This window comes from Microtus pennsylvanicus, chromosome 5 (assembly GCF_037038515.1).
Source record: "Microtus pennsylvanicus isolate mMicPen1 chromosome 5, mMicPen1.hap1, whole genome shotgun sequence".
Lineage (NCBI taxonomy): Eukaryota > Metazoa > Chordata > Mammalia > Rodentia > Cricetidae > Microtus > Microtus pennsylvanicus.
In genome coordinates, this window is record NC_134583.1 from 88,014,733 (window position 1) to 88,152,404 (window position 137,672).

General features: G+C 49.0%; 8 protein-coding genes and 1 non-coding gene across 15 annotated transcripts; 3 read left to right on the forward strand and 6 right to left on the reverse strand.

The window, feature by feature from the left end:
* The first annotated feature begins 6,227 nt into the window (after positions 1 to 6,227).
* Positions 6,228 to 11,693, forward strand: Ctsf (cathepsin F). The gene is made up of 14 exons (XM_075973071.1): positions 6,228 to 6,598; positions 6,800 to 6,898; positions 7,328 to 7,412; positions 7,505 to 7,566; positions 7,657 to 7,732; positions 8,600 to 8,713; positions 8,835 to 8,980; positions 9,068 to 9,164; positions 9,245 to 9,325; positions 10,213 to 10,332; positions 10,413 to 10,477; positions 10,574 to 10,664; positions 11,028 to 11,086; positions 11,166 to 11,693. Exons 1-14 carry the CDS (start codon positions 6,380 to 6,382, stop codon positions 11,238 to 11,240), a joined length of 1,389 nt encoding a protein of 462 aa, XP_075829186.1. The 5' UTR covers positions 6,228 to 6,379; the 3' UTR covers positions 11,241 to 11,693.
* Positions 11,694 to 11,822: 129 nt separating this feature from the next.
* Positions 11,823 to 29,545, reverse strand: Actn3 (actinin alpha 3). The gene is made up of 21 exons (XM_075973072.1): positions 29,353 to 29,545; positions 22,713 to 22,827; positions 22,367 to 22,486; positions 21,965 to 22,051; positions 21,798 to 21,885; positions 21,270 to 21,348; positions 21,104 to 21,185; positions 19,696 to 19,781; positions 19,301 to 19,393; positions 18,516 to 18,746; positions 18,277 to 18,424; positions 15,913 to 16,063; positions 15,329 to 15,437; positions 15,105 to 15,245; positions 14,571 to 14,753; positions 14,019 to 14,153; positions 13,756 to 13,935; positions 12,879 to 13,025; positions 12,727 to 12,792; positions 12,186 to 12,344; positions 11,823 to 12,104 (listed from the first exon to the last, which is right to left on the reverse strand). Exons 1-21 carry the CDS (start codon positions 29,494 to 29,496, stop codon positions 11,946 to 11,948), a joined length of 2,703 nt encoding a protein of 900 aa, XP_075829187.1. The 5' UTR covers positions 29,497 to 29,545; the 3' UTR covers positions 11,823 to 11,945.
* A 725-nt stretch (positions 29,546 to 30,270) lies between these two features.
* On the forward strand, positions 30,271 to 38,189 carry Zdhhc24 (zDHHC palmitoyltransferase 24). 3 transcript variants are annotated; one of them, XM_075973076.1, is made up of 4 exons: positions 30,283 to 30,610; positions 31,897 to 32,174; positions 35,367 to 35,668; positions 35,997 to 38,189. In XM_075973076.1, the coding sequence occupies exons 1-3, from the start codon at positions 30,330 to 30,332 to the stop codon at positions 35,660 to 35,662; spliced, it is 855 nt and encodes a 284-aa protein (XP_075829191.1). In that variant the 5' UTR covers positions 30,283 to 30,329; the 3' UTR covers positions 35,663 to 35,668; positions 35,997 to 38,189. The 3 variants fall into 3 exon arrangements, with proteins under 3 accessions (XP_075829189.1, XP_075829190.1, XP_075829191.1); XM_075973074.1 differs by having other exon boundaries at positions 30,271 to 30,610; positions 34,060 to 38,189; XM_075973075.1 differs by having other exon boundaries at positions 30,271 to 30,610; positions 35,367 to 38,189.
* A 2,787-nt stretch (positions 38,190 to 40,976) lies between these two features.
* Bbs1 (Bardet-Biedl syndrome 1) lies at positions 40,977 to 58,413 on the reverse strand. Of its 2 annotated transcripts, XM_075973077.1 has the most exons (17): positions 58,345 to 58,413; positions 57,975 to 58,051; positions 57,843 to 57,877; positions 55,639 to 55,911; positions 54,864 to 54,910; positions 54,732 to 54,770; positions 54,560 to 54,632; positions 53,081 to 53,212; positions 51,549 to 51,655; positions 50,084 to 50,204; positions 49,794 to 49,952; positions 47,638 to 47,707; positions 46,909 to 47,067; positions 44,886 to 45,019; positions 43,556 to 43,690; positions 42,847 to 42,933; positions 40,977 to 42,597 (listed from the first exon to the last, which is right to left on the reverse strand). In XM_075973077.1, exons 1-17 carry the CDS (start codon positions 58,389 to 58,391, stop codon positions 42,511 to 42,513), a joined length of 1,782 nt encoding a protein of 593 aa, XP_075829192.1. In that variant the 5' UTR covers positions 58,392 to 58,413; the 3' UTR covers positions 40,977 to 42,510. The 2 variants fall into 2 exon arrangements, with proteins under 2 accessions (XP_075829192.1, XP_075829193.1); XM_075973078.1 differs by lacking the exon at positions 43,556 to 43,690 and having other exon boundaries at positions 42,372 to 42,597.
* Positions 58,414 to 59,499: 1,086 nt separating this feature from the next.
* On the reverse strand, positions 59,500 to 81,875 carry Dpp3 (dipeptidyl peptidase 3). Of its 3 annotated transcripts, none has more exons than XM_075973080.1 (18): positions 81,563 to 81,875; positions 80,120 to 80,394; positions 76,878 to 76,967; positions 76,263 to 76,397; positions 75,472 to 75,546; positions 74,037 to 74,130; positions 72,086 to 72,216; positions 71,860 to 71,990; positions 71,727 to 71,785; positions 70,805 to 70,999; positions 70,572 to 70,684; positions 70,125 to 70,217; positions 68,733 to 68,795; positions 68,523 to 68,647; positions 68,285 to 68,405; positions 66,521 to 66,700; positions 62,276 to 62,438; positions 59,500 to 60,056 (listed from the first exon to the last, which is right to left on the reverse strand). In XM_075973080.1, the coding sequence occupies exons 1-18, from the start codon at positions 81,612 to 81,614 to the stop codon at positions 59,881 to 59,883; spliced, it is 2,271 nt and encodes a 756-aa protein (XP_075829195.1). In that variant the 5' UTR covers positions 81,615 to 81,875; the 3' UTR covers positions 59,500 to 59,880. The 3 variants fall into 3 exon arrangements, with proteins under 3 accessions (XP_075829195.1, XP_075829196.1, XP_075829194.1); XM_075973081.1 differs by lacking the exon at positions 81,563 to 81,875 and adding an exon at positions 81,494 to 81,561; XM_075973079.1 differs by lacking the exon at positions 81,563 to 81,875 and adding an exon at positions 81,216 to 81,298.
* Positions 81,876 to 84,783: 2,908 nt separating this feature from the next.
* Positions 84,784 to 96,381, reverse strand: Peli3 (pellino E3 ubiquitin protein ligase family member 3). Of its 2 annotated transcripts, XM_075973083.1 has the most exons (7): positions 96,197 to 96,381; positions 94,898 to 95,050; positions 91,761 to 91,890; positions 89,766 to 89,867; positions 88,173 to 88,367; positions 87,670 to 87,858; positions 84,784 to 86,098 (listed from the first exon to the last, which is right to left on the reverse strand). In XM_075973083.1, the coding sequence occupies exons 2-7, from the start codon at positions 95,047 to 95,049 to the stop codon at positions 85,529 to 85,531; spliced, it is 1,338 nt and encodes a 445-aa protein (XP_075829198.1). In that variant the 5' UTR covers position 95,050; positions 96,197 to 96,381; the 3' UTR covers positions 84,784 to 85,528. The 2 variants fall into 2 exon arrangements, with proteins under 2 accessions (XP_075829198.1, XP_075829199.1); XM_075973084.1 differs by lacking the exons at positions 94,898 to 95,050; positions 96,197 to 96,381 and adding an exon at positions 93,672 to 93,795.
* Positions 96,382 to 111,019: 14,638 nt separating this feature from the next.
* On the forward strand, positions 111,020 to 114,413 carry Mrpl11 (mitochondrial ribosomal protein L11). The gene is made up of 5 exons (XM_075973085.1): positions 111,020 to 111,226; positions 111,594 to 111,689; positions 112,053 to 112,146; positions 112,232 to 112,391; positions 114,124 to 114,413. Exons 1-5 carry the CDS (start codon positions 111,104 to 111,106, stop codon positions 114,227 to 114,229), a joined length of 579 nt encoding a protein of 192 aa, XP_075829200.1. The 5' UTR covers positions 111,020 to 111,103; the 3' UTR covers positions 114,230 to 114,413.
* LOC142851488 (U2 spliceosomal RNA) lies at positions 112,928 to 113,118 on the reverse strand. The gene has a single exon (XR_012910805.1). It is a non-coding gene; the product is annotated as a U2 spliceosomal RNA (small nuclear RNA).
* Positions 114,414 to 130,077: 15,664 nt separating the features above from the next.
* Npas4 (neuronal PAS domain protein 4) lies at positions 130,078 to 136,578 on the reverse strand. Its single transcript, XM_075973086.1, has 8 exons — positions 135,472 to 136,578; positions 134,570 to 134,721; positions 134,284 to 134,386; positions 133,899 to 134,172; positions 133,605 to 133,714; positions 133,134 to 133,269; positions 131,573 to 133,002; positions 130,078 to 130,820 (listed from the first exon to the last, which is right to left on the reverse strand). Exons 1-8 carry the CDS (start codon positions 135,644 to 135,646, stop codon positions 130,792 to 130,794), a joined length of 2,409 nt encoding a protein of 802 aa, XP_075829201.1. The 5' UTR covers positions 135,647 to 136,578; the 3' UTR covers positions 130,078 to 130,791.
* Between the last annotated feature and the right edge of the window lie 1,094 nt (positions 136,579 to 137,672).

The window sequence follows — 137,672 nt, forward strand, 5'->3', positions numbered from 1 at the left end:
ACCGCAGGTACTTAAACTTCCGCTAATTCAGGCAGTGGGGTTCCGCTGTAAAACTTAGCCAAGGCAGGCAGAATGGGCCTGTGTGGCCGAGTATGTCTCGGACTCGGCACTGGGGCCAGAGTCACGAACTGAAAAACAGCACCCAGGAGGGTGCTGTGTTAGCTAGCGGGCTACCCGCTTGAGTCGAGGGCAAAATAGCCCGACGTTGGACGCCAAAATGTAGCGGCGTAAACGAATGCAGACAGTTTGTAAAGATATATATAGTTTTAATGTAGAAATAGACTTACAGAACCACCGTTCCCGCGGAGACCAGGAAAGTAGAAGAGGAAGCTCTGAGCACGCTCGCCAAATTTATAGGCAGACATTAGCCCGAGGCGAACACGCCCCCTAAAGGGCGGGACTTATCCCTACAATACTTAAGCACTATAGCTCTGAAATTAACAGATGTATGTAAATCCTGACTGTATGGATTAAGGCAAGTTGCCTAACTTCTTTGTACTTGTCAAATGAGGAGTTAAGTCTCAGTTGTCACTTCTGGTGCTTGCATATTGTTGGCAGGGTTGAAACATTTTTCCTTTTTTTATTTTTATTATTTTTTATATTTATTTATTTATTATGTATACAATATTCTGTCTGTGTGTATGCCTGCAGGCCAGAAGAGGGCACCAGACCTCATTACAGATGGTTGTGAGCCACCATGTGATTGCTGGGAATTGAACTCAGAACCTTTGGAAGAGCAGGTAATGCTCTTAACCTCTGAGCCATCTCTCCAGCCCCCCCCCCTTTCTTTTTTTTTAAATTAATTTTTTTTCCTTTTTTTTGAGACAGGATTTCTCTATGTGTATCTCTGGCTGGAACTTACTCTATAGACCACCTGGCATTGAACTCAGAGATCCAATTGCCTCTGCCTCCCAAATGCTGGTATTAAAGGAGTGCACCACAACTGCCCACTTAAAACATTCTTTTTGTTTTGTTTTTCAAGACAGGGTTTCTCAAGAGTTATGGAGCCAGTCCTGGAACTCACTCTGTAGATAGACCAGACTGGCCTTGAACTCACAGAGATCTGCCTGCCACTGCCTCCCAAGTGCTGGGATTAAGGGCATGCGCCACCACCACCCAGCTTAAAATATTCTTAATTAAATTTTTATCTGTTAATAAAAGCACTTGTATATCAAAGTGTGTACTGAAAAGTAAGTTTCTGGGGCTGGAGAGACCGTCTAGTGGTTAAGAACATGCACTGCTCTTCCAGAGTACTGAAGTTCTCTTCCAGCATCCATATCAGGCAGCATCTGACATCTCTGGCATCATCTGGCACCTATACATATGCTCACAGACACAGCCACTCACACAGACATACATATATAATTAAAAATAATAAAATTTAGTCAGGCAGTGGTAGTGCACGCTTTTAATCCCAGCACTTGAGAGGCAGAGGCAGGCAAATCTTAGGAAGTTTGAGGCCAGCCTGGTCTACCAGAGCATGTTCCAGGACAGCCAAGATTGGTACACAGAGAAAACCTGTCTCAAACAACAACCACCACCACTACCACAACAACAACAACAATAATAAAGACAAAAAGTCAGTTTCTTTCCTACCGCCAATCCTCAATTTTCTTCGTTGTAGATAACAATTGTTATCATATTTGTTGTTTAGCACGTATTTGTTGAGCATCCATAAGGTGTTAAATTTATAATCTGTATGTTGCTTCGTTCTTCTTTGTTTTTTGGTTTTGTTTGTTTGCTTGTTTTACACTCAGTTCCAGGGAAGGGAAGGAAGGACGACAGGCACAGGATGTAGTTGCTCACATTCCATTATCGCAGCCTGGAGGACCCAGCTTCCAGGCTGCAGACAGGGCTCCAGAGCAAAGTCCACAGCATAGCACAAACAGACTTTTTAATCTGAGGGGTTAGGAAAAGAAGACACTCATACCCGTTCTGATGTACTTTTTCTTTAGTCTCTCATGTTGAAATCCAATTCCCTTTGTTCTTCACAGCTATATATACCCAACAAAATCTTTCAGGCAGTATAGGAGTTACATTTGAAGGTCACATTTCACTTCTTAAGTAAATGTTAAAATATATATATAGTCAATATGTGTATTCAGGTTCTCTCTCTCTCTCTCTCTCTCTCTATATATATATATATATATATATATATATATATATATGGGTATGTACACTGACACATAAATAAGAATGTATCCTGTATATAATATAGCTGCTTCATTTTCCTTTATTGTGGGGCCCAGGCTTGCCTAGGACTCTCTCCATTACCCACTGCTTCATGCTTTTGACAGCTATATAGTATTCTTCTGTGTGTATATTTTATTTAATTAGTTCCTTGTTACTGGACAAATTCAGCCAAACAGAATGCTCTGAAAATCATACGCATGTATTTAACATGTGCAAGTCTCTAATTCCTAGAGGGGGAAAGTGTAATCTTTAAGGCAGGACTCTGGGTGGCCTAGAACTTGTTACAGTCTGGCTTCCAACTCATGGCAGTCCTCCTGCCTCTGCTTCCCAAGTACTGGAATGAAAGGCTTACACACCATGCCCAACCTTAAGGTAAATTTTTAAAAATTTTTAGTTTTGAAAGCTTTACTATCTAGGAGGTAAAAAAATATCTCCTTTGTCAATCAGTTGTGGTGGCACACACCTATAATCAGAGCACTCATGAAGATGAGGCAGGAGGATTGCCATAAGTTCAGTACCAGTTTGGGTTATGTAATGAATCTGAGGTCAGTCTGGAGGGCAAGGCAAGACCTTGTCTTAAAAAAAAACAAACACACTAACAACAACAAAAAACAAACTATCCATGAAATTTCTGCTTTGTGGCATGGTGAGACGATTGGGCAGTTAAAGCTGATGACCTACATGGGCGGAAAGAGAGAACTAGCTCCCACAAAATGTTCTTTGGCCTCCATGAGCACAGTGCACACTCGTGTGTGTGTGTGTCTGTGTGTGTGTGTGTGCCAGTGATCCACCTATCTCTGTCCCACCAGCCCATGCCTAGCTTTTGAGACAAAAGCTGGAGATCAAACTTAGGTCTTCATATTTCCATGGTAACACCAACTAAGCTATCCCCCAGCAACACTTTACCAACTGAGCTATCCCCCAGCAACACTTTACCAACTGAGCTATCCCCCAGCAACACTTTACCAACTGAGCTATCCCCCAGCAACACTTTAGCAACTAAGCTGTCCCCCAGCAACACTTTACCAACTGAGCTACTGCCTAGCCCCGATTTTTCACATTTCAGGTGTTTAAAAGCTTTCCAGTTCTGTAAAATAACAGTATTTTTTCCCTCTTTCTCTGTCTCTCTCTGTGTCTGTCTTTCTCTCTCTTTTTGACAGTGTCTCACAATGTTGCCCTGGCTGTCCTAGAACTCACTCTGTAGGCCATGCTGGCCTCAGACTTAAAGAGATCCACTTGCCTCTGCCTCCTGAGTGCTGGGATCAAAGGTGTGCACTATCAAACCTAGCTTTCTACACTTTTTTGAAGATGCCATAATGAAACCTTTATTGTACTTACTTTTTATTTCCTTTATTTTTGAGATTATAATATAATTACATTTCTCCATTTCCCTTCCTCTCTCCAAACCCTCCCATGGACCACTTCTTTCTTTTAAACTCATCCTTTATAACTAATTATTATTACATTTATATATGCATATACATATATATTCCTAAATATAACTTGCTTAGTCTGTATTGTTGTTTTTTGTTTGTTTTGTTGTTTATTTTTGAGACAGGGTCTCTCTGTTATACAGTTCTGCCTATCCTGAAACTGACTATATAGGCCAGGTTGGCTCACAGAGAACAAACCACCTGCCTCTGCCTCCCAAGTGCTGGGACTAACCACCACTCCTGGCTGAGTAACATTATTTATAGGTGTGTTTGACAGTTTGGTATTAGACAGCCAGTTGCTATGCTCTTCCCTGGAGAAGACTCTCAACGTTCCTTAGTTGCCTGTAGTTCTTTGTGTAGGTCTGAGGCCTTGTAGGCTCCTCTTCTCTCCCTCTCCCCCGTCCCCTGCCCCACGCCCATTCACTTTAATGTGTCTGTTAGTATTGTCCTTGTTCTGCTCCTGTTTAGGGAGTCATGTTAGTGAGACTCAGTGGGTATAGTTTCTGAGGTTACTAGATGACACAATCTCACTAAAAATTCTCCAATCCTCTGGCTCTTACGATATTTTCACCCCCCTCTTCCAAAATGTTCCCTGGTTAGGAGGTGTTTTGTAACTGTATTGGGGATATTTATTTGTAAACGTATTGGGGATACATCTTTACACAACTTTACATTTTGATTGGACATGACTTTCTATATTAGTCTCTGTTGCAAAGGAAAGTTTCCTTGATGAGAGCTGAGGGCTACACTTATCTGTGGGTATAAGAACAAATATTTAGCCAGGCGGTGGTGGCGCACACATTTAATCCCAGCACTTGGGAGGCAGAGACAGGCAGATCTCTGTGAGTTCGAGGCCAGCCTGATCTACAAGAGCTAGTTCCAGGCTAGAAAAACAAAACAAACAAAAACAAAAAAGAACAAATACTTAGATTGTTATTAGGGATTATGTTGGTTTAGTGAAGTGGTATAGGGTCTTCTCTAAGACCCATGACTGCTCTAGCCCTGCGGAGCTCGCTAAGTTTCCAGCCCCAGGCATGGTTTCCCTCTTGTTCAGGGGGCCTTAAGACTACTTAGAGAGCCTTTGGTTACCACCAAGGCATACGTGGCACTACTGCATCTTAAGGTTATCAAGCCATGCTTCTTGTTGATGCGGTGCATAGGCGTCATAGGACTGTTGGTTGCCTCCCTCCTTCCTTCCCTGGAAGCCTCCCGGTATCCATGAAAGCTGGTCCTCAGGAAGGAGGCTTTCAAGGGGCCTCTGGGCCGTTTCTGAAGTGTGTGGTGTCTTCAGCAACAGGGACTTACCCTCTGTCTCTGAAAAGCAACCAAGGCTACACTTTTTATTTTTTTATTCTTACTCTGGGCGGGGGTGGGGTGGGATTGAGACCGGATTTCTGTGTGGACCTGGCTGCCCTGGAGCTTTCTCTGTAAACCAGGCTGGCCTTGAACTCACAGAGACCCACCTGCCTCAGCCTCCTAAGTGCTGGGATTAAAGACGTGTCTGCCTCCCTGCTCCAAGATCAGCAGATTTTTGTATATGAGCAATTTATGGGAATTTGCTTTTGGTTATAAAAGCCCTGTTTTCCAATCCCTCCTCAAGTGCACCCGAGGCTTCCATAGCATGCATCTTGGGTTGTGGTCCTTTTGTTTATTCCCATATGCATTTTTACACTTGGAGTCTCCCACCCCCTACCCTTGGCAGCCCTGGAACACAGTGCTTAAGGCACGATCCCAACCCTATGCTCACTGCTTTGTTGATTGCTTGTACTGTTGCCTCATAACAGCCAGACGCATGGTGGGGGGGGGATTGGGCCTCAGACCCACGTAGTATAGGCTCATATTCACTACGTATCCAAGAATGACCTTGCACTTCAGATTTTTTTTAAGATTTATTTATTTATTATGTATACAACATTTTGCCTCGATGTATGCCCGCACGCCAGAGGAGGGCGCCAGATCTCAGTACAGATGGTTGTGAGCCACCATGTGGTTGCTGGGAATTGAACTCAGGACCTCTGGAAGAGCAGTCAGTGCTCTTAACCTCTGAGCCATCTCTCTAGCCCTGCACTTCAGATTTTTATCTCTTCCTCCTGAATGTAGGAATTACAGATGTGCCTTACCGTGCTAGCTAGGTTTATTCCGTGCTGGGGATGGAACCCAGGGATTTAGTTCATGCCTGACAAGCACTCTATCAACTGAGCTACATCCTCCGGTTCCAGAACTGGTGAGATTACTGACCATGTTGGGAATGACAACAAGGGCCTCAAAGGAGAGATCAAGCCGCTAAGCCAGTCTCTGGTTCAAGTTTAATTCTTGTCAGAGCCATCTGTAAACTTCTCTTTCTTTACTTGTGGAACGGGACACCTACTTCACACGTCTGCTGTGATTAAAGGGATCTGGCTTTCATTGCTTAAGATAACGATGGAATAAGTGGTGGGTCCTAGTTTTATTTTCAGGCTTCTATTCTTCCTCCTTCGCTCCCTCCCCCTCCCTCCCCTCTCCTCCCCTCCCCCTCCTCCCTTTCTCCTCCTCCCCTCCCCTTCTCCCCCCCCCGCCCCCCCCCCCGTGCTCCACGTGCCCCGCGTAAATAAGCGAGCGCGCAGGCGCTAGGAGTCGGTGCCCATTGGTCACCCCGGCGCTGTCCAGGGCCGTGGGGAGACACTCTGTGGCCTCTGACCGCGGGATCCCCCCGGGGTCGGTTGATTCGCGCGTCTGTGGGTCGCTGAGTCCTGGCCAGCAGCTTCGCCCTCGTCATGGCGCCACTGCTGCAACTGCTATGGCTGCTGGCCCTGCTCCGGACCGTGGCCCTGGTCCCGGTCTCCGCCAAACCCCAAGCAGACGACGAGCAGGCCTGGGATCTGTCGTACCCGGAGCTGCTGGCGCCCGCCCGCTTCGCGCTGGATATGTACAATTACGGTCGTGCTGCCGGGATGAGGGCCGTGCTGGGGACTGTTCGCGGGCGCGTCCGCCGGGTGAGAAGCGTGGGGAACGGGTGCGGGGCCTGGGTCCGGGAATAATGCAAGGTGGAATTTGGCTTAAATTTTGGGTGTTGTCCTGGACGGTGGAGGAAAGGACCTGTGTAGGCTGAGTAGAGAAGCACAGGTGAGCTGCAGGCACCTAAGAGGACCAGAGTAGGGGGTGGCCGTGCCAGCCTCGCCTTCTCCTCCGTCCAGGTGGGTCGGGGCTCTCTGTTCTCCCTGGAAGCCACAATGGAGGAGCCACCTTGCGATGATCCTCTGGTGTGCCTGCTCCCTGTGACCAATAAAACCTTGGTGAGTGATGGGGTCCCAGCTATTGTTGGCCCTAGGCCAGCAAGCAATTGGAATAATGGGTCCTGTGAAGAGGCAGAGGTTAACCCACCCTGAGTTACTAGTAGAGATTAAAATGCACTGAGAGCCGGGCGGTGGTGGCGCACGCCTTTAATCCCAGCACTCGGGAGGCAGAGGCAGGCGGATCTCTGTGAGTTCGAGGCCAGCCTGGTCTACAAGAGCTAGTTCCAGGACAGGAACCGAAAGCTACAGAGAAACCTTGTCTCGAAAATCAAATCAAAACAAAACAAAATGCACTGAGAGGGTGGGTATTTGGGCGCTGGGTGCTGGGTGTGATTGCCTTCTATGTGGCCCTCCTTTGAGGAGCTTTTAGCTGCTCTTGCCAGGATCTTGTTCCAGTCTGTCTCCAGATTATCCCTTCTCTTCCTCCAGCTCTGCAGCTTTCAAGTCCTGGATGAGCTAGGAAAACACGTGCTGCTGAGGAGAGACTGTGGCCCAGTGAATGAGAAGGTTCCAGGTGCTGGTATAGCTCAAGGAGATTGGGATAGCCCAGACCATACTTGCCTCAGAATACAGCCTTGATTGCACCTCTGTTCCAACCCATTCCAGAGTATGGAAATGAGACTTTCAGTTCATTCCTTCCTATGCTGAACCAGGACCCATTGCCCCAGGTGAGGAGCCCATACCTGGGAGAGCCAACCGTCCCCTAGTGTCCTGGGGTCAGGCTGAACTTGTAAACAAATACCCTTTTGCCTTCCCAGGACTTTTCTGTAAAGATGGCTACAGTCTTCAAGGACTTCATGGCTACCTATAACCGGACTTACGAAACAAAGGAAGGTAGGACCTAGCCTTGTCTGGACCGGTAACAATCAGACTTGGGCCTTCTCCTATCATGGCACCTTAATATTGAGGAAGGAAAGGACTCAAGGACCTTGTGTCTCTCAAGGACCCCCCAATCCCTGAGTTCTTCCCCAGCTTTCTAGGCAGCTGACTTGTCAAGGACATGTAGACTGTCTCCTCCTTCCATCTTCTCGTCCTGGCCAGAAACCTCAGGTTTCCATCACTCCAGGCAGGGTGGGGTAAATCTGGGAGACCAGATTTTCTCTGTTGGATTCCTTCAGTCATCTTGGCCCTTCCCGTGACCTCTCCTGGGTGACACCCTTAGGCTTCATTTTGGTTACTACTGTTCTAGTCAAGAAGCCATTGCTCAAGTTCAGGTCCCCAATGTTGGCCATGCCTCTCACTTTTTCACCTTGATGTCTGCTTCCCCCATGTCTTATTCCACCTGGCCCAGGGATCTGCCCTAACAAACAGCTTCAGGGACTAAGGCAATCACTCGGTTAATAAAGCCCTTGCCTTGAAAGTTTAAGACATGAGTTCAGCCCCCAGATCCCACCAAAGAAGCCCAACATGGTGGCCGAGACAGCAGTGCAATTGGTGGCAGAAACAGACTCATGGCCTGCTAGCCTAGCCAACTTGATTAAGTTCTCAGTCAGTAAGAGACCATCTGCGAAAAGAAGGTGAAAGACCCTGAGGGATGACACCAGGGTTGTCCTTTGATCCCGCCCCCCACTCTGACACATTCAAAACTTTCAAGTTCAACCCAGAGTTCCTTTCACCTGGGGAAGACTTTGCTTGCTCGCCCCTCTTACCTCTCCTTTTATGATGTGGTTGGGTTCAGGCCTCTCCTTTTTGGTCCCTCAGAAGCCCAGTGGCGCTTGACTGTCTTTACCAGAAACATGGTACGAGTACAGAAGATACAGGCCCTGGACCGTGGCACAGCTCAGTATGGGATCACCAAGTTCAGTGACCTCACAGGTGGGGATGATGACCAGAGCCATCACAGAACTTGGAGGAAATTAGGCCCTGCTCCTGAAACTCCTCATCTGAGCCGGTGTAAAATATTCAGTCCTGTCTGCCCTGCCCCCTCTCCCCACAGAGGAGGAGTTCTACACCATCTACCTGAATCCCCTTTTACGAAATGGTTCTCGCAAGAAGATGAGGCCAGCCAAGTCCATAAATGCTCGCGCCCCGCCCGAATGGGACTGGAGGAAGAAAGGGGCTGTCACCAAAGTGAAGGACCAGGTTGGAGTCCCAGAAGTGGGGTGAGAAAGCGGACAGCATGGGGCCCTGATGAAAGGTAGAGCCTTGACCGCGCCCGTTGTCTTGCAGGGCATGTGTGGCTCGTGCTGGGCCTTCTCTGTCACAGGCAATGTGGAGGGCCAGTGGTTCCTGAACCGGGGGACTCTGCTCTCCCTGTCAGAGCAGGGTGAGCATCCTGCTCTAGCCCCCTCACATTCAGACCAGCCTCTCCAGAGGACCCCTTGGAACCAGACTTCTGTCTCCTAGAGCTCTTGGATTGTGACAAGATGGACAAGGCCTGCTTGGGTGGATTGCCCTCCAATGCCTACACAGCCATAAAGAATTTGGGTATGCATTATTTTGGTCAGAAGGGGCAGCAGGTGCCACCTCTTTGCAAGAGGGGGGGAGATGGGTGTGGGAGTCACACAGAGCTGGGTTCTGGTCTTTATGTTGGCCCTTTTTGGCTGATGGTCTACAGCAAGCCGGTTTTGTCAGCCTCAGTTATTCAGCTGTGAAATGGGATAGACAATGTCCACTTTGTATGATTGTCTCCAATGCCAAATGAGAAAATAGATGTATAGGTGTAAGATTCTTTTTGCAGGGGAGTGGTTGAGACAGGGTTTCTCTGTAACAGTCCTGGTTGGCCTGTAACTTACTGAGATCCGCCTGCCACAGCCTCATAAGTGCTGGGATTAAAGGCGAGTGCCACCAACACCCAGCTAGATGTGAGATTCTGATGCATGACAAAGACCCTTTGAATCTTGGGTGTTTTTGCTTCCTGGAAGTCTGTGTTTTTACTGTGCTGCTAAACTTGACAGCAACACCTCTCTCTCTTGAGGAGGGGTATTAAATCAGCCATGGGCTGTAGGATGGTGAGCTAAGGAACTGAGCTTAGAAAGAAACTGGTCCAGGAGCCTAACAAGTAACTGAGCTACATTAGCAGTAGACTGTCAGGGCAGGACAAGCAGCAAAGGGCAAAAATGCCAGAAAACCTGGGATGAGGCCTCAGCAAGGAGGCGGTCATGGGAGTGGAGTCCTGTCCAGGCCGGTTAATGTAGCTCCTTCCCACATCCTTCCATCCCTAGATATGTCATCTCTAGTCTGAGGAGATTCCTCAGAGACTGGGGCCCTGGGAATAGGTAAGGAACATGTGGCTTCGTGTTTATGGGAAGCTTGCACTCCTGTGTCTGGGAGAGCACGAGGGAGTGATAAACAGGAGTCTACTCCTTTCCCAGGAGGGCTGGAGACAGAGGATGACTACAGCTACCAGGGCCATGTTCAGGCCTGCAACTTCTCAGCACAGAGAGCCAAAGTCTACATCAATGATTCAGTGGAGCTGAGCAAGAACGAGAACAGTGAGTGAGGGGTGGAGGCGGTGGATCCAGGTTGATGTTGCTGGGCCCAGGTAACCTCTGACACTGCCTTCCCCTCTCAGAGATGGCAGCCTGGCTGGCCCAGAAAGGACCCATCTCAGTTGCCATCAATGCCTTTGGCATGCAGGTGAGGCCCTGGCCTCTATGCTTCTGCCCTGTCTTGTGTCTATGCCTCCCTCACTTCTCCTTCAAGCTAGCTCTCTACTCCCTGTTTTCTTCTCAGTTCTATCGCCATGGGATCGCCCGCCCTCTCCGGCCCCTCTGCAGCCCTTGGCTCATTGACCATGCTGTGTTGCTGGTGGGCTATGGCAACCGTGAGTTCCACGAGCCTCCGGCTTATCCTTCCCTCCATCCCAGGCCCCAGTCAGGGGCTAGATAGCAGCTTTTTAGGCCTTCTGAGGGGAACCTTGTTCTGAAACACCCATGCCGTTTGTAGACAGAAAAGCTGAGACTGTGGGAGGTTGAAGGGTTGTTCTGGAGGCAATTGGACAAGTGCTCTCCCCAACCCCTATAGATGCATGAGATCTCTGTGAGGATGGCAGGCGGGCCTCTGGCTCTTTGTTATTCTCCTAGTTCCTATTACAGACTCACTGCAGATACGTGAAGGGTGCAGCGGATGAGTCTCGGAGTGGAGAATTAGGGGTCTCTGACCCCTTGTATTCTGTGTTGCTCCTTAGGCTCCAAGACTCCTTACTGGGCCATCAAGAACAGCTGGGGTAGTAACTGGGGTGAGGAGGTGAGTTTTGCCTGGTCGGCCTCTGACCCTCTAGCCGTACCCTACCTAAGCACCCTCACCAAGTCCCACTGTCCCTCAGGGTTACTACTACTTGTATCGTGGGTCTGGAGCCTGTGGTGTGAATACCATGGCCAGCTCGGCAGTGGTGAACTGAGGGACTTGCTGGCACAGGACCTGATGCTGACCACAGTGGCCCCTTCCTTAGCCTGACTCATGCCCAGGCCCCTCAGGAGGCACAGCTGGCTGAGGGACAAGCACTTGGTGTACCTCAGGGTGAGCAGTGGGCCCTGGTCCCCTTCCCTCCCTCCCTCCCTCTCATGCCCACCTGAAGTTTCTCAGCCGCCTCTTTGTTGAATTGTGATAGCTAAGAGGATCCTGAGGTGAAGGAGGCTTTCATGGAAGCCAGTGCTGGGGCACGAACCCCAAGCTCGGGTAAGGTGCAGAATGAAAATACTCTGATCACAAATCTGACTTTGTCCTCAGCAGGCTCTGGCTTCCTGCCTTGGTTTTCCTCTGTCTGAGGCTGTAAACTTTTGGTCCCCTTCCACATCCAGGAAACTTGTAACCAATCTTCTCTAAGAGCAATAAAGAGGTACCCTGCTCCCCAGTGTGCTGTAATTGCTTAGTCTCTGGGGGAAAAGATGGGTCTTAGGGATCCCTGGTGGGTCAAGGTGGAGTAGCTGGTCCCACCCAGGAGCTCCAGGGCCCAGCTTCCCCTTCAGCAACCAAGAGGACATGGGAGAGGCCCACAGCCTGATCTTTATTCAGAAGCACAGTGCTGGATGAGCTTGAGGCCATTGCTGTGAGGGACGGTGGAAGCCACCACAGAAGTGCCCTCTCTCCTTTTCTGTTAAGAATGTCAGAGGTCACTTTCTCCGTAGAGGGCACTGGAGAAAGCCACGTAGTCCAGGGCTCCAGGTGGAGCCCCAGATCCTTTGTAGGGCACCATCCGATGGATGCAGTACTCAGCCTGCTCGGCGGGGAGCTCTCGCCGCAGCTCTTCTGGGGTGATGTAGTTCTGGAAAAGAGGAGACATTAAGGGCCCACAGGTCTTGGGTCATGCCCTAGCCCACCAGTCCCTCCACCACATGGGATTCACCTTGTCTCCTGCCAGGATTTTGAAGGAGGCTACAACTTGTTCAGCTGTGTCTGTCTCGGCAGTCTCTCGGGTCATGAAGTCAATGAAAGCTTGGAAAGTCACAACCCCTGCTGCATTAGGATCCACCATAGTCATGATGCGAGCAAACTCCACTTCCCCCTTCGGAGACAGAGGGCAGGCACTTTATCCATAGCGCTAAAGCCAAGAGGGCCCTTCATGTCCCCTCTGGGGGACTTTCCATACTTGGCTTGTTATCACCCCAGTGAAAACATACCCTCTTCCCAAGACAATCAGCTTGGCTTTAGAGAGTCCTTCATGCTAGGCAGAAATCTGCCTTTTGCCCAATTCCCCCTCTTGCTTGAGCTCCAATATTTCACAATTTAGCATTTTTCTTTTGGGGGGGTAATCTAAGACCTTGGTTTACTTCTGTGTTTAACCAGCCTTTGTGTGGGTGTGCTGAACAGAGATGGTTTATGTGAATAGAGAGCCAGGCAGAAGGAGGGGAACTGATGGTATTTGTAGAAGTGGTTTGGGGGCTCACCAGGTCATAACCCATGGAGATGAGGCAAGCTCGGAAGTCATCAGGCTCCATCATCCCGTTCCGCTTCTGTAGAGGACAAACGGGTATCAGCCTCGGTCTCCAAATCCCACCAGCCCCCATCTCTTAGCTCAGAGGACTTGGGCTCTGCTGACCCGGTCAAAATGGTTGAAGGATGCCCGGAACTCGTTGAGCTGCTCCTGGCTCAGACCCTTGGCATCTCGGGTCAATACCTGGTTCTCTACCTCATTGATGGTGCGGGCAATGGAGGTGAGCAGCTGCTCCCAACCCACACGGATGTGCTAGAGAGCAAGAGACAAGGCAGTCAGTGGGTGGCCAGCTCTTTATCCTTTACTTCAGTTTTACTTTGTTTGTTTGGAGACGTTATAGCCCTGGCTGTCCTAGAACTCTCAATGTGGATCAGGCTGGCCTCAAACTCAGAGGTCCACCTGCCTCTGCCTCCCAAGTGCTGGACACACACCACCACACCTGGCTGTCTAGTTGGTTGTATTCTTAATTCATTATGTGACATTGGAAAAGTTCTCCCCTTTATTGGGCCTTTGTCCCCATCTTGAAGTTCCCCTAAGTGACTCTAAGCAGCCCTTTCTATCTTAAAGTTTAATGGCTTATTATGTATTAAATATTCATCAACCATAGCTAATCTTGTAGTCGGGCTTTAGGATGCTTTATGACTCTGAACAAGCCTCTTTTCATTTTCCTTTCCTTTCCTCCCTTCTTCCTGCCCCCCCCCCCGCTTGCCTCATGAAGCCCAGGATGACTTTGAACTTGCTCTATAGCCAAGAATGACCTTGAACTCCTGATCCTGGTGCCTCTATCTTTCAAGTGATGGCATCATAGGTGTGCATCACATCTAGCCTGGACAAGCCACTTTCCATTGCTGGATAGCCATATTGCCATGGGACATCGGAAAAGCTTGCCAGGCTGAATTGGTGACCCTCCTGGGACAGATGTGCTCTGTCCATCTATGAATACATCAGGCCTCCCCCCCCTTCTCCCAAGGGTGAGACCCACCTCCATGCTGTAGACTGTGTGCTTGTTGTCAAAAACCAAGCTCTCCTGCAGCAGCTGGTGGTCACCCTCCAGCCGGTCAATGTTGCTCTTGTAATTGATGATGTTTTGTTCCTGCTGCCGTAGACCCGCCATCTGCTCCTCCAGAGAGCCGGCCAACCCAGCTGCCAGCCGCCCTACCTCCTGTAAGGGTACCCAGGCAGGATAAGAACTCTGAACCCCCACAATCCCATTTCCTGAGCTGACCCAGCTATCCACGCCCTTACCTCCACCTTTCCCTGGATCCAGGGTCCTATGGCATTGGCCTGGGCTGCAAACTGTCGCCGGAGCCTCTCGTTCACCTGCTGCCGTGCCAGTTCCTCCTGCAGGGTCTGGTCACGGCTGGGTACCAGCTTTCGGACCTGGGAAGGAGAGTGGTTGTATCATGACCAAGTCTGGGGGCCAGGAGATGGTTCTGAGGCGAGATGACCTTCAGGCCCTCAAACTTCAGTTCTGGTTCTCATGAAGCAAACTGGGATAAACTCTGAGGCAAATGACTTCATATTCATAGACTCCAGGTTTCTCATCTGTAAAATGGTGCCCAGTGATATAACAAGTATCACTTGTGGAAGATATGCACCCAATGAATTCTATATGTCTATCAGTCCTGATAGGGAAATGGTTTTGGAGGCTTATCCAATGCCAGGAGGAATCTGTGGCAGATCCCAGATCTGGATGGAGGTGGGCTTTATACCCCATATCTTGGGACACCAGAGGTTTCATTGATTCAAATATGCAAGAGGAAGTGAGGACCATGCAGCGTTGCCAGTGGCACTGACCGTGTCCCACTTATTGTTGATGTCCTGTGAGCTGAGGGTGATGTAAGGGTTGGCAGACTTTGGCCGCAGCCCGTACGTTTGGCAGATCTTCTGGATCTCTCCTTGGATGCCCAGGATGGCACCTCGCTCTCGATCAGCCTCAGGCAACGTTGCCTTGAACTGTTCGTGTGCTGTTAGCAGGCTCTGGGGGAGAACAGGAAGGATCAACCAGCACACCCACTGACTGCAAGCATTTAATCCCAGCACTCGGGAGGCAGAGACAGGCAGATCTCTATGAGTTCAAGGCCAGCCTTGTATACAGAGTGAGTTCCAGGGCAGGCTCCAAGTCTATGGAGAAACCCTGTCTTGAAAAACAAAGCAAACAAAAAGAACCTAAGCATCTTGCCTGCTAGCCCAGCACTCCATAACGGGTTTTTCCTGCTTCCTGTTCCTGTTATCCAGGAACCCAAAGGTATGGCTGATGGGATGTGAGACCAGTTTACCTCTCATTACATCCAGTGCCTCCCAGACTTCTCCCAGAATACTTGCACTCACCTGAGTCTCCTCCACAGAGTGCACTAGCCACACATCCTGCAGGTCCTCAATAGCCCCATCCAGCCAGTTGTTGAAAGGTGCTGCCCGACGAGCAAACTCCAGCTGTAGCTGGTCAATGGTTTCCAGGAGCTTTTCCATCCTCTAGAGCCCAGGGGGACCATGTATCAGACCGTGGCTTGCTGGCCTTATCACCTTGCCCTCGGTTCCCTGGCCCACCTGCCCACCTCTAGTGCGTCTCTCCTCTTCTGGGTCAGTGTACCCAAGTTATCCCACTGGTCACAAATGGCTTGGCAGCGGCTATTCACCGAGGCTGCCTCATGGTAGTCCAGCTCACTAGTGGGGTGAAAGGGGAATAGGGATAGAGCCAGACCCTGACCTAAGTGAAACCAAGGCAGGGTGAGGTTGCAAGAGTGACGGTTAGGGAGGCAGAGAGGAACTTTCTCTTCCAGGGGTCTCAGTGTGTAATTGCAGGAAGACTGGCACCAAAGATCCTAGCTCCAGTCCCTGGATGTGGAGCCTGAGGTTTCAGAAGCAGGATTACGGGAGAAGGGGAACTGGAGGAGCTAGTGAGGCCAAGACTGACTGGGATGGGCTAATACCCTAAGATAAAGGGGTTTCCCCATGCGCGTTGTAACTGAGGAGTGCCAGTGGATAAATGCAAGGGTTGGGGACAGTGTTTCAGAAAGGGCTTAAGAAGTACGGGTGTGACAGAGGAATAGCGCGGGGCTCAGTGAAAAGGGGCGGGGCAGGTTTCTTCAGGGCATGGCTCAATGGAAAGGGGGCGGGGCAGCTCTCTGGTTACGCCTACTTGAGTTCCTGGGCCAGTGCAGCAATGTGCTCCACTCTGTCTTGGTGCGCTGCCAGGTCACTCTCAAAGGCCTCGTGGCGCCTCAACAGGGCTCGTACCTCCTGCAGCGAAGCCGACTCGTAGTCGTGTTGGTTCAGCATCTCCTCTTTGCCTGCTCGGGAAGAGAATAGGGTCCTGTCACCCAGAGACCGCCATGGCTGGGGTGTAAGGTTTCCCAGTATACCCTAATATGTCAGCCGGATCGTTGGCATTGCTTGCCAATCCCAGCACCGTCCAGGATGACCTTTGCTACAATTTTGGAATTACCTGATATCGACCCCTCCCCCGCTCTTCTGTTTTTTTGTTTGTTTTTTTGTTTGTTTTTTTTCTTTTTTCTTTTTCTTTTTTTTTCTTTCTTTCTTTTTTTTTTTTTTTTTTTTTTTTTTTTTTTTTTTTTTGGTTTTTCGAGACAGGGTTTCTCTGTGGCTTTGGAGCCTGTCCTGGAACTAGCTCTGTAGACCAGGCTGGTCTCGAACTCACAGAGATCCGCCTGCCTCTGCCTCCCGAGTGCTGGGATTAAAGGCGTGCGCCACCATCGCCCGGCTGTTTTGTTTTTTTCTGAGACAGGGTCTCTCTACGTTGGTCTTGCTGGAATTCGCCATGTTGACCAGGTTGGCCTCGAACTCAGAAAATCGCCTTCCTCTGCCTCTGCCTCTCAAGTGCTGGGATTAAAGGCGTGCGCCACCGCGCCTGGCCTTTGAACTACTTCTCAGTGCCCCTGTGAACTCCTCAATCTTTGACTGGGCTTCTTTTGCTCACCACTGTTTCCCAGCGCCTGACACAGTGCCTGATACTTGATGGATGACAGAGCCTTTGTGAATACATAATTACTGTATGAATAAATAATAAATTCAAAAGTGTTTTTAAAGTAATAATAACTATAATTTTGCAAATAAAGACCACCATCTTCATTACAGTAGTGGTAGGGACACTTCATTTGAGGCCCTGTATTGGTAGGTGACAGATACAAAGGTTCAGAGATTGCAACAGAGTCATTAAACTAAAAATTTCAAGATTTTTTTGCTTGTTTTTGAGACAGTCTCTTTCTGTATAGCCCTGGCTGTCTTTGATCTCACTTTGTAGACCAGGCTGACCTCAAACTCAGAGATCTGCCCACTCTGCCTCCCAGTTGCTGGAATTAAATGAGTGTGCCACCATACCTGGCAACTTAAGAAATTCTTATAAAAATATTCAAACTATTGTTTTTTTAAGTTTTTTTATTTTTTTAAAGATTTATTTATTTATTATGTATACAGCATTCTGTCTGCATGGATGTCTGCTCGCCAGAAGAGGGCACTAGATCTCATTACAGATGGTTGTGAGCCACCATGTGGTTGCTGGGAATTGAACTCAGGACCTTTGGAAGAGCGGCCAGTGCTCTTAACCTCTGAGCCATCTCTCCAGCCCCTATTCAAACTATTGTTATTCACTATCCGCAATCATCATTAATGTTTGTTCATTTTAACAGAACAGATTGGGGGTTGTTTTTGTTTTCTGTTGTTCTTGTTTTTTTTTTTTTTCTTTTTTAAGTTTCTCAAAACGGGGTTTCTCTGTATAACAGCCCTGGCTATACTGGAACACATGCTGTAGGCCAGTCTGACTGCCTCTGCCTCCCTAGTGCTGGGATTAAAGGCGTGCGCCACCATCACCCGGCTGATTTATTCTTTTGTAGGACTGCAATCTCTGATAGAAACCTGAATAAATGGGAGGCAGAGGCAGGCGGATCTCTATGAGTTCGAGACCAGCCTGGTCTACAAGAGCTAGTTCCAGGACCGGCTCCAAAACCAGAGAAACCCAGTCTCGAAAAAAAGAAAAAAAACCTAAATAAATGATGTTATTTATGGAGAGTTATGTATTTGACTTATGCAGCATTCTACATCAATATACCTTGAATATGACATAGTGATGTTGAGATTAGGGACTTATCTTTGGACACGTCCACATACAAAAGCCAAGTGACAAATTAATCCAAAAAGACTACAGAGGACCAGAGCCTGAGAGGAGGGAGATTAAGTTTATAGGTAACAAAACCAGTCCCAAGAGGAGCCTAGAGTGCACTGTAGCAAGACAGGGTAGAATGAGAAATTTGGTCTCCAGCCAGGTTTGGCAGCTCATGTCTATAATCCCAGCACCCCCAGCACTCAGGAGGCAGAGGCAGGTAGATCTCTGGCTTACATAATGAGTTCCAAGCTAGTTAGCACTATATAGCAAGACAATTTCGTGTGTGTGTGGAGAGGGGGTGGTCTCTGGCTCCCTGCAAAGCATCTGCCCCTGTCCTGTGCATTTTGTCCCAGGAAAGAGTCCAGTTCCATGAGATATACCTACCGCGGGTCCAAGCTTCATGCAGGGAAGCCTTCTGTTGGAACTTCTCAGCCAGGTGCTGAAGCCGCTGCAGACGCCTGATCTCTGAAAGCAGCCAGTCCTCATAGCCCTTCTCTACCTGCTCCAGGCCCCGCCATGCATTGGCTATATCCTGTGTGGGAAACAAAGGTGGCCTCCACCACAGTTCATCCAGTCTGCAGATAGGGATCAAGGACCCAAGGTCACCCAGGGCACTAGCTCACCGAAACCAGTTTGCCCTCAGAGGGCATGAAAGCAGGTCGGTGGCTCAAGCGCAGCTTGGTCTGCAGCGTGTTGAAGTTGATCTCCAGCTGGCACTTCTCCTGCACACGGGGAGGCTTGTGCAGGCGTCTATAGTCCCGGAAGTCCTCCAGCTTGCGCTGCATTGCACTCATACTGGGTTCGCCTACGCGGTTCTCCAGCCATGGGACAGTGCGACGAATCCACTCCAGTAGCTGCCAGGACCAGAGCAAGGCAGAGAGCTCTGAGCTGACTGTCACACCTTACCCACCCATCTCCATTCTACACATAGACTGTGGCCAGAGGGCCAGGCCTCAGATACGTGGAGGGGGACTTTCAAACTGTCCTCACTGTGGCCAGAGAAGGAATAGGATACGTGTGCGTGCATGTGTGTGGGTGTGTGTGTGTGCTGAATCTAGGGTTTCCCATAGTCTAGACAAGCCGTCTACCACTGAACCACATCCCAATTCCAGGACAATCAGTCTCTGAGTTCAGGGGCCAAAATAGGTAGATATATAGAAAAAGAACATGTGGCTGCCTAAATGTCAAGGAAGGACAGGATCAGTAAATATATGAACAATAAGTGAATCAGGAATGACCAGGGGTTTTAGCTGACAGAAGGGCAGGAGATGGTGGGGAGGCAGGAACAGGAAGAGCCTGGAAGGATGCTCTGCAGACTCATGCCAGCGGTTAAGGTTAGAGGAGTTGGGACGTTCAGTGGGACAGGGTAAGGAGCACAGTGGGAATGGGCTCTCTGCCCTAGCCATACCTCACTGGCTAATTTCTCATACTCCTCCATCAGTTTCTCATTTTCTTGGTTCACAGCTAACACCTTGCAGATCCTGTTAGCAGCGGTCTCTGCCTGTAGTGGGGGAAAAGAAGAGGGCTGAGGACAAGCTACCCCAGACACCCCAACCTAGCCTCCCTCAACAACTTGGCCTGTGTACAAATCGAGGAGGGGTGGTCACTTCTCTAAGGTGGGAGGAGCTTTCTGGACAGAGGCCTCTGTCCCTGAGCTCCCTGAAGGCCCACTGAGACAGTGGCCCTCCCTCCCACTTACAGGGCTTGGCACCTCCAAATGTTGGGCTAACACCAAGGTCAGGCTCTTAGACCCTACCTAGGCAGCAATGCCCTCAGTAGGGCAGCAACGAGACCCTCCTTTACCTGCTCAGCCCCAGCAAAAGCATGGTAGAAGCAGGAAACATAGGTCATGATGGCTTTCTCATCTGGTTTTGGGGTGTTCACAATGTCTGGGAAAGACAGCAAGGTATATGGTTTTTTGTTTTGTTTTGAAGCACAGGAATCAAATTCAGGGCTTTTCTCATGATAGGCAAGTGTTGCACCTTAGCAACATCCTCAATTCTTTTTTTTTAATATTTATTTATTTATTATGTATACAATATTTTGTCTGCATGTATGCCTGCTGGCCAGAAGAGGGCACCAGACCTCATTACAGATGGCTGTGAGCCACCATGTGGTTGCTGGGAATTGAACTCAGGACCTTTGGAAGAGCAGGCAATGCTCTTAACCTCTGAGCCATCTCTCCAGCCCAACATCCTCAATTCTTGTCTTATGAAGTGTATGTTGACCAAAGCCAGGGTGGGGAATGAACTCAAGACTCTCTCCTCTATGGAAAGAACACCCTCAGGATGACAAAAGTGGAGATTACTAGTCACAGGCTGCCTGCCACACCTAGCTCTTTCAGGAAGCCCTCTATGATCACCCCAGGGCCTGGTGTGAGACCATGCATGAGGGTGCAGATCTGAGGCCTTCATGAGGGGTCTCTGATCTCTGATCACCCCAGGGCCTGGTGTGAGACCATGCATGAGGGTGCAGATCTGAGGCCTTCATGAGGGGTCTCTGATCTCTGATCACCCCAGGGCCTGGTGTGAGACCATGCATGAGGGTGCAGATCTGAGGCCCTCAGGAGGGGTCTCTGATCTCTGCCTGGTGCTCCTAGCAGCCTGTAACTCAGTCTCTCTGCCTCTTCTCTAAGTCTTATATTTCCTTAGGGGCCAGAAGCAGTCTCCTTGGTGCACAGACGTCTAGGATACCAAGCAGCAGCCACTCAGAAAATGTTTGCTGCTTCATTGACTGAACATTGCTTGGGCTCAGGGAGCACAGGCAGAAAGTGCTCCATAGAAGCTTCCAGTATTGGGAACCAATATTATCCTGAATAGGCAGGAGACTGGGGTATGAGACAGAGGGCAGAGCCATTTGATGGAGGAAAGCCAGGAGACAGAGGGCAGGGGTTTGTGATGGGAAGCTCCTGGAGAAGAGGAAAGAGGAATGAGACATTGTGAAAAGAGCTAGGAGCGGTAACACATGCCTATAATTCCAGCACTTGAATAGTGGAGGTAGAAAAATCAGGAGTTCAGGGCTAGCCTCAGATACATACTGAGTTTGAAGCCAGCCTGGGCCACATGAGGCTCTGATTTTGAAATGGAAGAAGGGTAGGGATAGAGTAAGGGGCAGGAGTAAAATATCACTGGAGAGGGGAGAGCATGGCGCTATGTGGAGGTTGGATGGGGTCACGTGTCTATTTAATACTGTTCTCATCCACCGAGCTCACCTTCTGCATCCAGCATCTTAGGGATATCCAGGTATTTCTCTGCCACCTCAAAAGCAGTGTTCAGGTTTCCAATTGGGTCATCCTAGGGAGGCATGAAGGGGAAAAGTTGAAAGGTCAGCTGAAGGCAGAGACTGCAGAACTGGGTCTATGACTTATAGAGGCCCACCTTGCGCAGCTTGGCATAATCAATGAGGTCTGGCCGGTGGCGGTGGATGAGAGCACAGAGGGCCAGGCCATCTTTCCAGCTGAACAGACAGAATGGGTCGTCAGGCTTGGGTTCAGGCTGAGGCCATGTTCTACCCTCAACCTAGCAGCACCCGGCAGAACTGCCCTTTTCTGTGACATGCACTCAAGTGCAAATTCCTTTGCCTCTCATTGCTAGACCATCTCCTTACAGCTCCTCACAATCGCAATCCCTTCCCGTTTGTAGGCTCACGCCAGACCAGTTTCTAGGTGTGTGGGCTATCCAGGTCTTCTCTGGCTGAAATACATGTCTATGGATATCACAAACGTTCCTTGCCTCAGGAGAGGTCTGCCACCCTCCTTGTTCAGCCCCATTCATTCACTATACCCTGAGTCCTCGTTTCAGAGGCTGTTCCAAGAACTGAACTGGAACCCTCCAATCACTGTCTATACCTTCATGGACCAGCGACCAGAACTGCTCACTGAGCCCCATTGATGCCGTCAAACAGACCTGGTATGGAAGTTCTGTACGTTGACGTTGCGATATGGCGCTGTTTTCCTCTGACACCAGAGAAGCAAGCCTTCTTTGGCTGAGGTCTCTGGAGGACAAAGGGACAGAAGTGTTAGCTGGGAAAGAGTCTGAGCTGGCCCCGTCCATCTGACTCCTCCTCTACTCACCCTCCACAGAGATGTCCTGGATGGCAAAGCGGAGGATGATGGTCCAGATCATGCCCAGGGTCATCTTCAGGTTCCCATCAACAATTTCTGCCAGGGACAGGGGTCAGGGTTGGACTCCAGGCCTTTGTGTCGAGGCCTCAGTGCATGGTCCTCTGGCCCAGCCTCTGACCCTGGTGCCACACCTAAAGTCTGATACCTACCAAATGCCTACAAGCACTAGGTAGTCATCTAGTGCTATTTTAGAATGATTTGTTGAACACCTGCTAGGTACCAGGTGCTGGGCTAGCATTGGGGTACAGTTGCCTCTGATAGACAGGATTAATTATCTTCACTGGGTCTTGCAGACGAAACCTGCTGACTCCCTCTGAGCCCTTGCCCAGGCCCCTCCTCTCCCCTTCTCACCTTCAGCGCCAATGGACACAAGCTTAACTCCTTTGCTGGCGATGAAGTCCAGGGCCTTATTGACATTGGCGATTTTGTGGAAGCGCATCTTGCCCTTGTCTGGCCTGGGCAACCTCTCGCCTGAGTATAAGGAGAGGGTGAGGGGCAAAGGTTAGTGGAGGGGACCTGGGACATACCTCAGGAGCACAGTGTTTGTCTAGCCTGACTGAAGCCCTGGATTTGATTCTCAGCACTGAAAATGCTGCTCCCAAGCGCTCCCTTCTCCAGTATGACTCTCCTCCAGCACTCGGCTGCCACCATTCCCGCAAACCTCCAGATTTCCCTGGTCACAGACACGTGCCCTCACCGGAAATGACCTCCAGGAGCAGCATGAGCTTCAGGCCATTGCGGAAGTCCTCCTCAATGTTCTCAATCTGAGTGCCCGCCTTGCGCAAATGTGAGTTGCACCATGCTGTGAAGGTCTAGGGACAGAAGACAGTAGGTTGGACAGTAGGAACAGATCTGGGAATGGGAAATGCCCAGAACTGAGTCTGGGGCACACAGACCTAGCTCCTCCATTAAGATAGGTCCTAGAACTCAAGGCCCTGGATGTGAATCCTGGTCCAACTGGGGCTATGTATCCTTCTCCAGCTTCTTTCCTTCTTGGAGTTTTATTTCAGCTGAGAGAAGAGAAATGGCGGTGGGGCCTCTGTAGGTACCAGTTTGGACTTGGGACCTCCCTGTGGTAAGGCAAGCACTCTGGCTTTGCTGGGAAATATTTCTTTAGACCAAGGATGTGTCACTGTGGTTGGTTTAATAAAGAGCTGAATGGCCAATTAGGCAGGACTTCTGGGACAGAGAGGCAGGGGAGGGTGGGGAAGGTTGGGGGAAGAAAGGCAGAGTTGCCAGTCAAACATGGAGGAAGCAGGATGAGGAGGCCAGAGTAAAGGTAACTGAACCATGCAAAAGAATGTAGATTAAAAAGAATCCCAGCACTCAGGAGGCAGAGGCAGGTGGATTTCTGTGAGTTTGAGGCCAGCCTGGTCTGCAAGAGCTAGTTCCAGGACAGGCTCCAAAGTTACAGAGAAACCCTGTCTCGAAAAACCAAAAAAAAAAAAAAAAAAAAAAAAAAAAAAAAAAAAAAAAAAAAGAATGTAGATTAAAAAGAATCCCAGCACTCAGGAGGCAGAGGCAGGTGGATTTCTGTGAGTTTGAGGCCAGCCTGGTCTGCAAGAGCTAGTTCCAGGACAGGCTCCAAAGTTACAGAGAAACCCTGTCTTGAAAAACCAAAAAAAAGGGGGTGTGTGTGATTTAAGTTATAAGAACTAGTTAGAAAGAAGTCTAAGCTAAGGCCGAGCTTTCATAATTAATAATAAGTCTCCATGTCATTTTTGCGAACTGGTGACCCAAAGAAAAAGCCTGCTACACAGCTTTGTCTAATCTTAATCACTGGAGATAGGATTAGAAAACATTAACACACTTCATGCCCTGGGTCCAGATAGGCCAGAGACATGGTCTCTAAACCGAGAGCTCCTCAAGGGAGTCATATCTAGTTGAGAGGTAGGAATCAGCTGCCAGGGAAACCTGGACATAAAAGCATCGCATGGGTGATCAACAATCGACTGTTATTTCAGAATGATTCATTAAACACCTAATTATCCTCGCTGGGTCTCATACAAGCGACTGGTTGACCAGGTACTGCAACCCACATGGTCTCTTTCCCAGCACTGATGACCCCCTCCCCTACAACCAGCCTCAGCTTCCACCTTGATAAGAAGATTGAGATATGGCTGTGTCTGTTGGGAATGGGGTTATCCTAGGAGTGTGTATATACTTGCAAACCAACCAGGCCTTCAGTCCCTGAGTGATACCATCGGCTCTGGATTCTTGATGGAGTCCACAGCTGGGCTCCAACCCCAGCTCACATCCCTCTCTGTGATCTGGGGCCAGTCCTTGACCTCTTCGTGGTTTAGTTCCTGTATTTTTCCAGGGTGGTTATGTCTCTGGCCCTTCTTTTGACCTGGCAGGATCCTGGAATTCTCATCTATTGTAGGATATTTTGATCGAACTCTGACACTCCTGAAACTAGGGATTCAAGTTAAACCTTAAATCAGGAGGTGGAGCTAGTGACTGACTGGAATTGGTCATAGAAACGCTGGCAATTTTGATAGAGAAGACATACAGGAAGGCAAGGGTGGGGACTTGAGTATGGCACTTCTTTTTGGTTCTGGGACAAGGGAAGAGTTGTCTTGCAGTGTCTCCAGTCAAAAAGCTAAATCAACCTCTCTGAGCTAGCAGGTTTTCACCCCAGCTTTTGACTCCCAAGTCTTTTTATTTATTTATTTTTTTCAAGACAGGGTTTCTCTGTAGCTTTGAAGACTGTCCTGGAACTAGCTCTTTTTTTTTTTTTAGAGACAGGGTTTCTCTGTGGTTTTGGAGCCTGTCCTGGAACTAGCTCTTGTAGACCAGGCTGGTCTCGAACTCACAGAGATCCGCCTGCCTCTGCCTCCCAAGTACTGGGATTAAAGGCATGCGCCACCACCGCCCGGCTTGGAACTAGCTCTTGTAGACCAGGCTGGCCTCAAACTCATGGAGATCTGCCTGCTTCTGCCTCCAGTGCTGGGATTAAAGGTGTGCACCACCACTGCCTGGTTTGACTCCCGAGTCTTATTGATAAATAGAATTTATTGATAAATAGAATGATAGAGAGTTAATTTTGAACCTATATATGTTGGCTGCTGCAGAGTCAGGACCAAGAGACTGGAAGCTCTAAAAGGTCATAGCCTGAGTGGCCAGGGGGCACTTACTGTGGGGCCATGTGGAAGCAGGTAATAATTAAAATATCAGTAAATTCATGTGCAACCACTAAGCTGGCAGAAAAGCATTTCTCCCACCATAAAACAGATGTTCTTGAGAGGTGGCCCTGGAGACCATTTGGAATTCTCTCCTTAGCCAGGTTGCCAGGTCTGCTGGGAGCTGGAGTGGAAGAGGATGCTATTAGCACTGGACAGCTGTCATTGCTCAGGGAACATAATGAGCTTCTGTTACAAGGGGTGTAGAAATGGGCCTTAGTAGGGACCCAAGCACAAGAGATTGTATTCATATTTCCTACAGTTGCTTCTACAACTAGAGTCTGGATGCACTGAGTCTACAAATGGCAGGAGGTCAGGCAGCTTGGCTGTGGTGGGGTTGTTGGGGTTCGTGGAGGCAAACCTGAGGCCAAGTCTTATGGATTCTGGGTTTCATGTATTTTTGAACTTACCATGTAGCCAGTGGTGACAATGAACTTCTGATTCTCCTGTCTCCATCAAGACAGACATGGAGACAAGCATGTACTACCATAGCCTGTTTATTTGATGCTGAGGATTCAAGTTGCGGATTAACTCATGCTAAACTAAGTAAGAACTTAATCAACTTAATAAATCAATTAACTACATTCCCAGTCCCAAATATGAGTTTTAGTAAGATGTAGCCCTGCCCTGAAGGAGTTCACAGTCATTCAGAGTCACGTTGTTCTCTGAGGTGTACCAGTGGAGACAGGCAGAGGGATCTGGGGTGGAGCCGGGGGGGGGGGGAGCTTCTTGATGGAGGCTCACATCAAATCTGTGATGGAAGAGCAGGAGCTGGTGCAGGCCCAGGCCCAGGAAGGGCAGCCAAGGGCATGTCAGGCAGGGGCAGACACAAGGGGAAATATGCAGTGAGAAACAGTTGTTCCCTCTGTGGGGCTGCGGCACTGTGGCCACTGCTGGAATGAAACTGGAGGTGTTGGGGTGTCAGTGGTGAGAGACAGACCGGAGAGACAGACCGGAGGGGTGGCAGGGGCCAGGTCATGCATGATCCTGGGTGCTAAGCCAGGGAGTTTGAACTTGATCCTGAGAGCCACAGAGAGTTGGCAAAGCTTCAGGCAAGAGGGAGGCATCAGAACTTACTATGTTTGAGACAAGTCTCCCTATGCAGCTCTGGCTATCCCGACACTCGTTATGTCAAACAGACCATCTGAGAGAGGGCTGCTGCCTGCCTCGGTCTCCCAAATGTAGCCCAAAACTAAATTTAAAAGCTCACTCTGGTTGCAGAGCAGGGACAATGGTTGTCAGAATGGAAGGGAGAAATGAGGAGGTGAGAATGGATACAAGGGATAGAAAGCGATGGGAGTGGATGTGAGGAGGTGTGTGGGGCTGTGTACTTTGTTTCATTCTGATTTCAGACCTTTTTGATACCTATTTATGGACTTGGGATCATGGCCCAGTGATTGAGAGCACTGGTTGTTCTTCCAAAGGACCCAGATTGGATTCCCAGCACCTATGTCAGGAGCCTTTATAACTGCCTGTAATTCCAGCTCTAGGGATCTGATACCCTCTGATGCTCTCCATGGCTCCCATGTACATACACATAAATAAAAATAATTCACTAAAGTAAAACTTTTTTTTAATAAAAAAGATGTATTTATAGAACATCTGGGATGTAGCTCAGTGGATAGAGTGAGTGTCTTGCACACAAGATGCCCCAGGTTTGACTCCTAGCACCTCTTCACACCTGGTGTGGTAGGGCAAACCTGCAGCCCCCAACTTAGAAAGTGGGGGAAGGAGCCCAGCAGGGGTGGTGCACACCTTTAATCCCAGCACTAGGGAAACAGAGGCAGACAGATCTCTGTGAGTTTGAGTTAGAGGTCAACCTGGTCTACAGAGCTAGTTCCAGGACAGCCAGGGCTACATAGAGAAACCCTGTCTTCAAAATCAAACAAACAAACAAGTAAAAATGAAAGAAAGAAAAGGAAATAAAAAGGAAAAATGGAGAAAGTGATGGATAGATTGCTCCTCTGCAGTTTTGTTTCTCTTGCAGAAGACCAGGGTTTGATTCCCAGCACCCACTTGGTGGTTCATTACCACCCATAACTCCGGGTTCAGGGACTCTGATGCCCTATTCTGACCTCCTCAAGCACCAAGCATAGATATGATGCACATACATACACACAGGCAAACACCACACATAAAATAAAATCAATAAATCTCATAAGACTTTTACAAGGAAAGAAAGGGGAGGCAGAGGATAGCAGTTCAAGGTTAGCCTTGGTCACACGGCAAATCCAAGGCTAGCCTGGGCTACATGAGACCTTAAAAATAGTCAGGAAGTATTTATGAGCTAATTGTTTTTCAATATGGTCAACTGAAGAGGACTCGGGTATCAGGGGAGAATGGGAGCTCTCCAAAGCTGGAGACCTTGGGTCCTGGAGTCACTGATAAGCAAGGAAGCAGTCACCAAGAAGCATTAGGAGCAGGGATGGATGGAGCAGACGGGTACCTGACCACAAGAATGTTTGGTTTGTTTTTTTTTCGAGACAGGGTTTCTCTGTGGTTTTGGAACCTGTCCTGGAACTAGCTCTGTAGACCAGGCTGGTCTCAAACTCACAGAGATCCACCTGCCTCTGCCTCCCGAGTGCTGGGATTAAGGGCGTGCGCCACCATCACCTGGCTTGACCGCAAGAATGTTACAGCCTTGTTCAACAATGTGGAATGATGAAGACATAACCCACATGTCCATCTACAGGGCCGCTGACTTGTTTTCAGAGCATCAACCCTGTTTTTTTGATGAATTAATGGGGTTGTTGTTGGACGTTGATGATGGACATAGGGGTGGCTATAAACTGGAATGAAAGGACGGTTGACAAAGGCAAGAGACAGGCAGATGTCATGGTAGGGACACGTAGCCTTGGATCTGGGAGAGGGCTGGATGGCTGGGGGTAGGGACGGGAGTTGCTGAGGAGTAATTAGCAGCTGGAACCAGGGGCAGGGATGATATCACCCGGGGATTGCCAACCACAGCCATGCTTGGAGACAGGTGCAGGGAAGTGAGGGGGGCAGGGTAGAGGGTGGATCACCCCAGGCATCTCAGCCTCCCCACCCCTGAAGTCAACTTCTGTCATCTAACCCAGAGAAATGCTCTGGTTCTAAATTCTGGGGTTCTCAGGTCCTACAAATTCGGCTGGGTACACCAGCACCTTGCCCTTTCCTGGAATAAGGCATAGTTGACAAAAAGGCATGTCCAACAGCCTCATAGCTGCCTTCCCCATGCTGGCCTGCAGCTCCTCAGTGCTTTCTCAGTCCAACTGGAATCATTTTCTCTTTAGGGAACCCAGGTGTCTTGCTCCCTCCGCTGGGGAGCTAGGAGAGAAAATAGTTCAGGGAGGGAGGGAGCAGTGCCCTACAAGGCTGGGCCTGGGCAACAGCTGCCCACATGGTCCTCTTGAGCTCCCCCAAAGGCGCTGCCTCAGCACAAGTGTCCATCTGGGTCCCCGGGTTAAGTTACTGGTAAGGGGACCCAGGGCTCCCCTCCTCTCGACCTTCTGGCCTTTTCAGCAGACTCAGGGTTTCTAAGGCAGGGAGGAGTATCTTGGGAAAGAATGGGGTGGGGCAAAGGAAAAGACCCTCAGATGGGGGAATTATTTTTCTTCCTCACAGTATATAATAGGCTGTCTATCTCTGCCGTTTTCTGGACCCCAGTTTCTTTAATCTTCAAGCCTACAGAGGCACTGAGGACGCCACCCTGAGCAGAATACATAGCAGAGATGGGAAAGAGTACGAGATGGTTCTACACCACACACGGTAGTGTGCCTGGCATCTTTCAGGATTGGGTCTAGGGATACTTAACTGGAGAGTGGGGTGGGTGTATAGAGGGACATAACTTCTTGAGACCCCTCCACTTCCCACCCAACAAGCTGGATCTCTTGGACCTTGTCCAAAACCTACTTTCACGGGGAGAAGCGGGGCAGTGGGCTCAAAGGAGTTGAGGGAGGGAAGAGGCCATTAGGGACTCCAGAAACTCCTTGACATCCTAAATCCCACCTGAGGACTCCCAGCCTTCCTTCTAGCCCTGGGGACAGCAGAGCCTGGACTGGGGAGTGGCAGTCTAGATTAAAGGAAGGCTCTGTCCTTGAACTGCCCAGGTACCCGGGAAGAACTGCCCGGCCTCTCAGCCTCAGTTTTGCCTTTGGGAAATGGGTGAGCACTCACTTTCCGCTGCTGTTTCTCCCAGGCCGGGTCCAACAGCAAGTCACGGTCCCAGTCCTCTTCCTGTTCCATGTACTCGCCGCCCCCTCCGCCCGAGAAGGGCCCCTCCCCGGCCCCCAGACCCTCGGGCTGCATAACCATCATCATCTTGCTCAGGATCTTGGCTCTGCTCTGCTCCACTGGGCGAGCTCTTGAACGCTCAGGCCGGGTTAAGTAGGGCCCGTCCCAGCCCCAGATCAGATTCGTACTAAATATGGGGGAGGTGGGTGGGGCCAGATAGGGGGCGAGAGAGCTTGGGTCTGGACCAGAGAAAAGTTTGCTCTGGAGTCAAAGATTGCGGAATCGCGGGGGATGCTGAGTGACTACTGGCCTTCACAGAGGGTTCGCATTTCAGCTGTGGTTAGCTTGCTGTGTGATCTCGAGAGAGTCATGGACCTCTGTTTCCTCGTCTGTAAAGTGCAGTCCAGGTGGTGGCTGCAGGCCATCTTAAAAGCTGCCCTTTGGACCTGCGCGCGAGAAACAGACCCTTATTTCTCTCTCACAGTAAAGCTGTTTGGGAAGTTTTCTGGGGTGATGGAGACACCCGAGCTTGGGGCCAGATGATAGGACCAGCCAGGTCTATTAATACCGGCGTGGCTGTAGAGGAGTGTGGGGAGAATGTGCTGAGCCGGGAAACCCCGACGCCACGGGTGCTGCAACCCAATCCTCCCGAAGTGGCAGCCAGCCAATCCAGGGGGCGTGGCCCTCGCAGCACGCTGGGCAACCACTTCACTTTGACACTGGGCGGCAGCACCAACCGGATTTCGAAATGTTTCGACCAGCCAATCACTTCTCTGTGTCTGTGGACCCTCCCTGCGAATCTGAGCAACGCACCCTTGTAGATATCCCATTGGTCGTGGCAGACGCCCGTCCGCTGCTAAGCCCGCCCCAATACGGAAGCGGTGGGGTCCCAGCGATCTGACGGCGGGTGGGTCGGAACCATGGGGGAGCCCTGGGCGGCTCGGGGCGCAGAAGGAGCGCCCACGCAACTGCCGCTGGTGCTCACCGCGCTGTGGGCCGTCGCCGTGGTCTTGGAGCTGGCCTATGTGATGGTGCTGGGGCCCGGGCCGCCTCCGCTGGGACCCCTGGCCCGGGCCTTGCAACTGGCGCTGGCTGCTTATCAGCTTCTTAACCTGCTGGGCAACGTGGGACTCTTCCTGCGCTCCGATCCTAGCATTCGGGGCGTGATGCTGGCTGGCCGCGGCCTGGGCCAGGGCTGGGCGTGAGTGTCGGGCACGGGGGTCTTCGGGCGGAAGGGGGTTCGGAGGGTCAAGGTGAGTGGGGGCGCTGGGACCAAGAGAGGCCCCAGAACTTGAGTTGTCAGAAACCAGATGACATTAGCATTCGGGTTGTTAGAGCCAAAGAATTCCTTTAGAACCTGGCATCCGCTACTTATTCATTTAGATGCTGAGCGGGCACTGTTCCGGAGACTCAAGTAAAAACAGATGTCCGACCTCCTGGAGTTGATTTCAGTTGCGGAAGGGTCAGATACTAAATAATAAGCCCAATAAATAAGCAAATTGTGTAAAAGTGATGGTAAAAGATGATGTGAAAAAACAGATCATGCTAAAAAAGGCGAGGAGCGCAAGTGTCAGTTGTTTTTGTTATTTTTGTCTGTATTTATGATGTGTGCCCAAGTCCAGTCTTGGGTGCTACGGCGCACATGTGGAGGTCAGAGGACAACTTTTGGGAGTTCTGTCCTTCCATTTGGGTTCTGGAGGCTGAATGGGTCATCAGGCCTTGCAGCAAATGCCGTTAACTACTGAACCATCTCCCCAGCCCAGAGTTTCAGTTCTAAATACATGGTCAGTTTTCAGCACAAGATCTTTAGGTGATGGATTTGTTAATTAGCTCGATTTAGTTAACTCGCATTTTACTAAAAATCCAGAGCATATGCAAATATGTTAAGACTAACTCATCATTTGCAAGTAAAAACAAAAATATAAAAGTAGCCGGATGGTGGTGGCGCACACCTTTAATCTCAGCACTTGGGAGGCAGAGGCAGGTAGATCTCTGTCAGTTCGAGGCCAGCCTGGTCTACAAGAGCTAGTTCCAGGACAGGCTTCAAAGCTACAGAGAAACCCTGTCTCGAAAAACCAAAAAAAAAAAAAAAAGAAAAAGAAAGTAAATAAAGTGGTCAAGGGGGACCTCATTGAGGCATTTGCGCTACGAGGTAGAAGAGTTAGCCACTTGGGAAATTTTGAACTGGTTCCTGGGAGGAGGAAACAGACCGCCAAAGGGCAGAAGCCTCTGTCTGTCAGAATATTCCAGAGTGGAGAGAGGAAAAGAGTTGTTAGTGGCAGAAGCACTTCCAAGTCTTTGAAAACTTTATTTTTCAGTGGGTATGCCTCCTCAGACTTGCAGTGCTGGAGGTCATGGTGCCTGGCAAGGCTGTTCCTGCTTCCCCAACATGGCCACTGGGGCTGAGGTTGGGCGTGGTCTGGGGCACTGAGAGCTGTTGGGGGCACTAACCAACCTGTGGTTCTTCCCCCTCCCCCATCTCTGCAGTTACTGTTACCAGTGTCAAAGTCAGGTGCCACCACGTAGTGGGCACTGCTCTGCCTGCCGTGTGTGCATCCTTCGTCGTGACCACCACTGCCGCCTACTGGGCCGCTGCGTGGGCTTCCATAACTACCGGCCCTTCCTGTGCCTGCTGCTTCACACTGCTGGTGTCCTGCTCCACGTGTCGGTGCTGCTAAGCCCTGCCCTGTCAGCCCTGCTGCGGGCCCACTCAGCTGTCTACACGGTGGCGCTCCTGCTGTTGCCCTGGCTCATGCTACTCACAGGTGGGGAGCTTTCTGAACCTTGCAGCAGCCAGAGACCCTTGCACTGTGCTGGGGACCAAGGTCCCTTTCCATTGGAAGTGGGGTGTCCAGCTGGTTCTCTTGGGCAATGCTCTGGGGACCCAGCCCTAGTGTCATTTAGGGAGAGAGGGAAGCCTCATACCTAACTGAGTGTGAAGAACTGTGCTTTAGGCAGTGGTGGTGGCTTATACTTTTAATCCCAGCATATGGGAGGTAGAGGCAGGCGGATTTCTGGGAGTTCAAGGCCAGCCTGGTCTACAGAGTGAGTGCCAGCATGGCTCCAAAGCTACAGAGAAACCCTGTCTCATAAAATTGAAAAACAAAAACAAAAAACAAAACCCTGTGCTTTACATGGGGCTCCAAGACAAGAACAGAGTTCTTCCTGCAGAGTCAAGGATCCCAGAGCTTGCTACAGAGGAGGAAAGGCTAGTATGAGAGCCCGTTGGGTGTTGAATGCTAGAAGGTTATTTTAGGGGAGATGAACCTAAGTCCTCTGTCCCAGATACCCCAGTCTCTGGAAGCCACTGAGGTGCTCACATTGGTCTCTTTACAAGCTCTTCCATACATTTCTCCATGGTGATGTGTCTTCCGGGGCTAGGTGTTTCTCTGCAGCCATCATAGCCGACTTCACTGTTCCCTGTCACTGACTTGGGCTCTGGGCCTGTCAGTCCTGGGATCTGTTGAAACTGAAAGCACCAAAGCTGTCAGCAATCCTGTTCATGCCTAGATGACTTACTTTGCCTGCGCTCCCTCTGTCCCTCCCTACACAGTCTTGCTATGAAGCCCAGGCTGGCTTTGGACTCACCATCCTCTTCCTCAGCTTCCAAGTACTGAGGTTGTAGGCATGTGCTCACTCTTGGCTCCCATTTCTAGGCCTCCATCTGTGTTTCACTTCGCCAACTCTCACATCCACACCTACTTTGTTTGTTTGTTGGTTGGTTGGTTTTTTGTTTGTTTGTTTGTTTTTTGAGACAGGGTTCTCTGTAGCTTTGGAACCTGTCATGGAACTCACTGTGTAGACCAGGCTGACCTCAAACTCACAGACATCCACCTGCCTCTGCCTCCTGAGTGCTGGGATTAAAGGCGTGCACCACCACACGCTGGCACACCTACTTCTTGTTAGAACCCAGAATGTTTCATCTCCGTTAGCCATCCCTTTTTGTTTTATTTAATTTTTTTCTTTTTTTTTATGTGTTTTTCCTGCTTGTATGTCTGTGTGAAGGTGCTGGATCCTTGAGTTATAGACAGTTGTGAGCTGCCATGTGGTGCTGGGAATTGAATACGGGTCCTTTGGAAGAGCAGTCAGTGCTTTTAACCACTGAGCCATCTCTCCAGCCCCCCCATCCTTTCTGGGCCCTCCACCTTCTGTCCTTTCTGCTTGGTTGTTACCTTCCTATTCATCTTGCCTGTCCCATCTTCACTGCTGCTGTCTTCAGGGGTCCTTCATTTCTGTCTTTATCCTGCCACTCTCTCAAGCATCCTAGCTCATCTTCCTTCCCCTGGCTACTGAAGCAGCCAGATATACATGATGCCGTATGTTCGTGGCTAGGTTCACCTTATTCTCCATTTGAAGCTCAGGTGGCAGGAGCATTGAAAGTTTGTGGCCAGCCTGGGTTACATATAGGGCTGAAGGTGAGTCTGAGCTGTGTATTTTTGAGATTTTTATCTCTAAAACAGAGAACAACAATGTTCCTGTGTTCAGCTCTCCCTGGTGGGCTCAAGGACCCACAGTTTTTGAAAGCTGACACCCCACCCCCTTACTAGAGGCCTCTGCTTGTTTTGTCCATTCCTCTTCCTGTGCCCCAGCTTTCTTCATTGTCTTTTTTGGGGTTCCCCTACCTTATATAAACCTGTCCTTATTTTGCAGGTGTGCAGCTGCTTTCTCCCGCCTCCTGCCTCTCCTTGCTCCCACCTGGCTCTGCATGCCCTCCTACAGAGGCCGGAAAACCCAGCTCTCATCTTGCTTTTAGAGGACCCCTCAGGCTCAGGGGCTTCCAGTGCTGCAATCTTGATATGCTTTGCCTTTGGCCTACAGCTCCGACTTCAATATTTCCATCTCTTCCCTCCTTTTTGGTCTTCCTTTCACCTGGTCTCCACAGACTTTGTACCCTCTCGTCTTCCTCCACACACTCTGGCAAGTCTGGCTGCTCTTGGAGCTCCTTCCTCCAGGTCTCTACTGCGCACACATCTGCTGGGCAACAGGACTTCTTCATAAACAGCCAAATCATTGACTCTGTCTAAGAGTCTCTCCTGGACAGGATGTTCTCTCCCCCTTTCATGAAAATAGATGAAATCATTTTCTCTACCCTTACTATTTTTTTTTGCAGAACATTTCTGCCATGGTTTGGGGTGGGTATATGTGTGTGTGTGCATGCGAAAGAAGTCAGAGAAAACCTTGGGCACCTTCCACCTTCTCTTTGAGACAGTCTCTCATTGGCCTGGAACTTTGACAAGGAGGCCAGACCAGCTAGGTGACAGACTATCGGGTCTGCCTGTCTCTGCCTCCCATTCAGTCATCACTGGAATTACAGCTATATGGTACCATGTCCAGATTTGTATGTGGGTCCTGAGGATCTGCTTTCAGGGTCTCATACTTGCAAGGCAAGCAGTTCACTGAATGAGCCATCTCCTCAGACCAAGTACTCTTTTACTGATACAAGACATCATTTTAGTCATTTGGAAGTGTACATTTCATAGACTAGTGTTCTAAATATCTGTATTTAGTATGTAGTGCAGTGCAGCCGTTACCACTGTCTAATATCAGACTATTTCACTCCATGGAGAAATGCTGTGACAGTCAGCAGCCCTCTGGTGACGTCCTAGAGCCCTCAAGCCTGACGGTCATTAGTCTTCTTTCTGTGCATGCATTTGTCCATTCAAGACAGCTCACAGAGATCACATCCCACAACCATGGGCCATTGCGCCTGGCTTCTTTCACTTAGCACAGTGTTTCATGGCCTCTGGTGGTCAGTTCAGCAGGAACTAGCTGCCTGCTGAGGCCAAGATGGTAAAAGATGCTATTCTTTTCCATGTAACATAGATCCCAGGTGTAACTGAGTAATTGAACTTACAGAATGGAGTCCCACCCACTTCCTGGGTGGGAGGAAGGCAGGATTTGGGTTTGGGGAGGCCAGCCAACTGCTATCTGAGACCCTTTTTGTTTTCTCCCCACAGGCAAAGTGTCTCTGGCCCAGTTCGCCTTAGCTTTTGTGGTGGACACATGTGTGGCGGGTGCACTGCTGTGTGGTGCTGGACTGCTTTTCCATGGGATGCTGCTGCTGCGGGGCCAGACCACATGGGAGTGGGCTCGGGGTCAGCACTCCTATGACCTGGGCACCAGCCACAACCTGCAGGCAGCCCTGGGTCCACGCTGGGCCCTAGTCTGGTTTTGGCCTTTTCTGGCCTCCCCTTTGCCTGGAGATGGGATCACTTTCCAGACACCAGCTGATGTGGGTCTTGTGGCTTCCTGAGTCCAGGTAGAGCTAGAACTGACTAGGGAGGAGGGGAGCAGAGGAGGGAGCCGAAGAGCTTGCTTTCAGCTTCTTGCCAGCCGCAGGAAAGAGGCCAGGTCAGCCCTTCGTGCCTGTAGTGTGCAGCTCTAGCTCCCTCCTTGATCCTGCACAGTGTGGCCTCTTCCATATCTAGAGTTCAGACACTGCAACTCGGCCCCTTTTGGCAGAGGAGGGTCTGGCAAGGGGTCTACTTGGCCTGCCTGTCTGCCCCTCTACCAGGCTGGTTCTTGGCCTCCCTAGTCTTTACTGGGTTCCTATCCCTCACTTCATCATTTTGCTTGCTGTTTTCCAGTTCCCATGCTTGTCAGGCCTGGAGACTACAGAAGACATGAGACCCTAATGGGCGGGACCCAGGCCAGGAGAATTCAAATGTGCTCTAGAGGATAGTACTCCAAAGAAACGTCTCTGCAGCAGGGATTTCCAGGGAGCTATTGTAGCTTTCCTGTATGTGGGTTCAGAGTTAGGATCATTGTTTTGTAAGAAACATAAAGCTCTGCTAAGCCATGTGACAAGACTGTGGGGAAGAAATGTAGACTTTGCTGGTCTTAAACTCAAAGAAATCCACCTGCTTATGCTTTATACTTTCTGCTTTTTGTTTTGTTTGTTTGTTTGTTTGTTTGTTTTTGGAAACAGGGGTTCTCTGTGTAGCCCTGGCTGTCCTGGAACTCACTCTGTAGACCAGGCTGGCCTCTAAATCAAGAGATCTGCCTGTCTCTGCCTCCCGAATGCTGGTATTAAAAGACGTGCGCCACCACTGCCTGGCTTTGCTTCTGCTGAGTGCTACGATTAAAACATTCACCACCATGCCTGGACTAAGAGGTTAGATTTGAACCCAGATCTTTGAATCTGCTTTACTTTTCAGAGCTTAACTGAGTAGGAGAAACATGAAGGCAAAACCAACCAGTTTCCAGCTGTTCCAGAGCCTGTGAAGGATGATTTTAATATTTATCTGTGTGTGTGTCTGTGCTCGTGAGTGTGCTTTTGTACATGCATGGGCATGCATATGTGGGTGCCCTTGGAGACCAGAAGAGGGCATTAAATCCCTTGGAGCTGGACTTACAGGCTGTTGTGGGTACTAGAAACTAAACTTGGGTCATCTTTAAGAGAAATATATAGTCTCAACTACTAAGCCATCTCTTCAGCTCCCCCCTTTTTTGGTTTTAGAACATTTTCTATTATATTATTACTATTTATTATCATTATTATTATTGAAATAGGATCACCTTTAGTATCCCAGGCTGGCCTGGAACTTTCTGTGTAACCCTGGCTTCCCTGGAACTTACAGCAAACCGTCTGTCTCAGACGTCAATCAGTGGGAATTGTAGGTGTGGTGAGTCAACACAGCTGGCTTTCAGCGTACTGTAGAAATATGGTACACAGCTAAACATGACTGCTTCAGTACCCCTGGCATCTGTTTGCCATTAGACTCACCAAATAATAGAGAAGTAAAAATAATATAAATTTGTAAAGGGAAAGAAGACAGATGTTTGTATACCAAAGAGCCTGACAATGTTTTGAAACATGACAGAGGTTGGGAGCTTGTCTTAGCAGAGAATTAAAAATCAAAATACATGTTCCTAAAGAGAGGGGAGGGTAAGCAAGGCAGAACTCCCAGCACTAGGAAAGGCGAGGTGAGGCATCGGGCTAACCTTGGATGGGGTATTGGACAGTTTGTATCAGGAGATGTGAGCTGTTCCTCTCCACAGACCTCACCCACCCCTGCAGCCACCCTTCTGGAGTTTGGCGGTGTCTGGGATGTGGTGGTAGGGTGATAAGGAAGACAGATTGGACCAGAGAAGCTCTAGATCTCAGGGACCACAGAAAAGATAGGAATAGGGACTGGGTCACAAATAGAGCTAAAGCCACAGAAAATGTTGGCTGTCGCCTGCAGATAATCATATGCCCTGTTCCCAGGAGCCTACCCTCCTGGTGGGCTTTGCCTAAACTTAGAGGTCATTGCTTGCCACTCAGCATGCTTTGTTACTTTTAAGAGATTAGAAACACATGTGTTGTGTGTAGCAGCTCTGGTGTCCTCTTCTTCCCACCATGCTGCAGAATATCTAATTTCCATGTGTTTTTGAGATATGAAAGGCTCCCTGGAATCCTCACCACAGCTTGTCTGAAGTCCCTGCTGTGCCCTCCATGGTGGGAGAGAAGTGTGCCAGCTCTTTAGATTTGACCAATAAAAGCCCACCCAGAAGTAATCAGTGGAACCAACAACTGTGGGTCAGCTTGGTGAAAACCAGCATCTATGTGAAATCCAGCTTTCCGGGTCATGAACAAGGTTTATCTCCTCATTGAATACTTTCTTAGTTTTTGAGACAGGGCCTCACTTTGTAGCTCTGGCTGACCTAGAACTTACTGTGTAGACCAGGCTGATCTCCAACTTGGAGATCTATCTGCCTCTGCCACCTGAGTGCTGGGACTAAAGGTGTGCACCACCATGGCAGCTTTACATATTTTCAATAAAGTTCTTTCTGGTAAATATGTCTTTTGAGTGGATTCATTTTTGTATTCTATATCTTAGTTATTATACATGACTTATTAAGATATTGCTGAGCACATATAAAGATCACGAGATTTCTTATTTTAATTTATATTTAATTTTGTGTGCATGGAACAACCCGCACCATGCACATGTGTTGAGGTCGGAGGGTAACTTGAGTTAGTTGATTCTAACCACATGGGAGCTGTGATTGAATTCGGATTGACAGGTTTGGCAGCAGGGCCTTTACTGAGCCCCTCTCGATGGTCTCTCATTGTAGGTCCCCCCCACCCCCGAGACAGGGTTTCTCTGTGTAACTTTGGAGCCTGTCCTGGAACTCGGTCTGTAGACCAGGCTGGCCTCAAACTCAAAGGGATCCACCTGTCCCTGCCTCCCAAGTGGCAGCACTTAAAACCCAAGTCCTGGGATTAAAGGCATGCGCCACCACCGCCCTGCTATTTTAAACTTTTATGAGTACCTACATGTATGTATGTGCACCATGTGGGTGCCTAGTGCCAAAAGTGGTGGTCAGATCCCCTGAAACTGGAGTTACAGCTGTGAGTCACACCACATGGGTGCCAGGAACAAAGTCCAGATCCTTTACAAGTGGTCTTAATCACTGAGCCCCCCACAGCCCACTTCTAACTTTAAGGGAATCGATTGTTTAATTAAATAAGTTCGCTATGTTTTAAATTAGATGCTATTAGGCTACACACATGCAAAAATTAAATGCATCTCTGAAAGGACACTACAAGGACTGAACAGAGGAATAGAGAACAAAGAAACGGGTTAGAAGAGAAGAAAACTAAGATCAGTTCAGTCCTCCCAGGAACCGCTTACCTGGAGCCCCAGAGAGCACAGCACAGCCCTGGAAGAAATGCCCATCCATCACCACCTCACAAAGCAACCATCAAGACCCAGTAAAAACAGCACAGAAGCCAAAGGACACAGGAGCTTTGTCTATAGGAAAGTTATTTCCAGCTTTTGTTTACCATCCGAACTATTACACGTGAGCTCAATGCAGCGACGTCCAGATGCGCATGCTATAAAGACTGGAATGGATTTTAAAAAGAATTTACCCATGGCCGTTTTACCAAATGAGGGCAGAATAACAAAGAAGACATGGAGCCCAGGAATATGGGATCTAGCCCTGGATAAGGGAAAAGGGAACGCTCTTATAGGAGTCTACACAGAAGCAAGGTCTGAAGGAAGTGTCCTAAGGAAAGAACTGAGGTTGGATGGGAAATTTTCAATGGTATATTAAAAAACTAAGCAATAAAAACAAAGTAGATACCAATTCTATGAAAGCATGTAAAAGTTCAAAAGTGGTTATTTAGTTAATTCTCAGCTTTACTAAGACTTTCATGTATCAGTATACACAGCAATGTCAACAGGAAGTAAAGATGACCTAAAACATGGAGAGCAGGGTCTCGAGCACTAAAGCCTCATCTATTACAAAAACCAAAAGATAATGTCGGGGCTAGAGAAATTGCTCAGTGGTTAAGGACCCAGGTTCAGCTGCCAGCACCCACACTGGTAGCTCACAACCACCTGGAACTCCAGTTCCTGGCGATCCAAAACATCTTCTGGCATCCTCGGGCACCTGTACTCACAGACATAAACCCACACACATAATTAAAATATTTTTAAATAAAAGTATATATGTATTTTTAAAACAGTTAATAAAATGGGGAATGGGAAGGGGGGGTTGGGGGCAGGAGAAGGGGAGGGAGAGGGAACTGGGGTTGGTATGTAAAATGAAAAAAACTTTTTCTAAATAAAAAACAATGAAGCCAGGCAATGATGGTGACGCCTTTAATCCCAGCACTTGGATGGATCTGTGAGTTCTAGGCCAGCCTGGTCTACAGACTAGTTCCAGGACAGTCAGGGCTGTTACACAGAGACAAAACAACTTGACAAAAATGGCTGTTGCACAGGATGGTCCTGTGGAAGGAACGGGGAAAGGGCATTTATTTTATTTTAAAATCTATTCCATATCATTGCATGGGTGTGTGCTTCAAATTGGGTATTATGAAAAAAGATACAGACTCTTCTCATTCTTAATGTTCCCAATTCCCTAGTGCTCTCATCCTGTGGAGTGGGCATTCCGTACCGTTTATGCTCATGTTCCTTTCTGTCCACACATTTCTTGCCAATGCACAGTATGACACAGTGCTACAAGGTAGGGTCTTTCTATCATCATGAATAGCTATGGAGAGTCCACATCAAATATTTTGGTTCTGACTTCACAGCTTGACTGGGGTGAAAGGGACTGGAATGTCACCTGACCCAATACACAGCCTGGCCCTGTGACAGCACAGCCCCACTCAATACCTGTGACAAGGGGCCCGCCACCTTCTTGAGCAGACCTTCCATCCCTGGTAAGTTCTGTAGGTTGGGCTGGGATTTCTTTTTTTTAAAAAAAAAAAGATTTATTTATTATATATACACTATTCTGTCTGCATGTATGCCTACAGACCAGAAGAGGGCACCAGATCTCATTACAGAAGGTTGTGAGCCACCATATGGTTGCTGGGAATTGAACTCAGGACCTCTGGAAGAGCAGCCAGTGCTCTTAACCACTAAGCCATCTCTCCAGCCCTGGACTGGGATTTCTGAGTGACAGCAACACTCCCTCCTCCTCTCATCTCTCCATCTCCAGTTTGACCTTCTGCTCATTCCAGCTGTGCCTCCGCTGGTTGATGCAGGAAGAAACCCTTTGCGGTGTGCTCAGGCAGTCTGTCTGTAGGGGATGGGTGTAGCAGCTTAAATGAACTCAGACAAAAATTGTAATAATATATACAGCTTTAATTGGGAAATAGACTTACAGAACCAAAAGTTCCAGCGGAGAACAGGAAAACAGAAAGGGAGGCGGGGAGCATGCCCGCAATCTTTATAAGTAAAAAATATCCTCGGGGGACCCCGCCCCCTGCAAGCAAGGTGATTGGCTGGGTCTCCCCTACAGATGGGCAATATGGGAAGGAGGATGGTCTAGGCCCATTGTCTCTTAGCCTAACTTCCAAGTACTCTGGAAGGGTCAAGGTGGGCAGTGTCATCCTGGGCCCCAAGTGGACTCAGATGCTGTCACTGGGCAGTACTGGCCAGATTGGAGCCATTGGTCCTGTGAGCAAAAGTCATGCAGTTCAGTATAGCCTTTTTGGAACGTTTTTTGCCTTCCTCCCTAGGAGCTGCCAAGCTCTGATGATGTTAGAGCTGTTCGGAATTAATCCAGTTAAACTCTTCTTTTACTGGAGAGAGGAAGAAGCCGGAGGAGGCAGGCCTGAGCTGTGTGCCACACACCAGGCTCAACCTGGTCAGACAAGAGAAAATGTTGGTCTCCATGGAGCAGGGCCCGATTCTCAAATTGTTCAGAATGGTCTTTGAGGAGGGCCAGGGGCCGCTGGAATCTAAATACACCTTTGTTTAGTCTTCTGCTTCATTCTAGACCCCTAATGTGCACCTTTTCCAGGAACCTCATGCATATTTTTGCCACAGCACAGAAAACATTCCACCCTCTGGACCTTGGGCTAAGTGGATCCTCACAGGTACTGGTTGGCATCTGCTTCTTGGGTCACTTCCCGGGTCCCTGAAATAGTCCGCCTCAAGCCACTAGCCCTAGCTCTGCTATCTAGCTTGGTATTCCATTTCAGGAACGATGTCTCTGGACTCTACTCGAGTATTCAGGTCAGGAGCAGCTGCTGTGTGGGAGCTCTGGCTGCGGCTGGGACCTCCAGCTCCTCACATGGATCCCCTCTACCTCTTGCACCCCTCCTCTAGAAATCTTTGTGGCTAGTCTCAGATTGTGGACAGAGCCCTGTGCTCCTGAGCAGCAAGGTAGAAAAGTAGAGCCCCTCATTCACGAGGAATGCTTAGTACAAGTGCCTGCAAGCTAAGCTGGCAGAAACCTTAAAGGGCAGCAGGGACTCAGCCTCAGCCGAATTCCCAGGCCAATCAACGCCCTGAGCAATTGTGTTCTTGATCTGAAACAGATGAGTGGAAGGAAGGATTGGGCCTCTGCTCACTTTGATCACCTCAGTTCTCTTCCTGGGACCTGGGGAGATTTCTTTAAAGAACTGGGGAGGGTGGTAGGCAGCAGGAATTGTGGGACAGTGCTCAGGAGGGTTCTGAGGGAGGAGGAGCTGATTCTGAGCACCCCCTGTCTTGTGGCTCAGGCCAAAAGTGGGGAGCAGAGACTGTTTCAGAGAGGAACAGGAAGCTGAAGCCTCAGTACCCCGCTGTGTGGGGTGTGGCCTGGGGGACACTGGAAGTCACTGGATCTGGCTGGCTCCTTTCTGTGAAGGCTTGAGTGTTGGCCCAGGGCTCAAGCAGCTGCTAGCCCCTCACTCACAGGCATGTTGATGTGGGCACTCAGCAGGGGTGCACTCTGGCCTTCCCGGAGCACCAGCACCTACAGAGAAGACATGGTGGAGGGGGCACACACCTTGACCTCTCTTCTTTGCTAACACCAAATCTTCTGTCTGTGCTGGCTCAAAAGATAGGCTACCAGCCTGTCTGTCATAGGATGGGAAGGCTGGGAGCCTCTGCTGTGCTGACATATCTATCCCATGCAGCCCAGAGCCCCAGAGCCCTGCCCACCCTCATCCTACTGTCTTCCCCAGGATCCCACTTGCCTCTGAAACACCAAAGAGCAACCTACCTTGATCATGTCTGAGATGCCCTTGCTACTGAGACTCTCCACAAAGGTCTCCAGTGGGTAACTGAGTCCTGGCACCAGCATAGGAACCTATGTTTGGGAAACAAAAATAAACTCGTCCTCAAAGCCCACATACCCAGTGTATACCCAGTGTTTGGCAGCCTTCACAGCATTTGTGCCTCTCCACTGGGCTTTAGCCTGGGCAGGCATGCCTGGCCAGAGCCAGGGAACAAGGGGAAGGGAGGAGAAGTGCATGGCAGGTCCATGTGTCTGTGGTGAATCCCAGATCTCTCGACAGCTACCAAGGCCAGAGTTAATTCCTCCCTATTCAAGAGTCTTGGTTATTGCTTTTCCCAACTTGAGGACACCTCAGGGTCTGGGGGAAACCCGAACCTTTGCTTCTGTAGAAAGGGCAGAGCAGCTCCTGTTCTCCAGCAGGAACAGCTGGAAGCAGCATGAGTTCTGGAGCTCCCTGCCCTCAACAGCATGGGGGAGGGCAGAGGCGGCACTCACTCTGCTCTTTTCCATCCCCCCTGTGTGGCTACCTGGAGTCTCTTTAACTGGGAAAGAGGCAGTAGAGGCAGGAGCTGAGTCTGGTCTCTGGCTTGGGTCGGTCTGCTGGCCACTCCCTTATCTCAACCTAACGGCTAGGGGCACCTTGTCAGCCCCAGTCCTGACTGTTGGAGCCCATGTCAACGTGGAGATCCAGTACCTTGAAGAAGGCCCGGGGCAGGGAATAGAGTGTCTCGTTGTACAAGAAGCAGACCTGCAGCCCCAGTACTGGCCGAGCTGTTGAGGTATTCTGTAGGTGAAGTGTGAGCTTAAAGGTGGGGCCCAGGCCTTGAACCTGTGGAAAGAGTAGATGGAGAGGCCCTTAGGACCTATTGGCCGTGCACACTGAATACCACTCCTTGCCTGCTGCTTCCCCATCAATACTGTCAAGCCAGCATTTTTTTTAATTCTGTCCACCTGCTTCTTAAAGAGCACAGAAGCCCAGAGGTGTACAGGATAGCAAAGGCACAGATCAGGGAAGCTCTTGATGGAGTCTAGAGAGTTGAAGTAAAGTTGGCTGGGCACTGCAGCTGTGCCATCAGTGACCTCAGGGCCTGACGGCCTTCTAGGCTCATCCTGGAGGCTCAATGCCCCATTCTCAGGGGCTCTGTAACCCTTTCTTCTTCTGTATCTAGCCCCTCTCTTCAGAAAGGAAACAACTGAAACTGGCATGGCGGTGCAGGCCTTTATCTCAGCACTTGGGAAGCAGACGCAGGCAGATCTCTGAATTTAAGGCCAGCCTGGTCTACAGAGTGAGTTCCAGGACAGCCAGAGCTACACAGAGAAACCCTGTCTTAGAGAAACAGGGAAGAAGAAGAAAATAAAAGGAGCAAGTAGAATTTGGGAGGCTCTGACAACTCAGGCTCCCTGAGAAGTGACTGGGGCCCTATGGGCCTTGAGATTGCTTGTGTATGCATGTGTATGTCTGTATTGTGTCGTGTGTGTATGTCTGTATTTGTGTATCTCTGTGTGTGTGTCTCTGTGTCTATGTCTGTATGTGTGTGTCTGTCTGTGTGTGTCTATGTCTGCATGTGTATGTATATGTGTCTGTATGTGTGTGTCTGTGTGTACATGCCCTTGTCACCTAGGGTCAGGTCATGGTGCCCCTTCCTGCACCAGGCAGTCCTATTCCCTTAGGCTGTCCATGCCAACAGAAGTCTTCCCTCCCATTTTAACTACTCTGTGCTCATATCCCACTCCAGCTCAGGAGTTTGTTTGAGGTACAGCATGGAACAGGGGAGTATGTACCCCTCGGTAGCCAACCACAGAGAGGACAGTATAGAAGACTGAATAGCCCTCCTGAGGAGCAGTACAGGAGGTAAGAACAGTCCTCTCAGGAGGACAGGGCCTCAGTCTCTAGATCTGTGGGAGGTGAGAAAGGAGCACAGGGCTAGGTAGTGGGTTGGCATTGGCTCTGGGCGCTTACCTGCACGGCAGGAGGATCCCACTCACCCCGCCCGTCCCTAATGTCCCTACACCTGAGTGCTTACCACAGCGTGCAGCTTGAGTGGCTCCCGAGATGTGGTTGACATGGGGCTCAGGCTGGACTCCAGGGCCTGTACATAGGCTCTGGCAGCCCGCAGGCGCAGCAGGTAGAGGTCTGTCTGGAAGGTTCGGTGCATGGCTGCAGGGGAACACAAAGGCTGAATGAAGCAGTGGAGGGGACAACACTCTTGTTCAGAGTACCTGAAGAACAGAGAAGGCGGGCAGGGTAAGGCCTGAAGAAGCTGGGAGTGCCACACTGGATGCTGTGGCCCATACCCTATTTCCTCCTAATCTCGCTCCCTACCCCAGGCTCCTTCCGTCCAGCCCCCAAGGCTGGTCTTGACCTTGGACTTCTCATCCACCATCTTGTTCTCTGGATAATACAGGGCCTGCTCTGAATCTGGCTGCCCCAAAGAACATCAGTTTCCAGCTCCTTAAGGCTTTAGACTTGCTCCCATATCCACATGCCAAGCTCCAGATGTGCAGACACTGTTGTGTGATGTGTCCCCAGCAGCTCATGGGGGCCCAGGCTGCCTCAGCTTTGGTCATCTCTACCAGAGATGCCATCCACACCATGTTCAACATAACAGAAACCAGCCTCACCCTGACTCACTTGCTATACCTGCCTACCCACTGGACACTATCCCCAAGTCCCCTTGGTTCATCTCTTACCCCTAACAGTTTGCCAGGAGCAGATGACCCTTCTTCAAATCCCCCTCTACAGACAGCCACAGCCACATGCTGGTTTTTAGTCAGGGTCTCACTATGTAACCAAGGCTGACCACGAACTTGATACCCACCTTCCACCTTCCAAGTGCTGGGATTATAAGGGTGTGCCACCACATCCATCATGAAGACAGTTTTACAGTTTTCTTTATTAGACTCTGTACATCTTCTCTTTGTGTTTATTTCCAGGGGTTTCTTTTTTTTTGTTTTTAATTTATTTATTTATTATTTATACAGTGTTCTGTCTGCAGGCCAGAAGAGGGAACCAGATCAAATTACAGATGGTTGTGAGCCACCATATGGTTGCTGGGAATTGAACTCAGGACCTCTGGAAGAGCAACCAGTGCTCTTAACCTCTGAGCTATCTCTCCAGCCCCTTCCCAGGGGTTTCTTTGCTATGATGTTTTTCTGTCATATTTGCCAGTCAGACATTATTGGCACATATAAAAAACATCTTGGGATTTTCAATATCTATCTATCTATTTATTTTTAATGTGTCTCTGTGTGTGCCTACATGTGGGTATGTGCACATGAGTGTAGCACCTGTAGAGGCCAGAAGAGGGCATCAGACCCACTGAAAAGAACTTAAGATGATTATGAGATGCCAGATGGGTGCTGGGTCTCAAACTTGGGTCCTATGGAAGAGTAGCTAGTGCCTTCACTGCTGAGCTATCTCTCCAGCCCAAGATTATGAGACTTCAAGAGTTTAAATCTGGTCATCTGATAGAACTTAACTCCCTACTGAATTTTTTGACACTTTATCCATTGTTTCATTTACATGTTTTGCTGGGTTTTGTTTGGTTTGGTTTTGAGACAAGGTCTTACTATGTAACTCTTCTGACCTCAGTCTCATAGAGATCCGCCCTCTCTGCCCGCCCCCTATGCCACCATCATGCCCAACAGTATTTTTCACTCCCTTGCTTGTGCTCCAGCAGCCCCTGGAAGAAAGCATCTAGCACACAACATCAAGTTGGCCGGATGGACTGAGCTTCCAAGCTAGGGGATGGCCCAGTTCAAGACGCACAGCATGCCTGGTATCATCACAGGTAATGAATGAGCGGGTGAGCAGGAAAACTTAACAAGAATCCTGGCAAATTTCTCCTTTTCTCTTGAAAATTCCTGCATCTGGCAGTAACTGCTGGCCCTGGATGCTAAGAGCCCCTGACTCTCACCACCAGCACCCTCTGCCTTGAGGGTTAGTTTGCTACTTGACGGCTATACTCTGACCTTTCCCGTTGGCTAAGGTTTCTCTCATGTTCTAGGCACCCAGTGGGATTCTCTGTGTTCTTCCCTGAGTCTTACCAGTGCCAGCTTCCCGCTCTCGCAGAGTCTGGTCCACATACAGCCGGGTCTTTCGGGGCACGTTGAGTTTTGTGGTCTGTGCTAGTGGTGGGCCCATCTCACCTGTCCCTTCTACAAACACTGCTGTACGCTTCAGGATCTTAATGATCAGGCCACCACCTGAAAAGTGGGCAAAGAAACATATTCATTCTCCTGTCCTACCCCACATTCTCATTCTTCCCAAAACAATTACACTCATGCCTTCCTGACGAGACTCACTTTCTAGATGGAATGGAGTATCTCAAGTCTGTCTTTTCTCCTGAAGAAGGGACCCATGTGGCTTAGGAAAGCCTCAAACTCCGTGTCAAAACATGACCTCAACCACTTGCTCCACCTTCCCAAGTGCTGCTATTAGTGTGTGTGACAGCACCCGCGGCTTCCAACATCTCCTATCACAAATCCACTCATTCAGATCCTATCACTAATCCACTCATTCAGATAGCAGCTGTTTATAAAGCACTGTGATGTTTTTGGCACTATGGTGGGTGCTGAGGGTGTTGGCTAAGTGCAGAGGCAGCAGCTTGACCAGGATTAGCGTCTACGCAGAAAAATCCAACTGCTGATGAGCTGATGCATGTTACACAGGACATGTCTGCAGGATTTCCACCGGCCGTCTTTTCACCCCTTTCCCCCCAGTCTCATCCTCTTTGCTGCAGGCGCGCCCCACCCTTCCCAGGTCTGAGTCCTCACCTCGAGTAGTCATGATGAGGGTGTTGTCCTCTCGACCGTATCGGCCAAAGCAAAGGCTGGTTACTGCATCCTATGTGGACAAACCAGATTTTACCTGGGAAAATACCTTGAGAAGCAAAGCAAGATGGGCTGGAGGGGAGAGCCCAGATGGAAGTGAAAATGGTAAGATATGAAGAAAAGCTATAGCAGTGTTGCCTTGGAAATATTTCTTGGGTTTTTCATCTCCCTTCCAACCTCACTGGCCCTGCTGAAGTTCCACACTAAACACCCTTAGCCCTCTTTTGGGGTGGCCTTCTAATCAGTCTCTTGGGCCACCTAGTCTGTGTCTCTTGTCTCCACTGTGTCCTTGGTGGCCTCTACTGCCTTTCAAAATTACAAATTTACAATGGCTTTTGCTCTTCTGGGCAGGATATTTAAAGTCTTCCACATTAGACTCCAATCTACTGTACCCAGTTTTCTCCTCTTTATTCTCCTAACCTCCTACCCTCCCGGTACTATCAGGCCCAAACACTACTTTCAGATTTTATATAGTGATCATAAAACCACTTAGATTTTGGCATTAAGAATGTTCATGTGGGGCTGGGCAGTGGTGGCCTTTAATCCCAGCACTCGGGAGGCAGAGGCAGGGGAATCTCTGTGAGTTCAAGGCCAGCCTGGTCTATAAGAGCTAGTTCCAGGAGAGGCTCTAATGCTACAGAGAAACCCTGTCTTGAAAAACAAACAAACAAACAAACAAACAAAAGGGATGTTCATGTGGGGCTGGTGAGATGGTTCAGAGGGTAACACTCTTACTGTGCAAGTCTGGCAACCTGAGTTCAATCCCCAGAGCCCACAAGGGCAGGAGTGCTCATCCCTGAAACTTGTTCTCTGGTCTCCAAAATGCTCATCCTGGCACATGCACATATGGGAAATACATATATCTAAAAAAATTTCTATCTATCTATCTATCTATCTATCTATCTATCTATCTATCTATCTATCTATCTATCATCTATCTAAAGAACCCTAGAACTGGTGAAATGGATCAGCAGTTAAAAGCACTGGCTGCTTTATCAGAGGACCCAGGTTTGATTTGCAGTGTCCACATGGTAGCCTGTAACTCCAGATCCAGAGGATCCTATGTCTTCTTCTGGCCTCTGTGGGACTGTGCACTCGTGGTGCACAGACATGCATGCAGGCAAACAGCCATACACACAAAATTAACTTAATAAAAAAAATCCTAACTGGTTATTCAATACCAAGTAGTCAGCCCTGAAATCATACACATACTAAAATGGATTGATCAGATTGTAAGTGTGTGTATGTGTGTGTGTAAAACAATTAACAGCTAAAGAAAGAGGCCACAATTTTGAGAGGGAGCAAGGAAGATGGGTTGGAGGGAAAGGGACAATTATGTAATTATATTTTAATAATAATAATAAAGAGCAGGGCATAGTGGCATAGGCTTTTAATGCCAGCACTCAGGAGGCAAAGGCAGGCAGATCCCTGTGAGTTAGAGGCCAACTTGGTCCATAAAGTGAGGTCCAGGTCAGCTAGCGCTACACAATGAGACCATCTCAAAAAAAAAAAAAAAGAGCTTTTATGCCCCCCTCAGCCTTAGTACATGCTGTTCTCTAGAATGTTCTCTGCCATTCATCCACTTGGAAAACCAATGTGTCATACCTCATGTGGCAACTGTCCACATCATGATAGGTTCAACCATTGTTTCTGAGACTTGTCCCTATGGAGTCAGAAGAGGCAGTGAAGAAGCAGGGCTAGATAGATGGGGAGGGGGCTGATGAGGCCCCACCCAAGCTAAGGAGCCACTGGCAGTCAATGGCTGCTGGAGGCAGGGGAATCATTTTTTCTTCAGGGGTGTAAGCCACCAGTAAGTCAGCCATAAGTCAGTAAATACACTCACCCCACACACATGCCAACAGTTCTCATTAATTCAGTGGGTTATTAAAAAAACAAAAAACAAAACAAAAAAACCATGAAAGCAGAAGAGACCTGTTGCAGGAAAGGGTATCAGAGGGAGTTAGGGAGTTAAATGGGGAATGTGGGTGAATGAGATAAATTACATACATGTATGAAACTGTCAAAGAGTAAATAGATTATAAAAGCAGGGGGAGGCTGGGGTAGGGAAGAGCCAGCGGCAATGCTGGAGGTATGCTTACAGGGGCATGGATGACATTAAGCAAGGCCTTGTCACGGTAAATGCGGACTTCCCCATTGGCCAGAGCAGCCATGACAGCTTGCAGGCCCCGGGAACGCTGCTCCAGGAGATTCATGGTCAGGATAGCTGCAGGCATCTGCACTGTCCACAGCTTCTTACCCTAGCAAGAAACAGCCAGTATGTCTGTAGGGAGCTCAGGGCCTCAAGTGGAAAGAAAGGGCAGCTGGAGCAGCAGGGTAGGGCTCACAGGGCAGATGGTGTTGAGGGGGAGGGATTTGCCAGAGACCACACCTTGTGGGTGAAGCCATGCAGGCTCTCCTGGGTGCTGCCCACCACCAGGGTCTTGTGTACCCGGACCAGCCCCACAGGCTGGGCACTCAACTCGATGCAGTATTTGGGGTGTTTGGAGTCTCTGTGGAATAAACACACAATCGCTGCCTAGAGAAGCCTTGCCTCTAAGTCTTGGGCTGACCCATCCCTCCTAAGCACCCCCAGATTAACCTGAAAGCAGCCCTGGTCCTGAGTAGGTGATGGGACTATTTCTCCATCTACCACTTTGTAGATGTGTGACCCTCGATAACACCAGCTGTTTTCCTACCCTGTCCCTTCCTGCCCTCACAATGGTGACAAGCGTCACAGCTGGGACGTCAGAGTTGTGGTGCGTTTACCTTAGAGTAGTCTAGTGCTATTGGACCCGGGAAGTTCACTGCTCATCACTAAAGGGCGGCACACTTACTGTCAATGTCCCGTTCAGCTTTCCTGTCTCTCCACCTTAGTTCTCCTTTTCCAGAAGGAACTGTTAATTCCTGATGAAAATCCTATAAAATCCTAATCTCTTCATTCACTTCCCATTGGTCACAGCTTAAATTCCTGCACAGCTTTAAGTCTATACCATCTGGCTAAACTCTGTCGCTGCCAGGAAAGTATCAGAACTATTTCAGTGACAGACAAAGTTGGTCTACTTTGAACATGGAAGACCACTGTAGCAGCTTAATAATAATGAAAATCATTTAAGTGGACACCAAGACCAAGTGGCAAGGTAAATACTCCATACATGTATTTACAGCTGTAATTTCCTTTCCCGGAAATCACCCTACTGGGCAAAGCTTTTCAACACAGGCCGTGGCCCACTTTTCTTCCGGCCAGCCAATGACTGTGAGTCTCCACTGGCTTCTGGGCTCTTTCTTTGGCCAGGGTTGGTGCAGATTCCTGGGATCCAGGAAGTCTCCCTTCTTAGCCTTCCAAATGTTGGGATCACAGGTGCACACCCCTTCAAGCCACCACACAGGTGATGTTTCTCTTCCCACTCAGCCTCCATTGCTCCTACAAAGCACTCATCTAACTTGCAATATCTTTAATCTTTGTCTTCCCCAGGAAGGCAGGAGCCATTTACAGCATCCACTCAGCATATCCCCACACGCTGTACAGTGCTGAATGCTGAACAGATGCGCAATCAGTGTCTTGAATTAAAAGGCTGTCTGGAATATCAAACCAATGCATGCGTCCATCACATACATACATTATAAAACAAGCTAACAAACACAAGAGACTGCATCTGTCCCCTCCACCTCTGACTGTTCACGGATGATCTCCATCGTGCCAGGCTCTCACTTTGCCAGCCTCCTCCCCTGACTTCTACTCTCACCAATTCAACCTCCTTTATGGATTCTCATATCTTTTCAATCCCAAAATTCAGCCCCCAAACCTCCTGTTCATCTTGCAAGTCTCTGAAACCACCAGGTCTCTCTGTGGCTACCTTCTCAGGATATAGACGCTCCCATTTCGGCAGGCAGCAGTCAGCCGGAACTCCACATCAAACTGGCCGGAAACCTCCAGGAAGACAGGGACACTGGGTAGGCTCATCTGCAGAGAAAAAGGCTCAAAACATACTGACCATAGTTGGAAGAAACTGTTAATTATTGATTAAAATCCTAATCGCTTCATTCACTTCCCATTGGTCATTCACTTCCCATTCCTGAACAGCTATACCATCTGGCTAAACTCTGCCACCTCCAGGAAAGTATCAGAACTATTTAAGTGACATATAAAGTTGGCCTACATTGTTTGAACATGGAAGACCACTGTAGCAGCATTAATAATAGTGAAAAACATTTAAGTGGACACCAAAATCAAGTGGCAACATAAATACATCTATATATGTATTTACATAGAGAATGGCTATGTGGGGCCTTTAAAAGGGCTGATAGTGGGGCTGGAGAGATGGCTCAGAGGTTAAGAGCATTGCCTGCTCTTTCAAAGGTCCTGAGTTCAATTCCCAGCAACCACATGGTGGCTCACAACCATCTGTAATGGGATCTGGTGCCCTCTTCTGGCCTGCAGCATACACACAGACAGAATATTGTATACATAATAAATAAATAAATAAATATTTTTTTTTAAAAAAAGGGCTGATAAAAAGCTGGGAGTGGTGATATATACCATAATACCAACACTTGGGAGATGGAGGCAGGAGGATCACAACTTCAAGGCTACCCTGAGCTACACTGCAAAAAAAAAAAAAAAGGCAAAAATGAAACAAAAAGGTTGATGCGGTTTTGTAGACACAGGAGGTCACTAACATCACGCAGTAACGTGAAAAGAATGAACTGTTGGATGCTGTACACGAGCCTGCTTATCTAAGGCTGCTGTGCTGTTTGCATTTAACATCAACTTAGCAAAGCCTGGACCCACTTGTGCGGGGAGGTTCAGTTGAGAGGTACCTAGCTCAGGTTGGTCTGTGGGCAGTTGTCTTCATTGTTAACTGAGGTGGCAAGGCACCCCTTGAATGTGTACCAACTCAGTGTCTGGGCTCTGAACTGTTTGAGTGAAGAAAGCCAGATGAAGATTAAGCACAGCAAGCAAACAACACAGGTGCATTCCTTTCTCTCTGCTCTAGACTGTGGACGTGAGGTGAGCAGCTGCTTGGCCTCCCTGAAGGGATAGCCTGTAACCTGGAGCTGTAATTCAAACCCGTTCTTCCCGCGATGCTCTTTGTCGGGGTAGTCTATCACAGCAGCAATAATGAAACTAGAACAGAAATATACCTCTGGATAAAATTATGTTTGACTCAAGTTAGATAATGATGCCACATGTGAGGACATCTAGAAGGATCCTTGCTGAAGCGTTCATACTCGACCTAGTGGTGGTGAGCTCTTGGGATATCTATCTTTTTCTTTGTGCCTAACTACATGCTCTCATCCTTCTTCAGGGACTGGACACCACCACAACCGAGAGATCAAGAGTGCAGCCTGGACCTTGCCCATAGCCAGAGACAGACCTGATACTGACCTTGGTCAAAATGGTGAAGGCCTCAGGGTCAAGTACTAGGAGCTCCTTGTTCTCAGTGCCCAGCACCAGACAGGACACTGCATCTTCGTCCGCCAGGTTCTTCTTCAGGGTCGTCATGGTGGTGATGACTGTCTGCAGAAGGACTCCACCATGTCCCCAGACACCCCAGAGTCAGAGGCATGAAGGAAGAGGGCAAGAGGAGCAAGCATGAGGCGTGTCTGAATGTTAATGTCAAAAGTGTTTTTGCAACAAACCTAAATTCTTAACAACGAGTATTGTCTAAACTACTTATCAGCTATTCATATAGTCAAAACCAACATGGCCACATATTTGAGAGCAGAGTATGTGGCTCATACCTGTAATTTTTCAGCACTGGGGAAGCGGAGGCAAGAGGATTGCTGCATGTTCAAGTGAGCTTGGCTTACAAATCCAGTTACACAGTTCCAGGCCAGCTAGAACTACCTAGCAAGTCCTTATCTCAAAAATAAAACCAAAGAAAACACTCTAAATAACAGACACATGTTTTAAAAGAAGATCCAAAGTGGCCATGGTGGCGCACGCCTTTAATTCCAGTGCTCAGGAGGCAGAGGCAGCCGATCTCTGTGAATCTGAGACCAACCTGATCTACAGAGAGAGTTCCAGAATAGCCAGGACTACACAGAGAAATCCTGTCTCAAAACAAAACAAAACAGCAACCAAACCAAACAAATGAAAGACATCACAAATAACCAATTAAACGATTAGTGAGCTACTAAAATTAGAGTTCTTGATGGCTGCTTAAGGCTCGAAATAAGGTGCTGCTCGAGAGAAGCAGCGAGAAAAGCAGTGTGAAAGAAATGTACGGAAACGGTAAGTGGGTGTCTCTAGGTAGCACAATCATCTTTATACTTCTGTTTTCTAAATATTCTGCAACAAAAATGTAACTACCTTCACCTTTAAGAAAATGTTTGATAATTAATATTATGTCCCAGCTGTTCATAGCCGTCCCTGTTAACTACAGATATAGATGGCACCTGCTGAGACCCTCGACCTGGAGTACGGATGGAGGGAAAACCGCCGAGTGCCACTGGCCTGGCTGTGTTAGAACTGATCATGTTGCACTCTCTCTCTCGAAGAGAGTATTTGGAGCTGGGGATATAGTTCCGAGGATACAGAAAATGCTTGCCTGGTAAGGAGGAGCTGAGTTTGACTCCCAGAAGCCATGCAAGAGATGCCAGGCAAAGTGACATGTTCCTGTAATACCAGTGCAGGGGAGGAAGGGACAGCTGGATCCCTGGGGCTTCTTGGCTGGCTGATGCAGACTAATTGGTGAGCGCTATGCCAAGAGCAACCTTATATCCAAGGAGACGGATGGTATCCCAGGGGACAGCACCTAAGGTCCTCTGGCCTCCACGCACATACACACCTCCACACACTAGCATACACAATTTTAAGAATGTAAGCACTTTTATAGGGCAATAAAAAGAGAAAGGGCATTACCTGCCGCTTGATAACCTTGGACTTGTGCTGGTTCACAAATGCCTCCATTTCACTCAGCTCCAGCTGCAAAAACCTGCACACATGTAGAACTAGCATCTGCATGCCATGCCCTGGCTGCCCCTGGGGCCAGGCCACAGACACCCCCTTTGCCCCACCTCTACACAACTCCTACCTGAGTGACTGTACAGACAAAGGCACCTCTGCCTTTTCCCTGCAATGAGAGTGGCCAAAATGGCAGCTTTAGTGAAGGTTCACAGGGGAGTTTTGGGATGAAGGCATGGAAAGCGAGGAAGTGGGCTCTCACCGGATGCCCTCCAGCATCTCCTTCAGGGTTAAGGGGTCGATCCGGTCCTGTATTAGCATGGAAAGAAGGGAGAGCCTGTGAGCTCTAGCAGCCATGTCTTAAGCCATGTCCTCAGCCAGCTCACTACGGCTATACCTGGGGACAAGAGCGGGTCTTCCTCCCCAGTTTTTTCCAACTCCCTGCTACGAACCCCAAATCCAGTTTTTGAGTTTGAATCCAGTTTCAGGATCATGTTCATGCCCATCATCCTCTTTACGGTTGCCTCCCCTAGGTATCCCTACTCCCCAGGGCCACCTCCCACTCGCTCTAGTGAGCCTGTCCTTTCTTTGGTTTCCCTTCCCCCACAGGTAGAAAGGTATGTGGCTAGTGCAGAGGGGTTCTCGGGTTCAGTGCCTCCCTGGAAACTATTCCTTGGGGCTGAGCACATCTCACTGCTGCTGCCAGAGGTGGGCTATGGCCTACCTCCCGCTATTGGTCACTTGTGAGCCCACTCTTCTTTTTTTTTTTTTTAATATTTATTTATTTATTTGTTATGTATACAATATTCTATCTGTGTGTATGCCTGCAGGCCAGAAGAGAGCACCAGATCTCATTACAGATGGTTGTGAGCCACCATGTGGTTGCTGGGAATTGAACTCAGGACCTTTGGAAGAGCAGTCAATGCTCTTAACCGCTGAGCCATCTCTCCAGCCCCCGTGAGCCCACTCTTCTGAGAGTCTGGTCCTCCTCATTCAATAGCTGCTATCTTTGCATTCTCGTTCCCTGGGCCACTTACCTCTTTGGCCTGATTCCAAAGATCTTGTTCCAAAGGGTTTGGAGGTAACTGGGGCAGGCTGAACTTGAAGTAGGGTCTAAGATTCTTATATACATAGACACACGGTCCTGAAGCAAGCGCCAGGGCTGGTGTCCTGGGCTCATGCTGCTCCATGAGGAAGGTGGCAGCAGATGCTGGCAGGGCAGTCAGTGGGCTTTCGGTCAGCACTGTCGGGCCTTTCAACACCTTCAAGCGGGGCTGCTGCCCACCTGGACCAAGGTCTCCCACCACCAACTGCAGGGACAGACCATTCAGCATAGCGGTCATTTCTTTAAGGACCTTCTTAGGCTCAGCCTTTTTGTTGGTGTTTCCTAGTCCATCCTCACATTCACAAAGGTTTTGCTGTGGGCTTGGAAGAGGTATCTCCCTAGGAAAGCTCATTAGCCATTCTGAACTCAGGTTTCTCTCTTGCAAAATTGGAATATCTACCCCATGACACCTGAAGAAGATCAAATGAACTCTTCAATTATTTGAGCCTGTTGAGTATTCAGGGGTGGTAGATGAGCGGCTTACCCTTTATCACTACTGAACCCATGACTTTGAACACAGCTCACAAATGCCTCCATTTCACTCAGCTCCAGCTCAGCTCACAGTATCTAAACTAAGAGGCTGTGTGCTCATCTCTGCAGCACATATACTAAAACTTGGATGACGTAGGGAAGATTATTAGCACAGTGTCTACTCAAAGACGACACACGGAAAATGGGCATGGTGGCCCCTGCCTTTAATCCTGGCACTTGGGAGGCAAAGGCAAATGGATGGATCTCTGTGAGTTTGAGTCCAATCTGAAACTTGATCTACATAGTGAGTTCCAAGACAGCCAAGAGTACTACACTGAGACTGTCTTAAAACAAAACAAAACAACAACAACAAAAAACCTAAACCAGTTTTGTGAATCATTTCTTATTTTTAAGCCCATTATTTTGTATAATAAACTAAAATAAACAGTAATCATTAGACATAAAAACTGGGAGGCTGGAGCGATGGCTCAGAGGATAAGAGCACTAATTGCTCTTCCAGGGAACCTGGATTCAATTCCCAGCACCCAGATGGTATCTCACAGTCATTTATAGTGGCATCTGATGCCCTCGTTTGGCATAAAGTTGATAGGACACTCATACATAGAATAAATAAATCTTTTAGGGGCTGGAGAGATGGCTCAATGGTTAAGAGCATTGACTGCTTTTCCAGAGGTCCTGAGTTCAATTCCCAGCAACCACATGGTGGCTCACAGCCATCTATAATAAGATCTGGTGTCAACTTCTGTCTGCAGGGACATACGCAAGAAGAACATTGTATACATAATAAATAAATAAATATTTAAAAAATCTTTTAAAGAACAAAAAAAACCCAAAAATCCCCCCCAAACAAGAATTGGGGCCTGCAGTGGCAAAGATACTTGTCACCATACCTGATGACCTAAGTTCAATCACTGGAACCTACATGGGAGAGAATTGACTCTCAGAAGTTGTAACCCAACCACCACACTTCATGTATCCTCCCAACTCTAAATAAATAAATAAAAATCTCAAAATTACCTTTCTCGCTATTTTTGTTTTCGGATGGGGATTGGGTTTTTGTTTGTTTGTTTTACTTTGTTTTGCTTATCCAGGCAGGGTCTCGCTAGGTAGTTCTGGTTGGCCTCAAACTTGTCAGGCCAGTCTCAAATTCACAGAGATCCAACTGTCTCTATTGTCCAAATGCTGTGATTAAAGGCATGTACCACCACTCCAGGCCCCCAAATTAATTTTCAGAGAATTATATGTCTTGGCATCATAAGTCTACAACACTTTGCTTTCTGATTTATTTCTACAGATCAGGTTATAAAATTAATGCTCACTTTCTAAATTAAAAAGAAATTCCGGGGTTGGGGAGATGGCTCAGCAGTTAAGAGGACTGACTGCCCTTTCAGAGCACCCTGAATCAATTCCCAGTACCCAATATGGCAGCTCACAACTGTCTGTAACTCCAGTTCCAGGGGATCTGACACCCTCACACATACATGCAAGAAAAACACAAATGCACATAAAATAAAAATAAATAAATCATTAAAAGAAAGAAGTCCAACTAAATGCGTCTTTACAGTACTAGTGGGTTCCTGAGTATGTTGAGCCTCTGCAAATCTCACTTCTGAGTTTTCCCCACTCAACTTTCTGATCGCCTACCTTGTACTCCCCATCGCCGTGCAAATCTGCCAGGGCTGGAAAACACAAACGGGTTGTGCATGAGAATCCCAAAGCCTTCACCATTACCTGATCCTCCCACCCTCCTAGCCATTCCTAGGTCTGGAGACTCACCCAAGCAGGAGGAGAAGGTGTGGATGTTGGCCATGGGGTCGTAGTGCGCGTCCAGCCATTTCGAATTGGCTTCGTTGCTGCGATGGGGAAGGAGAGCACAGTTGGAGAGTAAGTCCCATGGGAAAGGAAGAAAGCTGAGTAAGGTGATGCCTCAGACTGAGAGCACGGAGAAAGGGGAATATGGGATCAGTTAGCGCCCGGAGCATCAGCCAGTAACGGACACTCTTGGCCTTCGACTTTCTGTAACTGACTTCTAAACGGCCCCTTCCAGCACTTCCAGCGCTTTCCGAAAGCAAGAGCCCAGAACCCGGCACCAAGGCACCGTTTACTCATCTGAGGAAAAGGAAGGCGGAAGGACCCGGGACTTCACCTCTCAGTTCTCCCGCTGTCGGAATCCGACGAAGGCGTCGCAGCCATCTTTCCAGGCGTCGCCGTGGCAACCACCTCCGCCGTAGCGCAACGCCCAATAATACCCGGACACCCGAAAGCACAGAAACAAACGTTCCGGGATGAAATTGTCCCGGCTGGAACCAAACAAGATAAACACCGGTTTCCTTGATGGCATTTTCCCTTGCAGTATTATTTTGATTTATGGTTTCTGCATCAATAACAGAGTCCTTGGCTTTGAGGCCTGGGGAGGAGCCCTTGTTGGGGGTTAAGACCAACAAAATGAACTGCCTCAATTTTTAGTTAACCCAATTGAAAAGGGTCATGTTCTGATTGTCATACTGTAGAGGTTCAGACTCTGAGAGGCAAACCACCAGGATTAAAGGGTGGGATCTCAACTTGATGCGTTCTAGTTCATAAGCTCCTGAAATATTTTTTTAAATATTTATTTATTTTGTATACAATATTCTGTCTGTGTGTATGACTGCGGGCTAGAAGAGGGCACCAGACCCCGTTACAGATGGTTGTGAGCCACCATGTGGTTGCTGGGAATTGAACTCAGGACCTTTGGAAGAGCAGGCAATGTTCTTAACCTCTGAGCCATCTCTCCAGCTCCCAACTCCTGAAATATTTTAAAGCACAGGAACGCTTGCTGCTCTTGCAGAGGATCCCGATTTGCTTCTCAGCCACGGCAGCTAGCAGTTTTGTAACTATAGTTCTAGGAGATCTAATGCCTTCTTCTAGCTTGTGCTTGTACCAGCACACAGTGAGAAAATGCATACATACACATAAAAATAAGTCTTAAGGGGCTGGAGAGATGGTTCAGTGGTTAAGAGCACTGGCTGCTCTTCCAGAGTTCCTGAGTTCAATTCCCAGCAACCACATGGAGGTTCACAACCATCTATAATGAAATCTGATGCCCTCTTTTGGTGTGCAGATAGAACACTGCATAAACAATAAATATATATTTTTTAAAGTCTTTAAAAATGTCAAAAAGGAGATCTGCGGAGCTCACACGTGCCTTTGCGCTTTCCTTTAGAGATGACATCAAAATCCTACTGTGGACTGGAAGAAAAAGTGTGGTAGTGTGCCCTCCCCAGGCTCTGACCCCAGAGGAAAAATCACACACACTGCAAAGTTCATGGTTGTCTGCGGCATTTATTTTTCTGGTTATAAACACAATCCACGAAGAGCATTGGATCTGGTGAGAATGCTTCGAGCCCTGGCTCTGTCACATGCCACCTGCAGGATTTAGGCCAGTCACTTCTCAGAACTGCCACTTTCCCACGTGGGAAACTGGAGCTCCCTCCAAAGATGGCAGTGCAGATCAAGGAACTGAGGAAGTACTTGGTAAACTGGAAAGTGCTGATAAATGGAAGGGTTAGTATTACCACCCTCAGCTGAGGTAGCACCAGAGTCCGAGCTTCTGCCCCTCCCCCGACTCCTAATCACAGAACACAATGCAGGGCCACTGACAGCCCTGGCTGGATGGGTGTGGGGAGGGGATCACACCATCTTCTCAAGACTGGCCAGCTGGGGTCTCCTTGACCTGGTCCCTCCAGAATCGGACATCTGCTGTGGCCAGCTGGGTAAGGACCTCCTCCAGTTCAGGCCCGTCTTCTGGAAAACGCTCACAGAAGGAGCGGATGAGACCAGCAGCTGAGGCCTCATACTCTACAAGCTGTACTTCTGCGCCTGGGAGGAGATGGAGAGAAAACAGCAGCACAAAAGATGTGACTAGGGAAGCAGAATCGTCATTTCAGAGTCATAGGGGCAGCGGGTCCTGACTGAGCTCGGTGGCACAAACTGTTCGACGTTAGGTTAGTTATCTAATACAGGCATTAGAATAACCCGTGGGGAAGGCAGAGCTACTGCAGCAGACTCAAGTGAACTGCTATTTTCTTTCTTCCTTCCTTTAAGTCGTCTGGCATGGTAGTGCACACCATAACCCCAGCACTCAGGGGCTGAGGAGGGAAGATGGTTAAACTTAAAGCTAGTCTAATAGTCTCGACTGAACCAAACCACCAAACCCCAACAAAAATGCTAATAGTGCCACATCAGGGCTGGAGAGAGAGAGAGAGAGCTCAGGGATTAAGAATCCTTGTTGCTCTTGCAGAGGACCCAGGCTGCTCTCAGCTTGGCCTCCAGAACTCACAGGGTGACTCAAAACCATCCAGTCCCAGGAGATCCAGTGGCCTCCAGGGGCACTGCACACACGGTGCACATATATACAAGCAAAGCACACATAAAACAAACCTAAAGTCAATTTTTTAAGTGCTATATGAGATGACACAAATACAGTCCTTGGCCTCTTGAGACTCACAGTCCAGCAACTGCTTCACGTCTTGACCACGACACCTTTCCCAGCTGTTCTAAGCCTCAGTGCCTTACAGGTAAAGTGGGGAATGAACGCAGAACCTCTTCCCTCAAGGTGTTGTGGTGATTACGTATGCTGGAACACCAGCCGGGGTCTCAGTGAATGCTAGCGTTGCTGAGCATCCTACCTGTGAGATGTGCCTGAATTCTGGTGGCGAGCATCCCCTTTGTCACTCACTCTCCAGCTGCTTACCTCTGCACTTTGTGGTGTGTGGCATGTGGCATGTGACATGTAGCTCTGGGGTATATAGTAGCTAAGAGTACAGGCTTCAGGATAGCACGGCCCAAGTCCAAGTCCTAACTCTGCACCCCCTTAGCTGTGGGGCCTGAGGCAAATGTGATACGTTTATGTATGAGTATTTTAGTTCACAGATGAAAACTTCATTGGGCTTTGGGAGTTAATCCTTGAAAAGGTTCTTTTTTTTTTCCAGTACTGGGGATGGAACCTAGGGCCTTATAGGGCAGTGCAGAGCACACTGTCAGTGAGCTGCAATCCCAGCCTATTGTGAAAATATTTCACCCAGTAACTGGGCCCTCCAGGTCCTCCACCACCACCATCACCATCACTACCAACTACCGAAGTGTTGGGGGTAGAACCCAGGGCCTATAGCATAGTGGGCAAAAGCTCTACCACAGGCCTTACTCTAACTCACTACTTCCTTTGAAAGATCCAACCTGCTCCTCTGGTCTGGTTTAAACACCACTTCCTTCCAAGAACTTTTCTGGAAATTCTAAAGACATAGATAGGATCTTTATCCAAGTGTTCAAAGCACTATTAGTATCCTTCAAATATTCGTTGATGTTTTCCTTGGGTGATCAATATCGCCAAGTATTCTCATTCCTAATGGGCTCTGAACAGTTTCAGGAAATGGCTGGATTCCACCCATGGCTACATCCCTCAATGGCCTCCCCTGGACTGAGAGATAAGAGACTGAGGGGGTTACTTTGTGCTGAAGGGCTGGAGACAGCATGTCTCAAGAAGGTGCCATTTTAACAGGGACCTGACCAGCAAGAAGAACCAGACAGGCACAGATCTGAGGGGCATCATGCCAAGCTGTGGGAACAGCATGTACAAAGGCTATCAAGTAGGGTGGACTCAGTGAACTGGAGAGAGAAGGGCACACAAGGTACCAGCACCATGCAGTCAGGGTCAGGGATTCTAGAAACAGAGATGTCACTTGAGAAGGGGGGACAACTGAGGACATCTCCATCCTGAATGTTGATTCCAATTCTCTTAGGTCCTACTTAGCCTGTACAGTCCTAGCTCACTGCCTGACTTTACCTCCCACTAGGACCTTCCCGATCCTCCAGGCCTTGGCCTGTCCTCCACAAGCTCCCACTCTGTTAGCCTCCCTGAGACCTCTTGCTGCTGCCTGGTAACCAATGTCCACGTGTATGAGATGGAAAATGCCAGGATTCTGGGCCCAAGGCCCGTCAGGAAGAACGTGGCGGAAAGGGAGCTGTCCCTGAACCAGGTGAGTCATCTGTTCTCTGGAAAGACCCCAGGGAGCTTCACCAATGACTGCAACATCTGTTACCTTCGAGGCGAGTGTTGGGCTGAACAATAAGCTTCCGGGATTCTTTGCGCAGCAGTACTGTGTCCCTGAGGGTGAGGAAGCACTCTGGGGGTGCATCAGTGACCGCAGCATACCCCTCATACAGGGCCCGTCCTGCAACCACATCCCCGGTGGACTTCAGCACCTGTAAAGAGGAGGAATTAAGTGCCTAGGGCAAGCACCCACCTGCATCTGTAACACTTGGCCAGGGACCATGGCTCTGGATAGGAAGTGTTTGATTTGTCTTCTACAAAATTTCAGTGCTAAAACTTAATGACCTTGCTGGGTTTATGGCAGACACCTATAATCCCAGAACTTGGAAGGTAGAGACAGGAAGACCAAGAGTTTAAGGTCACCCTGGGCATCATAGGGAGTACAGCCTGAGCTATATAAGACTGCCTCCAAAGCAAATAAACAAATATCCTAGATTCTACCCTCCACCCCCTTCTATAGACAGACTCTCACTATGTAGACCATGCTGGACTTGAATTCACCAAAGAACCGCCTGCTTGTTTTCTTCATGTTGAGATTACAGGAATGAGGCAGATTTTCTGACACTAGTTTTCTAGGTTGGGCTTTGAGGTTGAAGAGAGCTCAGTGTGTAAGAATGAGAAGCCTGAGTTCAAATCCCCAGCACCCATGTAAACAGCTGAGCAATGACACAGGGGCCTGTAATCTCAGTGCTGGGGGTAGGGGAGACAGGAACGTTCCTGGGTCTTGCTGGCTGCCATCCTTTCTTCAGGTTCAGTAAGGGACCCTGTTTCAGGGGAACATGACAGAGAGCAATGGAGCAGGACACACCCACGTGTATGCCACACATACACCACACTCATACACACACACCGCACTCATACACATACATACACACACACACACACACCACACTCATACACATACACACATACACCACACTCATACACATACATACACACATACATACACCACACTCATACACACACACATATACACCGCACTCATACACATACATACACACACACACATATACACACATACACCACACTCATACACATACACACACATACACCACACTCATACACATACACACACACACATACACCACACTCATACACACATACACACACACATATACCACACTCATACACATACACACATACACCACACTCATACACACACACATACACATACATACACCACACTCATACATACACACACCAAAAGTTAGTTTAAATGAAAAACAAAAGAGGTGGGGCTTTTGAAAGTGCTTAGGCTCCTCCTCTGTGGGTGGGATTAAGGCCACGTGGCAGCGGCTGTGGAAGCAAAGCCATTACTTTGTCTCCTCATAGTCTCCCCATGCTCTTGAGCGTCGTTCTATCAGACTTCCTCACTCTCATGGCCACTGCTCTGTTCTCTTTTAACCCTTCTCTCAGCTTCAGATACAGCTCAGTGCTATAGTACTTGCCTAGTAAGACTCAAGTCTGAAGTTCAATTCTCTAGTCTCGCCCCCCAATATTTCTTTCTACTCAGTGTTTTCTTTCTGCTCTTCGGTTAGATCTACCACCCGTCCTTCCTATGAGCCCTCCTGTTTATCCCACTGGATCTAGCTTGCTTCAAGGAAACCTACTTAGCTCAGATCACCTCTTGGTGACATGTTCATCAAGCCAACAGGCCAGACCTGGGTAGCTAGAGCTGGGGAGTTAGTGCCATGGGTGCCAAGGGAGGCAGCAGTATCAGGAGTGACTCGGGCAGGCAGAGTCTACCGGATAATAAAATCCGAATGTTCAAGTCTCTAATCCAAAATGCTGTGCTATATGTGGTTAACCTCCACACATCTTCTGGTAGAGTACATTTTAAATCACACTGAGATTTCTTACAAACTTTAAAGATCTGTGTGTACATGTTTGGTGTGTGCAGAGAAAGCCAGGATGCCATTTGCAGCAAAAATCTTCAGTTATAAAGACGGTACAGTGAGTTCCCAGAAGCTCTCAGCATGGCTTTCTCTCCTCGCCAGCTTCATAACCGGCCCATTGCTATAACTAGATTCCAGTCCCACCTAGGTCTCACTAGCATTGCCAACAATGCCCCTTCCTACCCTAGGACCCACCAAAGACATTGTTTTCCATCTAGTGGCTTCTATCCTAATTTATTTTTGGTGCTGAAGGAATGAAACCCAGGGTCTCACATATATTAAGCGCATATGCTACCTCCAGTCCGTAATTTAATTTTAACTTTACAAGCACGATACACACCTATAATCTCAGCATTTGGGAGGCAGAAGCAGAAGGATAACACAAGTTCAAGGCTAGCCTGGTCCACATAGTGAGTTTAAGGCTAGCCTGGTCCGCACTGTGAGTTCAAGGCTAGCCTGGTCCGCACAGTGAGTTCAAGGCTAGCCTGGTCCACACAGTGAGTTCTAGGCCACTCAGGGATATACACCTATGACCCTGACCCAAAAAATTAAAAAAGAAAAAAAATGAAAACAAAAACTAAAATCGACAAATAGGGCAGGTGGAATAGCTCAGCAGATAAACACAATTGTCACACAAGCCTGATGACTTTAGTTTGGTCCCCAAAAATCTAGATAAAAGCACAAGAGAATCAACTTCACAAATCATCTCTGCCCTCCATACACACACTGTAGCTCATGCACAGCTCCTCAATATCACACACAATTTTTTGTTTGTTTGTTTTTGTTTTTCAAGACAGGTTTCACTGTGTAGCCTTGGATGTCCTGGAACAACTCATTCTGTAGACCACGCTGGCTTTGAACTCACAGAGATCTGCCTGCCTCTGCCTCCCACATACACAAAAAATTTTAAAGACAATATCACCCCAAACTCCCATGCTTTATGGAAAGATTCTTTAGATCCTTCCTGGAAACAGATGGGTATACAGAGATACTCTGATCCTAATTCAACGACTCATAACTCTACAATCCGTGAAATGTAAGTTGCTGAAAATAGCATGTTCCTATTCTTGTAGAAAGTACCATACCATAAAGATGGGTTTCTCAGGGGCTGGAGAGATGGGTCAGTAGTTAAGAGCACTGGCTGCTCTTCCAGAGGACCTGGGTTCAATTCCCAGAACCCACATGCTGGCTCACAACTGTTGTAGAATATTATTTGAAGATGTGTTACATTTGTTTATGCTGTGGAACATTTGTTTAATGATACAAAGATGTGTTACATTCTTTAACTCTGTGAAGCTGTGATTCTTTGCCTAAAACACCTGACAGCCTAATAAAGAGCTGAATGGTCAACAGCAAGACAGGAGAAAGAATAGATTGGGCTACCAGGCAGATAAAATAAATAGGAGGAATCTGGGAAGAGAGATCTAGGAGCAAGAGAAGGGGGAAGACTCCAGGGGTCATTCACCCAGCTACGCAGCAAGCCATGGGGTACAGAAATGTGCATAGGATAAAGAGAAAAGCAAAAGGCAGATGGGATAATTTAAGAAAAGCTGGCTAGTTGGGTGGTGGTGTCGCACACCTTTAGTCCCAGCACTCGGGAGGCAGAGACAGGCCAATCTCTGAGTTCAAGGCCAGCCTAGTCTAAAAAGCAAGTTCCAGGATAGGCTCCAAAGCTACAGAGAAACCCTGTCTCAAAAAAAAGAAGAAGAAAAAAAGAAAAGATGGCTAAAAATAAGACAAGCTAAGGCCAGGCATTTATAAGAATAAGCCTCTGTGTATTTATTTGGGAACTGGGTGGCAGGCCCCCAAAAGAGTCAAAGAGTAAAAATAACCAACTGCAGCCGAGAGGTGGTGGCACACACCTTTAATCCCAGCACTCCAGGAGGCAGAGGCAGACGCATCTATGTAAGTTCAAGACCAACCTGGTCTACAGAGCGAATTCCAGGACAAGCTTCAAAGTTACACAGAGAAACCCTGTCTCGAAAAACCAAACAAACAAACAAAAAACCCAACCGCACACAACTGTTCATAACTCCAGTTCCAGGGGAATCAATGCCCTCTTCTGGCCTCTGCAAGCATCTGGCCTTCCCTTCCCAATCTTGCTCGCCATCACACCCAGCAGTGTTATCACCACACAGCTCTCTGCCGTGATCTGAAGACATCCTGTTGCATTCATGTCTGCATTCTCACAACCGTGAGAAACTGCTCGTGGCTTATTCTCAGTCATGAGAAAGACTTGCTGGATGAAGGGACCGGCCAGGAGGTTAAGAGGAATTGACAGAATGGGAGGGAGGGATGGAGAAGAGGCTGGAGGTGGCCAAGGTGAGACTTTCACTTACCTGGAGTCTCCGTAGGAACCGCTCCAAGGCAGGTTTGCCCACTGACCGGATCTTGCTGCGGTCCAGGTGGACACGGGCATCTGGGCGCCCATCAGAGCCTGTGGTGGGAGTGACGGTAACAAGTCCTTCGCCAGCCTCCAGCAAAACCCTCAGGATCACGAACCGGGCCTGCATGTGGGCCTGCCAAGGCCAAGGGAAAGAGGTCACGTGTAGCCTGTCTGGAGCTGGATGCGAAGCTTGTTAATGTGTTCAATAAAGCTGTTAGTCGTCACAGCCCATGTAGTCCCTCTTTACCTTTCTGCCCACTCTCTCCCCTCAACTTCTTCCTTTCTTCCCCCAGCCTGTTCACTGGGGCAGGCTGCGAGAGCAGAGCCTGGTGCCCTATGCCCCCTCACCACGTGCCACAGCTCTTAATGCTCCAGACAGCAGTCAGTCCTGGGGTCCCCTCACTACAAAGACCCTGAGGACTCTCTCTTTCCCAGTCTTCGTTTTTGTTTTGTTCAAGACAGGGTTTCTCTGTGTAGCTTTGGCTATGCTCCATCTGTAGACCAGGCTGGCCTTGAACTCACTGAGATCCACTTGCCTCTGCCTCCCAAGTGCTGGGATTAAAGGCATGCACCACCAGTGGCTGGTTCTTTCCCAATCTTTTTTTGTGCTCAACAATGGAACCAAGTAGACACCGTTATCCCCACTTCTACACATGACAAGACATTGAGGCCCAGAGAGGTAAAGTGACTGGTTCAAAGTCACACAGCTGCTAAAGGAACAGTAAGGAGTCAGACCTCAGTCCAGACTCCAAACATGTTTTCTTTTATGTGTGTATGTATGTGCACACACATAATTTTCTTTGTATTTTTCTCTTTTTAAACAACTTGCTTCATTTTGCTTTTATATGTATGGGTGTTTTGCTTACATGTATGTGTACTACATGTGTGCAGTTATCTGTGGAGTCCAGGAAATGCTGGATTCCTTGGAGTTACAGACAATTCTTATCTGCCATGTGGGTGCTGGGAATTGAACCCGGGTCCTCTGGAAGAGCAGCCAGTGCCCTTAACCACTGAGCCATCTCTCCAGCCCTCTTTTCCCTGTTGTGATGGGGTCTTGCTATGCTGCCCAGGCGTCTCAGGAACTTCTGGGTTCAGGTAAACCTCCTGTCTGATTCCCCCAGTAGCTGCAAGGTTTACGGTGTATACCTTGGATGACATGTACTGCCTCCGCAAACCGTTTTTACTTCATTTTGTTAAAAAAAAAATTAAAAGGGCCCACAATCTGGATTGATGCCAAGCAAGCCTGAGAACTCAAGTTTGACTCTTGGGACTCACACACTGGAAGGAGAGAACTATCTCTACACACAAATAATAAATTTAAAAAAAATTAAATCACTGTTGATTACAATAGTTTCAAACTATATGTTGATCAGGTGTGGTGGCAAAGGGAGATGGCTCTCTGAGTTCAAGGCCAGTCTGCTCTACAGAGAGACTTTCAGGACAGCCAGGGTTACACAGAGTAACCCTGTCTTAAAAAACACAAAACAAAAAACCAACAACAAAACCATCTGTTGTAACTGAGTAGCCGAGTCCAGTGCTAAGAAGGAAGATTGCAAGAATTTGGATCCTGACTCTTTTTCTGGCAGAAGTGATGCGGCTTGTCCCACCAACAGTAGAGTCTGGGGTTACAGTTCCTCTGCTTTTGTCCCATCCCTGCACCCAGAATCCTGACTGTGGCTCCCTCTCTATCCTGAAGGTGGCTCCTCGCCAGTCCCACCTGTCGCCAGTTGGCCGCCTCTGGAGTGTAGAACTCCAAAGCCAACAGCCCAGCCCGAACCATGTTGAGCCAGTTCACGTAGATCACGTCTTCTGCATCAGCTCCCTCAAAGCCAAAGATCCTGGTGGATGGGGGGGGGGGGGGGACAGGGATGATCCGATTAGCTCTATGCTCCAACACCTGCAGAGCTGCCCAGTCTGGGGACTCGGCCACCACCCCTCCAGCCCACTGTTCCTACTCCAGCACTTGGGGGTTGAGGCAGAGGTAGAGGCCCACACTCTCGGCCCGGCACTCTTCGTAGCTGGAGGCAATGGTGCTGAATTTGCTATCCCATGTCTCTCCACTTCGGTACCAGCTCTGAATCTAGAAGGAGGACCCAGGACCCAGGAGTCAGGACCCGCCTGTGTCCCCCCTCCCAACAGCCTGGCTTCATAGATGATCTCCTCACCTGCTCCCCAGTCTCTGGGTTGGTCACTGTATCCTGGTCAAAGTTGAATGCACCTTTCTCATCCTGTAGAAGAAGGGTCATGAATGTGGGGTGGGCTAGGGGACAGTGTCCCTGGGCAGAATCTAAGTGGCCCAGAAAGATAAGGAGAGGAACAGTCAGGCAGAACCACAAGTACATTGTTACCCTAATGCCTGTGACCCTCAGCTCTGTGGTGCCAACAACCTCCTCAGGTCCCTCAGCACTAGAGAAACCACCTACTGACTTCACTGCACAGAGAAGGAAACAGGAGGGACAAGGGAGGGACCACCTGAAATTGTCTGTAAACCCAGACTCTCCAGACCTGTGTAGGAGACACCCCGATGGGTAGGCCAAAGAGCCTGTCTGCTTCTCCCCATGTGTGATGGCCCCATGCTGCCAGCATGACCCCCCACACACACACAATACGCCAAGTGTTTTTCATATATCACACACTTAATCCTCACAGTCGCCTCCTGGGGAAGGCTCTGTCATCACAGGTGGGAAACAGGCTCAGAGTCCAAGAGTCCCCAAATGGAATGGGGCGGCAGAACCTCTCTGCCTCCAAATACTCGTCCACGTTTGCTAAAACCCTACTGTGCCAGGCCATGCTTCACCTTCTCTTTTCCTTCACACTAGTTCATGTGATGGTGTCAGAAACCCCATTGTACAGGTGGGTCCACTGAGGCCCAACCAGAAGAAAAGTATTTAAGAACATGGCCTGAGTAAGGACTGGATGGGACGCCATGCTTGGCTGCTGCCCCTTCAGTGGCTTTCTAAGTCCTCTTGACTTACCAGGTCCAGCGCCAGCCCTCCCTCATCTAAGGACGCAGCCCCACCAATGGGAACAGGCCCAACCCAGAAACCTGACCTCACTGTGGTCCTTACCCTCCTCTGCTTGTTTAGCTATGTGGCTCCATACTGGGAACCCACGAGTTTCCTTAGCCTGCTGGAGAGACTATCAGCCTTTCTGTGTTCCTCAAGTGCAAGCCAAGGGCTCCAGGCACTGTGGCCAATGGGGAAAGAGAAGCACTCAGGGGAGACAGCTCCTTACATAGGAAACACTTGGTTTGACCCTGCCCCCCAACAGCGCCAGGATCCCAGATGACTGAATGGGTAGAGAGGGCTCTCCAAGACAGCTCAGCTGGTGGCTGTTGACCAGGAGTGCCTACTGGGCTAGGCTGGGGAAGCTCCCCTTGAAGGTGTGACTCAGGGGCCCCTAGACAGAGACCAGGAAGGGTGGGCTCTGCTGCCATGCAAAGTTGTCTCGCTCTGCACCACGAGCCTGGACTTTCCCAGATACTGAAGGGAGCCACGTTGCCCCAGAAATGAACTCATGGTGGGTCAGGTCAAGCGGCCCCTGCTGGCCCTGCTTACCTGCACAAAGAGCTTGCCGCTGCCATGGCCCAACAGCTCGTGCAACCCCACCTGCACATCAAAGGACGGCCCCTTCCAGCGGATATACAGGTCCTGTCGAGACAAGGACCCCACGGATCACCATTTCCCCGTGGGCTCATGGCACAGCAGGCCTCTCAGCACGGTTGAGGTCCATGTGGGGAATGTGCTTTCTGGAAGCCACGCTTAATCCATCCCATACACGTAGAGCAGCCCATCGCAACCTCACAAGGACCCAGGAGGAGGGACTGCCTCCACGGTGTGAAGGAATGGAAGCTCCTCTGTGACAAACCGTCACGTGGCAGGCAAGTGGCTAGGCCAGGACCAAAGCTGGACTCTGACCTTACCACAGTGTTGGTCCATTTGCCTTCCCAGACTCAATACAGCCAGGTACAGTCTGGCCCGAAGCCTCAGGCAGCCAGTGCCTACCTTGTCCTCTTCCTCCAAGAACGTGAGTTTCTCCCGCTTCGTGGCATAGGCCACAGCCAACACATTCCCAAGAGACACATTCTTAAAGCCTTCTGTCTGTCTCAGGTCGTCATCTAGAAGATAAGGAAGAGAGGGAAGGGCAGAGGTCAAGGGGAGCTGACAGAAGGGGGAGGGGCAAAGGCGAGGAATATATGGGGACTTCCTTGAATTGGGAGGACATGAAGGGAGCTCACAGTTGGGGATGTTGATGCCAGCAGGGATACCAGAGCCAGCAAAGGTGAGGACATCCAGGGAGGTGAAGTCGGGGGTGAGGAACTTGTCCTTTTCAAAAGCAGGCGGCCAGGGTAGCTCCTTCAGCAGCTGCTCAGCACTCGCCACCAGCCGCTCGAACTTGGCACTCATGGCTTTGTTCACCATGGCTACGAAACCTGTCGGGAGGTGGAGCTGCAGTTTGGCAGCGTTCTGGGATCCCACTGCACCCTACCCAGTTTCTCAGCCATCACGTGTATAATGCACACTGCTGTGTGCTGGCTGCTGGCAACCACAAGGTCCCAGGTCCCAGGCAGGAAAGCAGCAGGCATGAGTGAGAATTCCCTCATGTTCCTATGACCTCAGGTCTGAGCCTCCTATATACTGCTGGGACTTTCCTCTCTCCTGCCAGGCTAATCCCTTGCTTTAGCAATTCATTGTTCAGCCTCTCTATACAGAACGGGGAGAAAGAGAGTAGGCAAAGACCAGTCTGAATTCTCCAGCAATGACCTGCCTGTGGGACAAGGATGGAGGCAGTCTGCCATCAGCTGGGGACAACGGCGCCATCAGCCTGGCAGAAGAGGCACATCCACTCTTAACTGTTGGGCACATCAGTACACACAAGACTTCTTGATGCTCAGATCTGATTACTTGACACCCACAGATCAGATGGGCAAATCCAGCATAAGAAATCATGTCTGTCTGTCTACCTAGAGCCTTGCCAGGTCAGGCAGAAAAGGTAAAAGCCTCACATGATGGCTCAGTGAGACAATACAGGCTAACTTTGTACTACACAACGCTAGGACATTGCAAGTAACTGGCCCAGGGCTGCTGTTTACTTCTAGGAGGGAAGGACAGAACCCTAGAGGGAGTTCCACCCAACACCCTCGTTCCATGAGAAGTTACCTTCAAATTCTCCTCGGGAGCCAAAGGGGTCACGGTAGCTCTCAATGAAGCCAATGTAACTACAAGAGAGAAGGGGGAGATGAAGGAGATCTGGCAGAAGCCATGAAGGGGGAGCAAAGGCTGGCCACCTCACCTCTCTACAATGGGGCCTTTGTCCTGGATCCAGAAGCGGGAGCCCCTCTTATGGGCCTCGATAGAGCCCTGGGTGAAGCTCTCCACGTACTGGGCCAGCATCTGCTCTTGGTGGCTGTTGGCCGCATATGTCTAGGGGTAAAAAAAGCTCTGGTCGGCCTTGGACCATCCACCTTTGCTGCCCAGAGGGGTTGGAAGTAGCCCCCTCAGGCCCCAGCTAGACCTACCTTGGCTTTCTCCAAGTGTTCTACCACCTTCTGGAGGATGGGGGCATAGTCCCCCCGGGTGACCTGGAAATGGCTCCCCTGGAACTCACAGCTCTTCAGCTTGGTAGTCAATTCAGAATCAAGAGCAGGATCTATGGAATGAGGAAACACTCAGGGAAAAGCCAGTATAGCACACCCCAGCAGGCTTTTCATTCTGGCCCACTAAGAACTTCAAAGTCTCCCCACCGCCAACATAAATAAGGATCAATTCTCTTCTTCAAACATGTGTATGTTCGGGGCTAGGGACGCGGCTCAATTGATAGGGTGCTTGTGTGGCACGCAGAAAGCCCCAGGTTTGATACCTGGCACTGCATAACCTAGGCAAGAAGCACATCTGTAGTCCTGGTGTTAGGGAGGTGGAGACAGGAGCATCGCATTGAGTTTAGACCAGCCTGAGCTAGAGTGGGGCTTGGTCTCAAAAGGCACAAGGGCCGGAGTACCTGGCTCAGGTACGGTTCCAACCATCAAGCCTGATGACCTGAGCTTAATCCCTAGGTCCTCCACATGGTGAGAGGACAGGATCAACCTTTGTGGATCGCCCTCTGACTTCTATTCCAGGACATGTGTACACATGTTAAGTGTGAAAAAGACAGAAGAAACAAAGCTGCAAAACAGCCGGGTATGGTACTGCATACCTGCAACACCATCAGTTGGGAAGTAGCCAGGGGGAGAGTTCAAGGTCATCTCAGGTACACAGTGAGCCTAGGGTACCCTAAAGACTACAGAAGACCCTACCTCAAAAAACAAAACCCCCACAAAACCCCAATACTCCCTACAAACACACCCCAAGAGTTATGCTGAGTACAGCAGTGCACACCTGTAATCCCATCGGGCTAGCCTCAACTACAAAGTTAGACTCTGTCCTAGAAAAATAATAACAGGACTAGAGATGGCTCAGGGGTTAAGAGTCTATATTGCTCTTGCAGGACAGTGATGGTGCATGACTTTGATCGCAGCATTGGGGAGGCAGGGGCAGGCAGATCTGAGTTCAAGGCCAGCCTGGTCTACAGAGCAAGTTCTAGGATAGGCAGAGCTACACAGAGAAACCCTGTCTTGAAAAACAAAACAAATCAAACAAGCAAGAGTATATATATTGCTCTTGCAGATGGCCCAGGTTCAGTTCCAGCATCCATATCAGCATCTCACAATCATCTGTAACTCCAGTTCCACAGGATCTGACACCACCCTCTCCTGGCCTCCTCAAGCACAGAAACTCACACAGGCACACACACTATAGACACAAAAAGAAATATTCAAAAAGAAAAAAAAGAAGAAACCTTTGAAGAAAATAAAAGGCCAGTTTTTCAGTACTTGGAATAGAATCCAGGGCCTGGAGCATGCTAGGCCAGGGCTCTACCCACAATCCACATTCCTAGCCCCAAAGCCACCCTTGGTCACTGTCCTGCCCTACAACCTGTGCCATCCACCTCCAGCCGCAGGATGAGGAAGGGCCGCCTGGGTAAAGATGGGCAGGGCTAGAGCTGTTCTGAGCAGGAAGTAGGCAACACACTGTTTGAAGATGTAGTGACGGGATGCAGGAATCAGAAGCGGAGAATGTGGCTAAAGCAGATGCTGGAGGCTGGGGATGTGGATGGCCGAAGGGCCGCACAGAGGCCTAAATATACTCGCTCTCCTTGCTTTGTAACAGGTCCCCACTGCTGCCACTCCCTGTCTGAGTGACCGAGGAGACGCTGATCTTGCTCTGGGGTGGGCTTGAGACCAGGTAGAGCCAATCAGAGCCCTGTTCCTTGTCCACTTGCAAGGACTGGTTCACATTAATATAGGACTTCAGAAAGATCGAGAGCCACTTTTCGGCTGTATGAAGAAACAACTGGGACCAAAGGACACTGTGCTGGAGGAGCTGGGCTGCTGCCCCAGATGGCTGACAGCAGACATTAGAGCCCAAGCGCACCTGTGTTCAGTACTGAAGCCAGTCGCACCTCATAGTGGGACTTCCCTTCCTGGTCGACCACCTTGAAGAGCCGTGTGTTGTATGCACTGAGGTTCTGGAAAAAACCAGGAGGGTTTGAGGAATAGTGAGATCAGGGAGACTGGAGGGAACAGAGGAGCGGCCATTCCATGGACAACAGTGAGGCAAAGTAGGGGCTTCTCTGAGGGATCTTCCCAAGCCTACAAGAGAAGGCAGGCCGGCCGGCTGGCCAGGGAAGACCGTCATGCTGTGCTTCACACAATTAATGCTAACTTAAAAAGAATACTGAGCAGTGCAAGCCTTTAATCCCAGCATTCAGGAGGCAGAGGCAGGCAGATGGCCGTGTTCAAGGCCAGTCTGGTCTGCAGAGTGAGACCTTGCTCGCCTCAAAAAACTAACTAAAATAATATATTGGGACTGAGAGACGGCTCAGCAGTCACAAGTGCTAACTGCACTGCATTGCAGAGGACCCAGGTTTGGTTCCCAGCACCCACATGGTGGCTCATAACCGTCTCTAACTCCAGTCCCAGGATAGCCAAGGGTTCCTGAATAAAGGTGGCACACATTACATACATTCAGGTGTGCAACATGTTCATACACACACACACACACACACGAAATAAAACAAGCAGATTTTTTTCTCATTAAACACAAACACACACACACGAAATAAGCAGATTTTTTTTCTCATTAAACACAAACACACACACACACACGAAATAAAACAAGCAGATTTTTTTCTCATTAAACACAAACACACACACACGAAATAAGCAGATTTTTTTTCTCATTAAACACAAACACACACACACACACGAAATAAAACAAGCAGATTTTTTTCTCATTAAACACAAACACACACACACGAAATAAGCAGATTTTTTTTCTCATTAAACACAAACACACACACACACACACACACACGGTTCCACACGTGCCACAGTGCTTATGTGGAGGTCTCAGAATAATTTCAGGAATTAGTGCTCTCTTTCCACCATCTAGACAGCAGAGGAGCAAACTCATGTCACTGGGCTCACTGGCAAGCACCTTCTGAGCCATTCACCAGTCCCGGGAGCGATAATTTTCACTAAGCACCAACTCGACTCTGTGAGGCAGAGTCATCTCAGCTACTTCTTAGCTGTGTGCGATAGAATTGGGAAACATCAACATAGCTGGCAAGGGGCTGAGGGACACAGGCCCCAGGAGCCCCATCCTGGAAGTGTGAGAATGGCCGGGGGTGGATGTATCCTGGTATGCCTGTAACATCTTTGTCTTCCTGACTGGCGTAGGCTTACCTCACACACAAAGGTTCCTTCAGTCTTTTACACCTCAAGGACCCCAGAACAGGTGCCCCTGGTGAAGGGGCAGGGACAAGGGGCCCCATCAAACTAGTGTCCCAAATTGCCAATTCCCAAACCTGAGAGTCCAGAAAGTCCTGGGCCAGCTTAGCATCTTCCATGGTACAATTCCCAGAGAAATAGGTGGTGACTCCCTGTGGGAGAAGAGATGGTGGGAAAAAAAGGTGAGTGGGCTGACACGTGGGCGGAGTTACTGAGGGCACAGGTGGGACCCTATACGGCAGCTGATGGCTTCCTTGCTAGGCTCTCTGCATCTCCTCCCAGCACCTCCACCCTGTCCACCGAAGTCCAGGGAAAGGGTTGTAAAATGGATTATCAGCTTGGGACATTTTTTGTTTTTTCCCCTGTGAGACACAGGGTCTCACTATGCAGCCCACATTGGCCTCACACTCACAACCATCCTGCCTCAGCCTCCTGAGGGCTGGGATTACAGGTTTGTGCCACCATACCTAACTCAGTCTTTCCTCTAGCTCCACCCCCACCCATCCTCGCTAGCTGGCCCATCTCTAAGGCTTGTCATACCCTCTTCCCAAGCAGCCCCAGCAATCCCTAGAGGCAGGGACCCTGGAGTCCCCACATCACTCCCTCCTAGACTCCTTTCTCCCAGTTCTTTTCTCCTTCCCCCTTCATGCACCCACATCCTGGCAGGACAGACCTGGAAGAACATTCTGGAAACGTTCCATACAGTTCTCTTCCCATTACAGATGATAAGCAAGCCTGTAGTGCCAAGTGGCTTCAGCTAGAGAGCAGAGGAGGAGCACCCCGCCTCCCGTCAGCTGCCCTTCCACACATACCAAGCAGCCTCAAGGATGCCCTCTAGTCTACCAGGCTCTTGGATGGTGGGACTCACCTCATTCCCTAGCCCTAGGTGTCGAAGTCTTGGCTCCAGGGAGAACATAAGCTCCCCACAGATCTGCCATAGTTCCCTAACTTCTGGCTGCTGCTGAGCAGCCTTACTGCCCAGGATCACACGTTCCAACTTTTCCTGCAAGGAAATAGGAAGTCATTGGCCTGGTCACATGCCCTGCAAACCTCCAGGACCTCCTTCTACTTGAACCTAAGACCCCAGAGTATAGCCCAGGGAGCAGCAGCAGCAGCAAACCCTGAGAAGAGCTGAGCCTCAGGTACCACAGACCAGCTCAGTCAGACACTGCACTGAACATCAGCAGACCACTGATACAGGCATTCACATCTGAGGAACACCAGTGCATGGGCTCCACCTACTCCCAGTGATGACCAGGGGCACCTAACAGTTCCCATTTACACACCTGCCCTTGGCTGACTCTCAGATCAGCAGTCTCAAAGGGTTGTACCTTTCCTTCGTGTGTGTGTCTGCAGCACTTGGGGGTCACAGTGTCCCACTGACAGTGTTATGGCTTGAGTTACCTTTGACTCCAACCAGGGCCCCTTTTTCATTCTCCAACCACGGCCCACCACTGCCACCCTGTCACCCTCCCCAACTCACCTTAGGCAGGTTCGGAACAAACTTGGTGTCACCAAAGGACTTATAGTTGCCCATGTTGGAGTAGACCCCTGCAGCATAGACCAGGAATGCCTGGGGAGAGGAGTCATGGCATAGTGTCAAACACCTGAGAAGCACCGCTCCCTTTGCTTTCAGCCTAGGACCAGAACACCAGGGCACACCAGTATGGAGGAGGCTGGGAAATCTCAGGGCAGGACCCTGTTCCTAGGAGGCCCCAGTCTGGCCCAAGCTGTTGCTGCAGATCAATTTTCACACCCACCCCACTGTGTTGCCAAACTGGTTTCAGCAGTGACCAGCTACCTCAAACACCTGGTGAGAGCAGAAACCTGCCTCCCACAGCTCCAAGGGTAGGCATGCAAGCTGGCTAGGCCGGTCAAAGAATCACCCTCTCTTGCTATAGGCTGAACTAAAACAGCCAAACCGGCCAACATCACCTAGATGTTCTAGTACCGGAATGGTGAGAGAACACTGAGACATGAAGATCCCATCTCAAGATGGTACCAAACAACTGAATCCAACTGCACCTGAAGCCTCTTCTAGCCCTGGCCCTTGTGAACTAACGATTCTCTTACTTTTTAGTATTTATTTATTTATCTATCTATCTATCTATTTATTTATTTTGAGGCAGGGTTTCTCTGTGTAGCCCTGGCTGTTCTGGAACTCACTCTGTAGACCAGGCTGGCCTAGAATTTAGAGATCCGCCTGCCTCTGCTGGAATGAAGTGTGCATCACCACTGCCCGGCTGTGCTTTCTTTAAGCTACTTTCTGTTGAGTCTCTGCTACTTCCGGACAAAAGAACCCCACTGGAAATAGCTGACACTGGGTGGTACTTCCCACTTACAGGCATTCCCACAGAGATTAGCTCGTTTACACAGCAGATCAGAGCCCAAAGACAGGAAACTATTAGCCAAAGTTCAAAAGAGGTAAAGAACCTTGGCTCAGAGGTAAACCATCTGATCCTTTTCTTCTCCTTACAGAAAACCAGGTCTTGTCTCATATGCCCATAACATGTTTAAAAGATATTTTATTTGAGGTCTGTCTCACTATGTACCCCTGACTGGTCTAGAATTCAATATGTAGATCAGGCTGGCCTTGAACTAAGAGATCCACCTGAGTGTTAAGATTAAAGGTGTGCACCACCACACACAGAAGATAATTTAACAGAATCAGATCATTATAAAAGTACTGAGCCCTCAACCCAGCATTTCTATGTCTACAAACAGTTCCCACTCACACACCTGGACAGGAAGAGCGCTGTGGCACTGCTTGCAAGAAAAAAGAAGAAAGGGGCTGGAGAGATGGCTCAGAGGTTAAGAGCACTGACTGCTCTTCCAGAGGTCCTGAGTTCAATTCCCAGTAACCACATGGTGGCTCACAACCATCTGTGATGAGGTCTGGTGCCCTCTTCTGGCTTGTAGGCATACACACAGACAGAATATTGTATACATAATAAATAAACAAATATTTAAAAAAAAAAGAAAAAAGAAAAAAGAAGAAATCATCTGAAATGTCCAGCATTAAGAAAAAAACAAAACAACAACAACAAAAAAACAAAACAAAACTAGTCAGGCAGTAGTAGTACATGCCTTTAATCTCAGCACTTGAGAGGAGACAGGTAGATTTCTGTGAGTTTGAGGCCAACCTGGTCTACAGAGTGAGTTCCAACACAGCCAGGGCTACACAGAGAAACCGTGTCTTGAAAAACAAAACAAAACAAAAAATCAAAAAAGCAAAATAAAATGAAAACCTAATCTGATTTCAGTGTACACTGCTGTAAAATGCTTCACAGCCAATAAAAAGAAATGGATTAGGGGGCTGGAGAGATGGCTCAGAGGTTAAGAGCATTGCTTGCTATTCCAAAGGTCCTGAGTTCAATTCCCAGCAACCACATGGTGGCTCACAACCATCTGTAATGAGGTCTGGTGCCCTCTTCTGGCCTGCAGGCATATATTGTATACATAATAAATAAATAAATATTTAAAAAAAAAAAAAGAAATGGATTAATATATAATCCATGGAAGTTCTCCAGGACACAGAGATCTACAAAAAGGGAAGTATACAGAACACTGAGAACACGATGTAAAAGGTTACACGGGGGGATGGTTCAGTGAGTAAAAGCATTTGCTGTACAAACATGAGGACCTGAGTTTGAACACCCAGCACTCACATAAAAGAGGCATGACCATGCACACGTGTGACCTCAGAACTCGAAAGGCAGGCTAACCTGGGAGCTTTATAGTCCTCGGCCCAGACATAACAACAAGCATTGGGTTCAGTATGGACCCTATTTGGGGGCTGGAGAGATGACTCAGTAATTAAAAGCGGACCAAGTTCAGTTCCCAGCACCTGTATCAGGTGGACCCAATGCCTCTTGCTTTTGTGGGTACTTATAACTCAACACACACATACTTAAATAAATCTTTGTAAAAGAGAGAGAGAGATGCTGTTTCATGGGAGTAACTTTCCATATGTTCCACACCTGCACATATGCACACAGGACTGTCAATTTACATTTTAAAAAAGTAACTTAAATAAATATACCGTGCACATACAAGTATCAGTATCCAATGCACAGACATGGAATGGAAAAGGACTAGCCACAGTAGCTACTTCTGGAGAGACAATGAGCATATGTGATCTTGTGGTCTGGATGTTTCTGAACCACTGTAATGCACTAAGAATTAGTGTGTTATTTGGCTAATACATCTACAAACAAGTAGGGGACAAATAGAACATCCTCCCCAGGTTCCTCACTATGCAGAAGAGTAACTCAAACTTCCTGATTTCTACCCAGGCTGCCTTTCTGTCCTCTCAATATAAGCTGTGAATTCCTTTGTACAATCACTGCAGACTGCTGAGAACTACGGTACCTAGGCTGGTCTCAAACTCACAACAATCTTCCCACCTCAGCCTCTAGAGTGCTGGAATTAATGGTGTGTGCTACTACGCCTGGCTTGGCTTCCTCTTGAACCAGGCACTGTTCTAAGTAGGTCATCACAATACATGTGCATAGCATGTGCATAGCATGTACAGACCATGTGCATATTCTGCAGATGACAAGTCTGAGGCTCCAGGCAGGTGTGCATGTGAGCGTGCATTTCAGCCCGCAACCATTAGTCTAATCCTCTGTCTAGCTGGAGAGAGAGATCTGTGCCCCTTGGTTCCAGTCCTTCACACCCTTCTAGAAGCCCCTCAGAAAACCAGGCTTGTCTGTCAGAACTCACCTGGTACTCTTCTTCAGTAAGGCCCTCAGCCAGGGCATGTTGGCGCAGTTGGTCAGGGTCCTGAGCACGGAAGAGGCGGCTAAGCAGGGCATAGATGTAGGGGGCTTCAGGGGAGGTTTGGAGCAGCACAGCCAGGCCTCCGTACCAAGCAGCCCTGGACAGGTGATGGGCATAGAGGCGCTCTGTGGGTGACAGCAGGCGGAAGGCCTCACGGCAGTCCAGGCTAGACACGCCGATGTCATTGGGCAGGATGTACTGGGTATCTGCCATGGGCCCTGCAAGGACACATCACAACCATCTCAGAGAACACACCATCTTTACATCTGAACTCTCATGAATTAACTTCTTCCACCCAAAAGCCCAGGAGGCTTTTCACCTGATAAACTGAAATTCAAAGACTCAAATATTTAGTGGGCTCATTTGGGCCTGTAGCCTCTCAGACTTAAAGTCTGAATCCAACTACCTCATATTACAGATGGGAAAACTGAGGCTCAAAGATAACAAGACTTTTTCCTAATGATACAGAGGAGGAATCGGCAGAAAAACCCTCATTGCTAGACTCCCAGCCAGGCCACTCCCGGTAAAACCTCCACCCTCTCAGGCATCCTAGCCTCTTGGTCCAGAACTCCTCAACATCTCCAGCCCATCACCGCTGACACAGGCCAGGTGTCTGACTTCCTATCCACCCGTTTCAATCTGCTCCAGCAAAGAAATCTAAAATCCAAGCCAGCGACTTCACTTTCCTGCACTTCTCTTTCCTCTCTGTAAAACTGATTATGAAGATGTCACCAAGCTCAACAGCTGGGTATGCAAATTAGAAGAGGCCACCTCTAGGACAGGAATGTAACTCAGCTGGTAGCCTTTGCCTAGCACTAACCAGGCCCTGGGTTGGAATCCAAGGCCAGGCTGGGGTACATGAAACCCTGTCAAAAACAAGTAAATCAAAGAGTAGTAATGTTTCTTGCATGCTTTTCCTTCCCAGAATCTGCCCCAAAGCTCCTCGCTTTTCTTCAGCCCTTCATTATCCTGCTTTCTTCTGTTGCTATGCCTGGGAAGCTGTACAACGTCACAACCCATTTTCTAGATAGACACTGACACTTGGAAAACAAGCAACTTATCCAAAGCTTTGCAGCCCAGATGGGACCCAAGGAATTCCCAACACACCACATTCTCCATGCCCCGCCCTCGACTAAGCACGCGTTTCCACCCTCCCCGTTCCCCATTCGCGCAGCCTCGCCCCAACTACCCAGTCGACCGGGCTCGGAAAGGGGTGTTAACTCTTTACTGCCCGGAACCCCTTCTTGGCCCGAAACCAGGGGTAGATTTGGAAGAGGCACTGAAGGATGGGCATAACGAGGATGATCTTGCACGCACAGCCCGGCCACGCTCTGATCCCCTGAAGATGATACACCGTGACCCCAAAACCAGGGCGCCGCACCTCACCTGCTGCAGCAGCTCCGTTCGCAAACTCACTTCCTGCTTCCGGCCCCCCCATTCATGGGATTTTACAAGCCCCGCCCCCACCGACCAATTGTCTGGCCCCTGGGATCAGATGGGCGGCGACTCTAGCCAGTACACGAGCCGAGGACAGCACCTCCCTCATCTACTCCCCGCCCCCCGGCCGCTATGGGTGGTGAGGCCTTGGCCTTTTGTCCCCCCTGGCCACGCTCGCACAGAGGAGTGGCGAATGGGGGAAGTGGTTTGGTGTCTCGGTAACCCACGTGGCTGCTGCCTGGTGCAGACCGAGGGAACTGACAAGGTCCCCAAACACAGGGCTCCTATACATCGGTAGCCTCCACCCTCAAGTAGCTGGGATCGTGCTCTCTTTGGGGTTTCACCTCCAGTGTCCCTCCGACCTGGGTTTGGCGGTTAGCAACAGGAATTTAGAGAAGAGCATAGCAATGTGGATCCCCCTCCTCTCCGGATTTTGGGTTTGGGGATGATATTTGAAGACTGCAAAACTGTTGCAAAGAGTGGTGGCTACACGCGAGGAAGCTCCGGCAGATCAGAAGTAGTTCCACCCACCCAGGAGTGCAGAAAAATGGAACAGGCACTTCACTAGCGCGAAAACAAGGCCAGCAAGGAGCTGGCATTTTCTTGGTGCAGCTGTTCACCGGTCAGAATAGGAAAGCAGCCTCCGGCCACTCAGGGGCAGCCCAGGGTGCAGGCAAGCATGCTGTCCGCTTTTACTAGTCAGGGTGATGTCTGAGTGACGACTTCTAGTAGTGTGTGCAAGCTCCTGCTGACTGACGAGGAAAATGTTGTAAAAAGCTTGGGTTAGACTGGGAGCTGACACACATTGCCTGAGGTCAAATCAGACTTCTGTCACCTTTCAGAAAGTGACTTTAGGTGGGTCATTTGAGCTCTGTCAGTTTTACTTCAGGACTAATAAGTGAACCTGCTCCGAGGAAGGGGAGACCCTCAAGGAATAGTGCTGCCCCCTGGGTTGTGTAGAAGGTAGTGTCTTGGGAGTGAAATCCAACCCACTCTCCTTGCCACGCCTATGTATAGAGCCCAATGTAACTGACGTCCAGTACAGGCACCGACTTCTCCTTCACAAAGGTGCCCAAGAGGGGCTTGTCACCACAACACTAGGAGCTGTTGCCTCTGATTGGTGCACATTATGTTTATGTCCTGAGGAAACTCCCCTTCTCTCCTTTTGCCTTTTTTTCATTGTTGTTAGGTATTGTTTTAGGTTTTAGAATAGGGATAAAGTGGACTGACTCAGATGAAGTTGGTGTAACCATAACCAGGTAGGAGAGATAGAGCTGTCCATAGCAACCAAGGGGTAGCTCAGGCAAGTGAAGGATCCCAGTACCCAAGACCCCTAACCAAGCTGCATGGTGCCATTTTATAATCTCTACTGATAGGAGTACTTATTGAATGAAGTCCTTTACCAGCAGCTTGCCATATAGAATCACATTTAATTCTTGCAAAACCCCTGAGATAGCATATCAATGTTGTATCAATTGCACAGGTGGGAAAACTTAGATTTCCTAAGACCTCCCACTATACTGTTCCCTCCTCCTACCCAACATATTCTCTCTCTCTCTCTCTCTCTCTCTCTCTCTCTCTCTCTCTCTCTCTCTCTCTCTCTCTCTCTCTGTCATTGTAGCACATTCTATTAATGGGTCATGGCTTCTCTGTATGTTTACATCCCCCTGGTGAACAAAGTACTCTTTGTTTTTGTTTGTTTGAGGCAGGATCTTGCCATGTAGCTCAGGCTAGCAATAAACACACAATGTCCCTCCTTCCTTACCCTACCAAATGCTAGGATTGCAAGCAGAGGCCACCATGCCTGGCCTTAGAGACTGTCGTTCCATTTGACAGTTGTGGAATCTGAAGCTCAAGGGCTGGCTCCCACCACCAGCCTGAGTCCTTCCTCCCAGAGTCTGAGATTCAAAACCGGAAGTGAGATCAGAATATGCTCCCCTGCCCGGTCCCCAACAGGAGCATTAGCAAGAACTGGGTAGAGTTTCATTTCTAGTGTTTGGGGGTAGGGCTGAAATGTTCCTCATACACTGTGGCATCCCCTTCTGCCATGCATCCCACGGTAGCTGGGACACTCGTCTGCGGGAAGGCTGCCTTCTGTCCTCTCAATAGCCCAAGCCTGGTCTTTCTGGCCTCAACCAGCTGTGCAGGTTCTTGTGGAATCTGCACCTCCCTGAAGCTGTGGCATCTATCTTGCACTGAGGACAAGGTCACACCTACACTCAGAGCCACCCCCTTTTATTTCTCTATAGTCTACCTACCTATTATCCTGGTTCACTGTCCTTTAAATGATCAGGGGGAAACCCCAGCTCGGCCCCTGGTTCACAGGAAGACCTGACTCACCAACAGGAGGAGTAAGGAAGGGTTGGCGCTGACTTGACTTCCACAGTCACCAGTGTCCACCAGGTCCCAGCCTACAGCCCTGGTCCCATCACTCTTTCTCTACGGATGCTGGTTGTTAGGCACTTTCCCTGCTCTTCTATGCTGCTGTCCTCACCCCGGCTGCCCTCCAAACTCCATCCTGCCTCTGCAGTGTCTGCCAATCAAGATGTGGCTCTGGTTTCAGACCCTCTAGAGTTCTCGGGGCACCGCCTTCTTGTACAGGTGGCCAGCAGGATGTGGTGATCAGCTTCTGGCGTCAGTCCCACAGGGCCTCCTCTATGTGGGAGCCCTTGCTCATTTCTGGGGCCCACATGGGGCTGGACACTGAGCAGGTGGATATATATCCATCTACTTATTCAGCTTTTCCATTAAACAGACTCTAAACTGCCTTGCCTCCGTCCTGCCCAGCCTTAGTATGGTCTTATGGGTAGGTGTGGCTTCCCATAACGCCTTGCAACTAGATTGTAACTTTATCTTTTTACCAACCTAAGTGGGGACATATCCCTTCCTGGATCACTGTGGAGATTAAATGACCAAATCTTCGAGAGGCGAGAGTTCCGTGAACACTGCTGAAGTGACTGTAAGGATGGGATGGGGCACACAGTGACTGTTCAGTGTTTAGCCCTTGGGTCAGAGCCAGTGCCGTGGAGCTGACTCCTGATTGTTCACAAATGAGGATCTGAATTCTCCACCAAGCATGACCACACCCTACGCTCCAGCATCCCTTAATCTGTTTCCCCATCCCTGCTTCCTTACCCTGAGCCTGTGCAGAGAGGGTACAGAGCCCTTACCTTGTGGGCCTAGAAAAGTCCAAGCCAGCATGGAGGCTGAGTTCCTGTGTCGCCACCTCGACGAAGCCTTTTTCTTTCCCAAATCCATCAAGTGCTGTTCTCTAGCCCTAGAACCTGGAACTCGCTGGTCCTAACACCCGCAAGGCAGTCTACCCATCACTAGGCTGTGAACTCCACCCGGTGGAGAACCTGACTGCCCATGTGACCTCCACTTAGTGCTATCCCTGCCTGCAAATGCTGACCTCAGACTGCTGGCCCATTCAGTACTCAGAGGGCTGGAGATACTGCATGCATGTGGGACACGTGGATCTGTGAGGGCAGCTGAGCAAATTTATAGAGCAACCCAGGGCAGCAGCAGGAGGAAGGAGTAGCTGGTACTGGATTGGCAGGTTCAGGGCACAACCGGACTAAGCTGGAAGTCAGGGGCCATGGCCCCTTCACTCCCCCAGGGACACAGTGTAGGCAGCATGATGTAGCATACCCCAGGAAGGGTAGGGGCATGGGGCGCCCTCCATCAGCCTGGGGCAGAGCTGGTGCTAAAGTCCCCATCAGTATGACTGGGATAGAGATCTCAGGGATCCTCTTAGAGGCTAGAGTTAAGGGGAGGGTCACAACCCATCCAAAGTGTCCAACTGGTGTGGCTATTGCCAGCAGGCACAGTCCCACATGCAGAGCTCCCTCTGAATGGCAGGAGAGGGGGGACCTGGGTGGGTAGGCAGGCATGGCAGCAAGGACCCTGGAGAGCCTAGTCCAGTGGCCCCTGGAAAATTAGGCGGACACAACCATGCTCACCAGTGAGCCAAGCCCCACAAAAGGGGCAGGCCGCATGGAAAGCATGGGTGCCATGCGGCAGTGGCGTCTGAGCCCAGTAACGGGCAGTCTTCTCAGAACAGACATGGCCACAGGGTGCAAAAGCGTGGCTGGGTGGCCCAGGGTCCAGGCAGAGACCAGCCTCCTGGCCGAGCCACAGGGGCACATAGGGTCCCACAAGGCGGCAAAGAGGACACTCGCGCTCTTGAGGGCCTCGCTCCCTCCGGCAGCCCCAACCATGGTAGCCATGGACATGACCACAGCGGACGTAGACCCAGGGCTGTTGCTTGTCAGGTGCTGTGCGGCCACGGGCTGGACTGGGGAAGGCCAAGGTGCTGAGGCCCACAGGACACTGGGGCCGTGCTGCGTTGGCCTCCTGTCGCTGGGCCTCCAGTTGTTTCAGTGTGGGTGCCCTCAGCAACCCTGCTGGAGTGCGCCACAGCAGTGTGGCCCCACAGAGGTCGATGAGCGAACCATCTTGCAGGACGTTGGATTCGTTTTCCACCTGCCGGAGGCAGCAGAAGGCCTTAGCCCAAGAGCTCTCTGGCCCTGCCGTCAGGCAGCCTCACCCCAGAGAAGCCACCTATCTGGCCAGTGACATTCCCTGGAGAGAACACCCTAGGTCAGCAGGCCAGCTGACACAGGGAAGACAGATGCCGCTAAGTACATACAGCCCCTGTTCTCAGTAGGACCTGGGCTCTGGTATCTTCGCAGGTCAAATCTGAAAGTCTGACCCAAAGCAAGGTTTTTCTTCAAAGTTTTCCAAAGCTCTCCCATAATGGCCGAAGTAGGATGTGCCAGAGAGAGCAAATATATCCCATGGTGAACACTGGCTACCAGCCCAAAGCAGCTGTCCTAAGGGTCATGGATCACAGCAAGAACTCTAGAAGGAGCCTGGGTTCAAATCCTGGTCTTGCCATTACTTACTCAGCTAAGAGAATAACTTAATTTCTGTGTTTTGGTCTCCTGGGCCTTAAAGTGGATTCCATTTCTCAAGTGGGCCTTGTGAATACTAAATAAGCCACCCAGACAAAAAACATGGAACGATGTCTGGTATACAGTGGGCACATAACAAGTATACATCCACGTCACATTCACGTGTGTGGTTTGCTTTTCATTTTGTTTAATTTTATGAGTGTTTTGTCTGCATGTATACTATGCACCATATGTATGCCAGAAGAGGGTGATGGAGTTACGGATGGCTGTGAGCAGCTGTGTGGATGCTAGGAATCAAACCTGGGTCTTATGAAAGAACAGCCAGTGCTTTTACCGCTGAGCCATCTCTCTAGTCCCTGGTTTGATTTTTTTTTGTTTTGTTTTGTTTTTCGAGACAGGGTTTCTCTGTGGTTTTGGAGCCTGTCCTGGAACTAGCTCTGTAGACCAGGCTGGTCTCGAACTCACAGAGATCCGCCTGCCTCTGCCTCCCGAGTGCTGGGATTAAAGGCGTGTGCCACCATCGCCTGGCCCTGGTTTGATTTTGAGACAGGCTCTTACTATGTGCCCAGGCTGGCCTAGAACTCACACCTGGGGAGAATTCTGTGTGGTCCAGTCAAGGAATATAGCTATATGGCCCCGTGGTTCCTATCCCTTACTCCCAGCTCCCAATAGCACTAGAGGGGTACTTCTGGACCAGCAGTCTAAGAACTATTCCAAAGACCATTTGCTGCTGGGAAAGAATAATAGCACTAAACCTCCCTGAACGTGACAGACACAGTATAAGCTGCCAACACTCTGGGCTATAAACTGTGCATACGCAGACCAAGTGTCACCCTTGGAAGAGGATATGATTTTCCCAGCCTCAAAGCCATTTGGCTCTACACATTGCATTTGTGTAGTTCTAGTTCATATCACCTGCTGGATCCCCAGCAGTATGAAACTATGCCTAGGGGCCTTGCTCTGGCCCTGTCTATGGGTACGTGACAAGTGTCAAGAACACACTGAGCCTGGGGCTCACCAAAGAAAGCCTAGCGGACTCTCTTGGAGAGAAGTACCATCAATCATCTCCCAGCCTGGAAAGGCAATGAACTGATTATGAGGGCCTGGGAAGGGTGGGGAAGAATGGAGGAGGTCACCTACCAGCTTCCCCCGCTGCTGGGCTGAGCGGCTATCCCGCAATGTGTACACATTCCCGCAGACAGAAATCTCCCTCCAGACACCTGGGGCAGAGTCCTCGGAGAAGCCACCTGCTGGGTGCATCACCAGGACCCCGTTGGTTGTCAGGCCATCCATCAGACCATCAGGAGTCCTCCATTTGGCTGCCCGCTCCTAGGACCACATGAGGATAAGCTCACAACTCCAGACGCTCCCAAAAAGCTGCATGCCAGAGGTGTTGTCCCCCCACCTTCGAGGCCTAGAGTTTCCCAGAGAGGTCCTGGGTACTACCTGACCTCTTTGTACCCCACTTTGCTTTTTCAAGAAGTGGGCTGCTAAGCCATAGGAGAGTGACGCAGAGAATGGCTATGCAGCGGCCCCTCACCCTAGGCTGCAGCGGCCCCTCACCCTAGGCTGCAGCGGCCCTCTAGCCTCCCTCCCATCAGCTTACTCTGTGGAAGGGTAAGCCCTGCTGGGGGCTCACTCACTCCAAGAAAAATGTTGCTAGAGGCATCGAAGCCAGCAGCATAGATGCGGGCAGTATAGGGTGGCCGGCGGTCACAGAGGATGCGGCAGGCATAGCGGGAGATGGTACTTTGGGCGGAAGGGCCCTCTGTGGCTCCTCCACCAGGAGATGTGTCGGTTACCACGAAGTCAATCATGTTTTCGGTAGAGCGGCCAATCTACAAGGAAAGGAGGACAAGCACACATGTACAGGTGGATCTCACAGGCCTCTCACCCAGTGTCTCAGCAGCCACCAAACAAAGAAGACGTTAGACCCAAAGAGTAGCACACCACAACTCTCTAGGACAGTGGCTCTCAACCTTCCTAATGCTGCAACCCTTTAATACATACCCCCAACCATAAAATTATTTTGTTGCTACTTCATAACTGTAATTATTCTTCTATTATGAATGGTAATGTAATTATCTGATTTGCAACCCCAAAGGGATTGCAACTCACAGGTAAGGAACTACTCTACGTCCTTGTATGAAGGGTCTCTACATCTGATGAGCTGAGGCATGAAGAAGCATCTGCTCTGTGGCCCCATAGCTCTGAGAAACACCCCACTCAGGAAGAACCAGCTCATCTGCTGATAGACCCATTAAAAGGTGGCACCCTGGAATAGTAACAGCAAATTAAACTTTAGTAAGAATGCATCTTTAAAGATTGTTGTTGTTGCCGGGTTGTGGTGGTGGCGCACGCCTTTAATTCCAGCACTCGGGAGGCAGAGGCAGGTGGATTTCTGTGAGTTAGAGGCCAGCCTGGTATACAAGAGCTAGTTCCAGGACAGGCTCCAAAAAAACTACAGGGAAACCCTGTCTCAAAAAACAAAAACAAAAAAAAAAACCCCAAACAAACAAAAACAAACAAACAACAAAAAAAGAGATTGTTGTTGCTGTCAAGTAGGGTCTCACGATACAGCCTTCACTGACCTGGAACTTGCTATGTAGATCAAGCTGGCCTCAAATTCACTCATCTGTACCTCCCAAGTGTTAGGATTAAAGTCTAAGCTACCACACCCACTAATTTTTGTATTTGTATGTGTGCCTGAATGACTTCATTGCACATGTGTGCAAGAGCCTATGGGGGCAGAGGGCATCAATTCCCTGAATCTGCATTACAGGCCACTGAAGCCAGCTGATGTGAGTGCTGGGAACTGAACCTGAGTTCTCTGCAAGAGCAAAAACCTAGGCATTTTATACAAGACCTCAGTTACTCTTCCCATGGGGGAAGCTACTATGAGCCTCATTTTACAGATGAGAAAATAAGACTCAGAGATGTTAAATGACTCTTGTCCAAAGTCACCCAATGGTAAGTGCACAGAGATGAACCTAGGCGTGATGAGAATTACCCTGTCCTCTGAATTCCAAAGCTGTATATCACTTCTAAGTGTCCTGACGTTGAGGGCTGCTGACTTGCTACAGACTGCAAAGTCAGCGGCCCAGCCTGACACATCCTGCTTCCCATCGAAGGACAATCCACTGCAATGAGTGGTCAGAACCTCCTGTCCCAGGGTCTCTGGGCCCATGGCCTGACCCTGAACACCTGCAGAGCAGAGGCTGGGAGATGGGACATACCTGGAACATGTCTGTGTCGCTGTCATGTGTGTACTCCACTATGACTGAGTGGCTCCGCGACAGTGTGTACGAGATGCTATGCTGGCCTCGGTTACTCAGGGCCTGGTGGAGAGAAGGCAGTCACTTCCCAGGGTACAGGAGAGGTGTAACCGTCTGAGCCAGAGGCCAGCTCAAGACCCAGTAGCCACTCCCAGAAAGGGGCGGCTCCACCCCGTGCAGAGGAGACTATAGAAGGAACTCTTAGCTGGTTCTCTGGTTTAACCCCCGAGCTATCTTAAAAAATGTGCTAGTGCTCCATTTCTGCGGTGGGGACTTGCAGGTCAGAGACAAGAACCAGCCCTCAGGCACACAGCTGGAAACAGCAGAGACTTAACTTCCATGCCAACCCCCTTAAGCCAAAGTTTTCTCCTTGGTATTGCATGTGGATGGCTGTTCTTGGTTGTCAACTTGACTATATCTGGAATTAACTAAAATCTAAACAACTGGGCACACCTGTGAGGGATTCTTACTTAATTAAATTATCGAAGTGAGAAGACCCACTTCTAATCCCAGGTATCTGAGGTGGGAAGATAAACCTTTAATCAAGATTTTTTTCAGGCAGGAAGGGCCACCTTTAATCTGGGCCACACCAGCTCCCACTCTTGGCCTGCTCGCTCCCCTCACTGCAAGTCCATTCTGTCAATGGCATTCGAGCCTACTTCTTCAGGATTCCAGAGTACACTGAAGACAGCTGAGACATCCAGCCACGTAGACTGAACAACTACTGGATTCTTGGCCTTCCATTGGTAGACAGCCATTGTTGAACTAGCTGGACCATAGTCTGTAAGCCATTTTAATAAATAACCCCATATATTTATTCATAGATGGATAGGTAGGTTGGTAGGTAGGTAGGTAGGTAGGTAGGTAGGTAGGTAGGTAGGTAGAGTTTCATTCTATGAGTTCAGCTTTTCTAGGGAACCCCGACTAATACATTGTGTGAACAACACATCCCACTCAGGGAGCCTTTGCTACCTCTAAAGAATGGTGAAAGGTACTGGAGAGATGGCCCAGTGATTAAGAGTACTTGCTGCTCTTGCAGTGGGTCCAGGTTTGATTCCTAGCACCCATATGGCAGCTCACAGGGTTTGTAACTCCAGTCCCCAGGTATCCAGCACCTTCTTCTGACCTCCGCAGGCACTGCATGCTCATGGTGCACAGACACTCCCGCGGGCAAAAACATATATACACACAAATGCATTTTACAATTTTAAATGAGTAAAATTGCCAACCAATGAATGGGGAATGGCAGTTAAGAAAACACTGTGCATGCTGTTAAAGAGTGGGCACACCACAGAGGATGTCTATTAGCACCATTTTGGGGTGTGTCTGTGGTGTGCACGTGTGAGCACAGGTCACGTGCCCCTAAAAGCCATTGGGTGTCCTCTTATCACTCTGATTTATGTCTCTCGCTGAACCTGGAGCCTGTGTTTTTTAAAAATATTTATTATTTATACAATATTCTGTCTGTGTATATGTCTGCAGGCCAGAAGAGGGCACCAGACCCCATTACAGATGGTTGTGAGCCACCATGTGGTTGCTGGGAATTGAACTCAGGACCTTTGGAAGAGCAGGCAGTGCTCTTAACCTCTGAGCCATCTCTCCAGCCCCGAGCCTGTGTTTTTTAGTTGGGATGATGGTCAGCAAGCCTAGCAATCCTCCTGTCTTTGCCCTCAACAGTGTTAGGGTCGCAGGCACGTGTGTTTTTAGTTCATGAGTGCTGGGGAACCAAACTCAAATCTTCATGCTTGCATAGCAAGCCCTCTTACCCTACTGAGCCGTCATCTCTCCAGCCCCATCATTACTATTTCTTTGCTGAGCCAATAGGCAGTGAGGAATGACATAGTGGGCTCCCCTGCTCCACGGGCAGTAGGTCTAGGAAGGCTGAAGACCTGGGCCTGGGCAGCCCAGGGCACACAGGACAGGACAGCACCCATTCCACTGGGATAAGCAGCTTGCCTTGGAGACGAGTGGTGTGGAGATGTGGTGCATGACGTCTGGCTTCACTCCATTGGCATGTGGCCGGCGGCTCAGTGCCAGGCGGCTTCGGCGGCGGCCCTTGTCCCCATTTGCCAGACACCCATTGTACCTGTGGATGTGAGGGGAGGGACAGTGGGAGGAGACAAAGAAGAGAGTGAGCCTCTAGAGGACCTAGAGGAAATTGCCAGCTCAGAGCAGACCCTACGGTGATAAACAAATGCTAGAACTATCCAAAACTACAAGAGCCCAGAACAGCAAATGGCTGCACTGAGGGGCAGGCGGTGGGGTCCCTCCTGCAATGAGCCAAGTGTCCCCTGGATGCCTCAGCTGTGACAGCAGATGCTAGGATCGTAGAGGTGTTGTATCACAGTCATGTTTGTGCCCTCAGTGGAGGAACCACCTGCCATGACCCAGGCTCAAGTCAAGCACACTCAAGCCCCAGTGGCAGGAGCTGGGATAAGAACCCAGGGCTGAGATTCTGGGAGCAAACCCCGGGCCCCGAAGGCTGGAAAGACCTGCATCAGAGGGTCATTCATCAAGCAACTACCACAAATGACCAGGCAGGGAAGAAACCAGCTTCTAATGCCACCCCTCCGTCATCTCCACAATCTCCATTATGTCTGGCTTCCACACCTTTCCAGCTTTTACTCAGGGGGATGGCCATGAGAAGCAAAGAGGAGGTGACTCATTGGCTTGACTGCTGCCATGGCTTTTGCCTCCGTTCCTGGTCCTTCGTGTTTTTCATTACCTAATGGAATGTGTGAAGTGTCCTGCCAGGGAAGTGTCTTTCTTCCTAGTTTATAAATTAGACAAGTCAAGGCCCAGGAGGGGGAAAAAAAGAAAAGAAGCCAGATTGTAGTCATATTCCACCTAGACTTGCCAAAGTCCTTCAATCTAGAGGACTCTAAGCCAAGGCCCTAAGTCTGGCAGGCTGTAGTGAGGACAAGCTTTAGAGACCCGGTGGTAAAGTATAGTGTGGTGATATGAATACCGAGCTAAGAATGTTTCCTGTAAGTAGTGGGGAGTCATAGAAAGCCTTGGAGAAGGGAATAAGTAGTTGTCAAATACAGGGCTGGGGATGAAGCTCAGTAGGTGGAGACTTGTCTAGCATATACAATGTTCTGGGTTCAATTCCTAGCACCACATAAATGTACTCTGGTGGCGGATGCCTGTAATCTCAGAACTTCGAAGAATGAAGATCAGGAGCTCAAGGTCATTTCAGCTACTAGGGAAACAGATGGAGTTCAGCCTGAGCTATGTGAGACCCTGTCTCAAGAGGGAAAAAATGCCAAATACAAGGATCAATTAGAATTTAGTGTGTCTGTTAAAATCTATATTCTCTAGACCCATCCAGAGATTCTGCCTTGCCAGATGGAAGGTTCCTCCAGTATCTCACAGCTTCTTTTCTCTCTCCTCCCCTTCTCTCCTTCATTCCCTCTTTCTTCTTTTTGTTAATTTGGGGACAAGGTCTCATGTAACCCAGGTTGGCCTCCCTACCTCTACCTCCCGAGTGCTGGGATTAGAGGTGAGTGTCACTCCACCTGACTCCATGTGTGACTTCCACGTGTTCTCCCGTAGCTCTGACACACAGCTTAAGTGAGGCTTCCCTGAGCTGCTCAGGACAGAGAGCTGTCAACAAGGCCCCTCCTCTGGGTCTGCAGTCTCCTCCGTCCCTGGCCTTGCACAGATAGAAACACAGCCCTTCCTTCTGTCGGAACACAAAGCAGCTGCTTTTCAGAAGTGAGCACCCTGGTGAGGAGCATCTCTTTTACCTTTCTGAACCCTTCTGAATGGGCAGAGGCAGGGCTAGAGGGGGGCAGATTGGGATGCAGGCTGAGACACACAGGAACCTGGCATACACACATCCTGGCTCCTCCACTCCTGACATACCTCTCTGAAATGGAGTTCATTTGTCAGGACCTACTCAGAAGGCAGATTTTGAGAAGCAAACAAGATAAAACACTGTAAAATGCTTGACAGAGTTTGGTATGGTTATAGCAAGCTCTTGATATGACTGAGCGAGTGTTGTTATTTGAAGGAAGGTGAGGTGGCACATACAAGTCACCAGACGACAGCCACTGCTTTGTATTGTTACTCTCCATCACGAACCTACAGCCGATCAAGTTGTGCCTTCAGGGAAGAAACAAGGTCAAAGAAGACACAGAGAGAGAAAGAAGCATCTGTGTCTGGGGGAAGAGTTTCATGAGAAGTGTAGGTAAGGACAGGATGGGGTTGGGGGTTGTCCAGCCATCAAGGCCCATAAATTCCTCTTTTATAGCCTCTACTTTCTCATCTGTAGCACAAGAGTGAGCTGCAGCTTACTGACAGTGTGCTAGATCTACAGTTAGGAAGACCTGGGTTCAAATCCCAGCCCTGCCACTTACCAGCTGTGTGCCCTTGGGCCAGTCACTTCCCCTCTCTGAGCCTCAGTTTCCTCACTTCCTTCCTCACAGCATCTTTGTAAAGATTGAAATGAAATAATGTCCAGGAAAAGGTTTAGCACCGCCTGCCTCCCAGACACTTGGTCTATGTCCTTTACAAAAGTCCCTTCCTTCAGATAACCTTTGGGGGTATGACTTAGTGTCAACCCTATCTTCAGAATGGGGAATGTTTGGCACCTTGCAGAAGTAGGATTGTGACGAAAGAGTTTTGTTCAGCACCAGAGTTCTTTCTCCACACCTACACACAGTACAGACCCTTTCTCATCTAATTAGAAACTCTGGTAAGCAGTTAAGAATTGTCTCAGGAATTTTTTTTGTGTGTGGTTTTTCGAGACAGGGTTTCTCTGTGGTTTTGGAGCCTGTCCTGGAACTAGCTCTTGTAGACCAGGCTGGTCTCGAACTCACAGAGATCCGCCTGCCTCTGCCTCCCGAGTGCTGGGATTAAAGGCTTGGCCACCACCGCCCGGCTGTCTCAGGAATTTTATGAGAAGCAGAAAGAAAGACCATTAATTATGAATGGGTAAGGGTTTGGTCAATTTTGTCTTTCATCTGGAAAGGTAACAAGAAACAAAGAACCAAGAGTCCTGGGGAGGGCGGCTGGTACCCGTTGTTGTTTTGGTTGACCCAAGAAAGGGGTTACCCAAGGCCCATCACTCCCGGACTAGGGAGGCTCACCCCAGGACGATGAGTTCACCATACTTGATGGGTTCCTCGCCTGGCAGTGCGTCTTCACCAGGAGAAGAGAGGATGCAAGAGCCCTTGTTCCCTGGGTGCTGGAGGTCCAAGGTTCGAGGGGATCCCACGTCAGGGTTTCCTTCCAGCACCATTCTGAGCAGAGTGGGAGAGGAGAAAAGAACTCTGCAGCGCCCCACCCCAGCTCCTCTCAAGTTCGGACTAGCTGCAAGGCCACGGCAAGAGTGACCCTTCAACCCTTGTTACTGTAACTACTCTGTCTCCCCTAAACGATGACATTGCTGGGATACCAAGGAGGGAGACTGATGAGAAAGGCCAAGAAAGAACGGCGAAATCAGAGGGTCAGGATATTTGATGGGGCCAGTGGAATACACCAACTTTGGATGGAATATGCTTGGAAGACAAGCAGCCAGGACTCAAGGGACCTTACCTCTCAGACTTAGTTCCTGGTTTAAGCTCTTAACCCCAAGACCTCAGTTACCCTCTGACCGGTTCTTGGCTCTATGTGTTCACGTTAATCTTTCTGCCCCTTTGCAGGTCTAGGCCTCTGTTGGTCAGTCCGTTCCCAATGACTCTCTGTCCTCCCAGCACTGTCCTTTTCTGCCTTTTCTCTTCCCACACTCGATTCTCCCCTATCAACCTGCCTTCCTCTATCCGCTTGCCTGTCTCTTGTCATCCACCTCACTCAGTCTCCCCATCTTGGTCTGACACTACAGATAGGCCTCCAGATCCTTCCCGGGTGCGCAGCACCACCTCCCTCGCTCCCTCCGTCCCTCCCTCCGTCCGTCCCTCCCTCTCTCCTTTCCTCCCTCAGGTGTCTGTCTGCGGTCCTCAGGCCGCTCTGGTCTCCAGAGGCCTGTGGGGGCGGCGCTCTTCAATCGGGTTCCCCCTGCAGCAAAGCGGGTCCCCCGCAGGCTGCCTATTTAACAACCCCAAGGCAGCATGGTCTGCGCTGAGGCAGGCCCGCACCCCGCGCTCGGGACAGGCACAATGACGGCCCAGCGCATACGCAGATACACAACCCGGTGGTCCCTCGCAAACACGCGCGCGCGCGCACACACACACACAGTCCCGCACACCCCTAGCACCGCGGGCAGTGCCCAGACGGGCGCAGCAGACCCAGACCTGCTACCGCAGGGACGCGCCCACGCGCTAACAGCCACAGGCGCTAGCCCTCAGACCCGCTCCCCAAACCTCACCGCCACCAGATACGCAAACACGCCCCCCGCACACTCCCGGCACAGCCCCCGCCTCCCCGTCCCTCCACCTCTCCGACCTCACCTGGCGGCGCTCAGGGCTCTCGTGCGCTGCTCGCCCCCACCCACCTCACCCTTGCCTCACCCCGGGACTGCTGCGGCGGGATGGACTCGGCCCGCGGCTGCTCGGTGCAGCCTCGTCACGGGGACACGCGGGGCCCGGAGGAGGGAGGGTTGAGCACACAAACCTCCAAGCTCCACCCCTGCCTCACGCCCCACCCCCGGACCCGCCCCCTATGGGCCCCGCCTTACTCCGAGGCTCCGCCTCCTGCGGCTTAGCCTAGCTGTAATCAGAGCTGCCAAGAGGTTTTTGGGAGCCCGCGCCCCTTCCTGAGCCCAGACCCTGGAACCAATGAAGTCCTTCCCTCCATTCCCTCTGAAGGACTCCCTATCCCCTCCTGACTTGTTGAGGAACTCCACTTGGTCTACAAGACCCTTCCCCTATTCCAGGCTCCAGATACTTCACCCTCCATCCAGGATCTCCGGGGGTTCTCCCCGAGACCGAAGCCTCCTCACAGTAGACTAGAGGTTCCTTTCCCCAACCTTAGACAGGGGACTCCAAGACCCAGCCTCCCATTTGGAGAAACCTTGGCATTAGAGAGAAGCCGGGGGCGAGCTGAGAAAAGGATACTACTAGAGGAGGAGGAGGAAGGTGCGTCACCCGCGGAGGCTGAGGAACGCCACTGCGGTAGTCTTGAGAGCATATCTGTTTTCCAGTTCAGCTTGATCACTTTCTCTCTGTAGCCTTCGTTGGACTCTGGCTTCCTTGGTGTCCGGAGACAGACACAGCTGCCTCCCCTCCCACCAGCACGCTCCTATCCTTTCTATTTCCTCGTTTGCGCGCTCAGTTCCTCCGGACCGCAAACTTACAAAAGAAATCTCTCTGTATTTGGCTCTCTGCGTTGGATTTGAGCAAATTAAGTCTTTTAATCCTTGGGTGGCAAGTACAATAATTGCAAACAGATTTACAGAAATGACTTTCAGAAGAGAAACCAAGAGGCGGTCTGACCTAGGGCTTTATACAGCCTAGCAAGCACTTGCCGCTAACAAACAAACACCCCAGACTCTTGAGCTCCTGACTTTATTTCTGTTGTTGTCTGTTTTGTTTTAGAATTTTTCAGTCTGTTTTATTTTTATGTATATGAGTGTTTTGTCTTCATACATGTCTGTGTACCATTTGCATGCCTGGTGCCAACAGAAGCCAGAAGCTCAGACCCCTAGGGCTGGAATTACAAATGGTTGTGAGCCACTATGTCAGTGCTGAGAATTGAACTAGGGTCCTCTGGAAGAACAGCCATTGCTCTTAACCACTGAGACATTGCTCTAGCTTCCTTGCTTTGTATTTTGAGACAGAGTCTGACTGTGTACTCCCGACTGGCCTGGAGTTCGCCATATACATCAGGCTAGCCTCCAGCTCACGACGTCATTACTTTGCCTCCCAAGAGCAGGGATTAAAAGCAAAGGCCACCACAGGAGACCACTTCCTAAATAGAACCCCAGTAGCGCAGACACTGAGAGAAACAATTAATGAATGGGACCTCCTGAAACTGAAAAGCTTCTGTAAAACAAAGGACATGGTCAACAAAACAAAACGACAGCCTACAGAATGGGAAAAGATCTTCACCCCCACATAGGACAGAGAGCTGATCTCCAAAATATATAAAGAACTCAAGAAATTGGACACCAAAAGATCACATAATCCAATAAAAAAAATGGAGTACAGACCTAAACAGAGAACTCTCAACAGAGGAATCTAAAATGGCTGAAAGACATTTAAGAAAAAGCTCAACATCTTTAGTCGCCAAAGAAATGCAAATCAAAACAACTCTGAGATTTTATCTAACACCTGTAAGAATGCCAAGATCAAAAACACTGTTAAGAACTTATGCTGGAGAGATTGTGGGGAAACGGGAACACTTCTGCATTGCTGGTGGTAATGCAAGCTGGTACAGCCCCCTTGGATGTCAGTGTAGTGATTTCTCAGAAAATTAGGAAACAACCTTCCTCAAGACCCAGTAATACCACTTTTGGGTATATATTCCAAAGGATGCTCAATCGTGCCACAAGGACATGTGCTCAGCTATGTTCATAGCAGCATTGTTTGTCATAGTCAGAACCTGGAAACAACCTAAATGCCCCTTGACTGAAGAATGGATAAGAAAAATGTACATTTACGCAATAGAGTACTATACAGAAGAAAAAATAATGACATCGTGAAATTTGCAGGCAAATGGATGGATCTAGCAAATATCATATTGAGGTGAGGTAACCCAGACACAGAAAGACAATTATCACATGTACTCACTCATAAGTGGCTTTTAAACATAAAGCAAAGAAAAGCAGCCTACAACCCACAATCCCAGAGAACTCAGATAACAATGAGGACACTAAGAGAGACTTACATGGATCTAATCTACATGGGAAGTAGAAAAAGACAAGATCTCCTGAGTAAATTAAGAGCATGGGGACCATGGGAGATGGTTGAAGGGAAGGGGAGAGGCAGGGAGGAGAGCAGAGAAAAATGTAGAGCTCAATAAAATAAAAAACAAAAAAGGCAGAGGCCAACAAGCCCTTCGCTAGAACTCCTGACTTTGTATATTTGTAAAAAAAAAAAAAAATGGAGGCTCAGATGTGGCCTCTGCTGCTTAGTATCTCTTGGTCTGGAGCAGTGGGTTTGTGCATTTGTTCTGAGACAGGATTCAGGCTAACCTTGAGGTTGAAGCTCAGGATGACCTATGGATTCTCCTGTCTCCACTCCTCACTGCTGGGATGACAGGTCTGTACCACCACACCTAGTCTGTTCAGTGTATAGGATCAAACACAGTGTTCCCTAGGTGCTAGGCAAGTACTCTGCCAGCTGAGCTGCACCTCTGCCCCAACCCCTGAGTTTGAAGTGTGCTTTATGAGGAGATCAAGGACCTATGCACAGAAGAGATAACTGTGACTTCGGCAGCAAAGAATGAGTGGGAGGTGCTGAAGAGATGGCTCGGAGGTTAAGAGCACTGGCTGCTCTTCCAGAGGTCCTGAGTTCAATTCCTAGCAACCACATGGTGGCTGGCAACCTTCTGTAATGAGATTTGGTGCCCTCTTCTGGCATGCATGCAGGCAGAACACTATATACATAATAAATAAATCTTTTTAAAAAACTGAGCAAACTAAAGGGAAACAAATACAGTCTCCCCTAACTTCCCAGACGCCCTAAACCCGCCTCGCTAATCCACTCCATTAACTCCTTACCTAAAAACAAGTGAAAATACCAACTGCTTTGCCAACTGTCAAGGTCCAGCAGCCAAAGAAAGGTACTCATTGGTTATACAAGAACCTCCTAGAAGCCGCTCACCCAGAAGGCCACACAAATCCCTCACTGGGTTTCAATTCTACAGGCCTATAGTATGGAGGCAATCTGCTATTCCAACACTGTCTGCTAGAGAAGCACTCATGTACAGAGACCTCAGTTTACAGACGAGGAAATGGAGGCCGAGAGACGGAGGGAAGCTTGCTCCAGCTTTCACAAGCGTGAGCCAACAACTGGAACCCCTGTTGTTACCACCCCACACCAGGCTACAGTAGAGGACTTAGGGGTGGCCAAGACTCAAAGGTCTCTTCTGGGTTATGGTTCTGGGTAATACCTTACACTAGCACAGTACAGGTGTGGGAAGGGAAGGGTTCAGACATCACCAGCTTTATTCCAGCATTCAAGAAGTATCAGCAAGCCAAGTAGTGGTGGCGCATGCTTTAATCCCAGCACTTAGGAGGACAGATAGGCAGGTCATTGTAAGTTCGAGGCCAGACTGGTCTACATGAGCTGAAAGACCAGGATAAATCCAGACCCCCTAGCAGAAAGAGTAGAGCCAAAAAATCTAGGCTAGCTGGTTCAGTGACTTTGTTCCAGGAAACGGCTGACCACAAAGTTAGATTATAATCTTGAGAACAATCTTGAGAAACGGGGCGTTACCTCCTTGTGATCATCACTAGTATTTTTGGAATCTTCCAATGACGCCCTTCCTACCCCCTTTGGGTTGTGGTTTCTTCCCTTAAATACCCCTTCTCCAAGCTACTCAGGGTCGAACTCCTCTACCCCTGCATGGGATATAAGTCTTGGCGTGCTGGTTCCTGTCAATAAACCTCGTGTGATTACAGCAAGGACGGTCTCTCGTGAGTTCTTGGGGAGTTATGTTATTTCGAGACAAGTGAGAGTCTCCCAACTCCAGGGGTCTTTCAGAGCTAGTTTCAGGACAGGCTCCAAAACTACAGAGAAACTCTGTCTTGAAAAACCAACAAGTGGATTTCTGTAAGTTCACGCCATCCTGCTCTATATAGTGAGTTCCAGGTCAGGCAGGGTTACAAGGGAGATGCTGTCTCAAGAAAAAACAGGGGTCTGGAAAGATAGCTTAGTGGTTCCGTTCCCAGCACCCACATTGGACAGCTCATATCTGCCTGCGTCTGCAGCTCCAGGAGATCTGACGCCCTCTTCTTGCCTCTGAACACTTGCACATGCACACATACTCCTGGCTGGGTGTTTGGGAGAGACAAGGGGGAGCTGAGACACTGGACTCTGCTTAAGCCTACGCTGGAGGCCAGAGGGTGGACTTGGAAAAGATAGATCTCAGGCTACTGAGCAGAGGAGAGCTGGCCTGACTTCTCATATGATCATCAGGACCCTAGTGGCAGGGTGGCAGCAGTGTACGTACTTTGTGCTGTGGCCACCATGGCTAATCCATGGACTCTTCAAGGTGACATGGTGTAGGGCCCGGGTCTGCTCTTGTTCCTGGGGCGCATTTGTGAGGACAGTTTCTGGTCAGCTAACTAAGCATCCTGTTTGTTCCTGTGTTCTCCCTGCCCCACCTGGTGATTAGCTGTAGGGCATTGTCTCCATTGTTAATATGGTAATTTCCCACCTGCCTGGGCGAAGATCCTTGTGCAGCAGTTAGGTAGGTAAGGACTCCCCCAAAACTGAATAAACTGGCATTCGGCTGATCTCCTTTCGAATGACCCTGGCCTTTTTGTGTGTTCTTTCAATCTCCAGGCCCTTGCCCGACTCGCGTATGGTACAGTGGCGCGCGAACTGTACCAAGGGTGTAACACAAAATCGGGTGTTACAACATGGGAAAGCCTTGGAATTTATATGCCTCAGAAGGACAAGACTGAGAGAGGCTAGTAGGCTCATAAGGGGACTTACGGTGGATTTGACAATCAGAACAGCAAAATGCCAAGCGTCTCTGTAGACGCTAACATGGAGGCACGAGGCTCTAGATGGTGGTCTCAGGGTCTCTGGCTCACCCCAGGGAGGCTCTTGACAGTGGTCTCTGGGTCTCTGGATCATCCCAGTGCCATGTCTCTAGGGAAATGTCTTGAGGTTGGCAAGGTCATCACGAGTACAGGAGAAGTGAGGAGGGTGAATGGCTCAAGACTGAGCTGAGGAGCTGGAGAGATGGCTCACGGTTAAGAACACTTGTTGTTCTTGCAGAGTCCCCAGGTTCAGTTCCCAGTCCCCATATGGTGGCTCACAACTGTCTGTAACTCCAGTTCCATGGGATCCAGTGCCCTCTTCTGATCTTCACAGGCACCAGATGTGTTTGTGGTGCACAGATATCTAGGCAGGCACTCATGCACATAAAATAAGTAAACCAAAATAGAGAGAAAGAAAGAAGAGCCAGTTGAAATCTGAAATGACTGGGAAAAGCCAACATATGCTGAGCTCTGCTGCTTCCCAAGAGGGGTGGAGGGGGTGAGGAGAGAGGATAGTTCATCGCAGAGCAGGCCTGTGCAAACTACAGCACACAAAGCAAATCCAGCTCTGTTTTTGTACATAATACTTTTTTAAAAAAAATTATTTTATTATTTTTAATTATGTGTTTGCATGTGTGAATATATGCACATGAGTGTGGGTGCCTCAGAGGCCAGAGGATTTGAATCCCCTGGAGCTGGAGTTACAGATGGTTATGAGCTTCCTGGTGTAGGTGCTGGGAACTGAACTCTGATCCTCTGGAAGAAATAAATGCAAGTGCTTTTTTTTCTTTTCTCCTGAACCATCTCCCTCTTCCCCAAATGCTTTTGTTGGCATGTACTCATGCTCTTTTATTTGTTGCATGTTGCTGGATTTTCTTTTGCCCTAGCCCCACATTGGAATGCCAAATTGTTGCTGGTTGTTTTTACTTTTTTTACTCATTTAGCTCTTTTTGGGGGGGGTCACCACCCATCTCCCAAATAAATCACACAAGGAAACTTATTCTTAGTTATGATGTCCAGCCTTAGGCTTGGCTGTTTCTTGCCAGTTTTTCTTATCTTAAATTATCCCATCTATCTGTGGCCTCGGACTTTTATCTTTCTCTATTACTGTGTACTTCTTTCCTTCTTACTCTGTGTCTCGCTGTTTAGTTGAGTGGTTGTATAGCTGGCCCCTGAAGGTCTCCTCCTTCCCCTCCTTCCCGGATCCCTTTATCCCAGATTTCACCTCATATTTATCCTGTCTGCCTGCCAGCCCTGTCTAGTCCTCTCTCCTGCCTTGCTATTGGCCATTCATCCGGTGTTTCACACAGGCACAGTAACACAGCTTCACAGAGTCAAACAAAGGCAGTGGAAACAAAAGCCACACTCCCAGCAGTTGTATGTGGCTGCCGCTGTAGTTCCCCAACAAAACTGGGCAGTTGTGAGATACAGAAGAGTTCTCAAGTCTGAAACTGTTAGTGGCTGGACCCTTAAAGTTTTTGCTGGCCTGTGTGCTCAGAAGACGACGAATGCTCTAATTTACGTCTCCTTTGACACTGAAAGTACTAATGGTTTCTGTAAATAACACGTCAGATGCCCCACAGAAAGTCACCGGAAGGATTAAACACAAATGTTGCTGGGAACAACTCACTTCAGTGCCTGACTGTATTAGTTACTAATTTCTTTATGACAAACCACCAACCTGTTACTCGAGGTTTTGGGATTTAGGCTCTGGAAGTCCCAACAAGCTAAACTCTGTCTTCCACCCTTAACACGTCAATTAAAGAGCCTAATAAGAGCGGGGTGTTGGTGGCACACGCCTTTAACCCCAGGATTTGGGAGGCAGAAGTGGGTGGATCTCTGAGTTCAAGGCCAGCCTTGAACTACAGGATGTAAGTTTCAGGACAGTCAGAGCTACACAGAGTAACCCAGTCTAGAACGAGAGAGAGAGAGAGAGAGAGAGAGAGAGAGAGAGAGAGAGAGAGAGAGAAGCAAAAAGTAGAGAAGGAAGAACATTGAGGAGAGAAACACCAACTCTCAAGTCCATCCTCCAGGGACTGGCATAAGGTTTATGTTTAAACGGAGGGCAAGAGATTGTAGCACGAGTTCTAATTGTTCTTAATAAAAACCCGAGTCAGATATTAGAGGGTGAAAGCTGAGAGATCAGAGAAGCAGTGCAGCCACTAGAGAGACCTTTTACCTCTGCCAAATCCTCCCTCAGACCAAAAGGGTGATCCTGTCGTCAGAGGGCGCCCTCTGACTGACTGCTCCAGATTGCATCCTCAGACTGACCTACTCTCCTGTCTCCTCCCGTCTTGTCTTACATTCCTCTCTCTGCCCAGCCGTATCATTCCTGTCTCCACTCCCTCATGCTGGGATTAAAGGCGTGGGATCCCAAGTGCTGGGATCACCTCTGTGTGAGTTCTGTTTCTCTAATAGACTGGATCAATTTCATGTAGCCCAGGGTGGCCTTGAACTAACAGAGATCTGACTACTTCTGTCTCCTGAGTCCTGGTATTAAAGGTGTAAACCACCACCTCCTGGCCTCTATGGCTTAGCTCTGCACTCTGATCTTCAGGCAAGCTTCATTTGTTCAAACATAAACAAAATATCACTACAAGAGATACAGCTAAGTGGTCCTGGTCCAGGTGCGGGCTCATCCAACACTGACGCAATGGGCAGGGTCAGATCTGCCCTGAAAGGTGACCTGATCATTTTTCAGAACTCCATGAAGTCTCTTCACGGGAGGCAGGTTCCTCCTCTGGCTGGCACCAGGCTTTCTTCCTGCCACGATGGTTATAGTGCAGCGGTACAGTCCCAAAAGCCTAGCTCTTGGAAATCTGAGGCTGGAGGATTGTGAATCGGTGGCCATCATGGTCACATAGTGAGTTCCAGGATGTTACTCCATCTAAAAAAAAAAAAAGACAGACAGACAGACAGACAGAAAGAAAGAAAGAAAGAAAGAAAGAAAGAAAGAAAGAAAGAAAGAAAGAGGAAAAAACCTAACAAAACTGAACATGGTTTGGTACACACCTTTAATCTAAGCACTTAGGAGGCAGAAGCTGCCCAGTGGGTCACCGAAACTTCGAGGCCAACCTAGGTGGCACAGTGAGACCCTATCTTAAAACAAATTTAACAACTGAAATAATAAGCACTTATGCCATCCCTGGTGCCACAGTCCTGCCAACCCAGCTACTCACTTGAGAGGCTGAAGCAGGGGAAAGGCAAGTTCCGTGCTTGCCTGGGATAGCGAGGATGTTCCAAGGCAGCCTGGGAAATGTAGTGAGAGGGTGTCTCACGATAGAAAGTGAAGAAGAATGGTGGGGTCTAGCCCAGTGGTGAAGCAGTTCCCTGCTATGTGAGGCTTAAATTCAAGCCCCCAGTACCACTACATAAATTAAATAAATAAACCGTAAACATTTGTTATCTTACTTTTTGTTTCCTTTGTCTCTCATTTTGTCTTTTTGAGAGTTATCACAGCCTGTGGCTCACGCTTGTGCCACGAGTCAGTCACCCATCCTCAATAAGCCAATTAAATGTATAAAGCTAGCCAGGCAGAGGTGGCGCACGCCTTTAATCCCAGCGCTCGGGAGGCAGAGGCAGGCGGATCTCTGTGAGTTTGAGGCCAGCATGGTCTATAGAGCTAGTTCCAGGACAGCTAGGGCTACACAGAGAAACCCTGTCTTGAAAAAAAAAAACAGAACAAAACAAGAAATTGTAGAAAGCAGACGAAGGAGATTTATTCAGTGTTGGTCACACTGGGGAGAGGGGCAGAGAAAACCAGTGACCTCCCCTACACACACACACACAGAGAGAGAGAGAGAGAGAGAGAGAGAGAGAGAGAGAGAGAGAGAGGTCTATTTTCTGAGTCCTGAAACGAGATTAAAGTTGAAATAGAGGACCAAGGCTATGTGCATGCTGGCAGTTCCAATCAAGGTGTGGCCCCGTCCACTGTCAAGCCGTCATCATCTGGGCTCTCAAGAGTTGGGACTTGTTGAAATTTTTTATTGGGAGATAAATCCCCCCCTCTGGGTAGTGCCCTTTTCTTCTCCCAGCATGAAATCCCTGGGGAAAATTCTATTTCTTTGGGTCCACTGTTTTAATAGACTGATAGTCAAACTGAGAGATAGGGGTTTCTCTTTAAAATATCTTCATTTCTGCCAGGCCTATTACAGTGTAAAGCCAAGGATGACTTTGAACTTATGATCATCCTGTTTCTGCCTTCTAAGTGTTTGGATTTTAGGTGTTACCATGTTACTAGTCCTTATAACCATACTCTTGATATCAACTTTCTGCCACAATTGAAAATGTCCCTTTTTTTCTGATTTTTTCCCCCAAAGCCATTCTTAGTTGTTGCAGGCTGGAGAGCCTGGAATTTTTCAAAACCATCCAGTCCGACTTCTTTTTTGTTTGGGAGTACCCTTATCAGTTTACACCTCACCTCGCACATTGCAGTCTAAGCGAAGATCAGAATGAGGTGGTGCTCTCTGCACTCCGCCTAGAGATCCATGCTGTGCCGCACGGCTCGGTAGGCAGGCTCATCTTCGAGCTGTGCATTGTCACAGGAGGCAGTGTTGCTACATTTCCCACCACTATGTGTCAAGGACCTTCTTGCCCCGAGACCCAGTGGCTTGTTCTTCACTTCCTTTTAACCTTGACTATTACCAAAGGCTCTTTACTGACAGCATCTTTAAGGCTCTATCAGACAGTGTTCTAAGGCAGTCTCCATGGCATGTGCACTCTGGTACCCACTCCCTTTTGTAGTACATATGGGGGCTGTGCCTTGCTTCTGACCAGAGGTTTAGGAAAAGTGATAGTCTCTACATGATCACACATACTTGATGTAATGTGTCCCTAAGTTCATAGCACTTGTCTTGATTGGGATGAAGGGTTAAGTATCTAAAAGCCGCTTTCACTGTTCTGATAAAAGAAAAATCTGCTTCTGCAGAGGCTGTCTGGGTCTTCTCTTATGCCTCCATCAATCCTGGTCTAACAGCAGGTCTATGAGTCAAAAAAACTGAGATCTCTGAGTTTGAGGCCAGACTGTTCTACATGATGAAGTTCCAGGACATTCAGGGCTACACAGAGTAACCCTGTCTCAAACAAACACACAAAAACATAGCAAAACCAAAAAGTGCGTGCTATCATACCCAGATCTCTGTGTGTGCATGTTCATGTGTATGCATGAGGTGGTTGACTGCGTGGATGTCTGTGTACATGTGTGTACCCAGCGCCTGCAAAGGCCAGAAGAGAGGATCTGATTCCCTGGAACTGTAGTTACATATGATTGTGAATCACAGTCTGGGTGCTGGGAATCAAACTTCAATCATCTGGAAGAGCAGCCCTACCATCTTTCCAGTCCCAATTTGTATTAATTCTGTTAAAGACTTTACAGTCATAAAATAGAAGTGTGGTGAGTTGGAGAAATGTGGCTGTCCTTACGTATCTACAGCTCTGTAAATCGCCCCCAATAAATTCATTTCACTCATCAATATGAACTTGAGCTTGGTCCTTCATGCTGCTGGTGCCCTCTAGACTGGGATCAGACGCTAATTTCACATCTTCTCAGGAAAGTCACACAGCAGCTGGTTATTGTGGACTAACCATTTACCCTGAACCATGCATCCGAAAACAACAAACTTATAATTTCTGAGTTTCCAAGGATTAGGAATTCCGGAACAGTTTGGATTAATAGTTCTGGCTCAGAGTCTCTCATAGAAAAGTGGTCAGTATAGGCTTTAACTGTAAGAAAGATTGAAAGGGGCCAGATGGTGATGGCACACGCCTTTAATCCCAGCACTTGGGAGGCAGAGGCAGATGGGTCTCTGTGAGTTCAAGGCCAGCCTGGTCTACAAAGTGAGTTCCAGGACAGCCAGGACTGTTACATGGAAAAACCCTGTCCTCAAAAACAAAAACAAAAAAAAGAAAGAAAGCTTGAAATGGGTGCTAGGAAGGTGGCTCACTGGGTAAAGTGAACATGAAGGTCAGAATTCAGGTTCACTAGGCAGGCATAGTGACCAGCATATAATCCCTGGAACAGTGAGCTAGTTCCTCTAGCTGGATCAGCAGCCTTTGGGTTCAGGGGAGAGCTACTTCCACATAAATTGTGATTTCCACATACACACATGTGAACATGCAGATATACTTGCATACCACCACACACATACACACGCCAAAACTTAAAGAGTCTGAGGAAGGACGGGAACTTAAGTTAGGCTCTCCAGCACACATGTAAAAACTGGGGACCAGTGTAAAATCACTTGGTATGGAAGTTTACATCTCTAACCCCGGAACTTGCGGTCCCACAGGGACAGCCAGATCCCTGAAGTTAATGGCCAGTCACACTAACTAAACCGATGTGCTCCAGGCTCATGAGAGATCCTGTCTAAAAAATAGGTGAGGTGGAGCGTGATCAAGGAAGACCTCCAGCACCGGGCGGTGGTGGCGCACGCCTTTAATCCCAGCACTTGGGAGGCAGAGGCAGGCGAATCTCTGTGAGTTCGAGACTAGCCTGGTGTACAGGAGCTAGTTCCAGGACAGGAACCAAAACCACAGAGAAACCCTGTCTCGAAAAAGAAAAAAAAGGAAGACCTCCAGCATCAACTTGTGGCCTCTACACTAACATGCACATGTGCACACTAACATGCACAGTGTACGTGAGCACCTACACAGATAAATGCACACACCCGCATGAATAGGTCCATTTACCATACACCGCAGAGGACGTGGAGTAGAGAAACTGACTGATGGGATTTTTCAGTGGTACAACGCTCATGAGTCACCCATACCCAGAAGTAACTCCAATCAATCATTACTTCTGAAGCTAGACTTGACAGAATCTTTCTTTGATATGTTGGTTCCTTCGGTATAGCCTTATTATGCCTTATTATGCCTTTTATGCCTCATTAGAAAAGTTGTCAGGTGTGGTGGTGCACTCCTTTAATCCTAGTACTGGGGATGCAGAAACAGGTGGATCTCTGAGATGGAGGCCAGCCTGGTCTACAAAGCCAGTTTCCAGGACTGCCAGGGCTACACAGTGAAACCCTGTCTTGAAAATCAACCAATTAAACAAACAACAACAAAAGATAGACAAAGAAAAACCACTCAACATGGGCTCTACCTTTTCTCACCAAGGCTTCACTGGGGATGGACACTCCATTTGGGAATAGCACCATGGAGAATCCCAGAGTACCGGTTGTTCTTGCTCCAGCTTGCAGAGTTATACCGGTGTGTGTGTGTGGGGGGAGATATAAGGGAAGTTGAGGTGACCTGGAGCTGCTGGGCTCCTTTTCTACCAAGCGCTCAGTCCCTGTGGTGGGGTATCTGTCAGGGAGACTTGCCATTGTTCCTGCCAGCACCACTGCCTGACTCGGGGATTTCACTGGGCACAGAAGATGGTGACAAAAGAAAGACCTCTGAGTCCCTACACAAAGGACCTGACTTTATTTGAAGCTTGTGGTGTAGAATTTCAAGTCTAAGAGAACTTTCAAAAACATTGCGTGTGGGAGGGTGGCCAGCAGTCCAAGTGTTTCCTGCACAAGAGTGAGGGCCAGAGGCTGGGTTTCACCAAACCTAGGTAAATGTCAGCTGGGCATGGTGATCTACCTGCAATTCCAGCCCAAGAGAAACCCCAGAGCAAGCTGGTTAACAAACAAACCATCCTGGCAGCCTCTGGCGTTGAGTAAGAGACCCTGCCTCAATGTGAGGGCAAAAGAGCAATGGAGGAGGGTCTTAACATCAACCTCAGCTCTCCACATGCATGCACACACATATGCAAGTATACATGCACCCACACGCATGTAAAAACATGTACATTACACACACAAGGAAATGGGAAAAGAGAAAAAGTGAAGGATCATGAAAGGTAGTGCACAGTGAGCTGATAGATTCTGGAGATGTATGCTACATAATAGTGGCCTTAGAATCTGCAGGTGTATGCTATATGATAGGCGGCCTTAGAATCTGCAGATGTATGCTACATAATAGTGGCCTTAGGCTCTGCCGGTGTATGCTACATTACAGGCGGCCTTAGAATCTGCAGATGTATGCTACATAATAGTGGCCTTAGGCTCTGCAGGTGTATGCTACATTACAGGCGGCCTTAGAATCTGCAAATGTATGCAGATTATAGGCGGCCTTCTCACTGGAGAAAAACTGTAAAAAGAAGCTGGAGAATTCTGCTGGAATCCGGAGGATCTCAAACCTTGACTTAGTAGATAGATGCTTCCAAGTCGTCTCAGTCTGGTGACTGGGGGTCAACTTGTGAAGAACTTTTCGATCTGTACTATTGTGGAAAATAATGGAGAATCAAACCTACAATTAGTGGAGCTTCACAGCCAGGTGTATGCAAAGTTTCTGGGCCCTGATAAGCCTCTCTGCTGACTCAATAATCCAAATCAGACCAAATCCAACCAAATTAGAAAGAGCCCAGGTTTAATGGATGCCAATGCTCCCGGATGGCCTTCCAGCCCCCCAGAGAGGAGGTGGGGAAGGAAGACCAGAAAACCATATATTTGTTCTCTGGAACACGATTTAAATACCCTGTGTTCTTGAGTGGCCTCGAGCATCTCTGGGGAGGGGTCATCTTTGGCAGGCTTTCTCAGAGATGGAATCTGGATGGAGGCAACTCCCAGGGGAGGGGGCTTGGGATGGAACTTCCACCCAAACATTCCAGACTCTGGATATATGGATGCCAGGGGCTGGGGTGACACTTCCACCCAAACAGTGTGGTCAAGGAGAGCCGGTCAGAGTCCTGCCAAGGCCATTGCTGTCTTCACGCAAGGTCGCTCGAGGGAGTGATGACAAAGGCTTCAAACCCCGAGGGCTCCAAATGTCATTCACGAAAAAGCAAGAAATTACAAGGAGCTCTGGAGAGTAGGGGCAGGACGCAGAGTGATGTAACATGTAACATAAAATCTGCTACTTCCAATTAAAAATATGAAGGACAGAGGAGCAATAAAGTATGACTAATAAGCTGGAGGGAAATCAGGTTTGATTGAGGCGAGGGTCCCAAAAGCTCTGGGGAGGTTGTTTCCTTTGTTCAAAAAGCAGTAACTGCTCTCTTGGTTCAAGTATTGTTCTAGGGCAATGTGTTATTGGGCAGTCACAATAATTCTGAAAGGCTCCTATAATGTCCCTTGTACAGAGGATGAATCAGGTCATCCTGACCTAAACTCAGCCCTCTGTCTCATATGGATCAAGTTCGTAGCCAGAAAGAGCAGCGGTCGGCCGGGTTGTTTCCACTTTATACTTGCTATCTAACTGTCTTTCATGAAACTACTTGAGGAAACAGAAGACCCCAGGGACTCCCACTTGGATTAACTTGCTGCATTTCAACACTAAGGTCCAGCAGATGGCAACCTGGAGCTAATAGAGGCTCAGGATAAGGAGCTGAAACTACATACCCACAATGCCGTGCGGAGAATCAAGGTCCCGCATTTCTTTTTGTCTGTCTAAGGTAGTGCCTGTGCGCATTCCTGAGGGAAATGTGTGTTCTGAACCCATACAGGCTCTCTTCCTATTTTCAGAGGGCAAAATTTAGATTTTTAAAAATTCTTTAACGCGTCTTCCGTTGGAGAGCGGTATGACTGAAACAAGGCTGCTCTTTGTTGGCCTCACTTATCACAGCCTAATGTGAGGACCCTTGACCTCTGACCTAAGATGGCAGCGTTCTGAGCGTAGTTCTTGCTGCTCAAAGGCGAACTAATACTGAAAGTCCTACATCATGTCGAAGCTTAGCCGGGTCACTCGGACCCTCAAGAAGCCCGAGGCCGGCGGCGTGATCCGGACTATCGTGCGAGCGGGCCAGGCTATGCCTGGGCCCCCACTAGGTCCCATCTTGGGGCAGGTGCGGTGTCTGGAACCCGGCTCTGGGGACACGGGAGGGTGGCAGCCGACTGGCGGGAACGTGCGCTGGAGCTGGGGAAGTCTCACTTAGAAACGTGTCTCCGCTGTTCACACCCGCAGGCCTTAATGTCCTTGTTATTTGCGTAGTCTCTTTTGCCCTCACCTTCTCTGACGTTACCCAGTTAGCAAGTCGCTGATTAAGTGGGACCTTGAGGACGAAGCGCCTGGACGAAGCTGTAGTTGAATCTGGGTAGAAGAAATAGGAATACAGGGACATGAAGACGAAGGGGTATGGGGCAGAGGCTCCTGGATGATAGAGAGCCTTTAATTCCCACACTTAACTTATTTTTTTAATGCCTTCCTCATAGCGAGGTGTCTCTATCAACCAGTTCTGCAAAGAATTCAACGAGAAGACAAAGGACATCAAAGACGGCATTCCCCTGCCTACAAAGATTTTTGTGAAGGTGCAGAGTCTCTCTGTTCTATATTCTTCCTGGCGCTTGAAAGTAGTTACCCGGGGTTGCAACCTAAGCAGGTTGCCACGCTCCGCTTTTCTCATTTACACAATGAAACTAGATCATAATTTTTCTGAATTGGCTTAATCCTGCCGTATTTTGGTTCCTGACTTTCATCTCACTGGGTCTTCCAGAATAGAGCTGGCCTAGGAATAAAAAGCAGAGATGTTTGCTACGGATTTGCTTTTCCTGGCTTTTGTGGTGTTATAGGCACCACGGGAAGGCAAATAGATGAGAGAAGAAAAGGGACGTTATAAATTCCCTGGACTCGAATAAAAAACAAGAAATTGTTATATATCTTTTTCTGTTAAGCCCGACAGGACATTTGAGCTCAAGATTGGGCAACCCACTGTTTCCTACTTCTTGAAGGCAGCAGCTGGGATTGAGAAGGGGGCCCGGCAGACAGGTAAGGAGCAGAGTGGGCACCTGAGATTCCGATGTGTCCGGAAAGAAAGCAGTGACACCTGAAGCATTGCTTGTTCCCCTCCCAGGGAGAGAGGTGGCAGGTCTGGTGAGTGTGAAGCACATATATGAGATTGCCTGTGTCAAAGCTAAGGATGACGCTTTTGCCATGCAAGACGTGCCCCTGTCTTCTGTTGTCCGGTCCATCATTGGCTCCGCCCGCTCCCTGGGCATTCGTGTGGTGAAGGAGTGAGTATCCTGAGAGTGGTGTTGTGGGGAGGGCACCCAGGAAGCTCTTAATCTGGGAGGAGCGTTAGTGAAATAGGTTTCAAAGACATTTTATAGCATATAATAAACATAATGGACTTTGTTATGACATGTTCATGCATGTAGAGGTTTTGTTTTTGCTTTTTGTTTGTTTATTTTTTTGAGACAGAGTTTCTTTGTGTGGCTCTGGCTGTCCAAGAACTCACTCTGTAGAGGAGGCTGGCTTTGAACTCACAGCTCAGAGATCTATCTGCCTCTGCCTCTAAGTAGTGCTGGGGTTAAAGGCGTGCTCCACCATTACCCTGCTACATGTAGAGTTTTTAAGTCAAGGGACCTGAGATTCTTTTTTTTTTTCCCAAAAAAACCCTTACTTTATTGTACTCTCTATCCAGTAATAGAGAAGTAAAAAGGTAGATTGTAGAATAGCAAAATAACAAAACAGAAATCAATAACACAAAGCTTTTCATATGGAGCACACAGATATTTTATTGTCTATCATTGAACCAACCTTGTTCCCCAAGGGGTGCACCGTTCTCGGAAGTACTGCAATACCAGGTCAATGTGTGGAGTGGACGGAGCAAGCTCCTATTCCAACCCCTACTTCCAAAAATCCATTTAATATATTGTCCTCGGATAGAGGACGTATCAGATATTAAACTGATAAGAACAGATATTATACCTGATCTTAGCCAAAAGGCCGAGAAGCGATGGGACCTGAGATTTTAACAAGGATATGGCCTCATTTATTTGGAATATATTTCATAAGCACGTGTTATGTTCTAGACATGGTTCTGGACACTGGATATAACCAGGAATGGGGAGTAGTATTCGGCCACTCTGGAGAAATACATAGTCCTAAGGTGGAGGCAGATCTATGCATAGAGACTTAGACTGACATGTGGTCAGTGTGGTTTGAGAATTGATGGATGTTGGCAGAGCAGAGAAGAGAGTGCCTGCTTTTATCTGGTGTGTCAGTGAGGACTCTTTGAGGGAGGTGCTATCAAAACAGCCCAGGAGAAGGAGGATCAGGAAAGAAATGTTCCAAAAAGTGGGGGATTGCAGTGAACAATGAGAGGTAAAGGGCTGAAGCTACACTTATTGTGGGCTGGGAGCCTTGTCTAGAAGTGGGGTGGGATACGGTCAGACTCCATCCTGGAGCCAACAACTGCCCAGGTCAGCTGGCTTTGGATGATCTCAGGAATCGTTTCCTTGAAGTCATTTGTCAAGTGAGAGAGCATTTGGCCCAGACCACATCAGTCACAGGAGCAGAGACAGTCATCATGGGCCTCTTGCTGCTGGTGTCATATTATCAGCAAGGCTGGTATCGGCTGTTCCTCACAGCGAGTCAGAGCAGAGCACAGATGGCCTTGATGTTTCTTCAGGTCCTTACTTTATGGGGCACAGAGATACATAGGTCAGATTCCCTACTTGAGGGGAATGTCTACATACAAGTCTGCCACTTCCTCGTGTGAAGTGTGACTAGTAAATCCCAACAGCATAGTAGAGACCATGGGTTAAGGAGGATGTTAAGATGGGAACCAAGGTCGGGGAAGGTAGAGTGTGTGGTTCTCTCAGACACCTCACTGTCTGGCTCCAGGTAGAGGAAGCAGATGAGCAGAGGTTTGGAAGCTGGGAAGTCCAGGGAGGAAAAAGGGCAGGGCAGCTGGGGTCTGTGCCAGGACCCCACTCACTAACCATCTTTCTCCACTTGTAGCCTCAATGCAGAAGAACTGGCAGCTTTCCAGAAGGAACGAGCCGTGGTTTTGGCTGCTCAGAAAGAGGCAGATTTGGCAGCGCAGGCAGAAGCTGCCAAGAAGTGAACCCAACCTTCTACACTCTGGGATTTTGAAAGAAGAGGCGAAGAAGGGGGCCCACTGAGAAAGCTGAGCCCAAGGAGAGGAAGGGACTTCATGGCAAGATGATTTATAGTTTCGTGACTTTATATATTTCTATACATGTGCTGTGCCAAGGGATCAAGCTTAAATAAACATCCTTTGCCATCCACTCTCAACTTCTCTCTTGAGACCCCGGAGATGGGAACACCAACAGTTATCAACCCTCACAGGTGTGAGCTGCCCCACACGTGAGCAGGGATCTTAATACTTCTCCTCGTGTGAGCACAGGTGCAGCCAAGCAAATTACCGCGCCTTGTGCCTTAGTTGGTTTTGTGTTATTATATCAGAATAACCAAAGCTTGGTACTTTATAAAGAAAAGCTATCTCTCTGGCTTCTGATCATGGTGCTGGTGCCTGGCAATCGCTCTCCTGGCTGTGTCACAGTATGGTAAAGTGGGAACAGTTACATGCGTAAGGTCACCTATGGGAAGTAGCCTCCCTTCCTTAAAGCCAACGTTATTGAGGGTTGGATTTCTCAGCAGCTTCCACTAGTCCCCACTTAAAAACATAGACTTATCCAGTTTCTTTGATATGTGCGTGTGTTCCCGCATGTATGTATGTGCATCATGTGCATGCCCGTGTCTTAGGGTTTCTGTTGCTGTGAAGAGACACCATGACCATGGCAGCTGTTCTAAAGGAAACTAATTGGTGTGGCTTGTGTACAGTTTCAGAGGTTCAATCCATTATCATCAGGGCAGTGAGCATGGCAGCGGGCAGGCAGACGTGGTGCTGTAGCTATAGCTGAAAGTCCTACATCTTGCAGGCAACAGGAAGTCGACTGAGAATGGGTGGTATCCTGGGCATAGGAAACCTCAAAGCCCGCCCCCACAGTGACACACTTCCTCCAACAAGGACATATTCACTCAAAGCCATACCTCATAATAGTGCCACCGCCTATGAAATTATGAGGGCCAATTATGTTCAAACTATGACACTTGGTGTCTTTCAGAAGTGTATTTGGTCCCCTGCACCTGGACTTATGGGTACTTGTGAGCCACGGGTGTGGGTGCTGCAACTGAACCAAACAAGTGCTCTTAACTGCTCGGCCATCTCTCCAGTCCCCTATTTTTTGTGGTTTGTTGTTCTTTGTTTTTGAGAAAGGGTCTCACTATGCACTTCTAGCTATTCTCAAACTCAGAGATCTACCTGCCTCTGCCTCTGAGTGCTGGGTTTAAAGGCGTGTGCCATCACGCTGGGCATAGGCCCCACTTCTAAAGGATTCCACCACCTACCACACTGGGAACTAAGGCTCCAGCACATGAACCTCTGGGGAACCTGTCATAAAATTCAGGATCTGAGCTGCTACAAGTGTGGGGTTTGCCAGGCTCTGGTGGCGCACGCCTTTAATCCCAGCACTCAGGAGGCAGAGGCAGGTGGGTCTCCGAGTTCGAGGCCAACCTGGTCTCCAGAGTGAGTTCCAGGACAGCCAGGACTACACAGAGACACCCCGTCTCAGAATAAAGATAGGATAGAGGCCAGGGAGAAATCCTGTGTTCAGGGTTGAGGATGTAGTTTCCTGGTAGGACTGTTGCTTATTTGAAGCCCCAAGTTCCGTTCTCCGAACTACAAAACAAGGAGATTAGTGTGTTCTTTCTCTCGGGAACGAGAAGGCAGAGTTGAGGAGGTCCATAGAATAGATACTAAGGCTTGGGTACACTACTTGTCTTTCCTTAGGAGTCTTTTGGGGCATTTCCTCTTTAAAGAGGGGATCCTGTGGGAGAGATTAGGTCACAGGGAAGCTTATATCTAGATACAGGAACACCTTCAGGTCTCCTTACTAAGTGGGTGTGTTTTGTTTTTGATACTGGATTCCTTGGCTGGCCTGGAACTGGCTATGCACACCAGGCTGGCCACAAACTCAAAGGTCTGCCTGCCTCTGGCGTAAATACAAAGCAAGAACTGGATCACTGAGTGCCACCCAAGTTTCTGACGAACTTCTGAAGCTGTTCTGTGTCAGGGGTAACTGGCTATGAATCATAGCCTCAGACTTCCATGGGAAATGAAATTCCAGCAGATACCTGCCTGAGAAGTTCTTGGGAAACCCTTGGCCTCCTGTTTTGCCCATTCTCCAGAACATCAAGGGTTCATTCAGAAGAGAAGCAGAGTTGGCAGGCGAGGTGAAATTTGCATTTGCCATGGATCATATGCTGGACACTGCATTTTGTTTGCCGGATACTGAACGTTTAGTTCAGCAAATTTGTCACACAAGATTAATAAATAGACCTTGCCTGCTACATATGTATCCTTAAGTATAGACTGTTCAGTCTGTACAATGCTACTCGTATTATGTTTTCAGGGATGACCATTGACATTGGCTCACCGATGTGCTCTTCCCTAGAGAAGGCTGTTTTCCCACTCAGCATTCCTTAGCTGTCTTTGCGGAAGGCTGAGGCATTGTGAGCCTTCCCTCATCCACCCCAGTATTTCTGTTGTGTCGCTCTTGTTCCGCTCATGTTTAGGCAATCATGTTGGCAAGACTTGGTGGACACAGGTCCTGAGGTGACTAGAAGACATAATCTCACTGTAAACTTTCTGATCCTCTGTCTGATCTTATTGTCTCTGACAATATTTTCAACCCCTCTTCTGAAATGCTCCCTGAGCCTTAGGTTGGGGCGTGTTTTGTAGATGTGTCCATTGGGACTGGGCTCCAAACCCTACATTTTGGTTGGTTGTGTTTTCTGTATTGGTTTTTCTCTGTTGCAAAGGGAAGTTTCCTTGTTCAGGGTGAGGACTATATCTGTCGGTATAAGGACGGATGCTTACATTATTGTTAGGGATTATGCTGGTTTAGCAAAGCAGTGGTTGTAAGTCCTATTCCTACACCATGACACTTCACTACCCCTGAGTAGTTGGCTAAGTTTCCCCAGCATTGTTTCCCATTTGTTGAGTGGGTCTTACGTCCAGTTAAAGAGCCATTGGTTACCACCAATATGTGTACCGCTATTGCACCCTTAGGCCTTGCTGGTCGTTGATGTTGTTCATAGGTGTCCTAGCTGGGTAGGACTGGAGTTCTGATTCCAGCACCCACATGATTTAGGAATCAAACGGGAAATATAGCAGTCTGTAACCTTAGCACTGAGGGTGGGGACAGAGACAGCAGGATTGTTGAGGCTTGCTGGCTTCCAGCTGTGACAATAAGGTTTATGAGACCCAGGTTTAGGAGAGACCTGCCTCAAACGAAGAGTGAAGAATGATAGAGGGGAAAACATGATACCCTCATCTGGACTTCATATGTGCAGTCTGGTTTACCTAAACACATGTGCATACTCATACAATTAAAATTCATACATTATAAAAAACATTTATTATTTATTATGCAGTGCTCTGCCTATATTCTGCCTGCAGGCCAGAAGAGGGCACCAGGTCTCATTACAGGTGGTTGTGAGCCACCATGTGGTTGCTGGGAATTGAACTCAGGACCTCTGGAAGAGCAGTCAGTACTCTTAACCTCTGAGCCATCTCTCCAGCCCTAAAATTCATACATTTTAAAAGATAAGTGGATGGAGCTTACAACAATCTGTAACTAGTCCCATGGGACCCGATGCCCTCTTCTGGTGTGCAGATGTGCATGCAGACAAAACATACACATATAACACATAAGTAAATAACTTTGTTTTGTTTTTTGAGATAGGATTTCTCTGTGTAACAGCTCTGACTATCCTGGAACTTGCTTTGTTCCAGGCTGGCCTAGAACTCACAGAGATCTGCTTGCCTCTGCCTCCTGAGTGCTGGGATTAAAGGCGTGCACCACCGTCTGGCAAGTAAATAAAAATTTAAAAATAAGGTAGAGAGTGAAAAAAACACCCAGTGTTGAGCTCTAGTCTCCACATACACTAGCACACACATGCACTCGTACACAAATATGTATGCATACGAGAGAGAGAGAGAGAGAGAGAGAGAGAGAGAGAGAGAGAGAGAGAGAGAAGAAAGGAAAAGGTGAAAAGAAAAAGCTGGGATTAAAGATGTGGAGGCTTCTTTTTCTGCTTTTAACTTAGCAATTATTTAGACTTTTTCAGTAACCTTTCTCTAATAATTTGTGTATATTTGTGTCTGTCTGTATGAAGGTCAGAGGACAACCTTGGATGTTGTTTGTTATATTTTTTACCTTTACTTGTGTGTATACATGGGAGTACTGTATGTGACTATTAGGTGCTGGCCTGTGGAGGCCAGAAGAAGGCGTGTGATGCCCTGGAGCTGGAGTTACAGGTGGTTGTGAGCCACCTAATGTGAGTGCTGAAAACCAAATTCAGGTCCTCTACCAAAAAAAAAATTGGACTGTAAGGATCCTGGGTTCTATAAGAAAGCAAACTGAACAAGCCAGGAGGAGCAAGTCAGTAAGCAGCACTGCATCAGTTCCCGCCTCCAGGTTCCAGCCCTGTTTGAATTTCTGTCTTGGCTTCCTTCAGTGATAGACTATGGTGTCAGAGTGTAAGACAAATAAACCCTTTCCTCTCCAACTTGCTTTTGGTCATGGTGTTTCATTATAGCAATAGAAACCCCAAGTAGGATACCGGCCCTTGGTTTTTTTTTTTTTTTTGGTTTTTCGAGACAGGGTTTCTCTGTGGTTTTGGAGCCTGTCCTAGAACTAGCTCTTGTAGACCAGGCTGGCCTCGAACTCACAGAGATCCGCCTGCCTCTGCCTCCCAAGTGCTGGTATTAAAGGCGTGAGCCACCACCACCCGGCAGCCCTTGTTTTTTTATTTGGGAATTTTGTCATTTGTGTTTGTTTTGTTTGTTTTTGGATTGGTTTGTTTTGATTTTTGAGACAGGGTCTTGTTATGTGCCCCTGGCTGTCCAGAAACTTGGGATTCTCCACTGGCAGCCTGTTGAGTACTACCACACTCAGAAGAATAGGGGGTGCGCACTACCACACTCAGTAGAATAGGTGTGCACTACCACACTCAGTAGAATAGGTGTGCACTACCACACTCAGAAGAATAGGAGGTGTGCACTGCCACACTCAGTAGAATAGGTGTGCACTGCCACACTCAGTAGAATAGGTGTGCACTGCCACACTCAGTAGAATAGGTGTGCACTACCACACTCAGTAGAATAGGTGTGCACTGCCACACTCAGAAGAATAGGTGTGCACTGCCACACTCAGTAGAATAGGTGTGCACTGCCACACTCAGTAGAATAGGTGTGCACTGCCACACTCAGAAGAATAGGAGGTGTGCACTGCCACACTCAGTAGAATAGGTGTGCACTGCCACACTCAGAAGAATAGGAGGTGCGCACTGCCACACTCAGTAGAATAGGTGTGCACTGCCACACTCAGTAGAATAGGTGTGCACTACCACACTCAGTAGAATAGGTGTGCACTACCACACTCAGTAGAATAGGTGTGCACTACCACACTCAGTAGAATAGGTGTGCACTACCACACTCAGTAGAATAGGTGTGCACTGCCACACTCAGAAGAATAGGAGGTGTGCACTGCCACACTCAGTAGAATAGGTGTGCACTGCCACACTCAGAAGAATAGGAGGTGTGCACTGCCACACTCAGTAGAATAGGTGTGCACTGCCACACTCAGAAAAATAGGAGGTGCGCACTACCACACTCAGTAGAATAGGTGTGCACTACCACACTCAGTAGAATAGGTGTGCACTACCACACTCAGTAGAATAGGTGTGCACTGCCACACTCAGAAGAATAGGAGGTGCGCACTACCACACTCAGTAGAATAGGTGTGCACTGCCACACTCAGAAGAATAGGAGGTGTGCACTACCACACTCAGTAGAATAGGTGTGCACTGCCACACTCAGAAGAATAGGAGGTGCGCACTACCACACTCAGTAGAATAGGTGTGCACTACCACACTCAGAAGAATAGGAGGTGTGCACTACCACACTCAGTAGAATAGGTGTGCACTACCACACTCAGTAGAATAGGTGTGCACTGCCACACTCAGAAGAATAGGAGGTGTGCACTACCACACTCAGTAGAATAGGTGTGCACTGCCACACTCAGAAGAATAGGAGGTGCGCACTACCACACTCAGTAGAATAGGTGTGCACTACCACACTCAGAAGAATAGGAGGTGTGCACTACCACACTCAGTAGAATAGGTGTGCACTACCACACTCAGTAGAATAGGTGTGCACTGCCACACTCAGAAGAATAGGAGGTGTGCACTGCCACACTCAGTAGAATAGGTGTGCACTACCACACTCAGTAGAATAGGTGTGCACTACCACACTCAGAAGAATAGGAGGTGTGCACTACCACACTCAGTAGAATAGGTGTGCACTACCACACTCAGTAGAATAGGTGTGCACTGCCACACTCAGAAGAATAGGAGGTGTGCACTACCACACTCAGAAGAATAGGAGGTGTGCACTACCACACTCAGTAGAATAGGTGTGCACTGCCACACTCAGTAGAATAGGTGTGCACTACCACACTCAGTAGAATAGGTGTGCACTGCCACACTCAGTAGAATAGGTGTGCACTACCACACTCAGTAGAATAGGTGTGCACTACCACACTCAGTAGAATAGGTGTGCACTGCCACACTCAGTAGAATAGGTGTGCACTACCACACTCAGTAGAATAGGTGTGCACTGCCACACTCAGTAGAATAGGTGTGCACTACCACACTCAGTAGAATAGGTGTGCACTGCCACACTCAGTGGAATAGGTGTGCACTGCCACACTCAGAAGAATAGGAGGTGCGCACTACCACACTCAGTAGAATAGGTGTGCACTACCACACTCAGTAGAATAGGTGTGCACTGCCACACTCAGTAGAATAGGTGTGCACTACCACACTCAGTAGAATAGGTGTGCACTGCCACACTCAGTGGAATAGGTGTGCACTGCCACACTCAGAAGAATAGGAGGTGCGCACTACCACACTCAGTAGAATAGGTGTGCACTACCACACTCAGTAGAATAGGAGGTGCGCACTACCACACTCAGTAGAATAGGTGTGCACTGCCACACTCAGAAGAATAGGAGGTGTGCACTACCACACTCAGTAGAATAGGTGTGCACTGCCACACTCAGAAGAATAGGAGGTGCGCACTACCACACTCAGTAGAATAGGTGTGCACTGCCACACTCAGAAGAATAGGAGGTGTGCACTACCACACTCAGTAGAATAGGTGTGCACTGCCACACTCAGTAGAATAGGTGTGCACTGCCACACTCAGAAGAATAGGAGGTGCGCACTACCACACTCAGTAGAATAGGTGCGCACTACCACACTCAGTAGAATAGGTGTGCACTGCCACACTCAGAAGAATAGGAGGTGCGCACTACCACACTCAGTAGAATAGGTGCGCACTACCACACTCAGTAGAATAGGTGTGCACTGCCACCCTCAGAAGAATAGGAGGTGTGCACTGCCACACTCAGTAGAATAGGTGCGCACTACCACACTCAGTAGAATAGGTGTGCACTGCCACACTCAGAAGAATAGGAGGTGCGCACTACCACACTCAGTAGAATAGGTGTGCACTGCCACACTCAGTAGAATAGGTGTGCACTGCCACACTCAGAAGAATAGGTGTGCACTACCACACTCAGTAGAATAGGTGTGCACTGCCACACTCAGAAGAATACGAGGTGCGCACTACCACACTCAGTAGAATAGGTGTGCACTGCCACACTCAGAAGAATAGGAGGTGTGCACTACCACACTCAGTAGAATAGGTGTGCACTGCCACACTCAGTAGAATAGGTGTGCACTGCCACACTCAGAAGAATAGGTGTGCACTACCACACTCAGTAGAATAGGTGTGCACTACCACACTCAGTAGAATAGGTGTGCACTACCACACTCAGTAAAATATGTGTGCACTGCCACACTCAGAAGAATAGGTGTGCACTACCACACTCAGTAGAATAGGTGTGCACTGCCACACTCAGTAGAATAGGTGTGCACTGCCACACTCAGTAGAATAGGTGTGCACTGCCACACTCAGTGGAATAGGTGTGCACTGCCACACTCAGTGGAATAGGTGTGCACTGCCACACTCAGTGGAATAGGTGTGCACTGCCACACTCAGAAGAATAGGAGGTGTGCACTACCACACTCAGTAGAATAGGTGTGCACTGCCACACTCAGAAGAATAGGAGGTGCGCACTACCACACTCAGTAGAATAGGTGTGCACTGCCACACTCAGTAGAATAGGTGTGCACTACCACACTCAGTAGAATAGGTGTGCACTGCCACACTCAGTAGAATAGGTGTGCACTACCACACTCAGTAGAATAGGTGTGCACTACCACACTCAGTAGAATAGGTGTGCACTGCCACACTCAGTAGAATAGGTGTGCACTGCCACACTCAGAAGAATAGGTGTGCACTGCCACACTCAGAAGAATAGGTGTGCACTGCCACACTCAGAAGAATAGGTGTGCACTGCCACACTCAGTAGAATAGGTGTGCACTGCCACACTCAGTAGAATAGGTGTGCACTGCCACACTCAGTAGAATAGGTGTGCACTACCACACTCAGTAGAATAGGTGTGCACTACCACACTTAGTGGAATAGGTGTGCACTGCCACACTCAGAAGAATAGGTGTGCACTACCACACTTAGTGGAATAAACCCCAAATTCCTCATCACAGTCTAGATGTGCTGGGCAATCTTCTCCCCAGTCACTCTTCTCTTGCTTTCCTCAAGCCCCAGAACCTCATTTTTAGTTTTTTTTTTTTTTTTTTGGTTTTTCGAGACAGGGTTTCTCTGTGGCTTTGGAGCCTGTCCTGGAACTAGCTCTGTAGACCAAGCTGGTCTCGAACTCACAGAGATCCGCCTGCCTCTGCCTCCCGAGTGCTGGGATTAAAGGCGTGCGCCACCACCGCCCGGCTCATTTTTAGTTCTTAAGCAAGTCAAACACTTTTTTTATTCTGATGTCCTTACACACGCTTCCTTTGGGCTTGGACTGCTTTTTTGTTCTCGTCTTTGAGGTGTTAGCTCAGTGTCACTCCCACAGAAGACAGCAGTGTAAATTAGTGCCCAGTTATTCTGTCACAATACTTTATGGTTTAGGCCTTATCTTACCTTTTGCTGTGTTCCCAGTTTGAACAGCTGTCTGGCCCCAGGGATCTTCCTTGTTCAGTTTTCTTTGAACTGAGGTCAGCTCCTGCCTTAGGCAGGTATCATAAATATCTATCACAGGAGAAAAGTAAACGGTCGAGCTAATGCTTAACTCAGCCTTTCTTTCCGATCCTGTGTGTGTGTGTGTGTGTGTGTGTGTGTGTGTGTGTGTGTGCACGGAGGTCAGAGGATAACTTACTGGAATCAACTCTCTTTCCACCACATGGGACCTAGGGATCAAACTCAGGTTTTCAGGCCTGGCAGCTGGCACCTTTACCACTGAGCCACCCTCTATCCCTTGAGTTCAGTCTTTCTGGCCCCAAGCTTAAGCTCTCCATGGTGGTTTGATGATAATGGCCCTCATGGGTTCATGTATTCGAATGCTTAGTCCCCAGTTGGTGGACTCTTTAAGAAGGATTAGGAGGTGTGGCCTTGTTAGAGGAGTTGTGTCACTGGATATGGTAGTTTGAGTGCAACTGGCCCCTATAAGATCATAGGGAGGGGCGTGACTTTGATGGAGTGTGTCACTGTGGGAGAGGGTTTTGAGGTCTCATATATGCTCAAGCCACACCCAGTGTTGCAGACCACTTCCGCTTGCCTGTGAGTCAGGATGTAAGAACTCTTAGCTCCTTCTCCAGCACCATGTTGGTTGGCATGCATGCTGCCTTGCTTCCTGCCATGATAATAATGAACTGAACCTCTGAACTGTTAACTGCCACCCCAATTAAATGTTTTTCTTTATAAGAGTTACCATGGTCCTGGTGTCTCTTCACAGCAATAGAAACCCTAACTAAGATAGAAGTTTGCCACACCAACTCCAGTGTCGTCTGTGTGACATGACATATGTCATTATGCCGGACGGGAGCTACGTGTCCCATGGGACTAGGCTTCCTGGAGGTCAATGGCAGACGGGCCGGTATTGGCTGCCATTGAGGCATAGACGGGTTTCTTGATTAGCTGGCTATGTGGGATATGGGCTTTGCACAATCTCTTTTATAATAATGATATTCTATATATCTACAAAACAAGGATTATCTCTTCAGGAACAGCTCTGAGATAGGGAAGCACAGTATGGGAATGTATAGGACTACAGCAGAACCCTTGTCATACACGGGGTGTATGATGAGTTAATAGGGAATAGATGGGTTAATGTTGATGGACAAAGAGTGTTATATTATACTTTGAATTTTATGGATAGGCATGCTAGATCCCGACCCCCATGGTGTCTGCCGCATAAGAAGGTACAAAAAAGTATATCTCGGCAGGTGCAGAGAGCTGTCAGGTATATTTTGTCACTAGAGGAGATAAAGAAAGGGTTAGAAAGAGGAGCTTGGGGGAGGCATGAAAGCGATAATGAAACAGAACTTTCTATTCTTAGATAAGATGAAACCACTTGTCTGATGTTTACATTCCCAAGGACAAGAGTTCCTCTTCAAAGGATGTTTTATGTCTAACACCCGTCCCTGATACTATGCTTTTCTTAGAAATCGCTGATGTAACTAAAAGAAGCATTCACACTGTGCCAGCTGATGACACATGACCTTCTGATTTGCTCCTTGTTTGAATACTATATAATGAAAACATGAATTCAGTAAATCCGCAGCAGATTCCAACCACTCTCTGTTGTGTTGTGTCTGTCTGTCATCACTGACCTCGTGCCTTCCTGAGGACCAAGACCCTGCTTCTCCCATGGTCTAAGTGACTCCGATAAGCCAGTCCATGGCAGAAGTTGGTACCAGGGACTGGGGTTTTGTTTTGATAGGTCGTACCATGTTTTTGTTTGGAATAATATGGACTTGGGAGTTTGACTTAGGAAAGCACTGGAATGCTTTAAGAGTTACGTAATGGGCCAGACCAGTAGGAGCATAGAAGACAGTGCTGTTAAGAGCTATTTGAACTATGAGGGCCTAGTTCAAGAGGTTTCAGAGGAGCAGAATATTAATATATGGCCAGAGATCATTCTTGTGATATTTTGGTGAAGAAATTGGCTGCCTTTTGCCCTTGTCTGAGTCTGCCTGAGACCAAAGTGAAAAGTTTTAGATTAATTATGCTGGCAGAGGAAATCTCACAACAGCCTCGTATAGACTCCGTCATGGGGTTTTTAGTGGTAACTCTAATGAAGATTTATAATGAACAGGAGCAAACTGAGCAGAGTACATTACAAAATGTAAAATTTGAGGAGAAAAGGGGCACCAGGAAGTGGAATGGAACTAAGCCCTATGTTCAAGAAGATAAACAGATTAAGAAAAGGAATATAGGAAGTAGTGAGCTCAGGGCGAGATCCCACTCAACTAAATTTCCAACTTGTGAAAAGGAATGAAAGCTTAGAGTTGGGTATAATGGTGCATGCATTTAATCACAACACTCCAGAGGCAGAGGTAGACAGATCTCTGAGTTTGAGGCCAGCCTAGTCTACAGAGTGAGTTCCAGGACAGCCAGGCTTAAGGAGTGAGAGAAACAGAAAGCTGGTGAGTGTAATTGAAAGATCTCTAAATTCAAGGTCAGCCTGGACTACAGATCCAGTGTCAGGACAGCCAAACTTAGGTAGTGAGGAAATCATCAAAAGCAGAAAGTTGGTGAAGATATAACTGAACGAGAGGACCATGCCGCAGCCCCAGTGAGCAGCAGAACCTGGCAGCTTTGGCCACACGGCTGTGGAATTAAGAAACGGGTTATAGAACTTGCCTCCAAGTCTAAGGGAAGACTCTGAGACCAGGCATGATTCAGGGGTGTCCCTGAATGAAGGCCATCGTGTGAAGCTGTGAAGATGAAGCCTGAATTGCCTTGGAAATCCCAGGATACTGGAGTTGCCAGAGCCATGGGGTACCTGCCGAGGAGAGTTGGTAATAGGGGTGGAACCAGCCCAAGAGAGAGGTTTGTTGTAGTCAGCAAAGTTATAAGGAATTGGAGATCTGAAGACTGTTCTGACACCCAAATGGACATGCAGAGTTTGGAGTTTTCCCAGCTGGTTTTTGGTCCAGTATTTCCTTCCCTCTGTTTTGTACCAGTAATGTATGTTATATGCCATTACATGTAGGAAGTATGTGATCTTTTTATTTTAAAGGAGATTGCAATTAAGAGGTTGCATGAATCTCAGAAGAGACTTTGAACTTCGGACATTTAAACATTGTTGAGGCTGTGATAGACTATAAGGACTTTTGAAGTTAAACTAAATGCATTTTTGCATTATGATGTTGTTACAAGCTCTTGGGGGCTGGCGAGTGGAATGTGGTAGTTTAAATGTAATAGACCTCTATAGACTCAGGGAGTGGCATTATTAGGAGATTTGGCTTTGTTGGAGTAGGTATGGCATTGTTGGAGGAAGTGTGTCACTGTGGAGGTGGGATTTGAGGTCTCATATATGCTCAAGCCACGCCCAGTGTTTCAGATCACTTCCTGTTGCCTGCAAGTCAAGATGTAGGACTCTCAGTTGTCTTCAGCACCATGCCTGCCTGCATGCCACCACGGTCCCTCCATGACGGTAATGGACTAAGTCTCTAAAGCTCAAGCCACCCAATTGAACGTTTTCCTTTATAAAAAATTGCTGTGGTCATGGTGTCTCTTCACAGCAGTAGAAACCCTAACACTGGACATGGGCTTGACTGTGAGGTTTCTCTCTGCCTCTGTCTTGTGGATCAGATGTAAACTCTCAGCTGCTTCTCCAGCGCCATGCCTGCCTGCCTGTCTGCCTGATGCCACTCTTGGAGCGGTGATAACTCTTGCTAGTTGAGCTTGTAACTCTGAGCTAGTCCCCAACTAAATACTTAATTTTATAAGTTTCCTTGGTCATGATGTCTCCTTACATCATTAGAACAGTCACTAAGACACCTTCTCTCATGCACTGTGTCCCCATAACATCAGTTCCTCTCAGATTCAGAAGTTCCCCGCCCCAGGAGGGTTCAGTGTGTCTGTTCTAAGGTGATGATGCTCAGCCACAGGGGCCTCACCAGCCAAGGAAGGAGCAGCTACTTCTCCTTCCAGCAGGTGGCAACATTGTCTCTTCTATTTTATTTTCCTCACCTCAGGACTGGGTGGTCAGGCTGAAACTCAGGGTGGGTTATAAGAAGAGTGGTGGCTCAAATCTGTAATCCTACCACCTGGGAGGCTGAGGCAGGGGGATTTGTAAAAAGTCCAAGGCCAACTTGGTCTACTACGTAGTGAACTCCAGGTTAGCCTGGGCTGAAGAATGAAATGCTGTCTCAAAAAAAAAAAAAAAGCTGGTTGTGGTGGTACCCACCTTTAATGCCAGCACTCCAGAGGCAGGGGGATCTCTGAGGTTGAGGCCAGCCTGGTCTACAGAGCAAGTTACAAGACATCCAGGATTACAAAGAGAAACCCTGGCTGGGCAGTGGTGGCACACGCCTTTAATCCCAGCACTCGGGAGGCAGAGGCAGGCGGATCTCTGGGAGTTCGAGGCCAGCCTGGTCTACAAGAGCTAGTTCCAGGACATGAACCAAAAGCTAGGGAGAAACCCTGCCTCGAAAATTCAAAAAAAAAAAGAGAGAGAGAGAGGGAAAAACCCTGTCTCCAAAAACAGACAAGCAAACAAAAGAGAAGGGGTACTGGGAAGTGGGGCATGATGTAAAAACAGTAAGCATCTATAACTTTATTTTAAAATAACAACAACAAAACCAAGACAAACCAGTACTCAGGAAGCAAAGGTAGGTGGAACTTTATGAGTTCAAGGCCAGTCGGGTCTATATAGCAAGTTCCAGGGACTGTTACAACAAATAAAAATCTCAGAGGCAAAACAAACAAGAAATATACAACAAACAAAATATACACTATTGTCACCTGCTGCCAAGAGTTCCATTTCCTAAATACACCCTCATTTCTTAAATTTTTAATTATTAGTTGTAATAGTATATGTAGTGTTTGTAATGTGCATGTGTGTACAGTGTTGTGCGATGTGTATGTAATATGTGTACAGTGTGCATGTAAGTTTATGTGTGTGCGTGTGTGTGTGTGTGTGTGTGTGCGCGCGCGCGTGCGCACAGGCTTGCATGTGTTCTGGAGTGCATTAGAAATCCAAGACAGTTTTTAGGGGTCAGTTGTCTCCTTCCATCATGGAGTAAATGCAGATCATCATGTTTGGCACAAACACCTTTATCCATCTTGCCAGCTCACTGTCCCTGTGGTGAGGAGGGAACTAAGACAGGGTCCTCTTGGGGATGATAGTACAGCTTTTTTTTTTCGAGAAAGAGTTTCTCTGTAGCTTTGGAGCCTGTCCTGGAATTAGCTCTTGTAGACGAGGCTGGCCTCTAACTCACAGAGATCCGACTGCCTCTGCCTCCCAAGTGCTGGGATTAAAGGCATGCGCCATCACTGCCCAGCGATAGTACAGCTTTTGACTCTACCAAATACTCATTAAAGGAGGGAAAGGGTGTCAGGTCCCTGTGAATATCTTCATTTCTGTGAGGGAAGGACTTTCTGAAGGGCCTGCCTCTGTAGCTGGGCTTTGGAATGAGAAGGGGCTAGGACTTTTGTGTTTCTTTCTTTCTTTCTTTTTTTGTTTGTTTGTTTTGTTTTTGTTTTTTATTTTCAAGACAGGGTTTCTCTGTAGCTTTGGAGCCTGTCCTGGAACTAGCTCTTGTAGACCAGGCTGGCCTTGAACTCACAGAGATCCACCTGTCTCTGCCTCCCGAGTGCTGGGATTAAAGGCATGCGCCCAGCTGACTTTTGTGTTTCTGTGGAAAGATCAGAGCCTGGAGTTGTCCTTTCCTTGAAGAAGAAGCTCTCTAAGTTTCCAGGTCACCCTTGTAGGTCAAAACAACTCGAGTCTTTGCTGCGCTTCTTGAGCTGGAAGAGACTTTTGTTCGGTCCTGACAGGGTCTTTAGGTTGCTGTCCTTGTTGTTGCCCTCACTGTATCTGTGAGAAGGTGGAAGCTTTAGGTCAGAGTGCGATATGAATCTGGGTCTTTCTACCTCCTAATTTTCCTTTGCCAGCCACTAACCATACCTGTGGCTATTTGGCCTTTGAGTTTGGAGTCGAACACCCTATTATGACATTTTCTCCTCCACTGACACATTACAACTCTGCTCTACTTTGCAGACTTGGAGGGGTTCAAAGGAGAGGATTATTGGACTCCTGCTCCAACCAACATTGCCCTTCTTGGGGAGTCTGTGATGAGATGACCTAAGGTGGTGATTCACTGGCTTTTGGGGCTGAGAGAACAGCCAAGATGTTGCTCACCTGACCTCTCACTGTGTGTGTTGGGGTGGGGAGGAGGCGCCTATCATCTAGTTGGTTTATCAGTGAAATGGAGTTCTATTGTAATGATTTAGATTTGCTCACTGAGAAGCCCTATGCGAGGTTAGCATGCTACAGCTTCCGATTTAAAGATCTAAGGTTCCACAAGGAAATCAGTATCCTACCAGGTCAGGAATGAAAGACCAGAAACCCATATCCAGGACCGATGCCAAGCTGGGCCCTCTTGTCTATCCCCAGGCCCCTTGCTCCCCATCACACTGAGGACACTGAAAACCCAGGACAGAGAGAAGACTCCAGTGTCTTCAGTGTAGCTTCTGCTTCGGACAAATGCTCAGTCTTCTAGCCCAGTGTGGGCATGGAGAGTCAATGGAGAAATGAACAAGTTCATGAAGAGATCCAAGGACTGAGAGGAGAGTCAGCCGTATGTCCCTCCCCAGGACTCCCATCTGGGCTCCTTGTGCTCTTTCCTCCCCACCCTTCCCTTTTCACAGAAGTGCAGGACACCAGAGGTACCAAAAAGGCAAACTGGACTTTATTATAAAGTTGGCTACAAAGTCACCGCAGCACCACGAGGTGGCCACCTGGGCAAGCCCAGGTAGTCTGGCGGCCGGGTGAGTCCTGCACCAGGTACACGCACTCGTGCAAGCACACGTGTGGCGGCAGATCTGCCTTCCTCCATCGGAAAGGAATGTAGCGTCTCTTCGCGCCCCCCACCCCAGGCGCGGGGCGCAAAAGTCACAGGAAGGGCCGCCAGGGCGGCAGAGTCCGTCGGAATTGAAATCCCGTTACTGCTTTGTAGAGAATTCTACGTGGGTGTCAAGAGCCCCTCAGGGCACAGGCTAGCCCCTGGTGGGCCATGCCTTTCCCCCACCAAAACCCAGAGGTGGCTTGGCCTCTAGGAGTGGAGAACTGGCCCAGACCCATGGGACAGCGCGGTGGGGAAGTGAGACTCCCCCATTTTCCGCTTGAAATCCATTCAAGGAAGCTCACTACGAGTGAATACAGATTGAAATGGAAACTGGGATTGCTCGAAGTCCCTTGATTTTAAAAAGTTGCTCCCTCCCTTGCCCTCCCCCCTCCCCCCTAAGTCCTTCAGGGCCTGGAGAATCAGATATATCCCCCTCTGGCCCCCAGAATCCCCCCAACAGTCCCGGGGGGGTGGAGAGCGGCTCCACGTCTTGATGACAATATGCCATACTTGACGACGTTAAGTCACAGACTTATTCAAAACGTTGGTTCCCCTCCACTTCCATCTGGAGAGAGAGAGAGAGAGAGAGAGAGAGAGAGAGGGAGAGGGAGAGGGAGAGGGAGAGGGAGAGGGAGAGGGAGAGGGAGAGGGAGAGGAGAGAGAGAGAGAGAGAGAGAGAGAGAGAGAGAGAGAGAGAGATTAGTTGAGCCTATCAGGAAAAAGGGTCCTAGAAGGACTCGGGTGTGTACAATATTGATATACATTCTGGGCTTCAAAGGAATCTGCCAAATGAGGGAATGATCTCCAGAGTGGGCAGATCGGGGCAATACGGACAGACGGAAGGGAGCTGTGGCTGCAGCTTTAGACAGCACAGGGCCACTGGGATGGAGCTAGGGGCTTGGCACGGTCCTTTCTTTCCCCAGCTTCCATCAGCTGTTGCTCTGCATCCCCTTTAGAGGAAGCATTAGCTCTCATCAATTTTTCTATAACTTAAAGTCCCCTTAACTCTAGGGCCTTGATTATTTTTGTCTAGAAAATAGGGGTGGTGACCAGTCTAGGTCCCTCACAAACTTTCAGGCTTTACCTAAGGATTGTCCATCACTTTATCCCATATCACCTCCTCTGGCCCGCCAGGTCTACTAATCCTTCTTACAGAGATTTGCATTGTCTTTGCCCTCACTGCCCACCTCAGTGGTAGATGATATTGTCCACTTAATAAAACCGAGGATCAGAGAGTGGGGACTGATTCACCTAATCTGCCCAACATCTGACTGGAAGGACAGGGACAGGTGCTCTTGGACATGAGACTGGACTCACCTTCATGGAAGCTGTCTTGAACTTGGCTCTGGAGTTGATGCAACTCATCAGCAAACCCTTCGTAGGGGAATGTTGAGACACTTGTCTCAAAGGCGGTTTCATAGGTGGCCAAGTCCTCCAGGAAGCTGTGGTCTTCTGGGGACAGGTTGTTGCAAGGTGACAGGGCCCCTCCTGGGACCTCTGTCTCAGGATCTCCTGAGCCCCATTCCCCATTGGGGTCTGGAGTAGAGAGATCCATGAAGATGTCTTCCACTGGAGTCTCTTCCAGGAATAAATTGTCAGGGTCAACTAGGAAGTCCAGCTCCTGGCATTTCCAGGGCTTCAGATCCAGGCTAAGCACAGGGGGTCCAGCCCCTGACAGGGACAAGTTGGGGTTCAGGGGCTCCAGCCCTCCGAGTGACTCTAGCCCCCCGGTGCCAGCCTCAGCTGAAAAGGGTCTGTCCATGCCCTGAGCCAATTGGCTGATCTGCTGGATGAGACGATCTATCTCATTTTGCTCTTTCTCAGAGTACTGAAAGAAACTTTGCTTGACTGGAGAGGCCTCAGGTGTGAGCAGGCCTTCAGGCACCAGGGGAACATCCACAGAGAGGGGACCCCGGAGCTGAGCTAGGGCCAGGAGTGTGCAGTCCCCATTACCAGGGCTGCTAGGACTTGGGGGCAACTTCTCATAGAGAAAACTGCATCCCTCCTGGGTGAAGTAAGTCTTGGTAGGGTTGGGGCTCAGTTGCTCTGGGAAGGTTTGGCTGGGACTGTTCAGGTGTGCTTGGAACGCGGTGCTGGGAGGAGTCAGCTGCTCATGGGTGGGACTCCCCAGAGGTTCTGGGAACGTGGCAGTGCTGGGAAGTAGCTGGTCTGGGAAGGTAGAAGTGCATGGAGCCAATTGGTCTTCATAGCTTCTGACTGAGGTTTCGCTCAACTGTCCTTGTAGTGAACTGGTCAGTGGGTCTGGGAAGGTTGCACTGCTGGGTGTCAACTGGTCAGAGAAAGTCACGGTGCTTGGCGTCAGCTGTTCTTGAAGAGAGCTGGATGGAGTGGGCAGGTGAGTCTGGAATGGTTCGTGGAGACTGAAGAGGAAAGCACAGCCCCCTGGCTGATGGGGCGTGTAAGGTGGAGTACACACCAAATCTTTGCTTAGCTCTGCTTGGAGAGAAGGCTCAGGCCTCGGAGGGAATGGCAGGTAACTGAAGTCCAGCTCTTTGGAGGGTTGGGGAAGCTCTTCTGCTGTTGAGATCACACCTAGCTCAGGTGCCCTGGGGAAGGTAGTGCTTCTGGAGCGTCCCAGAGCTGGCATAAAGAGTGGGTTAGAACACTGCTCCTGGGAGAAGACATTCTCAGGGAATGAGGGTAGGACGGCTGGGGTTCCTAGGACATATGCAGCCTGGGTGTCTTCAGAGTTTAGCTGCTGGCGGAGGCTCCAGGCTTCCGTGTCACTGGAGAGGAAAGAAGTAGAGGCTTGTAAGGCTTTGCTGTCCATTCTCAGAGTCATTTTCTGAGTGGCATTCTCTCCATGCTGATCTCAGCTCCTCCTCCCCTCTCCACTGTCTTGTATCTTACACCTTACCTGATAGGGTAGTTATTGGCAGTAATAGGGCCTTCTGGACCTTCTGAGTACAGCATGCAGTAAATCCATGCCCAGCCTCCGTGCTTGGCTTGAAGTCTCACTACCATTTCTGCCTGGATATCTCCATTTTCAGCCACTGAGGAGAAAGAGAGATACAGGGTTAGCAAGCCCATCAAGTAGCACCACTGACACACCCACCTCTCTCACCTCTACACTGGATTGAGGGAAGTATAAATTTTCTCTCTTACTACCCTGACCTACACCTCTAGGCTGCCCACCTTGACCTTAGCGATGCTTCTTAGCTGTGTCCTATGTTACTTTGACTTCTCACCCCAAAATTGACTCTCTAGTCTTCAAAATTGCAGGGCTCAGTGTCTTCTCAACGTCAGTGTGGAACACAGCCCTTCCTGGCCTATGTCCCATGCCTTCTCCCAGCTTCCTGTGTTATCCACAGTCTCTCAGGACACTCACACAGGCGGTAGTGTTGAGAAGAAGCGTGGGCCAGGTCCTCAGGGTGTAGCAGTCCATACCATGACTTACAGAGCAGTTCGCTGCGCTCAAAGCCCAGGTAGATTAGGACACTGGGAAGGTGGAAAGGGTGAGGTCAGCTTTCTGTTTTTCTTACTTGATGCATGCACTTCACTCCCTCCCAGGTTCTCTGCCCACTTAAGCCCCATCCTCCCTGTCCTGAATCTAAGGTCAAGAGTCTAAGGTGCCCTTCTTTCTGCCCTCCCTTCTTACTGTAGTTTGAACCTCTGGGCTTACCTTTCAGAGATGTCCAGTAGGGCTAGGTCCTTAGCATGCCGGCTCTGGAACATGGCCAGGAAGAGTGAAGCAGGACCAGGGCCAGGGCCAGGGCCAGGGCCAGGGCGGGGTCTTGGCTCCAGTGGGGCACAGAAAGCTGTGAACACGGGGTTTCCTGCCCAGTAGGCTCCAGGTGGGTGAGCGTGGAATCGACCTCGAATAAGCACCAGTTTGTTGCCTGCACTCTGGCGCCGGAGGGACTTGGAGGTGTTGAATCGGCAACGGAAAAGACGATCTAGGTGAGCAAAAAGAAAAACTGACTAAGAGAGTGGGCACCAGAGGAAAAGTAGACGGTTGGCACGGGGGGGCAGAGGGGTGGGCCGGAGAGTGGAGAATAAGCCCGTACCAGCATCCAGAGCAGAGGGCATGGTGAGCTGCTGGCGAACAGTGAGATGGTCAGCAGGGTCAATGATGTCGTAGATACTGTCACCCTGGGCAACCAGGTCCACCTAGAAGAATGAAAAAAGAGGTGATCGTTAGTGAAGGCAGTAAGAGCCAATCTGTAACCAATAGCTTTTCTCAGGGCAGAATACCCCCTCACACCTCCAGGAACTCTCAGTTTCTTGGTAAGGGAAAGCTCATTTTATCCCACATATGCCACAACCCGAGATGCAAAGACTTTCAGTACTCACCATAGAATGGCCCAGATGCTCGCTCACACTTTCAGACAGGTATAGCAATTTCCCCTCAGCTGTGAACACAAGCAGAAATCCAGGTAGTGCTGCCACGATGTCTTCAAGCTCTTGAGCTGAGAGAAGCCCCGTGGGGCCAGCCAGAGGAGTGCCTGTAGGGTGAAAAGATCTGGTGAGTCAGGGTAAGACTCGGGTACAAAACAGAAATGAGGAGGGCATCATCTGAGTTGCAGAGAAGACAGGAAATTCTCGCAGCAGAACTAGCTCTGCAAACACCTGTTGACCCTATGCTTGTGGATTTTGGCCAAGAAACCTGTTGCTCAAACTATCTAGCCAGGGAGCCCTCAGACTTCCGAGCCCCGCGGGAACCTCCGCGGCACTGAGCGATCAGCACTGTGGACAGAGCTCCCCCGAAGGGAATGGAGTTCAGCACCGCGGACAGCACTCCCCAGAAAAAGACTGCCGTTTTAAGTACCGCGGACAGCGGCGGGTGGGCATGCTGGTTTCAGAACCTCGGACAGCACCCCAGAGCGGAGAAAGACCCTCTAAGCATATCCTAGATCAAGCTGCTCTCCCCAGACTTCACCTTTGCAGGCTTTTCCTGCAGCTTGCCAGGCTTCCTTCCGTCCACTCTCCGGATTCCTGAAGTGCCTCTGAGGCAATGGGAACCTAGACCATTCTATTTTAGCTCTCCATATTCCACAAATCTGGCTAGAACCATCATCGGTCAGGCTAGTTTAGACAGAGCTCAGGAGAAAAAGTAGGAAGTCTGGAGTCCCCTCAAGTCCCTTCTCTCCACAGTCTTCCACTACGCTGTCCTAGACAAGCGGCAATTTCAGCGCGTTCCCTCAGCTCCTACATCCCTGGTCCCTGTTAGCCTCTGGTAGCCCAAGCTTGCTCACCTCCAGCAAAGAAGACACCCTTGCGAGTGTAGATGCAGGCAAGACTCATAATGTGCAGGTAGGACAGCCGGACCTTGTCCGCTTCAGCCAACGGCAGCAGTTCCTTGAGGTTCCGGATCTCGGCGTTGATCTGGTCGCGGCGCGCCTTGGAGGCGCCCTTGGTGGATCGGTACATGACTGCCGGCTGTGGAGCTCCGGCTCCGGCTCCCGAACACCTGCGATCCTGTCCCGATGCACCGGAGGCTTCTTCCTTGCTTCCCGGTCTTTCGCTCAGGCTCTCGCTTGCTCCCGGCTCCACTCCTGGGCTCCGCTCGGCAGCGCTGCCCCCCTCGCCTGCCTCGATCCGCCTTATATAGCTCCTGGCAGGCGTGGGGGGCTCGTTTTAGAGACGGGGGGGGGGAGCGGGAGGCGGGAGGCTGGGCTAAAGCAAGCTGCAGCGGGAGCCACTGGCTGGGGAGGGGGGGCGCTCCTCCTCCCTCCCTGGCTTCCTACGTCATCTTGTGACGTCGAACAGGAGAGGGAGGGGGCGGAGGAGAGGGGGGAGAAGAAGGCTGCGGAGGGGGCCGGCTGGCGAGATCTGTGCAGAGCCAGGCAGGGAGTGCAGGGTCCCAGAATTTCTATTGTATTCTATTGGGAGGAGGGATAGTGCAAGGGTTAGGGTGGTCTGAAGACCTTGGCAAGAGAGTTTGTAGAAGGCCAAGGACAGGCTGATACCAACACTGAGTTTTCTAAGGAGGCAAAGGATAGGGAGGGGAAGGGTCTTCTGCGAATTTGCCCCTACTTGCCATGCAAAGGTCAAAGTCACATGAGAAACTTTCCTTGGCTTTGGGGAAGGGGTTAGGTCACATCTGGGGGTCTTTTCTAGGGTCTATTCAATCTGAAAGCCCTTAGCACTTTCAAATAAATAATCCCCTCCTCCCCACCAAGCCCTGGCCTGAGGGTCTAAATCTCTAGGATAGAGTGGAATGGTGGTCCTGGGGGGAAGAGACCAGCTGAATTCGGCCTTGACCATATAACCGGGCAGCACAGGAAGACAAACATCACCTCTGTGATCTGCAGTGATTCTTCATTCCTTTATCAGTTAACCTTAGACATCTGTGGGGGAAACTGAGGCAAGGACCCAGGGCCTGGTGAGGATCTGGGTCTGCATTTGGGCCTCCCCGCACCCTCTCCAGCTTGCCAGCCCCCAAGGCGAGCTGTTCCCCCGCCCTCTTGCAAGCCCCAGTCTCTCCGGCGGGCTGGGGGCGGGGGCGGGGCTGGGGGAATCCCAGCTCCATATTAGGACAGGAATCCTCCGGCGGCTGCGGCTGCAGCGGCGACGGGCGGGGCCTAGCGGCCTCCGCACTGCTCGGGAGAGCTCCCCCCACCGCTTCAGCGGGGAAGAGGGGGAGGCAGCCAAGAAACCAGGGTCTGCTGGGCCTTCCGTGACTACTGCACCTACCCAAGACCCTTATTTTCTGCCAAGCTCCCCTTCCCATCTCCCTCCGGTTCTTGCTCCATTTTTAGCGTCAAGACTCCTCATTCTGTCTTTCCACTTCTCTCTCTCTCTCTCTCTCTCTGTGTGTGTGTGTGTGTGTGTGTGTGCGCGCGCGCGTGCATGCACGTGTATGTGTGTGTGTATGTGTGCTTGTGTTTGTGTGTGTGTTTCCTTTCCCCCCCCCCCTTCCTCCATTGAATGTTGGGTAGTCTGTCTTGGCTTTGAGGACTTCCCAAGCTCCTGAAAACTGCACCTTTGATTAAATTATCTGTCTTTGTCAAGCTTGTCTCCATAGGGTGTCCTTCCTAGTCACTGTATACAATTGCTCTCTACACAGGGAATGGGCGCCCTTTCTTATCCCTCAGCCTCATGAAGGAGAAAGCAAAGGTCTATGGAAACTTTTTGCCTGAAATCTCATTTAGAGTAAGCACATGTAAAAACACTTTTAGGGCCAGTAAAAAGAAGACCAATTTAAAAAGTTGAGGGAGAGGGACAGTCCTGGCTGTAGAAAGTCACAGAGGTAGAGATAAATTTTGACACCAAAGAGAAAAGTTCGTGGTCAAGGAAACCCCCATTCCTCTTGGTAGGGGTGGTAGCAAGAGAAGCCATGTGAGGAGAAGGAGTGTTGGAAGAGGACGCCTGCAGCAATGGGGCTACCATTTAATGGTAGAGCAAACTTCTAGCATGCTCAAGGCTTGAGTTCAATCCCCAGTGATGCCAAAGG

Excerpts from the sequence above, each read along its gene's own strand:
- Dpp3 (XM_075973079.1), bottom strand. The coding sequence starts at position 81,288 with ATGTGGTGTGTTGGGAATTCCTTGGGTCCCATCTGGGCTGCAAAGCTT. Across the intron at positions 70,218-70,571 it reads TCTTGGAGGAAGAGGACAAG|GACCTGTATATCCGCTGGAA; the intron begins GTAGGCACTGGC and ends TTGTCTCGACAG. Across the intron at positions 66,701-68,284 it reads AGGCGGCCAACTGGCGACAG|GCCCACATGCAGGCCCGGTT; the intron begins GTGGGACTGGCG and ends TGGCCTTGGCAG.
- Zdhhc24 (XM_075973074.1), top strand. The coding sequence starts at position 30,330 with ATGGGGGAGCCCTGGGCGGCTCGGGGCGCAGAAGGAGCGCCCACGCAA. Across the intron at positions 30,611-31,896 it reads GGCCTGGGCCAGGGCTGGGC|TTACTGTTACCAGTGTCAAA; the intron begins GTGAGTGTCGGG and ends CCATCTCTGCAG. Across the intron at positions 32,175-34,059 it reads CTGGCTCATGCTACTCACAG|GTGTGCAGCTGCTTTCTCCC; the intron begins GTGGGGAGCTTT and ends CTTATTTTGCAG.
- Peli3 (XM_075973083.1), bottom strand. The coding sequence starts at position 95,049 with ATGGTGCTGGAAGGAAACCCTGACGTGGGATCCCCTCGAACCTTGGAC. Across the intron at positions 87,859-88,172 it reads CTAGCAACATTTTTCTTGGA|GAGCGGGCAGCCAAATGGAG; the intron begins GTGAGTGAGCCC and ends ATGTGGTCCTAG. Across the intron at positions 86,099-87,669 it reads CCCAGCAGCGGGGGAAGCTG|GTGGAAAACGAATCCAACGT; the intron begins GTAGGTGACCTC and ends TGCCTCCGGCAG.
- Actn3 (XM_075973072.1), bottom strand. The coding sequence starts at position 29,496 with ATGATGATGGTTATGCAGCCCGAGGGTCTGGGGGCCGGGGAGGGGCCC. Across the intron at positions 22,828-29,352 it reads GGGAGAAACAGCAGCGGAAA|ACCTTCACAGCATGGTGCAA; the intron begins GTGAGTGCTCAC and ends TTCTGTCCCTAG. Across the intron at positions 21,186-21,269 it reads ATTATGCCAAGCTGCGCAAG|GATGACCCAATTGGAAACCT; the intron begins GTGGGCCTCTAT and ends ATGCCTCCCTAG.
- Mrpl11 (XM_075973085.1), top strand. The coding sequence starts at position 111,104 with ATGTCGAAGCTTAGCCGGGTCACTCGGACCCTCAAGAAGCCCGAGGCC. Across the intron at positions 111,690-112,052 it reads CTACAAAGATTTTTGTGAAG|CCCGACAGGACATTTGAGCT; the intron begins GTGCAGAGTCTC and ends TTTTCTGTTAAG. Across the intron at positions 112,147-112,231 it reads GAAGGGGGCCCGGCAGACAG|GGAGAGAGGTGGCAGGTCTG; the intron begins GTAAGGAGCAGA and ends TTCCCCTCCCAG.
- Npas4 (XM_075973086.1), bottom strand. The coding sequence starts at position 135,646 with ATGTACCGATCCACCAAGGGCGCCTCCAAGGCGCGCCGCGACCAGATC. Across the intron at positions 134,722-135,471 it reads GGGTGTCTTCTTTGCTGGAG|GCACTCCTCTGGCTGGCCCC; the intron begins GTGAGCAAGCTT and ends TTCACCCTACAG. Across the intron at positions 130,821-131,572 it reads TCAAGACAGCTTCCATGAAG|ATGGAAGTGGAGGGGAACCA; the intron begins GTGAGTCCAGTC and ends CTCTCTCTCCAG.
- Ctsf (XM_075973071.1), top strand. The coding sequence starts at position 6,380 with ATGGCGCCACTGCTGCAACTGCTATGGCTGCTGGCCCTGCTCCGGACC. Across the intron at positions 7,413-7,504 it reads AGTGAATGAGAAGGTTCCAG|AGTATGGAAATGAGACTTTC; the intron begins GTGCTGGTATAG and ends AACCCATTCCAG. Across the intron at positions 10,478-10,573 it reads TCAATGCCTTTGGCATGCAG|TTCTATCGCCATGGGATCGC; the intron begins GTGAGGCCCTGG and ends TTTTCTTCTCAG.
- Bbs1 (XM_075973077.1), bottom strand. The coding sequence starts at position 58,391 with ATGGCTGCGACGCCTTCGTCGGATTCCGACAGCGGGAGAACTGAGAG. Across the intron at positions 54,911-55,638 it reads TTTGGAATCAGGCCAAAGAG|GACCGGATCGACCCCTTAAC; the intron begins GTAAGTGGCCCA and ends ATGCTAATACAG. Across the intron at positions 50,205-51,548 it reads AGCGTCTATATCCTGAGAAG|AGACTCCAAACACCCCAAAT; the intron begins GTAGCCACAGAG and ends TTTATTCCACAG.